Here is a 144,179-nt window from a genome sequence, read left to right on the forward strand (position 1 = left end):
AAGTTTTGAACAGATTCTAAGACCATCTGTCTATGATATGAAGTGATAAAGCTATCCTTGGTGCTTATTTTTTTATAATAATTCCTAGTAATACATGATTCTTATTGTGTTAAAGTATTAACTATCATGTATGGCTAAGGACAGTAATGTTCTGGCTAATCTGAATTCTGATTACTAAAGAGTTAGCATGCATATGACAATTTTCAAATGTTAACAAAGATAGCAGTGCCATATACTTGACAGTAAATTGATCATGAGGATACATAAAATCCTCTCTGATCATCTAGTAGATGCCATAAAATCACATGATATTGTCAGGGCATATTAATAAAGAGCAATTTTTCTTGTGCCACAAATGATCTGAAGTGACAGCTGACAGTTTCAACTGCTAGAACTCTGTATAAGAGTGTTGATCTAGCAACACACAGTAGTAATCATTGCCTTATGGAGATACTTTCTTTAAGATTGCCTCAACTTCTCAGTATTTTAAAATTACTCATGTCAAAACCAGAAACCTTAACCTATGGCATTGCTGTTTGAATTTCAAGTCCAATTTAAATTCTCATTATAGAGACAGACCATATTGGCTTCTGATGTAGTAAAACCATTTCCCTAAGTGTCAAATACTTTTTAAAGCTCTGGAATGTTCCTTTCTTGTTCTGATTGGAATTTTCTTCTATTCTAATGCAGAGGATTTACTTCTTTGTGTGATAAAAACCCAAACTATAATCAATTGATTTAGAAAGCTGTTTATAACTGACTTTACCCTTTCTGGGAAATCTTCTGATTCTTAGTGATATCTGACTTTCCTTTGACAAGGGTTTCTTGGTGATTATAAAAAATAAATAAATATTGATTTCCTTTCTTTGTGGGTAAAAGAAGTTTTTCAGTCTCAGGCTTTTTTGTTGTTGTTGTTAACTCTTTTTAGAAACCCAAGTTGATGGAAGAGTTGCTTGGCTCTCTAAGGAATAAACAAGAGATAAAGTATTTAGATGAGATTTAAGGAGAAATTTCCTGACAATGTAGTAAAACATGAAACTAGTTTTGTTAAATAAAGATCTGGATATTAGGCAGGGATCTCCTCCCAACTACAAATTCAATCAAGGATTGAGATGGCAGAGGGGAAAGCCAACCCAGTAGTTGTCACTGATCTGTATCCACCTTATGATTCTTCATTCTGATGCTTGCCTACGTCAGGCCTACATAGGAAACCAAAATGAGGAGAAAAAGAAAGGAGGAGCAGGTGACATATAGTACTTTTTTATGATTCTGGGTTGTGAACACTAATAGCTATGAAGCTCTGTCTTCCTCACTCATTTAAATATGAAAGGCTTAGCCTGACATTTAAAGTGCTTCACAATTTGGTCCCAATCCATTTTTCCAGTCCTCTCACTCTTTCATCTTTTCCAGAGATTCTAGGCCACAAATCATGTTGAATGGTCCCCTTTTCTAATAAAACTTTCTGCCACACATTCTTGCTCATACTTAGACTCTCTGGCCATCTCACTATTTCTTTGATCTTGAATCCTATCACTCTCACTTAGTTTCTGCCATATTGGCTCTTTGCTATCCCTTATTGGTCACGCTCCTGTCTCACTTCCTATTAGTTCTGCCTGGAACACTGTCCTAGATACAGGATGAGCTTCTTACATCATCCTCTTTAAGACATTCCTCAATATTAAATTTTCTGTGAGGCCTTCCTGAACCAACCTATTGCAAGTTATACTCTTCTTGGCCTTTTTTGTGTCATTTATTCAGCTTTACTTTTGTCATAGCACAATTTTCTGCTATATTGTATCCTTTGCTTAAATATTATATTTTGTTTTCTGTTCTCTACCTCCACCAGAATTAAAGTTACATTTGGGCAGAGATTTTTGTCTGTGTTCTTCAATGCCGTATACATCCACCACCTACAAAGAGTGTGTAGCACATAGTGGGCTTGATATATATTCACTGATGTCTTAGTTACTTTTTTCTCATTGCTAAGACAAAATACTGACATCCAAAGTTAAAGGGTTTCAAAAGGGTTTATTTAGGCTTACAGTTTGTAAAGGTATCAGTCCTCAATCAGCTGGTTCCATGGCAGGGTGGCACATGGCAGGGGGCAACAGATCATGGCGGCAGAAGACCGCAAAAACAATGAAGGGCATTTACAGCATGTTTCTGCCCTTTTTATCCCCTTCACACTGCAGAGTTTAGGGTGGTATCAATCCATTCACTTACATGTAGTGGTTTAGTGATCAAGCACCCTTAATCCCTGCATCACATATTCCAGATTCAGCTACCTCTGAAAAGACTACGTGAGGCTTTAGGGGGACATTTAGACACAAGCCATAACAACTAATAAATGATCTGATGCTACATCCTGTACCTGAAATGTTCCCTCTTCATATATACTTATATTTTAAGCCATCTTCAAATGCCAATTCCTTCATGAAGCCTTCTCCAATTCTTTCTGGCATTACTTTTTCTCTCCTGTGACTCCTTACATTTCTTCTATCTAAAATGAACTTAGTGAATTCTTACTTGTGCTATAGTGACTTGTGTGTCTTCTTATTCTTCAGGAAAATATTTGTTGATGAACAGCATGAAGAGTTCCACAGACCCATTCTCTGGTGAAACAAGCATACTTAATGAAAACAAAACAAATCTAGAAATTGTCTCCTGAATATACAGAAAAATAAAGAAATATTTATTCACAAAAATCTACTACAATTCAGTTAGAATAGCTACAGTCTATGATACTTGGTCTGTGACTTATTCCCTCAGTCCAACTTCATGGAAGCTCTACTCCAAGTAGGTATAGCCCAGAAGATAAGGGCTTCCTTCTCCCCTCAGCTCCTAATCAAGGGATATGGTATTTTACCAGGAGGAGCAGGCTGCCTGATTTTCTTATCTGATCAGTTTAGAGTTGATACTAAATTCTTGGTAAGTATTGACAGAGAAGGAAAAATTAAGGCCTCCCCTCCTGTACCTAGCCCCTACTCATAGGGTGGAGAGTATCCAAAGCATAGCAGAATAAAAATAAGACTGTGACCACCCTCACCCTAGCTCACCTGTAGGGCAGAAATTCCATGCTAGGAGAGACAAGCTGAGTAGAACGGAGGCCTGGAGCACTGACTTAGAGATTTTTGTCCAAATAGAGAGACAATTCATAAGAACAAAAATCTCTGAAGCTTTCCCCAAAGAAACTGACTTTATTGAAACAATTTGAAGACTTTCAAGCCTAAGGCACTATTGAAATCATTGAATATTTTGTTTATAAGCAAATTAGAGGATGATAGCTTCATTAACTATAAATAACAAGCTACATGATAGGATAGCTTGTTTACTAGAAAGAACCAAGGAAATACACATCTAGAAAGAGTGCTCCTGGGAGCAGAACAAACCTCAAAGACATATAACAAAACTGATCCTTCCCAAATTTAGATGGATTGGATTACAGAGAAATTTATATACAGAATATTGTTGAGAATAATGAGAAATTTAGCCCTAATTAATGCAGCATTACAGCTGGAAATAATCCAAGGCACACAGCCTAACAAAGGGGGCAAGGAAAAAAACAGTCAGAGAGAGCCCTGCTAAAATCACAGTAATCCCAGTATAATTATGTGCAAGCCCATGATTGTTTCTTCTGAAAAATTACACCAAAACTTCATGCTATGGGAAAGGTAGCCTTCACTAAAATAGCCTAGCCAAGTCACTAAATAAATAAACAGACAAGCAAAAAACAAATCTAAACTTTAGGGAGTAGAATCAGTATCAAGAGTTGCTACAATATATTACCTAAAATGTACAGTTTTCACAAAATACAAGATAAACAAAAAAGAAAACTGCAAGGGACTATTACCCATATATAGGATTAATCACAATAGGAAGAAATCACCACCATCACCACCCTTCTACCTCCCCTAGGCAATATAAACTACCTCTCAGAGAAAAAAGATGTCATATTTAACTTCAAATAAGCTAATATAAATATATTTAAATCAATAAGCTATGCTTAAAGAAGTAAAGGAAGCTATGATGAAAATAAATAATGAAGTGGAGACTATAAAATGATGTATAAATTATTATTATTATTATTATTATTTTGTAGTACTGGGGATCAAACTCAGGACCTTGTACTTGCCAGGCAGGCACAGTGCCACTGAGCTACATCTCCGGCCCCCCTTTTTTTGAAATGTATAAATTATTTAAAGAAGGAAGAATCAAATGAAAGGTTTTTATGTTTGTTTGTTTGTTTTGTTTTGCATATTTTTTTTTATTTGGTACCTGGTATTGAACGCGGGACCGTGTGCTTGCGAGGCAAGTGGTGGAACCACTGAACTAAATCCCCAGTCCTCAAATGAAAGTTTTAAAGTTGAAAAGTACATGATTATCTACATGTATCAACTATCAAAAATGAATGTAATCATTATGTATTGTAAACCTGTATTTACTAAAAGAAAAGTATAATAACCAAAATGAAAAATGAATTAGAAAAGCTGAACAGTAGATTTGAACTGTCAGAAGAAAAAAGTCAATAAACTTGAAGATAGTTATAATACAATCTGAAGAACAGAGAAAAAAAAGAATGAAAATAAGAAGCCTTGGATAAATGTGGGATGCCATTTAAGCACACTAAATTATTCATATATAAGAACCAGAAGATGAGAAAAGGAGCAAAAAATGTTAGGAAATAATGGCTGAAAACCTCCTTCATTTGATAAAAAAACATTAATCTACACATTGAAGAAACTTAACTTCAAATAGGATAAACATAAGGAACATCATAGTAAATATGCTGAATGCCAAAGATAAAATGAAAACTCTTAAAAACAGTAAAAGAGAAGTAACTCATCACATACAAGGAAACCCCAATAAGATGAACAACTGATTTCTCATTAGACACATGGAGGACAGAATGCACTGGGATAACATATTCAAAACAATGTTATACAACTCTATAAAGTGATGTTTTTGCCTTATAACATATATAGAAATATATTTGACATTAACAACACAAATGAGGAGAGTTGGAACAGTGTTATAATAGAATAAAAAAAGGTGCCAGATGATAACTTAAATACACAGGAACAAGGGAAGGGAATTACAAAATTTAAGTAAGTTTAGCCTGGTATTTAGCTCAGTGGTGCCACCGCATGCCTCGCTAGCGCAAGGTCCTGAGTTTGATCCCTGTTACCAGATCAATCAATAAATAAATAAGTTTGAAAGTATATATTATATATATATATATGCATATATATAAAGCATATAAATATATATAATATATAAAGTATATATAATATATAAATATATTATATATAAAGCATATAAACCATATATATATAAAGCATATATATATATTTACTTTCCTTCTCAGCTTCTTTATAAGATATAAAATTATATTTAATAGTATAACTATATATTATTAGGTTTATACTGTATAGAGGTGTAATATGCATGACACAATGAAGATGAAGGTAAAACATAGCTGTATAGAACTAATACTTCTTATATCACTGGAATTAAGTAAAAATAAATTGCAAGTAGATTCTGATTTTGATAAGAAGTATTTGGTGAAGCCTAGAACAACGAGTAAAAAAGTAAATAAAAGTATGAAGAAAAAAATCATAAAAATAATTAAAATGTTACACAGAAAATATTTACTTAATGTAAAAGAAAGCAGTGAGGAAGAATAATAGAGAAACCAAAAAATGAGACATAGAAAACAAAAAGAAAATGGCAGGTATAAATTTAACTTTTCTATACACATGCCCCTCCCCTCACACACATACACACTTGCATGCACACATGCACCAAGAACTCATATGTTTGCCTCTTTCTTCTTTGCCTCTAAGAAAATATGAATAGATAAAAGGGAGTCTTGATCAAAACACTGAACTTTTCTAAGCCAATTTTCATTGCTGAGGTATATGCTATAACCTATATGCTCCATTGAAGAGCTTGTATGCTGTGGTGGAAAAAGTAAAGGATTGAAATAAATACAGACAAGACTATGAACAAGTTACTTATACACTCTCTATAAGAGTTTCTCAACTACCAAAAAGAGATAATATAATTTATACGGTAATATCATTATGAAAATCAAATCCCTGATTCCAAAAACTGGTTGATTTTTGATATTCACAAGTATTTAATAAAACTTAAATTTGCCTCCTTGCTCAGATTGCCAGCACCCTCATCCCTCTTACAAAACAAAACAAAAATTTTCAAAATATTGTTGTCAGTTTCTTATGTGTTCATTTAATGCCTGAAGAGCTTACTTAAAAATAAACATGTTTTATTTAAAATTAATTTTATTTATTTTGGAACAAGTAATACATTTACATGATTAAAAACAGAAAAAGGGCAGGGGATTTAGCTCAGCGGTTTCACTGCCTTCTGTGCAAGTGCAAGGACCCGATTTCAATCTCCGGTACCAAAAAAACAAAAAACAAAAAAACAAAACAGAAAAAGTATAGAAAGTATATATCTCCTATTTTTTCTCAGTACCATTCTCCTCATATATAATAATACAATTAATTTCATGTATATTCCTCCAAGCAAATATAGACACTGTTCTTTTCCACAACCTTTGTTTTACACAAATAGGAGAATCATGTGCTTAGTGTTAGACAACTTGTGCTTTGTCTTTAACATTTTACCTTTTAGATACTTACATATCAATAAACAGAGAATTTTCTTCTTCCTTTTTAAAGCTTCATAGTAGTCCATCATATGTTCCAGTTAATTTAAGCAATATCCTAGTGATAAATACACATACTATTAATTTTTTGTTAAGAATAAAATTTATTAAAACATTCACTAATTGAGACCAGAGTCTCTCTGCAAGTAGAGACCAAGATTACTTTTTCACATTTAATCCCCAGTCCCCAGCACAATGTCCAACAGATAGAAGCAAATACTAAAGTGCTTAGGAGGTCTATGTCTAGCCCTACCCTCTCCACAACTGTTTCCCATGGCTGTCTCTTACCCAGTCACTGTAGGAAGGTAACACTGAAAATCCTGAAGTAGAGTTACTCTATAGTTGTTCTGTGGCTCATTCTTAAACAATTAACCCCTTTCCAAAATGGTAACTGATTCAACAATCTCAGGCAATCTGGCAGGCACTACATGAGGTTTCTTCTCCTACTTTAGCATGCCATGAAGGAATCACTTAAGGAGTAAAACCTCATGCTGTTTTTATAGTTACATTATCTGTGGACTTCTTGGGGATAGTACTGCTTGCCTGGTCCAGAATTTTTCCCTCGACCTGCCAAACATCTGGGCTTACCTTGTCTTCCTGAGTGTTGGCCTTGTCCATGAACAGGTTGGTTGGTTGGTTAGTGCCTCTGCTGCCCCATGCCAAGAGGAAAGAAAATGTAGAGTTGGCTAGTGGCCATGTCCAAGTCATGGAATCCATGGGTGAAATGTTGTTTTGGGGGACCAATGCATGGCTCCAGTTTTCTGAGGGGGTGTGGCTCCAACATCAATCATCATGAGGATGCACATTCAGAATATTTCTGAAGGTAAAGTATGATGTATTATTTAGTTGTTGCTGTGTCATTCCCTTTGAAACAGGAGCTATCCAGGACTGCTGGTGGATGGTAGAAACATAAAAGGCTAAATTACTAAAATCAAGTTTGCTGATATTACTTTGATCAAGTATTATGGCTAATTTCAGTGGAGTGGGAGGTACTGAAAGTCACAAAGTAAAGGGTATGAATGCACAATTCTAGAATGATGACAGTGTGAAGAATTGGGAACAGCAATCCAATCTATTGCACTATGTCATGAAATATAAATTTGCCTCTCATCCCTCATTGCCAAGTTACTCCCCTTCAAAAATGCAATCACTCTTGCCAATTACTAATCATTAACCCAGAAATATCTTTGAATATATGACTATGTAGATATCTATAATTTCAACAGTTATTGCCACATTGCTCACCAAAGTACTTGCACTAGCTTACAGTACAGCTAACTGTGAATAAAACATACTATTCTTCACATATTCAACAACACTGTATACTATTGAACATTCATTTGTCATTATAGTTTAGATTTTAGTTATTTCTCAATTTATCTATCTATTTGCCTTTTTTTTTATAAAGCATGTTTATTTCCTTTGCCTATTGTGGGGGGCCTTGCCCCCCCTGCTAGAACTCTTGAGTGCCTTTTACTGGCATGTCTGGGCCTGCTGCAAGTCTACCCGGCAACAAGGAAATAGCCCCAGTACCCTCCCCTTGTTCCTCCCCTCTAGCCCTACGGTATATATGCTGTAACAGCTTCTGCAATAAACGAGACTTGATCAGAAACCTGTCTTGTCTCCATCTCTCGTGTCTCTTGTCCCTTGTCATTCTCCCTCCCCCTCTAGGGTCTCCGTTGACGTACCTGCGGGCCGGGACAGCCTATTTTTATATTGGGGTGATTTTTTCCAGTTTGTGCCATTCTTTCTACATGGTAAATGGTTATCAACTCTTGGTGGACTCAGTAATGTTCTTGATATTATTAGGGAGACAATATTATTCTAGTAAGACATGGGAATTGATTTGTTTGTACAGCAGTAGTGACTGAGTTGTATTAAGCTATGCCTATACTCTCACCTATTTTTTTTCATGTAACTGAAGCATTTGGGCAAAAAGGCCATTAGTAGGAGGGTCACTAGCCATAATTTGATGATTGTACTTGGTTTATGAAGTAGATTGGGCCTAATTACTTTAAAAATATGATGATGGCCTTGTTCTTAAGTACTTATTGTTGGATATGATCTCATTATTAGCTCCGTTGGTAATTAAACGACTACCCTCTTTTTTTTCCCCTAGGGTTAATTAATTGAAAGATTTTCTTGAAAATGCTTCTCAAATGTTAATGTGTATGCAAAATTACCTAGGGATCTTGTTAAAGTGCAAATCATGATTCATTAAGCCTGTGGGTTGGGCCTGAGATTCTGCATTTTAACAAGCTTATAGGTCATGCTCCAATGCTGATGTTCCATTGATTTAACTTTGAGGAATAAAGTACTAAACAATGAAGTCTTAACAAGCTGTTTTCTGAAAGGGCATTTCCTCCTTCTCCATTTTTTGGCATTGTATTCCTTTTTGGATCATTTATTCCCATATCCTCATCTCCTTTGAGATCACATCATTTAACCATAAACCAGACTAGTAGGATTGTCTGTACAAGGAGCTATCTTTGATGGGACCAAGAGCTACTCTCTCATCTAGAGAAAAGCTACTGGTCTACCATGGTGCTTTAAAGTATGAATTCTGGAAAGTTTTCTTAAAGTCTCTGGTACAGAGTGATGTTATCTTGGACCAAAAGGTTAGCCAGATTAGTTAGGTATTAATCAGACTGGAATACCAGCCATTGTCAGCAGAGAGAATACTGAAAGAACTGTAGGTAAAAGGAGGGTATGTTTAATGGGTTGCAAGTACAAAACATGATATACAAAGTCACTGGGTATTATAATGAAGTTAAATCAAATTGGATATAGTAAGATAATGAAAGGAGGTATCAATGGGACAGGACCAGGTTTTTTTAAAATCTATGTTTTATGTTTTCATAAAAATGTACCTATTGGCTATTGACACTTTGCCTATGGATATCATTGGCTAGTATCTCGAATTTGCTCCCTTCACCCTGACTTTTGGCTTCTTAACATGCTAATATAAGTGAAAGATTTTATGCTTTGGCCAGATGGCCTCATTTATGATAGCCCTCCTGCTCAGCTAAGTTTCAAGGGTCTGAAGGTTGGTGCTGTGTTCAAGAGCAGATTTTATGCACCAGTGAAACAACCAGCAAGATAAGACTTGAGGAGATGGTGTTTTTCTGAGCCTTACACCCAATACTGTTGCCATTGCCAGGTGGCATTGAGGGCCAGTAAGGGTAATAGAGACACAAAGGTGGAAGGAGGTTGGTAGGTTGTGGTGGTGGCTGGAGGTGGTGGATGAGGGTTGCACATGGCAAGCAAACAGGCAGAGGGAAGCTTGTACCAAATGTATAGCAAGGGGAAGACTGTATGGCAACCTCCCTATGATTTTTATCCAAAAAGAACAATTAAATAAAAGCAAAAACTTCAGGGCATGTTCCCTGTTCGCAATACAGTCTGTTTTCCCTCCATACACATAAACAACAACAACTAGAGGACAGTGGCAGTATTGCTGACCTTTCCTTTCACATCAGACCTCTCTAGATGTCTGGTTTTAATTCCAATGACAGAGGTAATTTTCCATGATGGAAGGTGGGGTTTTGTGAGATTTGATGGGTAGGATGGTCCATACAGGAAACAGTACATAATCTTGGCAAGAGAGGTGTGAGTGGGAGAATAATAACAATTTTGCACAGGCTCCAGTCTTAAAAGTTGTGTGGACTGTGAATGGAGATTAAAGGGCCAAGGAAGCAGATTATAAAGGCATAGATCTTCTGTGTTTTGCATCCATCTCCTCTTTGCTAGCCCTGTGGCTAATGCAGAAGGATGGAGAAGCTCCGGAAAACAGCTGGAGAAAGCTCAGAGAAAGAAAAATAGGAGCTCAGGGTAGCAGCAAATGCTGGCACACAGCACTCAACTGACTCATTAAATAAGCAATCCTGTTAAGTGCGTTAATCAGCTCAGCGCCCAAGAACCTGGGGGAACGTTCTAGAAGATACCTGAGGTGGAAATAGGACTGTTCATTGTTGTGACCTAGACCCTGAAGGTCCCTGGGTCATAGTCACTTACCTCTGTTTCTCTTAAAGACAGGAGTTTGGATGGACGATGTCGGAGAGGAGAGCAGGTGATCAGGGGCGTGACTGACAAGCTGCAGGCATGCAGAAGCGATCAGCACTTTTAGCTGTGAGCCCCCGCCCCCAACACACACCAAGGCCCCAGTACATGGGAGGGGTGGAAAAGAGGAGTTCTCCTGCTACCGGGGATCTTGCACTATAAATAATAATAATAATAAAAAATGTGGCTTGTACCTTTAAAACATTAAATTCTGGCCTGCAGGGAACTAAGTAGGTAAACTAGACACCAATTCAGCTGCTGAAACTGAGGGCCAGGGAAGTTGAAAAGGTGTCTTAGTGGTTTCCCACACTTACATGTATTACATGTACTCAGCTGAACGCTCTCCTCAACCCTGTATCCTAGGCTACTCTGGTATGGACGCTAGTCGGCGCTGCCGGGTCGTGCTTCCCTTCTCCGGGGAAAGGTAAAGAGAAGCGCGTTTTTAAACGAGGGAATGGGAGACTTGGGGTTGGCAGCTTTTTCCACTCTTCTTACTTTGTCCCTTCCCCTTGAGTTCCCAAATCCAAAGGGGTGTGGAAGAGGAGGAGGGAGAGAAGGAGGAAGTGGAGGAGGAGGAGCAGAAGTATTGCTTGTCCATGATGCACCAGAGCTGTTCTAATTCCCACCTAGCCCCCTTGCAATCAGTTAGCCAGAAGGCACCAAACTCTTAGCAACGAAGACGCAACCTTTGGTGACTTCCACTACTTCTCATCCCCTTCTCCAGACATATTTCGGAGATGGAAGCAGCGATGGCAGGATGTGAGGCAAGCCTGGAGCTCACTTCCCGGGAGTCGTTCGCTCTTTGGAGCTAAGGAGTGTGAGTTTTTGCGCACTGGCTGGAGGGTTCCCGGGAAACGCTGGAGCGGCACAAGAGGGAGAAAGGCAGGCAGAGTTCACAACTGCCGCTGCGTTTGGGGGAGGTGGTGGGTCTGCTTCCTTCTGGAGTGTCCGTGCCTCACAGGGGGCTCGAAGGCTACAGGCTGAGGCGCTCACATTACTGCGTGCACTGCTTGGCCTAGGCAAAGTGCTGCTGGAATGAGACTCCTCCAAAGCAAAGGAGGAGGTTGGGAGGCTGGACCCTTAGGAAACTAGAGAGTCACTAAGCAGAGGCAGCACCTGCCATTCTAACTAAACGGCGGAATGATTTAAGAACTCTTTAGCCGCTCTCTCTGGAGCTCCCTCGCCCCGAGTCCACAGAAGCTCTGCGGAACTCTAGAAATCTTCCCTAGGCGGACAGAAGTTTCTGGGTATCCTCCCTGGCTAGGACTGGGGGCTGAGAAACCCGCTAAGCTGTTCTGTCTGCTGCTTGGGAAAACACTATCTTCCTCCAGCCCTGCTTGTCATTGGGCAGTCTCTGACCGCCTGCTAAGTCTAGCCTGAGCACTCATCGAAACTCGGCTCGCCATCTCGCTTTGGACATGGAATTACGCGCCTGAGACCTGATGGACATTGCCGGTTGTTTTACAAGACGCAGGTAACACCCGCTTGCGGAACCGGAGAATTGGCTCGCCAGGCTGGGGGGAGGGGGGGTGGGGTGGTGGTTGTTGAGCTCTCAGGTGACAGCAGGGAACAGGCAATCCGTAGCCAACAGAGGCTTTAGATCTCCTGCAGCCTTAGTCCCAGCGCTAGGAAACTTGCTAGTTTGCCTTCTCTCCCTTCGGCTCTCTCAGAAAGTTTAGAGGCAAGAGCTCCCAAGGCCAGAGGCTCTTTTCCTGGTAGGAGCCAGCGTGATTGCTCAGGTGCGGCAGGCAGAGCTGGTGCTTTGCATTCCCGGGGCGGGATCTTTGTGGTCTCTGTAGCTAGCTAGCTAACACAGGTTTTGCAGCCTGCAAAACAATTTTCTTCTAGGCACTTCTGACTCCCCCACCTTTCTGCCAGCAGTCAGGAGAGCACTCTAAGGGGATGGGGTTCAAGGCAGCTCCAGAGTGGAGCAGTAAGGGGTTCCCCAGCATGTGCTCCTGCTCCTGAGAATTCCCACGGAGCACCAGATGTAGTAGAGCACTGGCTATTTGGAACAATCTCTATTTTTCTGCCATTAAAGCCTAAAAGAACAGTCCTGCTGAGCCCCAGACAACCCTTTTCCATGCAAAAATCTTAGCTGCCCCTTTTGTGGGTTTTCCAGGTTGAATGAATCTTTGCTCGCTGTCGTTCAGGGGTGAGTTACCAACCAGTGTCCACTTGCACTTCACAGTCCTTGTGATGGAATCCCAGAAAGGGAGAATAGGAACAATCACCCGCAAGTGTCTCACCTTGCTGTGAGCCCTGGATTGGAGCAACCAGCTTCCTTTGTCACTATTAGAGAGTTAAGAAAAATGCTTTGGCAAGGAGACCAGGAAAAGAAAGTGTATGTTATGTACAATTCTCTTCTATGGGTTTTTCCTGGTCCCCACAGCAGCCACTCCTTTCTCATTTCTGTAACCCAGGAATTTTAGGGAAGACATTAGTAAATAAGTATATAAGGTCTCCCCACACACTACCCACAGAAGTTACTAGTGGGCAGAAGTACTGGAAAACAACTTCTCTGCTGAATGCTAACCTGGGGCCCACCACTGGTATTTTTGTTGTTGTTTGGAGGGGGAATCTATTTAAGAAGAATATCTTCTCCCTGAATGGGGAAGTAGCACCTGCCCACCAATACATCCAACCCCATCTTGTGTGACCTTTGAAAAAGAAATATTTTTTCTTGGCCAGGGGAACCAGGTTGTAGATTATTAAACAAGTGGTGCAGCTAGAGACCCAAAGAAAAGGAGGGAGCAAAGAAATAACATGTTCTAGAGGTTTTGCAAGTTCAGTGGGTGTCTCACAGCTCTGTCAGATGATGGCAATTATGGGAGAAGGCTCCTAGGAATGAAAGTTAGTGTCCAGGACATATGTGAGATGTTGGGGAGTCATTTAATTACTGACAGTCTCTTCCCCCAGTCTACCTTATAGCAAGGGTTCTTCCGGAGGATTTGAGAGTAGTTTTGTTTGTGCAGTGCTGAACCACTGGGCTCTTTGTCTCCAAGTGGAGGGTATTTGGGCTTCCACCTTGTCTTGGAGCTCAGAATATATTCTTCTTAGTGCTCCCTGCTTCCCCAGAGGGGAATTGGGCGATTACTTTGGGACTTAGAGTAGAATTCCCAGGTATCTCTGAGCATGGGCTTCAGCCAAAGTACCTGCCTGCATCCCTTTCATCCCTTTCTACTTCTTTCCTCTGGAGAGCAAACTCTGCTGTAGGATCAGTATTGTTACGCCTTTCAGTGGCTTAACCTGATGCAGTGGTTTCAGTTCTGCTCTGCCTGCTCACTGTGTGAGAACTCCAATCTTCTAGCTGCCCTGGGCTAAAAGGCCTGCAATTATCCACTGTGGATCCAGGTGATTTAAATAGAAAGTACTTAATGCAGGTAAAAGGTTGCAGCATCAGAGGCTTCTGCTCAATCACTCTAGCCCCAGATAGTTGGAAGGAGGGACAAGCTATAGCCATAATTGCCTAAGTGACAGCAAGCCATGAGTGCTTCTGTTCAATAAACCAATGCCAGGCCTTCAGAGCAGTAGGGTCAAGGTTTAAAACCAGCTTTACAGTATAGCTATTCTGTCTATATTTTGAGCTGTCTTAACTGAGGTTGAGCAATGAGCCCGTTTCAGTTTCTGCAGCACTAGATCTGCTGTGTGCAGAGGCTAAAAGTAAAGGTAAGGTGTGGGGGATTACAGAGTGGCCCTGGACTGTGGGTTTTACAGGCAAAATCACATCAGAATCTTTATTTACAAATTAAATTCCTTAGAAGCAGTTCCTTAAATGCATAGTACCTTCTTGTTTGCCAATAACCAGCAACAAAGCACATAGATATTTATGCTGCTTACTAGGGTGAACTGATGGTGTGAACATCACTAGGGAACAGTTCAAATTACCCACCTGGAACATAGATCCACAGATGCAGAATCACTGATGTTTTATTTGTCTTTAAGAAAACATACTCTAAAGAACCCGACCATATAAAAAGATGAAATATAAAATGACAGTTACAATTTTGCTTAAAACAAATTTCATAAAATTTGTTGTCTTATATAATTCAGTGGATTGGCTTATTGCAAAACATTTGCAATTTAGGAAGAAAAGGGAAAGCTGGGAAGGCAAAATGAGTCAAAATTATGGTTTAAATGACTGTATACTCTGGTAAAAACAGAATTTTTTGTTCACACCTGCTCCGTAAAGGAAGTCATCATCACTATACTCACCGTGATAGTCTGAGTAGATTCTGTCATAGCCATATGTGGCTAGTAATTATCATATTAGAAAATGCAACTGTAGAGCGTTCCTTTCACCACAGAAATTTCTACTGGCAGCATTATTATACAAGAATTCTCAACATCTGTTTCCACCAGAAACATGTTCACAAAGGCACACGCTTTCATGGGTTTATGTAGTCATTTAAAGTTTCCAGTGCCATAGTGCTGCCACTTCCCTCCCTTCCCAGAAAACAAATCATTTAATAACATTATAGGAACAGCCTTGTCTATATTTGGGAGAAAATTGAATATGCACATCACTGCAGACACATAAATTCCAGATGCAATTATGAAGGAAAAAATTTAAATAACTTGTCCTCCACATATCAAATGGACTAGAAATTACAATAAATAAAATACTGTGATATTTTTATTAGAACAGACAGATTCATACAACAGTGTCCAAAGAAAGAGTCAAGTATACTATGGATTTTACTAAGTGAGTTAGAGGAGAAATCCATGAGTTAGAGGAGAAAGATAGATTTTTCAATAAATGAGGTTAATACAACAGGACTAACCATTAAAGGGATTTAATAAAGGTACTGTATCTGTACATACTGTTTAAAGTAATTCCAGCTGAATGGAAGATTAAAGTGTAAAAATTTGAAAAATGATAGATATTCAAAATATTTTGTTTTTTAAAATACTTATGATTTTACAGATTAGAATGCTTTTGCAATCTTTTCATGAAAATTGAGTTAAAAATATTAATAAATTTAACCATCAGAAATCTGTATGGCAAAAAAGCTTTAATCAAGATTTACAAAAAAAACAACTAGGAAAATATGACCTATAAGAATGGTTAGATGCTTTTGGTATGAAAGGAGCTTCTACACAGCAATTAAAAATAAATCCTTTAGAAAAATGGGGAAAATTCATGAACAGAATATTCACAAAAAAAGAAATACCAAACTCATTTTACAAATGAAAACTAATAATTTTCACATATCAGAGGAGGAAGGTTTAAAAGAGTAACAAAAATAAAGTATTGTCAAGGCTATGGGGATATGGATGATCTCATACATCATTTAAATTGGTCCATTTCCAGAGATTGGGCTGATAATCTATATAAAAAGGAAAGATGCTTTCTATGATTTTAAAATTTTAGTATTTATTCTAAAAATAATGCAGGTACTAAAAGATGTATAGACAAGAATGGTCATTAATGTTTTGATTATAGTACCAAAGCTTTGAAAACAATCTAAATGGCTGTAATAGTGAAATGACTATGTCAATTGGAATGTACCAATTCATTTAATTACTTTGTACACATTAAAGATAATGTAGAACTGCCTTTTTTATATGGAAATATATCCATAAACGCAATTTAGTAGAGAAGCTATGTTACAAACAACATAATTCATTTTCTGTAATTTTTTTTATTTCTGTACATCTGTGCAAATAAAACTATAAATTATATAGAAAAAATTCACCAAAATATTAATTATAGGTCGAGGGGTTTTGGATTTTCTTTTAAAAATCTGTTTGTGTTTTTAATCATCGTTTGTATTTATGGTGACAAAAATAAAAGCACATATGATATAATGTGTGTAAAATGCTTATCTCAGTATAAAAGACTCGAGTGCTTAAATCACGTTTGCAGTTACTATGCTTTTATAATTTACAAGATAAGCTAGTCAAAGTTAAATGCAAACTTCAAAAGAATTCAAGGATTAAATGTAAAAGAGGAAAGCATATGATAACTACAATAAAAGTTGTGGAGGAAGTATTTTCTAAAAATAAAACAGAGAAGGAGATCAAGAAAACTCATATTAATTTACATAAATATTGAAAATATGTGTAAAACATACAAGAAATGAGGAAAAACTGGAAGAAAAAATTGTAATATTTCATAGAGAAATGTCTATATTTACTCCAAAATAGAACTATCCATGAACCATCCCCAAATAAAACAATGTTACTTGGACTCTTATTTTTCACATAAAAAAATATATTTTATACATATACACATACAATTATTACACTATTTCAGATCCTACCTCTGATAATACTTGCAGTGTTTCTGAAGGCTTATGGATTGGTGGAGAAAGGAACATACACTATAATGTCCTGGTTTAATCAAATAAAAACAAAGTTTTATAAAGTGGAATCAGATGCAGCATATCTTAGCATGGTCTCACTCTGCTAGTTCCTTACTACCCTAGTTCCTTACAGATTTATTGTTGCCAATACCATTATCTGCACAGAGCACAAACTAGCCAGAACTAAAATCATTGCTTACCCCTGTCCCCCACCCCTGCACCATTGTTTTTTTTTATACTTAGCATCTTTGTCACCAATGGTGGGATAGAGGGGTACTCATGATAACAGTCTATATCTTCCCATTTAGGGAGATGTTTAGAACTAAGAGGCTTTCCTGGTTGTTGACCCAAACTCAGCATCAAGAAAGCCATATTTAACCTTACCTGGGGAAAGAAAGCCAGATTAGTGGCCAGATGTTCTTGAAGAAAATATATGTTCTCATTTAATATCCCATTTAATAGGTGTTTTTGATACTAAATTTAGACAAAGGACTGTGACCACAAATAATGACAGTTAATATTTATTGGGAACTTCCTGTGTTCTGAACACTTTAAAAGTGTAAACTCATTTCATCCTTATAAAATATCTTATGAACAGGGAGGGAGGTAATAGTTTTCTTTTTTGTTGCGGTGCTGGAACTTGAACCCAGGGCCCCACACAAGGTGGGCGGGCACTCTACAACTCAGTTACACACCAACCTGCTAGTATTTTTATTATCATTTTCAGAAGTAGAAACTGAGACATAGGGAAATTCAGTAATTTACCTAAAGTCATAGAACTATAAAAACAGCTCTTCTGGGATAAAAACCAAGACAATCTAATTGGCTTTGAAAACCATCCATTTAAACATGACACAAAGTGTGGTAACAGGTCACTTTTTATCATTTGTATAACTCTCACATTTTCTACAATTAGATGTTACCTCTATAATCACAAAAATATATAATATTTAAAAAATGAATTAAAGCTTCAGATTGAGCCACAAATGTAAACCCGATCAACTCTTTAATTTTGTCTTTTTTTGTTTTTAGAAAAGTGTCCTTTCTGGAAGATACCTAGAAGAGCAATAGTTGGGCCCAATGGAAGTTCTAGTTTCAGTTTTTTGAGGAATCTTCATACCGATTTCCAAAGTGGTTGTATTAGTTTATATTCCCACCAACAGTGTAGAAGAGTTCTTTTTTCCTGCCACTTCAGGATTTATTATTATTTGATTTCTTGATGATTGGCACTCTTTCTGTGGGTAAGATGGAATCTCAGTGTTGTTTTAATTTGCATTTTTCTAATGGTCCACAATGTTGAGCGTTTTTTCATATATTTATTGGCCATTTGTACTTCTGTGAAGTGTCCATTTCACTTGCTCATTTTTTGATTAGGTTTTTTTTTTGAGTGATCTATTTTTTTCATCATTTATATAGTCTAGATATTAGTTCTCAGTCTGAGAAATAGTTGGCAAAATTTTTTCACATTCTGTTGTCTTTTCACTCTGTTATTTCTTTTGCTGTGCAAAAGCTTTTAAATTTGATGTGATCCCATTTGTTGATTCTGGGGACTATTTCCTGTGCAATTGGGGTTCTGTTCAGAAAGTCCTTGCCTATGCCTATCTATGACTTCAAGCGTTTTATCTAATTTGTCTTCCAACAAATTAAGTGTTTCTGTTTTAACATTTAGTTCTTGGATCCATTTTAATTTTAGGTTAGTACATGGTGAAAGATATGGGTCTAAATTCAGTCTTCTCCATGTGGATAGCCAGGTTTCTTTCCCAACACTATCTTTCCTTCTGTGTTTTGGCCTCTTTGTCAAAGATCAAACTGTTGAATGTTGTTGGGATTGGTTCTGCATCCTCTATTCTGTTCCGCTGATCCTCATGTTTGTTTTTGTGCCAGTAACATACTGTTTTCCATCACTGTAGTTTTGTAATGTGATGCCTCCCTATTGTTCTTGCTACCCAGGATTGCTTATGTTCTTCAGTGTGTCTTATCATTTTAGATGAATTTTAGGATTGTTTACTCCAGTTTAGTGAAGAATGCTGTTGAAATTTTTATTCAGATTGCATTAAGTCTGTATATCAATTTTGGAAGTGTGGCCATTTTGATTATATTGGTTCTACCAATCCAGTAACAGGAGAAATCTTTCCATTTTCTGATGCCCTCTTCAATTACTTTTTTTCAGAGTATTGTAGTTTTCATTGTGGAGGTCTTTCACTTCCATAGTTAGGTTAATACCTAAGTATTTAATTGTTTTGGTGCTAATATGAATAATATTTTTTCCTAATTTCTTTTTTCACTGGGTTCATTATTAGTGTGCAGGAGTGTTACTAATTGTTATGTGTTGAATTTGTATCCTTTTATATTACTGAATTTGATTATTAACTCTAAGTCTTTTGGTAGATTTTTTGGGGTCTTCTATGTAGAGGGTCATGTCATCTGCAAATAATAATAAGTTGACTTTATCTCAGTGAGACTTGCATATCCATGTTTATAGCAGCACAATTTCTTTTTTTTTCTTAAATTATTTTATTGGTACATTTTAGGTATATAATATGTTTACATTTATCATTGGGTGCTTGTACCTGTACATGATGTATCTTGGTTCTTATTTTATTTCCCATTACCTGTGCACCCTTTACCCCCTCCACCCTTCCCTATTTACATAGACTATGTTTCATTTTTTTCTTTTCGCATAATTTTTCCTTTCCCCTACCCCTCCTATCACCCCTACCCCTTTGGACTTTTTCTTCCTATTTCAAATTATCAGTTATCCATTTTAATCTTTTTAATCCTTATTTACACTTTCAGTTTCTCACAGTAGAGAAACTATTCGGTATTTACACATGTGTGTCCTATTTATTTCACTTAAGAGTATGGCCTCAATATGCACCCATTTAGCTATAAATGTCCCTAGTTTCTCATTCTTTATGGCTGAGTAGTACTTCATTTTATAAAAAAAAACCCCACATCTTCTTTATCCAGTTTCCAGTTGATGGGCACTTGGGCTGTTTCCAAGCTTTAGCTATTACAAACTGTGCCGCTATAAACATGGGTGCAAATATATCGCTGTGGTATAATTCTTTTAATTCTTTTGGGAAGATACCCAGCAGGGGAATAGCTGGATCAAATGGGACCTCTAGCCCTAGTTCTTTGAGGTATCTCCATACTGATTTCTACAGTGGTTGCACCAGTCTGCACTCCCACCAACAGTGAAGTAGGGTTCCTTTCTCCCCATACCCCACCAGCATTTGTTATTTGTTGATTTCTTGATAGCAGCCATTCTTTCTGGGGTGAGGTGGAATCTCAGTGTTGTTTTCATCTGCATCTCTCGAATGACCAGTGATGTTGAACATTTTTTCATATATTTATTTGAGCAGCACAATTTCTAATAGCTAACTCTTGGAAGCAACCTATATGTCCATCAACCAATAAATGGATAAAGAAAATGTGGCATTTGTATTTGGTGGCATACTACTTACTTTGCCATAAAGAAAAACTTGAGTCTTTTGTAGGAAATTGGATGCACTGTAAGGCCATAATATTAAGTGAAATAAATCAGATACACAAGTTTAAATACCGCATGGTTTATCTTATATGAGAAATTCAAAGTATAAATAGAGAATAAAATAAAAGATAGATAATAGGAAGAAAGAAGATAGATCTTTCTCAAACAAGAAGGGGATCAAGAGATGGAGGGGAGGGAAAGTGGATGAATAAAGGAATTAAGATGTGTTATATACATGTACTAACTCCATACACCCAATATATTATACACACAACCAATAAACATTATATATTGCAAAAATGTACAAAAGAAGAAGGGAAACAAGAGATAGAAGTGAGAGGGAGGTGGGAGGGAAAGGCAAAGCAATGAAAAAAAGGAATTAAGATGTGTTATGTACATGTGCCAATTTCCCACAAGGAATGTAAACATTATATACTATAAACATGTACTAATAAAAATATTCTAAGCCATTAGTACCATGATACATACTAATCACAAAACCAAAGTATTATTTGGAGGTAGTAATTACAGTCTGCTCACACAACTGTAACTGCATTTTGGAATCAAAAGGGGTAATGGAGTAACATCTCTTAAACTTATGTTCCAGAACCTAAAATGTACAGTTATTGCCAAGTTGAATCTAATTACTGTTTTTTAGTATTGTTTCCTTTCTTATCCAGTCTAAACTTTAAAATATGCTCCTTTTGCTAATATCTTCATCAAAATCTAGACTCATTATCTTGTCTGTAAACCTGTCAAGAAAATCTCTTAATCTTGGTACAGTATAATGACTATTTTTTTCTGTTCTAAAATATATATAACTGTACTCCTCTAGTAAATATCATACCAATGCCTGATGTATAACTTGATCTTGGGCTTGCTGCTATGGTCAGAAAACTTTTTAACCCCTTCAGTTTTCTCTTCCATCTACTCCTCATTATAGGTATTTCAAATATTCACCATACATCTCAGGCTCCATTCTTCAATTGAAGCAGATGTTCTGGCCTTTTCCTATTAGGCTCACTTTGTAACTGTTCATCCTCTTGCCCTCCTCTACTTTTCCTTTCCCCTTCTCTCCCCCTTCCTATATTTTCCCAATACTCTAGTGTTTTATCCATAGTGATAAATTCTGCTAGATCCTATGTTTAGAAATTTCATGTCCTCCAGTTATCCTCATGGGCAGAAAGATTAACATTAGACAGTAAGAAGGATTTACCCCACTTTAACCAAAGAGAAAGAGGAATATAAGAGTGTGGGTGGGTATATGCCATAGGTTTAGTGGGAAGAGTTAAGGAAGCCTTCATCTTATTTCTGTGTTCTCTGTGAAGTAGCAGGCAGTGTCATTTGCTGAGAGTGAACTGGGAAATAGTTGTGAAGGAAATTTAAAGTAGACGACAAGAACATGGGAGCTTGGAGGAAAGAGGCCATTACTAAACAAAAAAATAAGCAGCATTGAAAGTTCAAATGATGATGGAGATCATGAACTTGTAAGTGCAGTGTTTTCAAATTGTAGTCAGGTGTGAGATTGGGAGCAGTGAACAATTGAGTTGATCTAGGGCTGAGTTTTGTCCAAAGAATTCAATGCAAATTAAAGAAGAATAAGTTATAGAAGTGATGGGTCATGAATTGGAACTGTATGGAAAAGAAAGCATCAGGGACTAACCGGTAAAATGTATCAGTTAGGATTCACTAGAGGAACATATTTTTTTTTCTTAAATTCTTTTATTGGTACATTTTAGGTATACAACACATTTACATTTCTCATTGGGAACTTGTACCTTTACATGATGCATCTTGGTTCTTATTTTTTCCCCATTTCTAGCCCTCCCTTCACCCCCTCCACCCTTCCCTATTTACAAAGACTTTATTTCCATTTTTTCCATTTCTCATCATTTTTCCTTTCCCTTCTTTCCTGAGGAACATATTTTATATTATGATTACATAAGGGATTTCCTTATTAGACCTACAATGGCTGCCTGTAGAATTAGACGGAAGAATGCAAAATGGTCATCTGCACACTGGAGAGTTGGAGGACCTAGTGGAAAGTCGAAGGCCTGCAGCTCACTGCAGAGGCTGGTGTGAGTCTGTATTAGAAAACAGATAATAGGAAACAGGGAGATAGATCTTTTGCAAATGGAAAGGAGACCAAGAGATGGAGGGATAAGTAGGAGGGGATGCGAAGGGGATGTAAATAGAATTAAGATGTGTTATGGTACATGTACCAACTCCCCACAGTGAATGTAATCTTTATGTAGTACAAATGTGTACTAATAAAAATAGCCAAAGTCTTTTGCCTAAAGTCTGCATTGGAAGGCTAGATTCTGTGCTGGAAGACTAAAGGCAACAATGAAGACGTAAGTTCCTCCAAAGAAGAAAAGTGAAGACTTTCTTCTTTTTTTCCCTTTTTATTCTGTCCAGACTACAAGCCAATCGGTTTGTTCCACCTACATCCAGGGTGAATTTTCCCTCCTCAATTTGCAACCTATATGTCAATCATCCACAGATGCACTCAGAGCTTTACTAATTTTCTAGGTAGTTCTGACTCAAGTCAAGTTGACATATCATAGTTAACAGTCACAATTAACCCTGGTCAACTTGACAACCAGACATGTCTCCTTAAACCATATTTAATTTCCAAATACAATAACAAGTTCATAATTATTCCTAACATGATACAACTGTCTTAGGTTCAAATAGAAATGCCCTAATTATCTCCCTGGAATAAAAGACAAATTTTTCCTTTGGGTAATGCTTGGTCTAACATTCCATAGTTTAAACATTATAATATATATATTTAACAATACTTCAGAAATGATATCAAGTTTATGAACATTTTGTTGCAAAGAAAGAAAACAAAGATACCTGCTTAATCTATGTGTATATATACACAAGCATATTAACAAAATGGGAAATAAGTACTCATAACAATTAGAATCCTTGTTTCTGTACCTGGTCACAGTCATTGCTGGTATTTATAACTATGTACCTTTTTTTCTACTACCAATTTTGTATTTTCTTGGCCTTCAGCAAGCACCCTAGCAGGTCTTGTTTCCTTACCTGGCAGGGTGACCATATCTTTACTCCTGAAGTGTCTGGACCATTTGTCTTCCTGCTTGGATTCGGTTGCTGTAGTTTCTCACTGACTTGAATAACAGGGCGTGGTAATACTAGGAGGCATCCTAAGGAATCTCCTGTACTCCAAATATATTCTTCATTTTCTTCATTGTGGAGTAACAGCCCAATTTCCACTTAGTAGTCTGAATCAATCACCCCTGCCATCATCATAACTCCCTTTTTAGCTTGTTTACTCAGAGGCATGAGGAACCCAAAATGACGAGAGGAAATCCTACTTTCCACTTCTATGGGATTGTGCTTCCTGGTATAAGCCATTGTCCACCAGGAACTAAGACTTCTAGGCTAGCAGAGCAAAAGGTCTTAGGAACAAGAACCAAAAATTTTGCTGTTGGGTCATTAGGGGCAATGGACTATAGGTATGAAGAAAGCGCAAGGATGGTAAGGATCTGGATGAAGAAAACATGATAGGGTGATGAGGCAAGCTAGCAGTACCTATGTTTCATTGTGAGCAGGAAATCTAAGAATTGTAGTCCTGCAGGGGCCAAGACCTATGCTTACAAGGCTTCTGGGTAGAATAGCAGCCTAGGCAAGATGGAACAATTGACTACCTATTAGGAAAATAAGCAAATCTTTTAAGAATAATTGGAATTCATTTCTCACTGTAATAGAAACCAAGATTAAATATAAAAAGAGAAAATGTTAGAAGAGACCCTGTTATTAAATTAGAAATATCAAAAGAAAGAATGGAGTACCTATCTGTGTGTCTTTGGTACATATATAGTGGTATTTGGTATATACAAGGATAGAAAAAATTATGGAGAGATTGTCCCTAAATTGATATATTTTGTGAAAATCAGAAGATAAAAAGAGAGATGATTGATTTTTCTTTACTTACTTATCATTTTGTTAATTACAGAAATCACTACCTTTGTAATTTACAAAAGGAAAAATTAAATGGCTCCCTTGACTTTTTTCTCTACTCTATGGTAATAGGTTTGTACTGAATCTATCTTTTGGATAAGCATAACAACTTCCATTTAAAAAATTTTCCACTATTTTTTGGTTATGCCTGTAGCTCGCCTACTTTAAAATTTTCCTGATAGAAAATTTGACAAAAGTATTTAAAAAAGAGAACTGGGTCTTTTAAATAGATCACAGTGAGTGTGCAGAGTAGTTTTAGGACCTCAGATAGGAAATATCACTATATAGTTTCTTTAGTTACCAAAAGCCCATGGTTAAAGAATATTTTCCATTTAGGAGTTCCTTTTTAAACATTTGGATCAGGAACCACAGAGATCACCCTCTTGGATCTAGTATTCTTTTCTTGAGCCTTATGTTTGTTACTTTATGGTTTTAGTACCCCCTCCCCCAAAATAAAGACCCGTTAGTCATTTAGTTCACACAGAACTAAACATTTAAAAATTCGCTATTTTATTAAGCACTTATGGTGTGTTGGACAATGACTCTTAAGGATCAAATCTGAGAGAGAGGAATATATTCACATAGAAAAGAAAATGTGTTAAAGGGGGGTACCCAGGGTAAAGGAAAGTGCTATATTAGGAATCAGTTCCTCAACTCCCTGCTACTCTACTTCGACCATGCTCCGTAACCTTGAGTATGGCACTTCACTCTGATAGTCCTAAACTTCTTCCTCTATAGAGTGGGGAACTTGGACTAAATCAGTGATTCTCAAACATTAGCATGCATTTGAATTACCTGAGGTGCTTATTGCAAAGGCAGTTTCTTGTGGCCTCACAAGACATTGATTCAGATTATCTCGAAGAGGGAGGACAGAGCTAGGCATTTTAAGCAAGCTCCTCTGGTGCTTCTGATATAAGTAGTTCTTGAACTACACTTTTTGAGAAGCTCTGAACTCTATGGTCTTCTCCAGCTCTAACATTCCATAATATGATAACTGGGTGACACCAGTATGGACAAGAATGACAGGGAAAGCAACATTGAAGGAATGATTTATCTCATTAGTTTACCAAGTTAGCAAATATTTATCAAACATACACTCTATACCTATTGAAGAACTACTATCCAGCTTTTCTATATATGTTTCATTGATTTTGGTGATGTGGAAAAGAACTGAGGAATGTTCATCTGCTTATGAAGAGTAATACCTTTTAATATCTGGGCTAGCACAATTTTCATCTTTTTTATACTGGAATGTAAGTCTTAAGTGTTATGGGAGCTGACACTTTTTCTCTCTTTTAGTATGCATGAACTTTTTAAGAAAGAGACATCTCTTTTTCATCTCTGTGTTTCCAACTATAAGTATAGCATATGGCACATATTGAGCTGTTAATGGATGTTTGTTTAATCAAAGAATGTCCTCTGCAGTGTTTGTCTTGGGGACCTACAATGATCCTAGCCAGCATTCTTCTTGCAAAAAAGATTCTATTCTCACTTTTCTATTCCCAGTATTCCTGGGGTGAATATGCAGATTAAGTTCCTTGCTATATACACACAGGAATGCACCATATGAACTTCCAAACACCAAAATATTAACCACATGTCAAAACATATTAATTAATAATAGGTCTATAAACCATGTGAAGAGATTAGGAGCATATATGGGACTATGTTCACACACATACACACAGAAAGTCTTCCACAGTATATATTGAAATTTAGTCTAATTATGCTCAGTTTCAACTCTCCCATCATTTTAATTAGTCTTCATAGTAAAAACTATTTGGGGTACCCACATAGCAATAAAAAAATTGGCTGAGCCACAAAACGTGCCCAGGATTTCTAGATGGCTTAGTACTTTCTTAATAAAAATTATAATTTTTAATTTTGGCTCCTTTTTCTTCTGAAAATTCAAACTAAGTAAAATTATGTGTCTTGAGACTAATTGGAAATTGAAGCTCAGTAGTCCAATTGCTTTGTTTGGGAGAGCATGTACAAGATGTTGGTTATATTTAGAGATGCATAATTTAAAATATTTTACATTTCTGTAGCACTTTAAAATTTTTATGGCATCTACATATCAAATATTTTATTTGAGCCTCAGAACAGTCCTTTGAAATTAGAAAAGCAAGGTATTAAAATCATGGAACCACAGGGCTCAAAAGCAAATAGTTGTTTAATTGCCCCCCTCTGTCCCCATTTGGCAGGTGCTGAGACAGACATGGAAAGGTCAACTGTAGACTCAAGGTGGTACTGCAGAGTTCCCTGTCTGAGGCATTCACTTTATAAATGTCTAATGACAAAGGTAGCAAATATTATTGAAAATCATTGCAGTGCTCATAGTTAGCAGGTAAGGATTAGGACCTGGAGGTCCCTGCCTTGGGATTCTAAGCACAGACTTTTCTTTCCCCCACTACCTTTGATATACATCAGTATGACTCTTTCCAGCTTTGACTTTACTATAGTCTTTTAAATATATATACCATCTGGAGCCTCAAAAGCATTAAATTCCCATCAGTACACATAAAATTTCCTGGTCTGACAATCTTACTTTTATGTTTCCCTCAGTGTTTCAGATTGCTTGAGGTGCCATCTTGATTAAGCTACATTTTGAAGAGCTAAATATATGTAGAATATGATTTGGCTACCGTACTGAGCACAAAATGTAAATTAATGAATCTCTCTTGTTGACATCATAGAGCATGCAGACCTGAAAAGCAGTTGTAGTATTCTTTACAGGGATATGTATTACTTGTAATTTCTATAAAATGAATAGTTGTACAAATGTAAAAGCTGTGACAGAGCACAGATTTTTTTTTATAGGAAGTAACATAGTGGGAGAAAGATGACAGTGAGGATATCTGGAATGAGACACCAGAAAGGGTTGGAGGAAGAAAATAATAAAATGAACCAGTGGCAGGATAACCTTTCACTATGGAGGTCACAGTGGGGTTAATCAATATATCAATCCTGAATGTAATTATAGGTGGTATAAACGTTTTATTTTGTTTTTCTACTGGTTTTTAGTGGCTTTAAGTACCATAAGGTATTCCCTGAATACCTGTGTTTGCTGAAACTGTGGCACCAGAGTACAGCCAGGTGACTTTGGTAGATTAATTGTAGTCCTGCGCATCAGAGGGCATTTGTGAATACATGGGACAGACTCTGATAAGAATGGAGCATGAAAGCAATATAGAGTGATCCTAATTTGAGAAAAGTAGCTAGCGTAGATATTGGCATGCATAATTTTTCCCTTTGCTTGACTCCCCCATTCAAATCTCCACAGACCCCCTTCGCCCTAAGATTCAATAAACAAGATTCTCAGGACAGTATAGTGAGAGATATTGCTTAAATTCACTTAAATTTTCATTGTATGTGTCTCTTCCCAGCTCTTAAATAATTGCTACTAAACAAAACTGCTCTTAGGCAGGACTGTGAAATTTCATTTCCTGCAATAGATAGCTTTCAGATCACAAGCAACTTTTCTGAACACCTACAAGAATTTTCTTTGAGCTTGTGAATCCAAGCACTTGGGTTATCATGTAAACCTTAATTTTTAATGTTTTAATTTGACCAGGGTAATTTTGTTGTTTGTGAAGGGCCTCCTATTTCTTTTGTAATAGAAATATCTGGAGTCAGAATCCAAGCTTTTTTCCTTTCTTAATTCCAAAAGCAATTTTGTCACCTTGTTTTTCCCCTGATAAAGTATTTCTCAGGAATATTTCAGTATTTCTGAAAGTATTTGTACCTTTTCTTTATTTTGTTTCTTTCTCTTCATTTGTAGGTTAATCATTTTTAGGTTGTTGAAAACAGCTCCCTATCTTTGAACACAGTGGACAGAAGCAGAACATCCTTCTGGGATCTGTAAGCCTGAACTTGTGAGATCAAAGTACTTTTAGAATGTAATAACCCTGAAAAGACCTGAAATATATAAATTTCTAGGCCACAAGTACTCAATCAGTATCATCACTTATTAGCTCTATGACTGGGCAAGTCACTTCTGTGAGTCTCCCCCAGTTAATATATGTGCACAGTAAGGACAATCATAGTACCTTCCTCCAAGGAGCTTTGTGGGGATTAAATGAGGAGAAGCACTTAAAGGGTTTAGGAGATTACTTGGTTTTCTAGTATCACATTAGTCTATTTTCAGAGAACATTTTGACTTAGTAGGCCTGGGGCTGTGGCTCAGGCATGTAGAGTCCTTGGGGATACTGAAAGCCACCTCTATCATATAAAATATTGCTATAGATACAGATTCTCAAACTGTAATATATGCTAGAATTACTTAGAAAGTAGGAAAGCCTTGTTAAAAAAAAGCCAAGCCTAAACCCTGGAAATTGTACTATCCTAGGGGGCCTGTGAATGTGCATTTTAACTGGAATCCTAGCTGATTTCAGTGCATGTGGTCTTCAGAGTACCCTATGGGAAACACTGCTATAGGGGAACAGCATTACCATGGTACACTCCTTCTCTACTTCCCTACTATGTATATTTATTGAGAGAATCTTTCAAGAGTGTTGAGGTGCTACTGGACATACATAGGTCAGTGGTGGCGAACCTATGGGATGTGTGCCACAGCGGACTGTTTGTATCATTGAAAGCTCAAAAAGACTCACCAATACTGCTGTAAGTAATGCTGCTGACTCACTTTTAGTGGGATAAAAAGCATAAGCTACAAAGTATTTTTTCAGTCATAGTAACGAGTTAACACAGATGTATATCCTCTACCTCCTGACCAAGGACATGTAATTGCAAAATGACTACAGGATATAGTCTAATTGTCTATAGAAATAGAACTAAGAAAAGCCAATTTACCATGTGGGAAGAGAACCTTTGAGAAAAGAAATAAAACCTTTGACCTAATGTGCCCTAATCATATTGTTGAATTTACCAGCCAATGCCCACAAGAAAACTAGAAAGGATTGCTTGGAGTTTGTACTAGACATTCATTATGTGACTGGTGCTTAATGAGCCAGGTGAATTTTTCCTTTCAGTGGCAAAATGTTTTGTTCGATTGGTTTGTCATACCTGAAAAGAGAAAAATGAGGTCTTTGAGGAATTTTGAGTGCTCATTTGTTCTTAGCCCGTGCTGTGCACCACCACCTGGCTCTCTACCAGAAATGGTACTTTCCTTTCATAGTGATTTTCTAGGTCTCTACAGAGTTTTGAAAACTCACTAGCCACTAAGTTCTACATGGTTCTCCCTCTCTCTCTCTCTCTCTCTCTCTCTCTCTCCGCCCCCCTTCCTTCCTCCCTCCCTCTCTTTCCTCTTCTCTACTTTTTGACTCCTTTTCAGGTCAGTAGAATCACTGCTAAACTTTCCTCTTGAGTATATAAAAGGCAGAGTTGAGGAGATATTTTTCCTCTGTGCATTCATATATATATATATATATTTCTGAGCATGAATTTTATAAATCTTCAATACCCTACACTACATTAGATAGATGGTAAATAAATAAGAATGCATTTTGCTGCCATGAATTTGTCATATGGATACAATTAGCATTGCCTGTAACATTTTTTACCAATAATTTATAAGCTTTTCTTAACAATACTTTCCTTTAGGAGCCATACACTTGTTTGTTTTAGCAACTGTCAGGAGTTAAATGAAGTCATTAAACAAACAGTATATGCCATCGTGAGCCAAAAATACTTTTTCTTTTTTAAACACATGTTTATTCTTTATTATTCCCCTTCCTCTCCCCTCCCATCTCCTTCCCTCCATCTCTAAATCACCTGTCCCCATTTTCATTCTTCTTCTTATTATTTTAGTTCATGTTTAAAGCAATTAATGTTTACTGTCATTCTGGATATTTGGTGTGAGTACATGACATATCTTAAATCTTTTCATTTCCCCTTCCCCTACCTCCTCCTCTTGCCCTCCATCCCCAGGAGCCCTTGCAATTTGCAAGAGTTCTGAAACCTGTTTCCTTCTACCACTCTCTTGTTTTGTATTTTATTTGTTCTTTGCCTTACTCAAGTGAGAGTTACCATACAGTATTTAAGATTATGTGTCTGATTTGTTTCACTTAACATTATATTAATGGTGTATCCATTTTCCTACAAATGTCTTTTATCCTTCTTTATAGCTGAGTAATATTCCATTGTTTATCAATACCACATTTTCTTTATCCATTCATCTGTTGATGGACATACAGGCTGCTTCCAGAATTTAGCTATTATGCATTGTGCTGCTATAAACATTGGTATGCATGTATGATTGTAATGTGATTTCTTTAGTTCTTTGTTGAAGATACCTGGAAAGGGAATAGTTGGGTCAAATGGAATTCCTAATTTTAGTTCTTTGAGAAATCTTCATAGTAATTTCCATAATGATTTTCCTAGTTTATACTCCCTCCCAATAATGTAGAAAGGTTCCTTTTTTCACTGCAGCCATGCTAACATTTGTTATTACAATATTTGATTTCTTAATGATTGCCATTCTTTCTAGTATAAAATAAAATCTTAGCATTATCTAAATTTCCATTTCTCTAATGGATAGAGATGTTGAACTTTTTTTTTATATGTTTGTTAGCCATTTTTACTTCTTTGGAGAATTTTCTATTCATTTCAGATGCCCATTTTTTGGTTGGGTCTTTGATTTTGAGTGGTCTAATTTTTTTGAGTTCTGCATATATTTTAGGTATTAGTCCTCTGTCTGAAGAATAGCTGACAAAATATTTTTCCTGTTCTTAGATTGTCTCTTCACTCTGCTGATTGTTTCCTTTGTGGTACAGAAGCTTTTTAATTAGATATAATCCTATTCATTGATTCTTACTGCTATTTATTGCACAATTGTAGTTATTTTCAGAAAGTCCTTGTTTACAATTATGACTTCAAGTGTTTTGTCTGTCTTATCTCCCAGTAGGTTCATTGTTTCTGTTTTAAGGTTTAGATCTTTGACCTATTTTGATTTTAGTGTAATACATAGTGAGCGATATGGCTCCAGCTTAAATCTTCTGCATATACATAGCTCTTTCCCCAGGAGCATTTGTTAAAGAAGCTTTTTCCTCCAGTGTATGTGTTTGGCCCCATTGTCGAAGATCAAATAGCTGAATGTGCCTGGGTATGTTTCTGTATTCTCTTTCTGTTCCATTGATCCACAGTTGTGTTTTTGTACCAGTAACCTGCTGTTTATATCACTGTAGCTTTGTATTGTAACTTAAAGACAGGAATTGTGACGCCTCCTAATTTGCTCTTTTTGCCCAGAATGGCTTTTGCTACTCTGGGTCTCTTATGGTTTCATATGAATTTTAGGATTGTTTTCTCTAGTTTTGTGAGGAATGCTGTTGTTAGTTTGATTGGAATTATATTGAATCTATATATCAATTTTGGGGGCTATGGCCATTTTGATAATTCTGTTTCTCTCAATCCAGGAACAGGAAACCTTTTGCCACTTTCTGTTGTCCTCTTCAATCTTCTTTTTCAGAATACTGTAGTTTTTATTGTAGAGGTCTTTCACTTCCTTGGTTACATTAATTCATAGGTATTTAATTTATCCTGATACTATTGTGAATGGTATTGTTTTCTAATTTCATTCTCACTAAGTTCATTAATGTTATACATGAATGTTATAGATTTACATGTGTGGATTTTGTATCCTGCTACATTATTAAAATCGGTTATTAATTCTAAGAGGTCTTTGGTAGAATTCTTTGGGTCTTCTATCTTCAGTCATAAACCCACTTCTAGAACTTAGAAACCTAAATCTTAGATCTTTTGCCTTTTTCAAGTGTTGCAGAAAAAAATTGTTTGCAATTTTTGAATTTTCAAAAACTGCTTTGAAAGTATAATCTATTTGCTCTGAAAGCATAATTTATTTTGAATAGTACCCAAGGAAAGTTTAGTAAACTAAATAAGATTAATGACTGATATGTTCATGAATATAAGCAAATAATTTATAAGATGAGTATTTCTCAGATCTTGGATCTTTAGATTAAGGATGGTAAATTCCTAAAGTATATGTAAATGTACTATAATCCAAAGCATTTTGAAATCTGAAGCACTTCTGATCCCAAGCATATCAGATAATTGATAACCTGTATTTGTTTTTATTAATCTGTACATTTTTAAGACCATTGTAGACTTGACTTCTAAATAACAGTGAAACTTGTTTCAATGACAGCATGCATTTGGGACAACCATATTTCTTGAATATGCATGTGAAAAAAAGATTATATCCAAGACATGATTTATTTACATAGAAAAGTAAAGTTATTTCCTTCATTTTTATCATGGTATGAAATATAGCGTTCCCTAGTCTGTCTTTTAGAGATATTGAAAAAACATTTCTAGGTTTTATATTTTTGTGCCACATAGACATAAAGTCATCTTTTAATACTGTTTCATTTTATGAAGTTTTTTCATTTTATTACAAAAATATTTGATAATTATTAGCAAAATTTTGTTATGTGTCAAGACTTAAAGAGAGCTAATATCTTTAGTGAACACATACCTTTAACAATTATATGAACTAAGATCTGACCTATAGCTTAAAATTTTTCATTCAAAAAAGATTACAAAAAGAAATGAGAAAAAGAGCAGCCTGATACATTTTTACTGAGAAACTGAGCCACCTGTTTGCCTTAATAAGACCATCTACTTTGAGACCAATGTCAGATTCAGACTTTGTTTCTGGAATGAAATAAAAGACTCAGTGAAATTCTAGCACGTTATCATTTGCTCACTGACACTCGTGAAGGCAGAAAATTTTAGTCCATACAAATTTTTGGCATTGACAATAGAACAAAAAACGAATTCTGATTAATATACTAGTCAGTCTTTCTATTACCCATATTAGCCTGAGTTGTGTTTTTATCCTTGAGAAACTTATCATACTAGTTTTGAATATTTTACCACAAGCCTTTTGATAATATTCTTTGATAATCACCATTTCTCGAATAAATAAACCTATTATTCCTATCTAGATGAAATATTCCACAAAAGATGATAGGAGCACTATATCGCATTCTTTTTTCTTTCACCCAAATAGAATCTAAACTTGTGCCAGTAACATTCAAGAGAGGGACATCTTCGCGTGGATGAATTACTGTTTTATTAATGCAGCAAACATCAAAAGAGACACACTCTGCTTTGCATTTTTGTTTGACCAGGGTGTCAAGAGTTCTGGGCTATGTGTAGATTTGGTTTTAGACTATTCTTTGCCACTGGGTACCTGTGTGACTTCTCAGAGATTCTTCTTGGCCTCAGTTTTCTGACTTGTTTTCAAAGAGGCAGATTCTTCTAGAGGACTACTTAGGTTCCTTCCAGTTATAAAAGTTCAAAATTTTTTGGCTTAACTCATGATCTGTTAAAAGATTTCATTCGTTCAATTTGTTCATGCTCACTTCCTTAAATCGCAGTGAGTATCTTCCACATGCAGGTGATGAAACACATTGACCACTGTTCTGGAAAATGGTTCTGGGTCAGAAAATTTCCCATAATGGTAATAATTTCTAGATACAGGACTCTTCTGTACACACACAAAAGTACATATGCAGAGTCAAGGAAAATAAGTATATTTTACAAACTTTGGAGAAAACATCTGAAGTTATTCTGACTGACTCAGAACCTATCTTGTTTTCCTCTTTCCTTCTCTGCTTTAAGTGTTGAGTCAAGTTGATCTGGTTCATTTCTTTTGAGTTTGCAATTGTTGTTCAGCCAAATACAAATAATAATAGGATTGGGCTACAATTAAATAGCCAAGGAAGGGAAGATTCACCCTCTACATTTACCTATCTCCATCACTAACAAAAAGTTATAAAAACACAATAGGAACAATCACTCTAGTGAACCTCTGTGCCCCATGAATATTCATACATAGCACACAAAAGCCTATCAGATTGTTTTCACATTTGTCATAGCTGTAAATCATAAGTAATTTTAATACAAATAATATTTCTGAATAAATAAAAATCCTCCCCAATGTACCTTGAAGTTGTCTCTGGAAGTGATAACTTACTGTCATGTATTACAAAATATCCTCTGTGTATGAGGCAATTGTGTTGATTGTAGAAAACGAAATGAGACTTCTTAGGTTCCTTCCTTCTAAGGTAGTATTTCTTTTAAACCAGAAACCTCCCTATACAATATGTTAGGCGATATATTTCATTTCAACTTTCACTTACAGTTGTCTTTGTTGTAAGGGAAAAACATTTTAATCAGTTTCTGCATGAAGGTCAGATAACACTGTGAACAAAAGTAATTTATTTATGATAATATCAAAACAGAAGCATTGCTACACTTAAATTATGAAGCATGGATTTCCTTACCTGAAATGCAATTGCATATATGATTTAAAAGAAGCTAGGAATATGTCTTACTTATGCTACTGGCAAACTCATGAAATTATCTTCTTTGTAAGTACTGAAATTATATTAGCTAAGAATGAGATAAAATGATATTATTTCCTGGGTTATAAATTATTTTAAGGAGGTATGGGAATTATTTTAATTATCTGGATTTTTTGGAAACAGAAGCAGCATTGAAATCTTTCAACATTTTGTGTCTTAGAAGATGCCATATGATTATTTTAAATATTCCTGTGTGTGTTTGTTATGTATATGTGTGTGTTATTTAAGATAATGCAGTGAGGTTCAAGTATTCGTAATAAAAAATGTCATTTTTATTTGATTTTCAAGTGCAAAAAGACACTTTTTTAAGGTATAAACAAATACACCTATCTGGAACTGATACCCACACATACCTTCCTATTGCCACACTCCCCATTCTCCCTGTGTACAGTTCTTACTAATTGCCAGCTAAAACACATTTGAGACTATTCATTTCCATATTATGCAGATACTACTCTTACTTACAAACGCAGACTATTGAGTATCTTTAGGATCACAATGGAGGGCTAAGTGATATACAGAAATAATTCAACACATACCCCCACCCATCCACATTCTTAATTTCTCATTCTCCAGTACTCTTTCTGGGCCAACATTTTGAGCTCCCACCAATTGAAACTATAGTCTAAAGGACAAGGAAGAATTAAAAGTCGCCCGGGATATGTCAGAAATTGTGGGAGTTCTAAGAATTTAACTCAGTGAGCTTATTCTATTTCATTCTTAAACTGTAATCAGAAAACTTTTCTCCAAATTCTCAAATTGTTTTCCATATCTTTATTAAGCTATGTCTTAGAGGTAAGAACATTGCTAGTTCTATTTTGAAAGTGTTAATCATTGTGACTATGCATTTCATTAATGAGAATGCTGGGGAAAATAGCATTTCATCTTTTATGAATATTTCTGGTTTTTATTTTTTTATTTTGAGGTTTTTAGAGAGGAAAGAGTATTTGAAATATTCTAGATACACTGAAATGTACTGTTGCAATCAAGCAAATTCCATCTTCTACACTATATAAAAGTTATCCAGAGATGTATTACAATAATTTCTGATGGGGTCTGTGAACCACATTGATCAGAAGATTATTTACTAATGTGGGAAAAATATTAGCTGACCTTAATCTCTAGTTGAAATTACAAAAGAGCGGAATTACGGTCTTTCAACATCTGCAGAGTTGTTGGCATTGGAAAAATAGAATGGTGTCTATATGCAACTTTATAATATTATATTATCAGGATCCTGGGCTATTCCATCTCAGATCATCTTAATCTACTTTGACCAAATAATAATTTGTAGGAGACTTTTAAAGCATTTTCATATTGATGTCAGCTTTAATCCACTTGACTTAATCTTAGTAACTGTTGAGAGATAGGCATCTAGCTTTATTCTTCTGCATGTATATATTTCCCAGCACAATTTATTGAAGAGATTGTCCTTTACCCATCATGTATTCTTGGTGTCCTTGTAAAAAATCTGTTGGTTGTAAATGTATGATGTTATTTCTGGACAATCTATTCTGTTCGATTGGTCTATGTGTCTGTAATTATGTATCATGCCATTTGGATTGTTACAGCTTTGTAGTACATTTAGAAATCAGGCAGTATAATGCCTCCTTTGTTCTTCTTGCACAAGATAGTTTTCTCTTTCAGCAGGCCACATGAATTTCAGCTTATTTATTATAATTTTATTCCTATATATTTTCTTATTTTTATGTCTATTGGAATGGGATTTTTTTCTTTCATTGCTTTTTCAGGTAGCACTGGATTAGCAGAAACACTATGATCTTTGTGTGTCAAAAGGTTTTTTGGGGGGAATCTTTAGGGTTTTCTATGTATAAGATTATGTTGTCTGAAAATAAATATAGTTTACATGAAAGGAACATATATAGTCATTTAAAATATAGGAAGGAGCTGGGGATTTAGTTCATTGGTGCTGCACCTGCCTCACAAGCTCAAGGTCCTGAGTTCAATCCCAGGAACCCCCTCCCCCCAAAAAACATAGATAGATAGATAGATAAATAGAAAGAAGAATGCAGTTCTAGGAAAGGACACTGAATTTCAGCTCAGAAAAACTGAACTCCATCAATATTCAGTTGAGTATCTTCGGGAAAAACCACCTGAAATTTGAACCTTAATTTTGTGTAATTTAACTGTAAAACTGAGGAGCTAAAACAGCATTAACTATTGTGATAACCTACTTGATCTCTCTATCTCTAGGTTTAGTCCCATTCCGCATTTATCATCCCTGTTGCCAAGAATAGCATACAAATCTGACCATTTAATCCCTTTAGATGGCAGTTAAAACTTCCTCACTCATAGTTCTTTCTCCTCCAGCTTTATTTCCTGTCACTCCCCCATATATATTTTATGCTCTGCTTGTACCAAATAATTTGAAATGTTCTGAGTATATGTGCTACTTTACCCTTTTTTTACATCTTCATGTATTCTCTTTCCTGCATGGATGACCCTTCAGCAAAATCCCATACTCCAATATTGCTCATAAATTTCCATTCAACTTTCAAACTCCAGCTCAGATTGGTGCTCTCTGTTGAAGACTTTTCAGTCTACCATTGACCCCACTCCTTCCTCTGGGATATCACTGTGGTTTGTTTATATTTCTATTGTTATACTCCAAAATTATGATGATTTATGTGTTTCTTGCCTTCTCTTTGATGTTGTCAGGGATCATGACTGCCCTATTGCCTGCATTCTTTCCACAAATATTCATGGAACACTTACTTTTGTCAGACACTGTTTTAGACCTAAAAGAAAACTAATACAACAAATAAGAATATCTGTATTTATGGAGCTTCTGTGTCCTGTTCATCTCTGTATCCCTAAAGCCTAGCACAAAGACTAGCATTTAGTGTGTAAGCAAGAAATATTTCTTGGATTGGTATCAAGAATTTAGAATTATGGCTACATTAGGAATACCTATATTGTTTCTCACCTATTACTGACACTGTACATATAGTATTCTACTTGTACACATGCTGATATTTAATTCTAATATCAAGTCAGTGTTCTTTATTTGCCTGTTTCTATAACTTTGTGTCCATTAATGTTGTCTATCAAAATCCATATTCTATCAAACAGTTTATGCAAGTGCTGTCTTTTGTTGCCTTGTTTAAACCTAACACATTAAAGAGGCACTCTTTTATTCATTCAATCAACAGACACTTATTGAACACTTAGTATTATGTCAAATAAATACTTAGTATTATGTCAAATATATTATTCGCTTATTGACACATTCTATTGAGGAACACAAGCAATAATTAAGTAAATAGCTAATCATTATTATAGAACACAATTATTGCTATGGAGATAATGATCAGGTAGCTGTAACAAAGAATGGTGAGACTGGGGAGCGGACAACTTAAGCAGAGTGGTTAAGGAAGGATTGTATGAAGAAGGTATATATAGACTGAAACCTCAAGGGTAAGAAAGTCCAACCATGGGAAACAAAGAATAAGATAGCACAACATATGTAAGTTACTAGAAGTGACAAAGGGCTTAGTAAATTTGTTTTGGAGAGAAAAGCAGTGTAACTGGAGTTTATAGAGTGAGCAGAAGGTTATTAAATGAGAGAATTGGCAGGGGTTAAGATAATGTGGGCATTTAGGTGCCATATTCAAGCACTTGGAGTATATCTTGAGGGAAATGAAGAGTCATTCAAAGATTTTAAAGGGGAAAGGGGCAATCCAATTTATGCTTTGAAAATCTCACCCTGGAAGCTATATAGGGAGTGGAGTATGTATAAGCAAGAATGTACTAGCAGCTCAGGTCTGCTGCAGTGGTCCAGGAGAGGAGGAGTAGTGACCTGAACCACTGATCACAGGAGGGATTCAGAGAAGTGTAATATTTTGGAGACATTTTGGAAATCACACTAAATAGTCTTATAATTTTATTTAAGGTGAGAGTAGCAAGGGGAAAGTGGGAAATATGATACCTAGTCTCTGGATTAGAAAAAGCCATATACTAAGATTGTACTATTGGGGATGCAGCAGAAAAGTTGGATGAATGGGAAATGCATTTGCATAATAATAATTGCGGTAGTTGAGCTTTTCCTAGTGGTAGTGATGTCGGATTTACCATAGTTGGAGGAAAAATTAAAAAACAAAATCTAGTAATTGTCAATGACTTTCTTTGGCTTGTTGGAGAAACTCCAACATATTAAATATATTTTAATTTTGCAGGTAATATTGATGCTTGACCTAAGAAAATGTCACTTTTCCATCTACTCCCCTTCCCCAATGTGACCTATATTGCACTATCTCTAAATATACCATTAAGAACTGAAAGATCTATAATTCAGGAAGCTATGAGAATATTCAGACAAAGAATAGAGAAAGTAATTCTGAAAAGATAACTATTCATTTGTCATCAAATTGTATTTCTTTCTTAAATGTAGGTAATATTACTAGGTCAGTCTGTATCAGTAATCCAAAAACCTCCTATATAAAAAAATACCTGAAATTCTATTGGAAATGAAGATCTTTGAAAGGACAACTAATTAGAATCTCTGAGCACAAGAATATTTTTTTTACAAGCTAACATTTGAAAGGTATTGCTCTAGAAAAGGCAATCTTAACCAATTTTGGTGCTCCAATGCCTTTTGGAAGTCTGCTGAGGCATAAAGATTGGATCCCTTCCTAGAAAATTATCTATATATGCATAAAATGAAATAAAATACAAAAGATTAGAAAGGAATCCAAATATATTGAAATGCAGTAATCAAAATATTTTTAAAATGGATTATATATAGTAACTTAGATGCTTTTTATTAAAACATAAAATAATGGGATCTAGCAGTGGGTCTAAAACTACCATACTTTATGAGCATAAATAATATTTTGAGACATCTGCCACAATTGTAACGTGACATGAAATTACTTTTAATTTCTATTAGTGACAAAATTACAGGTTTGGCTAATCTACTATGTTTTGTTGCCTAGATTCATAATGGAAAGAAATTATAAATTTCAGCCCAAACTAAATGGAAATAATTGCATAATGTTTTGTTTTTACTCAGATTCACAACTACCAGGCTTAGAATCATTGGCTTTGAGATTGTAATCAAGTAGTACAGAAATTAGTGAGAAAATAATGAAGAACTGGGATCAAAACATTAGTCAAAGGAACAAAATTCAGGTATGAAGTCCTGGAACCCCAATATTTGGTCTAGTTAACTTATATAATTAAAAGAGAAGTCAGGAAGTAAACAAATATCCCTCTGGTGCCTGGACATTAATTAACTAGTTTGGCTGCTTGGTCTCTGAGTGTACTTGGGTAGGCTTGTTGTTATGGTACCTTGACCTTACACCTAAGTTCTTCCAGATGATAACTATGGAAAAGAGTTCAGATTTTTACTATTTTGTGGCTTTGAAGGAGGAGCATTTTCCATGATGGAGAAAGAATCTAAAATGAAGAACCAGCATGTGTAGTGTAACAATTAAGCTTAAATGTCAACTTGATTGGCTTAGGTACAGCATAAGGGATTATTAATAAAAGTCTAGTTCAGTGTGTGTCTTGATGGGTCATAGAGGCGTAACTTTGGGTACTATGTAGTATCTGGCCCTTTTTGTTTTGATGTTGTTCCCCTGCTGTGCTTTCTGGCTACTATGAGCTAATCTTTGCTCTACCACACCGTTCCTCCATGATTTTTTTGTCTTGGAGCCAGTGAACTATGGACTGAATCCCTTGAAATTGTGAGCCAAATTTTTTCTCTTCCTTTAATTTTTAGGTGTTGGATATTGTGTCCCAATGATGGAAAAGCTCAAATACACACACACTCACACATAATCACACTCATAAAAGAATCAGTAACAGGTTGGTATCAGAAAACAGTAAGGGGCCGGGGATTTAGCTCAGTGGTTCCGACGCCTGCATCGCAAGCACAAGGTCCCAAGTTCAATCCCCAGCCCAAAAAGAAAAGAAGATAGAAGTAGCTGAGTTCTGTGAGTTCTGTGGTGGATGAATGGGAGGAGCAGGAGATGAAACTGAAGTGACAGGTTAAACTGAGTCCACAGAAGGCCTTTGGCCACATGTCTGAGTTTGGGTTTCATGATGGAATGGTCAGGGAGCCAAAAGAGAATTTTATGCTGAGGGTCTACATGGTTAAGTATATTTCTTATGGAAATAAATCTTCTGTCAAAAAGGGATGGGTTGGAGTAAGATAGACCACCTCTGAGGCTTTGGGCAGAAAGGAATTTATAAAAGCATGGTTCTCTGAACTAAAGCAATGATTCTCAGAAAAGAGGGAACCAATGTAAGAAATGTTAATAACTGATGGGTATATGCCATGAAGAAGAGGACTTTGGGGGTGACTTTGAAGATTCTAGCTTGGAAATTCAAGTGATTGGAAACACCATTAATTGATATAACAATCGTGAGTAGCACAGTAGGCTTTTAGGGGATGATTTTTAGTTCAGTTTTGGATAACCTGAGTTTTGAGTGCCTATTAAACATCATATGGATATTCCATTTTCAACATTATTCATAGGAATCTTTTAAAGTATGTAAGTGATATGAGATATTATTTTTGTTTAGAAATTTATAGACTGACTTTATGGAAATTATGGGACATTTAGGTTTCAGAAGTATATAGGATTAGTGCCGGAGTCCAGCTCCAGTGGGTTAAGGTCCTGAGAGGAGGTGTGGAGTTGGCGACGAGAGAATGAGACAGACACTGAGTGGAGGGTTGGCAGCTCAGCTTGCCTGTCTGAGTTATACCGAAATCACTTTACTTATATATGTTTTGATTACACAAGAGTTTGGTAAGCACATGGGTCCATACACAGTGTGTTTTCATACAGAGTTAAAGAAAAGCTGATATCATCTAAGAAACTATTTTAGACCACCCAGTTCTAAATACTCTTCCGGGTGCTATGTGAACTCTTGCTAATTTATCAGATTTGCATTTGAGGAACAGGAAGCATTTTAAAAAGGTCAGGCTACTTCATTAGGCCAAGTTTCATTGGATCTCATTGTTGTGTGCCCTGCGGGTGTTGGCCAAGGGTGACCGACCAGGTGCCAGACAGTGGGGCGCCTGCGTCATGAATTTGTAGATGTCCCAATCTCCCTTTGTATAGTCGGGGCATATGGATGTCACGGTCCCCACTACTCATGGAGGTATGAGTGAGGGGCTTTTCTGTAAATGGATTTACAATTTCTTCCTGTAATCCCGGCCTAGTAACCATTTCTGAAGTAATGACTTTTATCCTTTCAGTGATTTTCCAGGGAGTACAGCACCGAGGTAATCACTACCGCGGAAAGCGAGTCTTGGTTTCACTGGAGCTGTGTCAAGCAGCGAGATTGTGACCATGGCCTGCGCCAGATTAGATGCTAAATGGTCTCTTTACATTTGATGAAATGTCAGCCAATGGTTGTCTTACAAAGAATTATAGTTGTACCATTAATTCTTCTACATTTAAAATATCCTTTATATACTTGTGGTATTGGATAATAACAATATACAAAATCATTAGCCTTGTCTTCCTATTTGAGAGGTTTAGACATTTTTTGTGTTCTTCTCTTGTCTTCCTACCATGATTACTAAAAGACAGAGAACTCTAGGTTTGGTAGGGGCAAGAAGCAGCAGAAGCACTTTAGTCAGTTTTTGTTGTTGTTGTTGTTGTTGTTTGGATTGAACTCAGGACCTTGTGCTTTTGAGGCAAGTGGCGGCACCACTGATCTAAATCCCCAGCCCTATAGTCAGTTTTTATAATAGCTCCATGGTTTGCAAACTGTCTCAGTAACTGCTATGGATGAAAGAGACCTGGCTAGTTGTAACATATCCATACTCATTGTCCTTTTAGGCTTTGGATATCAGGAAACTTTCACTGTGGAAATGGATTGTTGAAATGCAGAACTGACTTTTACCAGAATAGTGAGGGACATAATACTTGCCTTTGGTATTCCTCTATCCTCTGCCTGGTTATTCTGAGTCCTTGTACCTGCTCCCTTTGTGTTAGGTCCTGATTGAGTCACAGATCACACTGGATCATCTTGTCTAGACTTGCCCTTTTCTAGTAGGCATTGTTCCTTCAACCTTTCTTCATTGATAAAATTTCTTGTTCTTCTACTTGATGAACTACCACTTTATGAGTATCTATGGTTACTTATGGCTTAAATTGTGTTAAATTTAACCTCAAGGACTTACTGTAAGTTCAGGGATGTAAGTGTCATAGTGGTTGGGGGCCAGAGAGCTTTCCTAATAATCCTTAAATAATGTTGACAGACTGTACATGTAAAAAGCAAATCCAGAAGAAAATTGCATTTATTCATAAAGGCTGAGGAATTAATGAGCAAAAGTAGACATTTCAGGTAACATTCATTTGTAGAAGCTCATCTAAATTAAAACATGTGAGTTATTTTTGAGGATGGTAATAAAAATAGGTTAGAATGGGGTGAGGATAAGTTGTCATTTTTAGTTGAAATAACATGAAGGGCAGGGACTATGTCTTTAATATTTGTGTCTTACATAGGATCTGGAGAAATGATTTATACATAGTGTATAATAATGGTTAGTTTAAATGAAATAGCAAATCCATGCAGAACTATTAATTAAAAAGCAAACTTTTCATACATCTATTTTTTTTTTACCTTGAAGAATTCTCTAAACCCATATTGAATAAAAAACCAAACTTCCCGTGGATGTAGCCTCAGAGTGACAGAGAGAGAGATCATTTAAAGAGGCTAGTTGAGATATGCAATGGATTAAGAAAAAATTAAAACCCATTTTTCTTCAGTGAGATCCAGATTGAAGACATTTCTGTGACTCCTAACAAGCAGTGCTGACGAGGGAATCCTTCTAAGCTGTCTATTCATCCCTCTGTGAGACGTGAGGATTTCTGTGTGTTTTGTTTGTCTTTCTAAATTTTGACCAGAGTTGGGTGCATGTTAATAGAAATGCTGTGGTTAGAAGTCCATTATAATGGCATCTGGGAAGGAAAACTGATGTTGGAAAATTAGCAATGAGAGAGAATAAAAAGTGCAAACAAAACTCTTTCAATGGTATGAAACACAAGCTGGTTAGGAGCAAAGAGAAGGATAAGATGATAAAGATCATCATTAAAATTAAAAGCCGTAGAAAAGTGGAGAATAGTATCAGAGGCAATACTGTATAAATCATTATTCACAAAACTAACTAAAAGAAAGAGTTAGTGTTGGCAGTTCATGTTTTATGTAGAAAACAATGATTTGTTTCCTAGATGTAGCTGACATAAAACCTAGCAATGGAAAGCTATAACTGAGGGTGGACCTTTTTTTGATGAGTATATCATAATGGTGAAGAACTAGAATATACAAAGTTCTCCAGAATATTAATAAATCAAGTTTTATGCTGGAAAAATAGAAAGATATAAGCATGTTCATTCATAAGTAGGAATGATAGTAAATTTCTATCTCATTTACAGTATTTCAATTCACTTAGGCTTTAAATATATGTACTATGGAAGATTTACCTATATTACTATCTAAGAAAGATTATTAAAGACTTAGGATATCCAAGAATTAACAATAAACATATATTTATTGACAATTTTTGTATAGATATGATAGAGAATATATATATAGAATATATATATATATACACACAAAGATATTGAAACATGTATAAGTGTATTTAGCAGTAATATCATAGAGAGGTATAATGGAAATGTTAAAGTGCGAGATCTTGTCAAGTCTCCAAATCAGAAGAAATACAATTGTATACTCTAAGTGAGACTTTAATGATAAAAGTTAGTCAAGTAAAGTTACTAAAATTATAGAGACAGAATATATGCAGGGATCTGGAAATGAGACAAAACATGACATATCCTCAGCATCTAAAGAAGCCCAGTGTAGCTGAATGTTATGAAACAATGCGGAGTTTGGCTGAAAGTGAGACTGGAGATTAGGGCAGGAGTCATATTGTGAGGGCCTTTGTAGACCATATTATGAATTTTAAACTTTATTCTGAAGAAAATGGGAAATCATGAAAGGATTTATCATCATAAAATTACTGTTGGAAAGTACATAAAAGAGATGATATACTCTCATTTTAAGCTTATCTCAATTTGTTTTTAACAAACACATAGAATTGTACACAATAATAGGGTATCATGTAACCTTTTGACACATGTATATGTTGTGTAATTTTTGAATCAGGTTAAACATATCTCTTAAAATATTCATTATCTTTGTGGAGATAACATTTAAAAATCCTTTCTTCTAGCTTTTAAAGATATACAGTACTCCATTATTATTATTAGTCATTTACTGTTCAATAACACACCAGAACTTCTTATTCCTAAGTTAGTACCTAAAAAGGCAAATGATAAAAAGTGCTGGCAAGAATGTAGAGAAAATAGATGCCATACTCTTGGGTGAGACCAAAATGGAAGCTAGTAATAGGTAGCTGATTTTTTTTGTTGTTGTTGGCCAGTTTAATATCCATGCCTGACTATTGGACTGTGCCTACCAGAACTTGATATGAAGTAATACATTTGTGCTTCATGAAACTTTTGAAACCATTTAATGATTTCCAAATCTCAAGAACCTGAAGAGATTCTGGCTGGGTTGGCTTTATGTTCTCATTTCAATAAATTGATATTAGGAGATGTTAGTTCTAATTCAGTACATGCTAACCAATCAAGAGAGATACTGATTAATTTTCCCCCCTCTGAAAATTAGAATACAGAAGGAAAGGAAAAATACAGAAAAGGTATAAATATGTAACACTGCAGCAAGATAGACTATAATCAGAACTTAGTAGCTTTGCCATATGTTGTCAATAAATGGAGTGATATGGGCTATTTGGATACATTTATATTATTGTTCATTTGACTTATGACTTTAGTTTGCATAGGGAATCATTTACCTTAGCAAATCCTTAGTTCTCTCTTCTAAAGACACTCTAGCCTTGAACTAACCATTAATGTGGTTCACTTAGTGAAGTCATGTCCTATAGAGCATCCAAAGAGAGAAAACTAACATGAGAAGTCTTGATTATAATACTTACCTTCTGCTTGTTTGCACCTCAGTTCTTTGGAAGAAAAAACATGTTTTGAAGAATTTCCTTTAATAGGGCCTTGGGAATGTAGTCAGGCTGCCTCGTTATATTCACACTTCCCTAATTATAATATTGAGTATGTGTCTGTGAATAGGCCTCTTTTGGCAGCTGAATTGACTTTCTTCTTCCTGATGGTGTAATATTTTTACAGAATGGCAGAGGGTACTGTGAAGTTATCCTGATATAAGGTGTGAACATAAAGAAAGGTGTTTCCTCCTGTTTTGACTCATATTCTAGGGAACTTTCCCAGAGTGTGATTGTAAGAGAATAGCATGCAGTAAATCCTTCCTACCTTTCTTGTCTCTGTAAACTAGAATAGGTAGCATAATTTTTTCCACTTAGGATCATTAACTTCTTGTTTTTGTATTCAGAGATGATACTAAGTCACTAGAAGTTGATGGTAGCTCTCACTTTTTTCATTAGTATATGGCTTGTGTCTGAGCTTTTCATTCACCATACTTCTCTACAGATCAATATAATACCTCTGGTAGACAATGGTCAAAGTGAGGCTTCTGATTCATGACTGCGATAACTGAACAAATCTTACTGGCCTCCATGGGTTACAGCTGCAACTTTGACCTTAAGTGCTGTGCTCATTTTAGCTGAGCGAGGTTGCCTGGGGATTCCGATGGCTCTCATAGGGCAGAACTCACATAAATGTGTCTATTTAGTCATTGGAATAATATATCACTGAAGAGTGTGGAGATGTCTCCTGTTGAAAAGAGAAAAATCAATGTTTATGGTCCGTTTTTGCATCTCAGGGAAATAAGAGCCTAGAATTTTATATACTGTTTTTACCCACAGTATCTCACTCACTTCTATTATGGAAGCGTTCTAAGTCAGAGGCTAAGCACCAAATTATTTGTCACAACTTTCTGTTTGAAAATCGTAAGTGGTTTTTTAAAAAAATTTTGTTTCCTCACTGTCTGGAACCTGTGTTTACATTGTAATGCTCTTTGTATTTATCCACAGCATAGAATAATCTATTGACTGCATTTATTCCTAGACAGTAAGGAAAGTATGCTTTAATTTGTTAGAAGACTGTTTTGTGCTTTTTTAAGTTAGAGGGAGCAGCAGCAGCAGCAGCGGTGGTGGCTCTGGGCATTTGGCATCATAGTCTGTCATCCAGGGCATTGTCCCAGGATATTTAGTAGAGGTCATACCATTTTGAATATATCTTGGTTCCAAAGCAAATATAGATGTGCTTCTGGAGTAGCCCCAGACACACACTGCTGGGCTTATAAAATACAGATGAGGGCAGTACTGTGTTAGAACCAGCTTTCTCTGGCTAGTAAGAATCAATTATATTTCTTTCCAGTGTTGTGTTGAATGATAGAATATTAGTAAATTCACATCAGTCATAATGCGGGAATTTACAGCATAGAAATAGGCAAAGCTATCAATCTCCTTTTGCAGAGTCAATTGTTAAACACTTGCCAGTACACCACTGGCTGAGGGCTGTTATCCCATCCATTGAGGCCTCCTTTAGAGCAGATTTGACACACTCCGTTCTCATTCTGGATTTGAGACTGCCCCCAGTGATCCCATGGTCTTTTAGGGGAAATATAGAGAACTAAGCAAGTTTTAAGTCCATACTTTTGAAAATGAGTGAAAAACAACTAAGTCATTTGCAGAAAGAAGGGCCAGGATGGGGCTGAATTGCATTCAGTTTATTTCATTTACAGCAATGTCATCTACTAGGCTGATTCCAGGTGCTAGCCATTTACTATAAATAAGAAATATGGAATCTTTTGTTAATGGAACAATTGACCAAACGAGCATCTTCCTGTTCATTCATTGCCAAAGGAATAAGATGAAAAAAGTCATCAGCCTGAGTATACTCTGCAAGTGGTTCATCTCCCTGGCAGGCGCTGATGTATTTCATATGAATCCATCCCATCCCTCCAGATTCTCTTGGCTTAATGATTACCAAAACTCTGTAAATAGTCAGTGATATTGAAGATGAAAATTTGCATAAACTGTATTTTTTCTTTCCTTTTTTAACAAAAAAGGACTTCCTATGTTTTTTTTTTAAGAATGCCTCAGACACCTGGGTTTTAGTGCTTTCATTTTTAGAATGTACATTCATCCTACTTGACGGTTAACATTTTTGACTTTCAAAACACTTTTGGAACACCCTTTAACTTTAAAACTCATTTTACTGGTAAAATCATTTACAAATAAATATAGGAAAATTTACATTGAAATCATTTTAAAAAGTAAGCACCTAAATGGAAAATGAGACAAAAGAAATGAGCAAAGCTATTTACAGAAAAAATGAAATATCAAAAAAGCTGGAAGAAAGGATTTTTAGTCTTTCCACTATAAAGAAATGACACGTGTTTTGAGGAACTAGATATGTTTGCACTGATTTAGGCACTATAAAATGTATATATGTATTGAAATATCATATGCAATTTTTATGTTTATATATAAACTAAAATAAACTTAAATGAAAAATAAATAGTTCATAAATACATAAAATGATTAACTCATATTTGACAAGTATAAATAAAAACAATATGACAATATTGGTTGAGAATGTAAGCTTAATAATCACTCATATACTATTGGTGAGTGGGAATATAAATTGGCAGTGGATTAACTGGAGAATATTCGGGAAATGTAAAATTCATTTAGCTTTGCACCTATAACTCTTGGAATTTATCTTAAAGAAATATTTGGATGTGAAATATATAAATATAGACATAGGTAGATAAATGATATTCATTGTAATGTAATAGCACACAATCTGGTATTACAAAATCTGACAAGTAGCTCTTATTAAGGATGATCTAATTAGTTAATTATGGAAAATACAGGCAATGGTGTACTTTATATCCACTAGAAAGTATGGGGTAGATTTACTTGCACTGACCTAAGAAGAGTTTCATCACATAGCATTGGACTGAAAAAAAATGCTGTCCAGTGATAGGTCTTAGTTATTTATTTTCATTTAAATATTATATATCATTCTTCACTGTATTTCTGTACTATTTGACTATTTGATAAGATGATACTACTTTTGTGTTTAAACTATATTGGAAAATACTTTTGTTTTTATACTGTTCTTCAACCTTCTGCTCTCTACTACCAACATATTTTGAAGATATTCCTGTCTCACTCTTTCTAGCTGCTGCTTCCTTGAAATTCTGACTTGAAGATGAGCCATTCTTTAGCCACCCATCCATTCATCCATTCAGCCTCATATTCATTGTTTTACCTACTTAACGACCAAATCATTTTTTTTGCTTATTTAAATCATTTGTTTGTCAAATTATAGAAGCAGTGCTTACCCTTGTCCAAAACAAAACAAAACAATCCAAAATTATAACAAAAATGATATAGTTGAGAATGGTACAAAGTAAAAAACTACAGCCTATACACACTGTCCAGAGGCAAAGACAATCACTATAACCATTTCTGTTCTAGTGATTACATTTATGCCATTAAAATATCCTATTATTATAATGTTACTGTTCATATCAACATTATAATCTAATAATAATATGCCAGTACCCCCTGCATTGTCTTTTCTGCCCTGTATTCTTTTCTCCTTTCCTTGTCTGTCTGTGTCAGATTAAGAAGAAATGCATATCCAAAAATTTAATCCTGGCATAGTTTATAATTTGAGACATTTGATCAAAATGGGAAGATATTTAAGTATAGCACATGAATAGAGGCCATCCAGCTTTAAAAAGAATGAGAAGAACCAGAGAGGAAAATGACCAGTGGGGAAATGTGGGCCCTTCTTTGTACCCAGGTCATTACCTGCAAACTGAGAAGGCTAGGTATGGTTTGGTTTTTTGACTATAATTGAAATTTTTACTGAGAGTCCCTGGGGTTTCTGTTGACATGATCAAATTGGAGAAAACCCATGAGTTTTGAATCCTAAAGATTTAGGTTTGAATTCCAAATTCATTTCACATTTTGTAGCTGTGTTATCTTAGGGCAACTTGTTTAAATTTTTAAATCCCAGTGTCTTTACCTGTAAACTGATACTAATATTTTCCTCAATACTACTCTGTAGGAGTTAGATGATGATGATGAGGAGGAGGAGGAGGAGGAAGAAGATAAGGATGATGATGATGATGGCAACTAATACATTTTGACTGCTTACTGTGTGCCAGATGTGATTTTAATGGATTAATGAAGTGTCTTATGAAATAGTAGCTACATGGAAAAATGCTACTGTTGTCTCATTTATAATGAAAAAAGACCCAATACAAACAGATAAAATAAGTTATTCAAAGCACACATGTAGCAAATGACACTGCCAGGAATCACACTGAGGTAATTTGACTACAGAATATATATTTATACTGTAATTCAACTATATTGTGCAGTACCTACCATGATGTATGACACACTGTAGTACTAAGTACAGTATATATTTGTTTCTTTCTTTCTTCTCCTCATCAGAGTGATAGATTTTGCTTATGCAACTCAAAAGAGCCTGTTTGACATTTTACAAATTCATACTTCCTTTTCTCTTTCAGAGAAGCAATCCCTTAAATGCTTTGCTTTAAACTCTGAACTGCTATGCAGATGTTCCCATTATCATTTAAGGCATTGACAATAAGTTGGCTTGGGGTGTGCTGTTGATAGTTTCTCAAGATGTGAGCTCATGCTCATCATGTTTTCATGCAGTGTTCAAACTCAAGTATGTAGGAGACTTGATAGCATTCCTAGATATTCATATGTTTCTCATAGTGTTTCAAGAAATGTGAAAACTGAGCCTCAGAAATAGATCTCAAAGTAGACAGACAAGTCAAGTTCAAGTAACAACTCTGATACACATAAGAAAAATATCTGTATTTTTGCAAGGAAACATGATCAATTGAGAGGATAAAACAAGAAAAGGAAGTAATGGTGGGTCTCAGTGGGAGACTTTATATGGAAGAAGTCAGAAAATAGAGAGGATATAAACTTGCACAAGGGGCTTTTTTTTTCAGTTTTGTGAGCTATCTTCTACCTCTTACATATACTTTTGATCGGTGATGTTTTTCTTTCCTGTTGTCACCCTAAGATGGCCCATCATTATTGGTCATCTGGAACGCTGAAATAGCTTCCAAACTGGTCTTTGCATCCAGACTAGAGAGGATCTAAAAACCAGGCAAAGTGAGACTATAGGCTGGGTTAGTGTCACTAGTTTCTGGGAGATCAAGGAAGTACAAAAGCACTTTTTATTTACTTTTTTTTTTTTGCATGTTTAAGCTCTTCTTTCACAGTGCAAGCAATGTCTTTTCATCATTGTCTTAAATGGCCATTATGTTGACACAGAACATTTGAAAGACAGTGTCAGTTTTTGAGAATGCTACCCTACTAGCTCTGCTTTTGCTTTTAATTCATTTTCAGCACAGTGCCAGAGTGATCCATTTCAAAACAGTAAGTCAAATCCCACCACTCCTTTGCTTAAAATCTCTGCTTCTCAAAGTACTCAGGATAAGATCCATATTCTTTATCAAGACCTATGATACTGGCCAGGTTCTGGCTGCTAATAACTTTCCAACTTTTTTCCTACTACTGTTCTCTATTCTGGTTATGATTATCTGTCTTTATCTTCTCAGTCCGATCATCCTAACGAAGCCCTTGCACATTTTATTTCCTCCAACTAGATCACTAATTATTCTTCTCCCTTTTGGCTAGTTAATTAAATCCTGTCATTTCTTCAAATATCAGACCAAATGTCTCTTCTTCAAACAAGATATATTTAACTATCAAATATTGATTCAGTCTCTAAGCACCATAGATATTATTATGCTTACTATAATTACAATTAAATACTGTAGTTAATTATTTAATGTATGTTTATCCCAATAGATTGTTAGATTCATGAGAGCAAGGATGATGTCTGTCTTCCTCACAGTACTGTATCCTATGTACCTGCAAAGTATACATATATTTGATTTTCCATATTTACTGAATGAGTCGAAGGACATCTAGTTTGTGACTCTCATGTATTGGTGAGAGTAATGGATGTTTATGATTCTCTTCTATAGTCCTATACTTTATTTTGAAGTTCGATAATCAAATTTTTTTCTGATTTCACCTGTGTTTAACACTCAATGGCAGCCTTAAGAAAATTTGAAATATAAAGTTGGAAATATTTGAAGTTAATAATGTTTTAGAAAACATAATTTTGCATGAACAGACACTAAGTAGCAGTATATGCCTAGAACTTAGTTCTTTTTATTAAGTTTAGTGAAAGACACAGAAAATTATTAGAGCATATAGATGAGTGTGCTCAATAAAAACCCCGTCAACTTTTCTATCTGTAAAGTGTGTCTTTAGGCTATGACTAAGGAAAAGTAATCTTTTAACTGCAGATGAAATATCAATTCCTGCCAGTTTTATTGCTATGTAGGTAATGTAACTAGTGAAGCACTGTTGGACCAGATTATCTTACTGAATCTTTGATTATTCCTACTGTGTTGTTTTGTAGACATTTATTAATACATCTCATAGAACTAAGCAGGGCAGTTGAAAGCTGATTTTAATTTTATTGCAGAAGTGTTGGCTTGAATTAGTCTTTTAAAAGCATGAATGGAGTACTACTCAGCCATAAAGAATGAGAAACTAGAGACATTTATAGCTAAATGGATGCACATTGAGGCCATACTCTTAAGTGAAATAAATAGGACACACGTGCAAATAACGAACAGTTTCTCAGGTGTGAGAAACTGAAAGTGTAACTAAGGCTCAAAATGTATAATAGATAATGTGAACTAGGAAGAAAAGGTGCAAAGTGGAAGGGGAAATGGGAGGGGTAGGGGAAAGGAATAAATATGAGAAAAGGAAAAAAACAAACAAAGTCTTTGTAAATAGGAAGGGTTGGAGGGGTTGAAGGGAGGGCAGGGAAATGGGGAAAAAATAAGTACCAAGATATATCATGTAAAGGTACAAATTCCCAATGATGAATGTCATCATATTGTATACCTAAAATGTACCAATAAACTTAATAAATAAATAAAAGCATGAATCTACCTTTCCATTTTAACGTCAGATGATCATAATGTCAATAAAGTCCACAGCTACCAGTTGCTTTTATTTATCTCTAATTACTTTTTTGAGAATAAAGATTTTAGTAACCTAAAGTTAAGGCTATCTTTTTCTTATGGTGCCAAAGGACCCTTCCCCAAGTATCTCCAAGTCTCAATGAGGGAACAGAAGGCTGATATGGTGAAGACTATGATGTGATTATATGTTTAACTCTTTGAGGAAGTACCAAACTGTTTTCCAAAGCACCTGCATCATAGTATAATCTCACCAGTGATATATGAAGGTTCCAATTTTTCCACATTCTCACCAACACTTGTTATTATGACTTTTAAATTATAGCCATCCTTGTGGGTGTAAAGTAGTATCTCATTTTTGTTTTTATTTTCATTTTACTAATGGCTATTGAAAATCTTTTTATGTAGTAATTATCTGTTTGTATATTCATTTTCACAAATATCTACAAATAACTTACTAAATTTTAGTGTGTTTTTATTGTGGAATTGTAAAAATTCTTTATAAATTTTTCCACAAAAGGAGCTGGGATTTTGCTAGCAATCATGATAAAACTATGTATCTATTTGATGAATATTGTTCTCTAATAATATTAAGCCTTTTGACCTATAAATATGCAATATCTTTTCATTTATTTAGGTATTTTAAAATTTCTTTCACCAATATTTTGCAGTTTTAAGAATATTAATTTTATACATCTTGTGCCCCGTTTTTTCTAGGTATTTTCTTCTTTTTGATGATATCTTAAGTGAAATTTTCCTAATTCCTTTTCTCAGTTTGATCATTGATAATGTATAGAAATTATACTGAATTTTATATGTTGATCATGTATCTTATGAGCTTATTGAACTACTTTATTAGTTCTAATGCCTTTTGGTGGATTTCTTTAAGATTCTAAATGCAAAATAATGCAGTTGGCAAATAGAGATATTTTTGTTTTTCTCCCAGTCTGGATACCTTTTATTAATTTCTTGTCTAACTATCTGGTTATAACCAATCTAATTTTGAATAAGAGTGGGGAGAATAGGGCTGAAGAAGTAACTCAGTGGTAGAGCACTTGCCTAATATGCTTGAGGCCAGGGTTCAATTTCCAGCACAGCAAAAAAAAAAAAAAAAAAAAAAAAGTGGTAAGAGCAAATATGTTTGTATCCTTGTTCCTAATCTTAGAGTAAAAGCATTCAATATTTCACCATGAACTATAGCATTCCTTTTATCTCAATAAGGAACTTTCCTTTTATTTTTTATTTCAATATTTTTATCATGAAAGGATAAAGGATGTTGTGAATGCTTTTTCTGCAACACCTGAGATTATTATATATTGAGATGATGTATTATATAAAATGATTATATAAAATGATTTCTGGATGTTAAATCCAGTTTGTGTTCCTTAGAAAAAACCTATCTAGTTATGATGTAGCTATTATGTATTTTACATGTTATATGATTCAGTTTGCTAGGCTATTTTCTGAGGATCCTTTGAATATATATTCATGAAAGATATTTGTAGTTTTCTTGTGATGCTTTTGACTGATTTTGGTATCAGAGTAATTTTGAAAATAGAAGATAAACAGTAAGAGAGGAGAGAGAGACACACACACTTTTCTTGTGCCTAAGCGTAACTTCAAAGACTTACAGCTAGAGGCCAATGAAATTATCAACTCAATTATTATTATTAATTCTTGAAATAAATTATAAATTGCTTGTCCTGCCTCCAATTGTCTGCTTACTTTAATGAAAGTTACTTAACTATCTGAACTTCAGTTTCCCCACATGTTACACAATGATAATGAGGAAAAGCTATTTCTTAAAATACTATTAATCTTCAATGAGCTGGAATTTAGAAAGAAAAAAAGTATAAGGACTAATGTGATTAGAACATTTTATTTGCATCATAGTAAACTGAAAAATTTATCCTTTTAAATACTACCACTAAATTCTTATTGAAAGTTGCCTAAAACTAAGTCATAGAGAAAATTATATATGAAAATTAAATATGGTCAAGAATATTATATATGGTCAAACAATCACTTAAAAAGAAAGCAAAAACTAAAATATGACCTCCCAGTTGACTTAACCACCCAGTTTAAACTTGACTACCCAACTTACATGGATGACCTTAACATCTGATGATAGAAAAATCCAAGAATGCACTGCTTATGTATCAAATTGTACTTCATCAAAGCTCTAAACTTTCCTTCTTTAACTTTTCACCTGTTTCAATGGGAATAAAGATGTTACAAGATGGCAACTTCACACCATAAGATGTATAAACTTACTTATCTTTTCATTATCATTTCTTCCTTCCTTCCATTTCTAACCAAAGATCAAAAAATACATATACGGTGAATCCTTTCACTTGAGCTCAAAAAACTCTTTACACATTTACAGTGGTACCTGGTTCATGAACTTGATTCTTTCCACAATTCTGGTGGCAAACCAAGCTGAATAAGAACTGAATCAAATTTAATGGATAGGTTCAATGTTGACCTTGTTGGGAAATTTGATTCAGTTTTCTCCCAGTTCAGTTTGTGACCAAAATCATGGAGAATATTGAGTTCGTGAACCAAGGAACTATTTATTATCTTTGGTGTTCTTGATATGTAGAGTAACCCTGTTTTGATTTCCTTCAAGCATTCTTTTTTTTCCCTGGGGTGGTGAGGTGTCTTCTGCCTCATCATTTAAAGCTTAATTATCTCTTAGGCATTAAAGAAAAATGATTGATATTATTGATCAAAATCTGTAACCCCAGTCCATTAATATGAAAAAACATCATTCTATTGTTTTAAAACATTACGGACCCCATGCTATACACTTGATTTGTCTCGTCTTTCCTATCAGTTAATTTTTTTGAGCATTGTCTCTACTAACTGTTGTACTTATGTACTCAGTTAACTTTATTTTATACAGTTTGTTTGTTTTTATGCTGCTTATCTTGCTAAGCTACTTATCCTTTTTGATAAATTTCTTCTGGCTAGTAGGCCATTCTTGGCTAAATATAAAAGGTACCTTTTAGTCATTGACACAGTTGATTACTCGGTATCAATTAATATAGTTGCCAGTCTTTTCTTTCTTTTTTTTTTTTTTTGTATCAGGGATCAAACTCGGGACGTTATGGTTGCGAGGGAGGTGATGGCACCACTGAACTAAATCCCCAGCCCTAGTTGACAGTCTTGAAATATGCTATTCCCTTGGCTTCCCTCCTATTTCTTAAAATTTCTCTTGTTAATTTTTTCTGTTGATTTAGAAACAATATTGAACCTGCCCATCTCCTTTTTAAAATTCTGATTTTCTTTCTTTTTGTTTTTTGACTTGTATTTTCCTTTTGGGTTTCTCATATAAGCAAACCATGTAATATTTAACTTATGTGTCTGATTTATTTCATTTAATATTATGGTTTCAAGGTGTGTTCACTGTCCTACAAATGACTCAAATTTATTCTTCCTTATTTCAGAGTAGAACTCCATTTTATATGAATACCACATTTTCTTTATTCATCTGCTATTGGACATACAGGCTGCTTCCAGGATTTGGCTTTTATGAATTGTGGTGCTACAAATATAGGTATGCATGAATCATTGTGATATAATATATTTATCTCTTCCAGAAAAATACCTAAAAGAGAAATATCTGGGTCAAGTGGAATTTTTATTTTTAGTTTTTTGAAGAATCTCCATATTGATTTCCATAGTGGTTATAAGAGTTTAAATTCCCCAAAACAATATAGAAGGGTTCCTTTTCCCCCCACAACATCACTAGAAAATTTTATTTGATTTCTTGATTATAGCCATTCTTTCTGGAGTAAGTTAGAATATCAATGTCTTTTAATTTGCATTTCTCTAATGGTCAGAGATGTTGAACATTTTTTCATGCATTTACTGGCCATCTGAACTTCTGAGAAATATCTGTTTCAGTGGCCCTTTTTTGTATTGGGTCTTTTATTTTGAGGGGGGTCTAATTTTTTTGAGTCTTTATATATTCTATATAATACTGCTCTGACCAAGGAATAGCTGGCACATTTTTCCTCATTCCTTAGGATGTCTCTTCACTTAGTTGTTTGCTTCCTTTGCTGTGCAGAAGATTTTTATTTTGCTATGATCCCTTATGTTGATTCTTAATGTTACTTCTTGTGTAATTGGGATTCTTTTCGGGAAGTCTTTGCTTATACCTATGTCATCAATACTTTTACCTGTTTTATTTTCCAGTAGATGAAGTATTTGTACTTTAACATTCAGATCTTTGAATATTTTCCTTTTAGTTTAGTACATGGTGAGAAATATGGGTCTAGATTCAATCTTCTGCATGTGGTTAAGTAGTTTTCCTAGCACCATATACTAAAGAGGGTATCTATCCTCCAATGTATGTTTTTGGTCTCTTTGTCAAGAACACATAACTGAACGTGTCTGGGGTAGTGCTATATTCTGTGTTGTTGATGCATGTATATGTTTTTGCACTAGTACCATGCTGAATTTATAGCTTTATAATACATATAATTTGAAATCTGTGATTGTGAAGCTTCCTACTTTGTTCTTGCTACCCAGAATTGCTTTTGTTTTTCTGAGTCTCTTCTGATTTCATATGAATTTTAGGATTATACTTTTTAATTTTGTGAGGAATGTTATTGGTATTCTGATTGGGATTTCGTTAAATCTGTATTAGTTTTGGAAGTATGACCATTTTGACAATATTGATTCTCCTTATTAAGGTACAGGACATATCATTCCATTTTCTGATGTCCTCTTCAATCTGCTTTTTGAGAGTACTGAAGTTTTCACTGTAGAGGTCTTTTAATTCCATAGTTAAGGTTGATTCCTAAGTGTTTAATTTTTCTTCATGCTATTGTGAATGGTATTGTTTTCTTAATTTCTTTCTCATTAAATTTATTATTGGTACAGGAATACTATTGAATTTTGTGTATTGGTTTTGTATCCTACATTGATGAACTTGGTTATTCATTCTTGGAGTTTTGGGGGTCTTCTATACAGAAAACCATGTCATCTGCAAATGATGATAATTTGACTTCTTCTTTTCTTGTACATATTGCCTTTATTTCTTTTTATTGCCTGATTATATAACTTTTCAAGTAATATATTGAACAGGAGTGGTGATAGTTGATATCCTTGTCTTGTTTCTGTTTTGGGGAAGGAAACCCTTCAGGTTTTTCCCAGTTAATATGATGGTAGCAATAGGTTTGTCATAAATGGCTTTTATTAGATTGAGATAAGATCCTTCTATACCTATTTTCTTATGGCATTTTCTCATGAATGGATAATGGATTCCATCAAAGGATTTTCTGTACCTGAGATGATCATGTGATTTTTGTAGTTGCTTCTGCTTATGTGATGTATTACATTTATTTTTTTGCATATGTTGGACAATCAGTCCTTCCCTGGGATGAAGCCAACTTAATAATGATATATAATCTTTTTAGTGATTTGTTGCATTCTGTTTGCCAGTATCTCAATTGGGATTTTTGCATCTATGCTCATTAGAGATCTTGTTCTGTAGTTCCCTTTTCTGGTTGGATCCTTGTCTGGTTTTGGAATCAAAGTAATACTAGCTTCCAGGAATGGGTTTTCAAGCACTCTTTCCTTTTTAATTTCATTAAAGAGTATGAGGAATATTGGCATTTTTGCCTTTCCTGAAATTCTTATAAAATTTAGCAGTGAATCCATCAGGAGATGGGTTTTTCTTAATAGGTTTGTTTGATTGCTTTAATTTTATTGCTTCTTATTGCATTATTGAGAGGTTTTTAATTTTCTCTGTTCAGTTTTGTTAATACATATAGATGTAAGAATCCTTCCATTTCTTCTGAATTCTCCAATTTATTAAAGTACTTGTTTTCCAAGTCATTGCTAATCTTCTGAGTTTTGGTGGTGTCCCTTGTGATTTTGCCTTTTTGATTTCTAATTGCACTGATTGAGTCTTTTCTTTTTTGGTATGATAGGTTAATAGTTTCTCTATTTTGTTTATTCTTTCAGAGAACCAGCTCTTGGATTCATTGATTCATTGTATTATTTTTTAATCTCAATTATATTAATTTCTGCTCTGATCTTTATATTTTCCTTTCTTCTACTGGTTTTGATTTGGATTTTTCTTTTCTTTCTAGGACCTTCAGGTGCATCATTAGGTTATTTACTTAGGCTCACTCTTTTTCTGATGTGGGCATTCACAGCTCTACACTTCCCTCTTTGAAATGATTTCTGTGTCTCTCATAGGTTCTGGTATGTTGTACTGGCATTATCATTTGATTATAGGAACTGTCTTATTATTTTCTTGATTTCTTTTGTGATTGAATATTTAAGAGATCATTGTTTTATTTTCATACATTTGAATAATTTCTGTGGTTTCTTTTGCCATTGGTTTCCATTTTTATTCTCTATGATCTGATAATATGCATGGGATAATTTTGAATACTTGTATTTACTTCAACACACTTTGTTGGCTAGGATGTGTGGTCTATTTTGGAGAAAGTTTCATATATTGCTGAGAAGAATGTGTATTCTGTTGTTGAACAAAACACTCCATAGATAATCTATTGTTATTTGTTCAAAAGTTTGGTTCAGCTCTGATATTTCTTTGTTGATTCTTTGTCTAGTTATTTTGTGTATTTGGGACAGCACTGTGTTGAGCAATCTGCTGTAATTCTAATCATTTTTTATGTGATTAATTGATTATCTCTAACAGCTTCTAATTTTCTTCCTTTGGTTAGACTTTTCAGATTTTGATGATGATGGATTCTGGACACTCTCTTTTATTATCATGGCTTTATGACATTCTATATCCTTCACTTATCTATAAGTTAAATTCATTCCCAATATTTGGGAAGTTTACTCTTATGTTTCTGTAAACAGTTTGTATGCCGTTTGTGTTGCCTTCTAATTTTTCACTAATTTGTATTAATCTTAGTCTTCATTGCATCATCTAGCAGTTATTGTATCTATTTGTCATGTTCTCTTGTTGTTTTCAAAGTATCCCCGAGTATTTGTTCTCTGATAGCAACCATTTCTTCTATATCTGACTCTCTGCCCTCACACTGATTGCTTCTGACTATACTTTCAATAGAAGTTTTAATCTACTGAATTTCAGTTCAGTATCTTTTCATGGACTCTAATTCTTTACTAAACTGGTCATTCACATTTTGTATCATTTTATTTAGCTCAGCTAGCTTTTTATTAGTGTCTCTTGTAATTTTGTTGATCGTTTCGTTTAAATCCATTATCTGTTTAATTAAATCCTCTTTGACCTCAGTGAGCACCTTATTGATGTTTTAATCTCCTCTTTTATCCTTTTTATGATAAATGTATGACTTTTGCTTTCCTCCCCTTCAATGTCTCATGGATCAGTTTTGGAGGAATTGGGAGTTTTGGGAGGTATTTTATTGTCTCTTATCTCAAGTTTCTATTTTATTGTTTTTGTTTGTAATTCTTTTGTGCTGTTTGTGGGTTGATTATAGTAGGAGATTTTGTTGCTAGTATGGAGACTTTTTAGTTAGTGTCTACTTTTCAGTGTTGCACTCTATGTGTGGCTACCTATAGGCCCTTGCTTCTATTCCAAGATATAACCACCTCTATTTTTGCAAGAAGGGAGGATGCAGTATAGTTAGCCTAGCACCAAGTTCTCCAGGTATGGAGCACAGTATTATTGATGAAACAAAGGGAATCCAGATATTGGCATATAGAGAAAACCAATTATTAGCAACAACCATGCCACCTTGGCAATAGCAATAAAATCAGCAACAGTAAGTAGCATCACAGGCAAACTGAATATTGACATACCCTAGCAACCAATAATGTACCAGCCTTATCCACAGAAAAGAGATCTATAATTTCAGTATAAACCCTAAAACAAAACAAATATTGAAATATAGTAAATGTCTACTAAGTGTAGCAACTCTACTGATAGTAATAACACAGAGTTAACTATCTAAAGATCCATAAGGGTTAAAAGTTATACTAGTAAGAATAAAAGGATTGGGAAACTGGAAAGTAAAAAAATTTTGAAAATGAATCAATGGAAGGTGAGATGGAAGACTTAAAAGTGAGATAAAGGATTATATGGAAGATTAAAGGAAATTAATAGCATTAGATAAAAGTAACAGGAAAAAAACAAGAAAAAGCAGAATGTGAAATAAAGGATAAAAGAAAAATATGAAGTAAAAAAATTAAAGGGAGACAACAAAAGAAAAAAGGAACAAAACTCCAGGTGCCAAAAAGCAATGAAGAAAAAAGAAAGTAAAAATAATTAAGTAAAAAAAATTCCCCGGTCTTTTTGAATAAATGGTTTCTGTTTTTTCCAGAATCTGCAGTTTGAAATTCAGCAAGTCACAATTTTTTCCATCTAGCCTTATAGCCTATAAGGGTTTGATGTGCTCCCCTACCCCCAGCTTATTCCAGAGGTCTTCTCTTTGTATCCCCCCAACTGTGACAACCATCCTTGCTGAAATGCATCCTTGCTCATGTTGGTAGATGGGAAAAGCAGTCAGACCACTGGTCTCTGCTGGATGTAGGCAGCAACCTAGTGGTTTAAGCAGACTCCTGGACTTAATGGAAGAATTTTCAGATCTAATCACCTCTGAAAGCCACTTGTACTTGGCCTAATTTCTCTCTGCCTAAATTTCTTAGGAAGTCAATATGTAGCACCCATCCCCTGTCTCCTGAAGCTGTGTCTTACCTAGTCACTGTGGGGAGAGGGTAATACTGGAAACCCTGAAGTGGAGTTGTTCTGTAGTTATTCTGTGGTTCAGTGTTAATCAATTAACCCTTTCCCAAAATAATGCCCAATTAAACGCTTTCTAGCAGTATGGTGGGCACTGCACTGGGTTTCTTCTCCATCTCTAGCCTCCTGTGAAAGAGTCACTTTCAGAGTAAAACTCTACGCTGTTTCTGTAGTTTAAATATCCATGTTTTTTTTCTTGGAGCTAGCAATACTGGTCCAGGCCATTATTTCTCCCTGGAGTTATCTTTTCTCCAGGGGCACTGGCCTCATCCACGTCAGTTTGGTTGGTTTGTTGATTGGTTGGTTTGTTGGTGCATATGCTGCCATGTGATTAGGGGAAATAAAACACTGAGGGGTCTCAGAGATGCTGGGTGGCCATAGCCAGGGCCATGCCATGGAATTCACTGGGGTGGTGGCCAGGGGTGAATACTGTGTGGGGTATTCTGTGGTACCTAGGGGCCTGTGCCATCTGTGGTCTGTGTGGGGGTGTGTGTGCCATTCCTTTCTTTGACTCTTATCAGGATTTCTAATTTTCCACTGAACATCCATGTTAGTGGGTAGCTCTTTCTAAAAGTGGCTCACCAAATAAATATTACTGGGTTTGTGGCACTCACATCTTCTGGAGTTGGATTCCAGGTTCTTTGTATCTCAAACAAAGAATTGAATGAAATGAGCAAAGAACAGTGAAAAATTTTTATTCAAAAATGTAAAAGTGAAGAGTGAGGTAGAGGTGGGCTCTGCAGAGCAAGCTTGGGCTGAGTAAAAGAGGAAAAAGCAAGATAAAAGCTCATTTTGGAGGACACTGGGTGGGCTATCACGAGGAAAGCCACAATAGCGAACTCTTCTTGGCATCTGTGTCCTTTTATGCCATCCAAATCTCAAGGATACCCATGAGAATCTTTTACATACAGGTCCTGAGAAGCAGTACTGGGATCCCATGCCTTAGGCTGACATCAGGTCTAGGCATCCTATGGAAAACCTGTTCCTGTTCTCCTGAGAAGTCCACATGCAGGGGTTTGGGAACTATTCTCTGGAAGCGTTCCAGGATTTTGTAATTAACTGGTCACGCTTACTTCCCAAGCCAGTTTTGCCATGCCCTAATCTATCTCATCCATGCATAAACATAGTATAGGAAATTCAATCTCTACATGATATCATGATCTGACCCTTTTTAACCTGTTCACTACTAGCTGTCTGCCTATCTGATACTCTGTGTTTTGCCACATTGAACTTATTTTGCTTTAATCCATGTATCATAATCTCTCACCTATGGACCTTTTTCTATGTCTTTGGCTCTTTCTGGAGCATTCTTTTCTATAATGCTCTGGACTTCAAGTTGGAAATCATTTTCTCCAGACAGTTTCTCTTTCTCAAAAACATGAGTTTGATTTTTCCATTCTCTTTTCTCAAAACTACATATTCTCATTTCATTACATTTTAAACACATTATTGTTATTGCTTATTTAACTGTTTATTGTCAGTTATAAGGTAGATATCATGTCTATCTTGTTTTCTTTCTGTATTCCCAGTGGAGGCACAAAATAAATTCATTGGATACATAATTTAATGTACCATATATTGGAGCAACTCATATGAAACAAGTCTGTTATTTACATTTGATAGAATTATTAGACTGGATGATTTATCAAATAAGTGATTTCTCACAACAAGATGTGCCAACATAGGTTAGTTAAGTTGATTTTAATATAGCTAAATGTTTCATATAAAATTGGTTAATGAGATTAATGGATTAATACCAAAATGTAGATAGGTCTATAATGGCAGTCTGTGTATCTGTGTTCTATGTCCTATATTAAAATTTTTTATTATTGATTCAATTATAACAACAGAAAGCGAATTTATGTAATAGGATAGTTAATTCAGTGAATAAAAGCCTTATGACTTGAGGTGATCTTGATGATTTTGAATAATAGACTAAAACTAACAGTTGTATTTCATAAGAAATACTATAACACTACAACTTTAGCGTGAAATAATTTAATTGATTTGGTCCCTAATGTGTTCTAGTCAGTTTTACTGGGGATTCAAAAAAAAGCATAGTAGGGCCCGGGGATTTAGCTCAGTGGTTCTGGCACCTGCCTTGCAAGCACAAGTTCCTGAGTTTGACCCCCAGTATAAAAACAAAAGCAAAAACAAAACACTCAAAAAGCATAGTTTCTACTCTTAAAATACACATTTCTTGTAGTTATTGCATATTAAGTTCAAGACCACTGCAATAAAGCACTAATGACAAAAGGCCAGTCTCACATTGTTTTTATTTCCAAGTGCTTATAGAACGTATATCTTCACTATACTGTAATTATTAAGTATGGAATGGCATTGTATCTAAAAAGCACTTTTCATGCGTAAATTAAAATACTAAAAATGCTAATGGTCTTGTGAGACTTTATCAGATCAAAATCTTTTTGCTGGTAGAGAGTCTTGCTTTAATGTTTGTGGCTATTGATTGATCATGGTGGTTAATGATGAAAGTTGGAGCAGCTCACATCAATTTCTTAAAAGAAAACAATGAAATTTTCAATATTAATCGACTCTTCCTTTCATGAAGTATGTCTCTGTAGCTTTCAATGTTGTTAGAGAGCATTTTACACACAGCAGAATGTTCAAAATTAGTCAATCCTCTCAGTCCCTGCTGCTATTTTATCAACTAAGCTTTTGTGATATCCTGTCAGTTGTAATTTCAACACTGTTCTTAGCATATTTACCCAGAGATTCCACCTCAGGAAACCACTTTTTTGTTCATCCATAAGAAGCAGCACCTCATCCATTAAGGTTTAATCATGAAATTGCAGCAATTCAGTCAACATTTTCAGAATCTACTTCAAAGTTCTCATGCTATCTCTACCACATCTACTGTTGTTTCTCCCACTGAGGTCTTAAGCCACTCAAAATCACCCATGAAGGCTCAAAGCAACACCTTCCAATCTCCTGTTAATGTTAATAGTTTGACCTCTTTCCATGTATCATAAATGTTCTTGATGGGAACAATCTAGATGAGAAAAGATTTACAGAAAGTTTTCAATTTGCTTTGCATAGATCTATAAGAAGAATCACCAGTTATATCAGGATAGCCTTACCAGATATATTTCTAAAACAGTAAGATTTGAAATTTAAAATTACTCTTTGATCCATGGGCTACAGAATGAGTGCAGTGTTAGAAAGCATAGAAACAACATTCATCTCATTGCACATCTTTCTCAGAGTTCTTAGGTGACCAAAAAATTTGTCTATAAATAGTAATATTTTGAAAGGAATCTTTTTTATTCTGATCAGTAATGTCAAAATGTGCTAAAAATATTCAATAACATATATTGTAAAAACTTTTGCTGTTACCCAGGCTTTGTTTATCCATTATAGAAGACAGACAATAAAGTTATTATACTTCTTGAGGACTAGGATTGTAGGTATGGTAAATGATTTTTTGCTTTGACTTAGAAATGAAAGCTGAATTAGTTCCTAATAAGAATCCTATCCATCCCACCACTGTGGGGCCAGAGGAAGGGGCTTCAAAGCTGCTGTCCCACCACTCCCAGCTCAGAGGAGGTGAGGCGTGCAGGTGCCAACAGCACACTCCCTCTGGTCGAAATGAGAAGAAACATAAACAAGCCTCAAAATCAGACTTCCAGATCACCTACAGCAACCCCAAAGGGAAATGAGATGGAACACTCTGATACTCAACCACCTGGACTCCCTGAACTGGCAACAAAAGAGGATCTGGAAAAAATGAAATCAGAAATACTTTCTCAGATAATGGCAGGGATTGTGCTTGTAGTGCAAGACATGATTAATAAAGCTAGAGAGGAGCTGAGGAACATGATGGAATCCCAACATAAGAAACAAATGGAATCCATAAAACACATGCAAATAGATTTCCAGGAGATGAAAAACTCCACTGAAAGTCTACACAGCAGAATGAGCCAATGTGAGGACAGAATTTCAGATATAAAAGATAAGATTGCACTTAGTGACCAGGAAAAGAAAAATTGCTTCAAAATTGTAAGAGACCACGAGAAATCAATCCAGCAGCTGCATGATACAAAGAAGAATAACATAAGAATGATTGGAGTCAAAGAAGAAACAGGAGAGAGTGCAGATGACATAAAAAACTCTTCACAGACATACAGATAAGTGAGGCATAGAGGACTTCAAATAACCTTGATCAAAAGAAAAATCTACACATAGGCATATAATTGTTATGATTCCAGAAACTCAACAGAAGAACAAAGTTCTACAAGCAGGTAGAGAAAAGAAACAAATCATACACAAAGGAAAGCCCATCAGAGTCACAACAGACTTCTCAATGCAAGCCATCTGGGCAAGAAGAGCTTGGAGTAACATATTCCAAGCCCTAAAAGAAAACAGCCTCCAACCCAGATTGATGTACCCTGCAAAACGATCTTTCAAAATGGATGGAGAAATAAGATACTTTCATGACAAAGAGCACCTGAGGAACTTCATGAATACCAAACCAGCACTCCAAAACATTTCAAACAATATCCTAGGAACACACACTGAGGATCACAACCCCAGGAAGCACAGCAGAATGAACCCATTGGGTGCAACAAGAAATTAAATGAAAAGGGGGAGAATCCAGCAAAAAGAAAAAGTCATGACAACGATAAGTCAATATGTATCAGTTATAACCATCAATGTTAATGGTCTCAATTCACCAATCAAAAGAAATAGACTGGAAGAATGGGTCAAGAAGCAAAATCCGACAATATACTGCATATAAGAAACACACTTAATTCCAAATGAAACTCATAGACTGAAAGTTAAAGGGTGGAAAACTATAGTCTATGCAACGTGAACCTGAAAAAAAGTAGTAGTAGCTATCCTCTTTACAGGTCAAGTAGATTTCAAACCAACATTGATTAAGAGAGACAAAGAAGGACACAACATCCTTGTAAAGGGAACAATCCAACAGGAAAAGATGACAATCATAAATATCTAGATTCCATGCTTCTAGGGCAGAGAAGGTGAGCCAGTCCCAGAACCCGGAAGGAAGCTCCCTCACTGCCATTCCACACTCCTAGGGCAGAGAAGGTGAGCCAGGCCTGCTGCCTGGGTGGAGGCTACCCCTCTGCAATTCCATGCTCCTAGGCCAGAGAAAGTGAGCAGCATGGGCAACAGAAGCACCCTGTCCCCCCCGTGGAAATGAGAAAACACATAAACAAGCCTCAAAAACACACTTCCAGATCACCTACAGCAACCCCAAAGGGAAACAAGATGGAACAATCTGATACTCAACCACTTAGACTCCCTGAACTGGCAACAAAAGAGGATCTGGGAAAAATGAAATCAGAAATAATTTCTCAGATAACAGGAAAGATTGTACTCATAGTGCAAGACATGATTAATAAATCTAGAGAGGACACAGATAAAAAAAATAGAGAATCTGAGGAAGATGATGGAATACCAACATAGGAAACAAATGGAATCCATAAAACAGATGCAAACAGATATTCAGGAGATTAAAAACTCCATCGAAAGCCTATGCATCAGAATGAACCAATGTGAGGACAGAATTTCAGATATAGAACATAAGATTGCAATTAGTGACCAGGAAAAGAAAAATTGCTTTAAAATTGTAAAGAACACAAGAAATCAATCCAGCAGCTGCTAAATGATGCAAAGAAGAATAACATAAGACTGATTGGAGTCAATGAAGAAAGAGGAGAGTGTGCAGATGGCGTAAAAAAAAAAACTGTTCACAGAAGTGATGACAGAAAGCTTCCCAGGCAGGGTAAAAGAACTTGACATTCAGATAAATGAGGCATATAGGACTCCAGCTAGCCTTGATCAAAAAAAAAAAAAATACACATAGGCATATAATAGTTAGGATTCCAGAAATCCAACAGAAGAACAAAATTCTATAAGCAGTGAGAGAAAAGAAACAAATCACATACAAAGGAAAGCCCATCAGAATCACAGCAGACTTCTCAACACAAACCATCAAGGCAAAAAGAGCTTGGAGTGACATATTCCAAGCCCTACAAGAAAACAGCCTCCAGCCCAGATTGATGTACCCTGCAAAACTATCTTTCAAAATTAATGGAGAAATAGGATACTTTCATGATAAAGAGCACTTTAGGAACTTCATGAATACCAAACCAGCACTCCAAAATATTTTATACAATGTCCTAGGAAAAGACAATAAGGATCACAACTCCTAGAAGCTTAACAGAATGAATCCATTGGGCATGACAAATTAAACACAAAGGGGGAGAATCCAACAAAAAGAAAAAGTCATGACAAGGCTTTTAAAACTTTTAACTTCATCTCCCTAATGAGTATATAATTCAGTCTTGTTATTGTACTGACTAGTATTTTTCTGATTCTAGAGTTACACACCATTCCTTGTGCTATACTGGCTATTTATCATCTTCTTATGTCTACTTTTCAATTGGGTTGTCTATTAATGAGCTGTTAGAGTTCTTTATATATTCTAGTCATAGGTTGTATGTATTGTAAATATGGTCTGTTTAAGGACTACTTTTCATTTTAATGATGTCATTTAAAGTTCAAAATTTTGATGGAATCTCATTTATCAATTTTTTTCTTTTATATGTCATGTTTTTTGTATCCTAGGTAGTTCTTGCCTAAACTAAATTCATAAACATTTTCCCTTATAAATTCTTCTTAAAGTTTTGCACTTTTAGGCTTTCATATTTAAGTTCATAGATCCTTATAACTTATTTTTATATATGGAAATAAAGTGTTGAGGGTTATCTTTTTGCATATGGATATCGGGTGTTCTAGTGTCATTTGCTGAAAACAGTATCTTTTCCTCTGCACTTGAATTGAGTTTATATTCTATAAAATGCTAATGTTAAATAATCTTTCAAAACTCAGTGGACCATATATGTGTGGTTCTATTTCTAGATTCTATGTATTATTCCAATGATCTATATGTCTTTCCTTACACCAACACTGGCTTGATTACTTACTGTAGCTTTAGAAGAAGTCTAAAAATTAGGTACTAAATGTCTTGCAACACTTTTCTTTTCCTCCGTTTCTTTTTACTTTTCTAGCTCCTTTGTACTCCTACATAACTTTTAAATTTCAATATCCAAATCTTCATTTATAGCAAGTATACATCCTGAATTTTTATATATGCCTTGTGTTTTCTAATCCTGCTAAATTCAAATACAAGTTCTAGTGTCTCCTAGAGATTTCTTAGTATTTTCTCTGTAGATGATCATTTCATCTACATATAAAGATTTTTCTTCTGCTATGCCAATCCTATCCTAATTGTGTCATATTATTGCCACACTATTTTGGTTTGGGCATATGATTCAAAGTTTAATGGACAGATAAAGAGTAAGCATGTCTGCTCTTGTTCCCCACCTTAAGGAGGAAGCATTGTATCCTCTCCATTCATATAAGGCCTTTTCACTGGAAGTAGGAAGTACATGTCTTTAATGTGTTGAGAAGGTTCTGATCTACTTCTAGTCTCCTGATAGCTTTTACCATAAACAGCTGTAGAATTTAGTCCAATACTTTTTCTCCGACTAGTGACAGGATCATATGGCTTTTTCCTTTCCTCTGGTAAAACGATGACATTTGGGGGTGGATCTTCCAGTGCTGAACCAACACTGCCATCCCTATAATAAAACCACTTTCTATATACTGCCAGATCTGACTTCTAATAGTTTGTTTTGTTAAAAAAATTTCTATCTATGTTCATACTTTTTCTTCTATTATCTTTATACAGTTTTAGGATAAACACAGTGTTGATTTCCGAAAATGAGGGGACAAGTGTTCCTTTTTTTTCTGCTTTAAATGTTTGATAAAATTTATCAGGTAAAAGGTATATGAGCCTGTTTTTGTCATATAGGTTGGTTTTCAAGCTAGGAATATACTTTCTTTAATAGGTGGTATTCAAATTTTATATTTCCTCCAGAGTCAGTTTCATTAATTTGTCTTCCAAGATACTTCTTAGAAGTTGTCAAATTTATTTCAAAACAGATTTTTGAAATATGCTTTCTATATCTATTTAAGTTCTGTAAAATCTGTGGTAATGTCTCCTAGGTCTTGATGTTTTAATTTTAAAAATGTATAATTGATATTGTGTAATATGAAGTAAAGGTCTAAAGGAGCAGGGGAAGTGGGAGGGGTAGAGGAAAGGAAAAAAGGGACAAGAAAAAATATGAGAAAAGGAAAAAAATGGAAAAAAACCTCTACAAATATGGAATGGTGGAGGGGGTGAAGGGAGGGCAGGGGAAGGGAAAAAAATAAGAACCAAGATACTCATGTGATGGTACAAGATCCCAATGATGTTTGTAAATATATTTTACACCTGAAATGTACCAATAAACTTAATGGGCAAATAAATGAATAAATAAATAAATAAATATCTATACACCAAACCCTAGTGTGCCCAACTATATAAAATAAATACTAATGGAAAAGTCATATATGCACTTGTACAGTTGTAGTGGGGGCCTCAATACCCCACTGTCACAAATAGATAGATCAACTAGACAAAAAATAAGTAAGAAATACTATAATTCAATCGAACTCTTGAACAGATGAACTTAACAGTTGTTTACAGAGTCTTCCACCCCACAAAATGAGAATACACATTCTACTCAGTTACACATGGGTCATTCCAAAAATAGACCATATACTCGTGCATTGAACATGTTAAATAAGTGCAAAGGAATTGAAGTTATCCCCAGTATATTATCAGACCATAGTGGGATTAAATTGGAGATCCATAGCAAAAGAAACTGGAAAAGTATCATAAACACGTGGAAATTGCACACACTTCTGAATAACCAATAGGTCACAGAGGAAATTAAAGAAGAAATCAGACAATTCCTTCAATTAAATGACAAGGACAATACAACATATCAGAATCTATGGGACACAATGAAAGCAGTCTTACGAGGGAAATTCATAGCAGTGAATACACATATTAGAAAAACACAAGGAGCCCAATTAAACAACCTGATGCTGCACCTCAAGCTTCTAGAAAAAGAACAGCAGGACACACCCAAAGCTCATACAAGTGAGGAAATTATGAAGATCAGAGGAGAAATCAATGCAATGGAGACCAAGAGAAGGATACAAAAAATCAATGAAGACAAGAGTTGGTTCTTCAAAAGAATCAACAAAATTGACAAACACTTAGCCAACTTTGTCAGAAAAAGGAAAGAAAAGGCCCAAATCCCTGCAATTAGGAATGAAAAGGGTGAAATTACAACATACCCAGCAGAAATCTAGAGGATCATCAATACCTACTTCCAGAACCTATATGCCAATAAGATGGAAAACACAGAAGAAATGGACAGATTCCCAGATACATATGATTTACCAAAGTTGAAAGAAGAAGACCTAAAAATTCTAAACAACCCAATATAAACCAATGAAATGGAAAACGTAATTAAAAACTTATCAACTAAGAAAAGCCCGGGTCCTGATGGCTTCACTGCTGAATTCTACAAGACATTTAGAGAGGAACTACTGCCACTGCTGTTTAAACTCTTCAATGAAATTGAAAGGGAAGCAATACTCCCAAATTCGTTCCTGGAAGCAAGCATCACCTTGATCCCCAAAGCTGAGAAAGACCCAACTGAAAAAGAGAACTATAGGCCAATCTCACTAATGAACATAGATGCAAAAATCCTCAATAAGATACTGGCAAATAGAATGCAGAAGATCATCAAGAAGATCATACACCCTGATCAAGTGAGATTCATCCCAGGGATGCAGGGATGGTTCAATATATGCAAATCGATCAATGTAATACACTATATCAATAGAGCCAAGGACAAAAACCATATGATTATGTCCATAGATGCAAAAAAAGCATTTGACAAAATCAAACATGCATTTATGATAAAAACCCTACAAAAAATTGGAATAGATGGTCTCTTCCTCAAACTGATAAAAGCCATGCATGAAAAAAACCAACAGCCAATATCATAGTAAATGGTCAAAAACTGAAATCCTTCACACCATAATCAGGAATAAGACAAGGATGTCCACTATCACCACTCTTATTCAATATAGAATTGGAAACATTAGCCACGGCAATTAGACAAGAGAAAGAAATAAAATGAATAAAGATAGGAAATGAAGAAGTCAAATTGTCATTATTTGCAGATGACATGATACTCTCTATCAAATACCCCAAGAACTCCACCAAAAGTCTTCTGGACTTAATAACCAAATTTAGAAAAGTAGCTGGATTCAAGTTCAACACACAAAAATCAATAGTTTTCCTCTACATGAACAACAGACTCACTGAGAGAAATAGGTCAAATAATTCCTTTCACAATAGTATGTAAAATACTGAAATACCTAGCAATCATCCTAACAAAGGAAATCAAAGGCCTCTTCTCTGAAAACTATAGCAATCTGAAAAGAGAGATTGAAGATGATATCAGAAAATGGACAGACATCCCCTGCTCCTTGGTAAGATCAATATATTGAAAATGGTCATACTTCCAAAATTGCTATATAGTTCAATGCAATTCCAATTGAGATCCCAGTAGCATACTTCATAGACCTTGAGAAAACAATCCAAAAATTCATTTGGAACAATGAAGAGACCCAAAATACCAAAAGCAATTCTAGGTAACAGAGACATGGCAGGGGGTATCACAATCCCCAACTTGAAACTATACTACAAATCTACTGTGATAAAAACAGCATGGTACTGGCAAAGAAACAGACATGAGGACCAGTGGAACAGATTAGAAGATGCAGAAACAACTCCAGACACACTCAACCATCTCATCTGCGATAAAGGAGCCAAACACCCTCACTGGAGGAAAGTTAGCCTCTTTAATAAACGGTGCTGGAAAAACTGGGTTTCAACTTGCCAAAGATTAAAACTAGACCTGTATCTCTCACCATGCACTAAACTAAAATCAAAATGGATTAAAGATCTAAATATTAATATAGAAACACTGAACTGGCTGGAACACAGATTAGGTAGAACTCTTGAAGACGTTGGTGTAGGAAAATATTTTATGAACAAGACCTCAGTTTCCTGTGAACTAGAACAATCAACAAGTGGGATCTCTTCTTATTAACAAGCTTCTTCATAACAAGAGTAACCACCAGTAGTGTGAAGAGACAACCCACAATGTGGGAAAAAATCTTCACCTGCTCTTCCTCAGACAAAGGTCTACTATCTCGAAGCTATAAAGAACTTAAAAAGATCAGACCTCCCAAATTTAAAGACCCAATCTGAAAATGGGCATCTGAAATGAACAGACATTTCTCAGACAAAGAAATAGAAATAGCAAATAAATACGTGAAAAAATGTTCAGCATCACTGGTCATTTGAGAGATGCAAATGAAAACAACGCTGAGATTCCACTTCACTCCAGAAAGAATGGCTGCTATCATGAAATCAACCAATAACAAATTCTGGTGGGGCTGTGGGGAAAGAGGAACCCTGCTCCACTGCTGGTGGGAGTGTAGACTGGTGCAACCACTGTGGAATTCAGTATGGAGATACCTCAAAGAACTAGGACTGGAAGTACCATTTGAACCCGCTATTCCCCTGCTGGGGATCTTCCCCAAAGAATTCAAAGAATCATGCCACAGTGATATATGTGCACCCATGTTCATAGCAGCACAGTTTGTAATAGCTCATACTTGGAAGCAGCCCAAATGCCCATGAACTGGAGACTGGATAAAGAAAATGTGTTTTTTTTATTAAATGGAGTACCACTCAGCCAGAAAAAATGAGAAATTAGAGACATGTATTGCTAAATGGATGCACATTGACGGGATACTTGTAAGTGAAATAAACAGGACACCCATGTATAAATACCCGAATAGTTTCTCTGGTATGAGATACTGAAAGTGTAAATAAGGACTGAAAAGTATAATAGATAATGTGACATAGGAAGAAAAGGGACAAAGGGGAAGGGGAAGTGGGAGGGGTAGGGGAAAGGAAAGAAGGGAATGGGATTAATATGAGAAAATGGAACAATAGGAACAAAATCTTTGTCAATAGGGAGGGATGGAGTGGTTTAAGGGAGGGCTGGGCAAGGGTGAAAAATAAGAACCAAGAGAGATTATGTAAAGGTGCAAATTTCCAATGATGAATGTCATTATATTGTATACCTAAAATGTACCAATGATTAGAATGAATAATCGATATTGCAAAATATAAAGAAAAGGTCCAAAGGGGCAGGAGCAGTAGGAGGGGCAGGGGAAAGGAAAGAAGGGAAAAGAAAAATGATGAGAAATGAAAGAAATGGAAATAAATCTTTGTAAATAAGGAAGGGTGGAGGGGGTGAAGGGAGGGCCAGGAATGGGGAAAAAATAAGAACCAAGATGCATCATGTAAAGGTACAAATTCCCAATGAGAAATGTAAATGTGTTGTATACCTAAAATGTACCGATAAAATAATATTTAAAAAAGAATTCTGTCCTTTGAAGCTTTTAATCCAGTCATTTACTTCTCCTCTCTAAGTATCAAAGTCCTAGATGACAACTTTTTCTAATAAAGATTTTTTAATCTACATTGAAATCTGCTGTTCAGTGTAGCCACTTTTATCAATAATCTAGTTAGATATCTTAGATAACTTGCTGCAGCTTCCATATCAGCACTTGCTTCCTCACTTCCTTCTTTTATATTATGGAGATGGCTTCTTTCCTATGACCTCAAGAACTAGGTTTTTTATCTTCAAACCTTTTGTCTACAACTTCCTCACCTCTCTCAGCTTTCATAGAATTAAAGAGAGTTAGATCCTTACTCTAGATCAAGTTTTTATTCTGGATTAGATTTTGGTTTAAAATAGTGTCATGGCTGGTTTGATCATCTGTGCAGACTACCATGACTTTCTCCCTATGAGCAATAAGACTATTCCACTTATTATGATTTATTGTGATTACTGCAGTAGCGCTTTAAGTTTCTCTCAAGTACTTTTTCTTTTCACTCACAATTTGGTTGTTTGGTGCAAGAGGCCTAGCTTTTGATTTCTGATTTAAGTGAAAAATATGAGACTTTTCCTTTTGATTCAACACTTAGGTTATTGATTGGCCAATTTTCAATATTGTTGTGTCTTGGAAATAGGCTCTGAGAGGTGGGAGAGAAGAAGAGAGGGGAGGTAAAGTGAAAAGGGAGACAGAAAGAAAAGAGAGGAATAGATGGGGAATAGCTATTCTGTGGGGCAGTCAAAGCATTTATCAATTACTTCACTCTCATGTTTGACCACATTTCATGGTGCCCTAGAATGATTACAATAGTGATGTGAAAGACCACTAATCACAGATCACTCTAACTGATCTAATAATAATAAAAGTGTTAGAAATATTGTGAGAATTATCAAAGTGTGACACAATGGCATGAAGTGACACATGCTGTTGAGAAAATGGTACTGATAGAATTGCTCAATGCAGTGTTGCCACAAACCTCCAGTTTGTAAGAAAAAAACATGCACCATTTGCAGAGCACAACAAAGTAGAGTACAATAATATGAGGCATGCCTAGCAGTTACATTTAAATGGTTATTTTAAATCTAGAACAATCATGGGACAAAATAGTCTCATTGCATTTTGTATTCTCAATGTAAATAATATTATTTGCTGTTCTAGGCATCATGTTAATTTTGTAATAATATATTCAGAAGGTAATATTCATGTCAATTAAAAATTAAAACATTTCAATGTTATTAGTCAGGATAAATTATATTATACCATTTTAATAATCCTCAAATTGATATTTGTAAAACCAAAGTTTCATTTCTCTCTTGTGTAACATGTTGGCTAAAAGCTTTGGTCCATAATTTTTTATACTGGAATTGAAGGTGACAGAGCAACTAGCATTTCTAACATTACCAGTCATAATAGCATAAAGTTAGCCATAGAATTCACAATAATTAAAAAATAGGTGTTCTGGCCTAAAAATGATACACTACCATGAGAAATGACTTTTGCTCACAAGTAATTAGCTATAACCAGTCTCATGGCCTCACTAATCACAATGTGGCCAGGAAGTACAATCAGTGCTTAAATTCTAGGAGCTATAAATATGGAGAGAACAGAATTAATGATCTGTATGTGTTCTTTGTAGTATATTCCAAATATTTTTCTATAAATTTCCCTATACATATATGTATATACATACAAACATAGAATCTTTCATTATATGTAGGATCATATTTGTTTCTCATAAATCTCCCTATATCTATACATACCTCTCTACCTTAGTCTCTTTAATGGCTGTATAGTATTCTACAATATGGATGCTACCCCCGTGAAAAATTATCTTGTTTGTTCCTTGAATTTTACTGTCACAACTTGTACTATATTGACCAAGCATGTATATGCATATATTTTTATGCATACACATTTGGATTTCTATAATTTAATCTCCTAGAAAAGAAATTCCTAAGAACTTTAAGTTTGTTCAAGTACTACCAAATTGTCTTCCTAAATGCTGTACTGCTTCATAATATCACAAACAGTATATAAAAGTGTGTAAGAATATTGACACTTTTTATTCAGGGAAGAAAGTGTTGGACTAATGAAGGATTTAGATAACACATCAAAATGAGCAATGAATGACTTTTTGTCTAAACACTTTACTAGACCTTACACCCGCTACTTATAAGTTTGCTGATGGGAACCTTGAAAAAGACTATTCCATGTCAAACATAACACTTTTGATTGTACCTTAACAGTTGGTGTGCAATGATCTAGCTATATCCAGCTGAAAAGGAGGCTGTGAAATAAAATTTTTATTTTTGAGAATGATGCATATACAGAACCCAAACAGGACACTGTAGTTACTACAGAAAAAAAAAAGAAAGAAATTGTATAGTTGATTGTTCCAAATTCTTTCCTGTAGGGTTGCTTTTCTTTTTATTCTCTCTGCCCACCTTTTTAATTTTTATTTTTATCTGTATGTGTTTGCAGTACATAATGATTACGTTTCTTGTGGGGAGTTGGTGCATGTACACACACTGCCCCTTCTCTCAGCAGTTTCCCTCTCAGTATTCCTCTTATCTCATTTTTCCCTTTTTCCCTGTATCAAATTTTTGTCTTAATTTCTGTTTTGTGTGCCCCCCATGTATTGCAAGATATGAAACCTCAGCCTATGTGCTCACCAACAGATAAATGGATAAAGAAAATATGATAATACACATGGTGCAGTGTTATTCAGACATAAATAACAATATCTGCTCCTGTTTGCTCTGTGTATTTTTTCCTCTCAATCTGTGTCATAGCTATCTTTATCTTTTGCCATTTCTCTGTTTTCCTACTTGTGTACCTGTTTCTTCTATTTTTAGTCTCCAAATCTTGTTCTGTCTCTATCTGACTATTAGAGTTTTCAATAAAATATACTGCCTCTTCATGCAGTTGTTTTAAAATGGTAGGAAATATTTAAGGACAACATAGATAAATAAATACTTTTTAAAAGGATTTCTCAATGGGTTGAAAGTAGTATTGGATAACAATTGAGACCTGTTCCAAATACCAGTCTAATTGAGAAACAACTTTTCTTCCTTTGTAAGTACACCATTAAAAGTAGAATCTCAATAACATTTGCATCTTTGCCTTTTTCTCTTTTTAAAATATATTTTTAATAGTGCATATTAATTTTACAAAATATTGTTTCAGTGTTGTGCTGTACTTTCATACATGCAGATAACATATTTTGACCTTATTATTATTATATTAACCTCCCTATTACTCTCCTTATATCCCCATTTTTACTCCCTGCCTTTGTCTAATAACAATATTCTTCTTTCCACTCTCATGTCATCTTCGTTTTTTATCTTCCACATATTAGGGAAAACATGAGATACTTGTCTTTCTGAGTCTGGCTTATTTCAATTAACATATAATCTTTAGAACCTCCATTTTTCTGTTAATGATGCATTTTTTGTCTTTATGGTTGAATAATTCTACATTGGGTGTGTAAAATATATGTAATTATAAATATAATATATATATATAATTATAATTTCTCTATCCATCATTGGTTGATGGGTACCTAGGCTGATCACATGTCTTGGCTGTTGTGAATTGTGCTACAAAAACATGGATTTACAAGTGTCTCTATAGTATGCTGACTTGAATTCCTTAATGTGTAGAGCAAAGAATGATACAGCTGGTTGTCTTACAATGTACAAGATAAACATTCCCATTCCAAATAGGGGAATAGAAAGTTATGGAACTAACATAAGTCCAAAATCCAGCAGGGCAAACATTAAGTCCCATAGTTTCATTTCCAGCAACTGGGGCAAGCTGTGGCAAGATGTGAACTCCAAACAGTTTGTGTGGGTCTGTCCCTATGACTTTATTGGTGGTTGTAGCTCTCATGGCTTTTCTCTTCTGCTGGATTTACTCACTCCTTGCAGCTTTCTTCAGGTGATCCATATTCCTGGCTTCTCCAACCTTTAGTAATCTCCACTGCGCCTCACAGCTTCATGAACTGCCCTCTTAGGGATACTATCTGGCTTCCAAGGCCTTCTGAAATCTGAATGGAAGCCTTTCCAACCCCACAAATCTGGCATTCTGCATGCACCTAAAAGTAGCACCATTTCGATGATGCCAAAGTCTTCCTCCAGCTGGAAGAGTAGCCAGGTTTCCTTCTCTCTTGGCTATAGGAGTTGAGCGCCTGTATAGCTGAGCACTATGAACCGAATCCAGAGGAACAACTTACCTAGGCCACCACCATTCTGGAACATGGTGCTCTTGGGTTCTTCTGTCGAACAGAATCTTTCACCTTTGAAACTTTGAGGCTGCAAAGGGTGGAGTCCTGCTGGTTCACATGATGTCCTTAGACCATCTTTTCTATTGTCCTGTTCCCTCTCAGCAACCAAGTTCTCTTTTGCTCCATCTTTATAGTCTGCAACTTTACTGGAGCTTCTTTTCTGGCCAAACTCAAAACTTTTTAATCATTCTGTTGGGGTTTTTGCTCTTGATTCTCAACATATATCTAGCTAAAAGCTCCCAACAGTAGCTATGCCACCACCTCAAAATTAGACTGCCTTGAAATTTTTTCACCAGAATAATTAGTTTTTCACACTTAATCTCAGTCTCAGGCAAAGTCTCTGGACAAGAGCAAAATGCAGTCAAATTTTCTGCCAAAGCATAACACACATGGTCTAGAGCCCAACAGCCAATGGAATCTTTCTGCCCAACTGAAACCTTCTGAACCTGGTCTTTACTGGCAGCTTTTCTATCGGTATTCTGGTTTTCCAAACTCTGACCAGGATCCCCCATCAAGTTCAGTTTATAGCATTCCAGACCTGCTTCTTCAGCCAGCGTTTCCAAAACTTTCCAAACTCTCCCTGAAAGCTAGTTCCAGAAACTCCTGAACCACATGGCCAGGTAATGTCAGAGCAATGACCCCACTTCTCTAGTACCAAAATCTGTCTTGGTTACCTTTCTAGTTACTGAGACAAAATACTCAACACCCAAACTTCAAGGAAGAAAGGTTTATTTTCATGCACATTTTTTAGAGGTTTCAGCCCGTAGTTGGCTGGCTCCAAGGCAGGTTGAAATGACAGAGTGGCATCGGAGGAAGAAAAAGTTCATGGTGTGGTAAGCAGAAGGCAGAAAAACAGCAAACAGCAAGCAACACAAGCAGCAACCAGTTACAGAAGGAGCCCAAGCAACCTTCCCTCTCTTGCTTTATATTTTATCTAGGCTGTAAACCTATTGATTGGTGCCATCCACACCTGGGGTGTGGCACCCTTAATCCCAGAATCACACATCCTACATTCTTAATCCACATTCACATATAGCCTTACACACACACACACAGCCTTAATCCACATTCACACATCCTAAACCAGCTACATTCAAAACTCCCCACCTATGACAACATGAGGGTTTAAGGCTCATCTAGATACAAGCTATAACACTGGGTCATATGGTGGGTATATATTCAGTTTTTGGAGGAAATTCCCCACTGATTTCCATAGTGGCTGAAATAATTTACATTCCCACCAACAGTGGAATAGTGAGAATGGACAGCCTTTTCCTATTTTTGATTTTAGATGAACTGATAACAGTTTTTCCACATTAAATAGAATGTTGGCTATGGTTTTATCATATATAGTCTTTACGCTGTTGAGGTATGATCCTTCTATACTTAATTTCTTCAGAGCTTTTAACATGAAGGGATTTTGAATTTTGTCAAAGGCTGTATACATCTTTATTTTCTGATTGGAGATCAAACAGGATGGTATGATCATCTCTGTGTGAATACCAGACTTCATTGTAGACAACTATGGAATTTGATATTATAAGAGATTGAGATAAATGTGTGTTGACTCCATAATGTCCTCTATGTATGTATATCTGTGTGTGTATATATTGTATATATATATGTGTGTGTGTGTATGTGTGTGATGTAGGATTAGAAAGCATTGTAAAGATGCTATAGTTTTCTCTGATGATAAAAATGTAATGACAAATGATATTCATTTCTCTCTGTAGCTAGTTAATATTTTAATTAAGTCTACTAATTATGTATAGATATATCTAGAAGTTAAACTTATTCAGGTTTCTATAGTCAAGAGATTTCCCATATAAATATTTAGCATAAGCCAATAACCTGCTATACCTAGGTTTTTAAGGCAGGGAGAGAATAAAGTCGAGAAGATAATTTGCTAAATAACTGAAAGTCATTTGAGCACAACCTTATCATTATAATGATCTGTTAAACTTTTAGTTTAATTACATTTCTAAAAACTCTCTAGGTAAGATAGCACTACTTACATGAGAATTTGATACTCCAAGGGAAGGAATACTAATGTCTTCATTAGCCATTGTTCTGGTATCTTCATTCCTTCAGTCTCCTCATGTAGCCTTTGGGAAATTTTTGCATACTGACCCCAGGGAATCAGTAAACACAAGGGTCTCAGGGGAATATGAACTTCAGTGGTGAGAACTAGTGCATATTCATATTCATAGTAGCAGGGGACTCTTTTTGGAAATAGTAATTTTGAAATAATTGAATAGCACCATAGTTGACACCATCATAGGTATTATGCATGGTCCTATACACTTTCTTCACAAAACAGTAAGTTCGATGTAAAATCACCAAAAGGAAAAAGTTATAATGTAGTAACATAAATTTCAGTGTAAGTTTTCCCAGATATAACTTGAGGTTCTTCTGACACTTTTATTATTTAAACAGATGTGTGAAACCATATATCGGAAGCCCAGTGGCCACAATCCTAAGACATTGTTTGATCAGTAATGATATTTCATGCTGACTGGTGTTGCAAATGAACACTGATAGACGATTGATGGTGCTGGCCTTTCTCTTTGACTGTGTGAATTGGGAGCTTGGCAGTTTGTCTTTAAAGGGGAAATCTGAATTATCTATTGAACATGTTACAAGACACTTTTCTTTGTATTCCCTTACCACTTAACATGTATGTATAAGTTGGTCAGTGTCTTGTACTTGACTAGGCATTCTAGTATGCATGTATCTCTGCAGCTGAGTTTTAGCTCCTTGAAGGCAAGGAACCACATTTTATAACCTTAGACATAGTTTATTACTCCTATATCATCTACCTTTTAGGGCAAAAATAATTTAGTAGTGCTTATAAGACTGGACATTTTGTCATACAAACATAAATTCAAGTCCTTTTTTTCTATAATTCACTAATATCATAACCTTAGGTAAGTCATAAGTATAAGTTTTTTAAAAAACCAAATGGGCGTAACACCTTATAAGATTTTTGAGAGGATATAAATGTCATATGTCACTTTACCATGGTGTCTGGAACACACAAAATACTCAATGAATTATTATCATAAAATGCAGTTCAGCATTGTTTGAATTAATTGATTCTCATGTCAAAATACAATTGGTAAATATATGGAATCAAAAAGTTCATTTGGACAAAAAAATGTTCATTTGGTCAGTTTTTCTAATCCCCCACTGATTTTCACTGACAGGAAGAAGAACGTATGAAATAATTTTGTGATTAACTTATTCAATTCCACTGATTATTTCTTTAGTCAAAGTCAAATATTAAATACTTTATTTCACAAAGAATAGGGAAAGGTCAGTTTAATAGGGAAGAAGTAATGTTTCTGGGTCAATTGTTTTCTACACTTAATATCTCTAAATATCAGTTATAAAGCAGGTTATATTTTGGGTAAAAATGATCACATAGTAAACATGAGTAAACAGAATTTTTAAAGGGTCTTCTCGATTCATCTTTTTAAGTCACTATTTAGAAAATATCTGAAACCTGAAATGGTATTCTATCTTGTTAAATTATAGTCCTTGCAGACAATCAGCTTTTAGACAAAATAGCGAAGGTATAATCATGGTTAGAATAGGTTTGGAGCAAGAAAACCATGGCAAACTCCTAAAATCTAACCAACATGATTGAGTTGGTAAATAAGTCAGTATAGTGGGAAGAACTAAATCAAGAATGAAGCAATATTGTTAACAACAATAATACAAGTCATGAATAGAATGACATGATGAGAGCTAGAGTAGAGTAGAGAGGTTCTTGTAGAGTCTGTATAATCTACTGAGCTGAAAATTTGGGAGGTAAAGTCTGTGGAAAACAATTGTGCGGAATGCTTGATGGTCTTTTCAGAGTTTTGCCTTGGGTTCTTCAAAAAACCAGATTCTACGACAAGTACTGCAAGAGAGTGACACAAGCAGACTGAAAGGGAAGATGCGCACATAAAGTGTATTAATGAGCAGGTTGCCACTTAATCCTCTGAAATATATCAAGGGGTGAAAGAACTAGTACATTCATACACTAACCCCTATAATTGATTAAAAATTACTTATTACATGCTAACCTGACACTTCTAATCTGCCTCCTATAGTGGTTAAGGTGCTTTTGTGAACAGAAATCCTCTTTGGCAGAAAAATATAAACGACTTCCATAGATCAACTTTAGGGTGGGCCAGGAGGACATGCATCGGGCACAAACAGTGTTCATGACAGCAGGAGATAGGACACAGCTCAGATTTTGGAATATTTACATAGACAGTACTATTTGAGCATTCCTAATAGGACATCAGAGAATTTCAGATTTTGGATTTTCAAATTAGGAATCCTCAATCAGTAGTTGCTGTTTAATTAAAGCCAAGATCTGTGTTTCAAACCTCATCACCCTTTTTCTTGACTTTTCAGCTGTGAAAGAAAGTTAACAATGAAGCTGGCAATTCTTTTGGTTCTTGTGGTCTGTTCTGTAGTCTGCACAAATTTGAAGATTGTGTCAAAGAGAAATTCTGGTAAGTTGCTGGAAACTTCTATTTTGGTCTAAAATTTGCAGTTTTTTAGCATTTAGGGGACATCTGTGCTTTCTGCTAGGAATATCTTTAAACAGAAGTACTTGTATTCCAGTTGTACTGGAAAGTAGCCAAATTAAAGTGAGGTTTTAGCCTATCACTGAAAAAGTGTTAGAGAACCAGTGGAATTTTGCTGAACTTCAATGAATATCATGTTCTCAGTGACAATGAAATGCTAAAGTCTTACTTAGAGGTGTTTATGTTTGCTAGTGAATAACACATGGGAGTAAACATTTATAAATGAGAAGACAGGAATGCTTTAAAGATACATATCCTTTGCCTCCTAATTGAGTGTGCAAGATTGTATTTTAAACAAATATTTTTATAAACATCAGTGAGTTTTAGTTCTTCATATTTGTGCCAAATCCCTAACAGGCAAAGTTTTTAAACCTTCATGTTTTAAATATTAGCTATTTTGCCTGAAGAGAAATTTCTTGAGAATAAATATCTATTCCTAGAACATGATAGTCTGGCAGGCTGCCATGTTCATATTAAGAAATTAGCTATAGATGGTAGATATCCCAATCAAAGCTTAACCATTATTTTATAACACTTGGAAATATATGTCTTTCAGTTTGATAATATATTCTAAGTATATTTACAAACCATACATTTGATTTTAAGAATTTATTTTCTGTCTATAGTCATTCCAGTAACACAGAGATAAATGTGTTATTATATGGAAACAAAAGATTATGGTGGGACATTCTACTGGGTTCTCATTCAGTTGTTTCTCGGAATTAAAATATATTTTCTCTACTCTCATTAAGTATAAAATCCAGGCAATAAAGTACATGCTTATTTTTCAAAGCAATAAATACAATGGTACCTTGGTATATGAACTTATTTTATTTTACGATTTTTGAGAAATATGGTGGTGTTTGTGTTTCTGTGGGGAAGATGGCCGTGGTCATGTTTGTTACCCAATGCAGAGTTTGTGAATGGAAGCAAAATTTTGCCAAATGCTTTTGTTTGTGAACCAAATAGTTTAAAAACAGAAGTATTTGTGAACCGAGGTATTACTATACTGGGTGGGGCTTGGAGTGTGGTGAATACTTGATTTTTGAAGTAGAAATACTTGTTAATTGAAATAGCTAACAAATACTGTTACCTTTCAATTGATGGTATATTAATAAGCCTATCACAAAAGTTGGTCACAAGACATAAAACAGAAGAACAATGCTAACATTCAAAGGATTCTGGAATGGTGAAGGTGTGACAATATAGTGACTATTTTTCCTCTTACAGATTTATGTATTTGAATCACTTTAACATAATTGACTCTCTTTCATCTGTATTTGTGTGTAAGATTTTACCTATTATCACTCGAACTTGACATATCACTCATAGCTCCTTATCCTTGCCTTACTTTTTAAGGCATATTTTCACTTTCTGTCTTAGTACAGGTTGATTGTTGCTAATAAAGCACTTACTAGCAAATGTAACCTATTGGACCAGAATCCATTTTCTTCCCTTGGTTATGTCATAATGTCCACGACAGAGTCTTAAAGGAAAAAAATGAATGAAGTGTTTCCAAGGTCATCTATATTATTATAGCTTAATTCAAGTAAAATCCTAACTAAAAACCAAACAAACAAACAAAAATCAAGATACTATCTATCTTTTCTTTCTTATACCTTGGTTTGCTTATTATATATGAGGAGAGAGAGAGAGGCTATATACACACATAAAGAATGTTGTTATTGATATACAGGTGTTGTTCAGAGATCATTTTTAAAATGTTTTGCCCCTTTAGATTTATTTGTTTTGTATGAGACTATTTGTGGCTTAATAGGGATCTTATTGTGTCCAAATGTAGTCAGCTTTATTGAAGAAACATAATACAAAATGATATTCCACTTAAACTTGAAGTACTGGAAAGGTTTATTTTCCCCATCCCCCATCTCTTTGTCTTCCTCTCCAGGACAATAGCAATTGTAATATTAGAACAAAACTTTTCCCACAGGTCTGGGCAGTGGAAATGATTTGAATGCACAGTTGGTCTTTTCTTTTTAAGTCTGTCTACTTCTGTTCATGGTGTATGTAGAATAGGAAGAAAGGACTAATAGGCTAGAGTTGGTTCATGCTTATCTGTGTGGTTTTAGTTTCTATGTTTGTTCATTATTTCACAATATAAGAAAATAGGTGTGGGAGCAGTAAAATACCTCCTAAGTTTCCCCTAGCTGAGGAAATTAGGGGTCCTTTGGAGCAGTTCTTTTCAGTCTTCCCTTCTGTTTGGCCACTCTTATCATAATCCTCTCCAGCCATCAACTTTTGTTAATGTTATTTTATGCAGAAAGAATTATTTGCACGCTATGTATAGTGGTTCTATTTGTGTTGCATTTTCTTTTGAAGAATATTTTAAACATACTTCAGCAAATCTGTATTGAGAAATTGTATTTCATGGGGTTTGCAAGTCCCCTTGACCTTCACTAATTAACGAGATCTGAGTTTGAGCTCACATAGTTTCTCTTCATGGAATCACCAGTGGAACTCAAAGCTTCTATTTTTTCCTTGCTCCCATCTCTGAAGTTGAAAAGTGAAAAATGATTGTCCTTCATTCATTAGCATTTATGAAAGTTTAGTCCCAGATGTGAAGCTAGTAAAATGATTTTTTGTGCAGTTCATTATAGACAGGGGTCCTTTCACTAAAATCCCTACAGATTCTGGAGCCAAAGGCTTCCCTTATGCACCAGAGGACTAAGGGATGAATCTTTCTTCTACACCTTTCAAACAAGGAAAAGAACTTAATAATAGATGCAGGTTCTTTTTTTTTTTCTTGTACTGGTTGTAGAACCCAAGGTGTCACACATGTGAGGCAAGTACTTTACCTACATCTCCAGCCCCACAATTTTCTTTTTAAAAGTGTACTATGGGTATATATTGAAGTCAACCTCCTAGTCTTGGGTGATATACAATTTTTACAAATGATAACACACACTGTTCCTATGTAATGCCCATTGACACTGGACAAATCTAACCATCAATCCTGCCTCAGGAAGTAGCAAAGATGTATCTGAAACTAAATCCAGGGCCTGGTTGCATTGGAACATGCAAAATTTAACAGCCTCTAGTTTTAAGGATTCTAGCTAACTGACCAAGTATGAGTTTATTTTCTTCTTTACAGAATAGTTATGAAGTCCATCAGTATTTATGTTCTCTAAATTTAGGACTAAATGGATAAGGTCATTTAGAAAGTCTGTTCTATTATAGATAGGTGTACACACTCACAACAGGGTTGTACATGCATGACTGTCCTATTGGGCAGTTTGTACCACCCAATGGGACTGTCCCATGCTGCCTGATGGGACAGTCATACATGTATACTGGTGATTCAAGCTGTCAGGAATGTGTTAAAGGTATCATCCTTTAAGGCAAGAAATTGACTAATATCTTGATAAAGGTGAATAACATTAATGTCCTTTTTTTCAGTAGAGACCACATGTACCTAAAAATAATTTTTAATAGGATGGCTGTGAGAAATTACTCTCCCTCAAGAAGAGGTCATTAAAGATCTTCTATTTGACTTTTTTTTTAAACCTGAAAATCTGTGTCCTCAGAGTATTATAGTTTATTATTCAGGGCATTAAACTTTCTCCCTAGTTTTGCTCTGACTTTTGCCACTGCTGTTGCTGCATGAAAATGTGAGATGTGTTACACAGTTGTTGAACTCACACAGTTTTTGTGTTTGAATTTCTATATCAGAGGAGAAGACATTAGTTTTATGAGTATTTTTAATTTTGAACACAATTTAGATTTTCTTGAAGTCAGTTCATTTGTAGGATGCCTATAGCAAACAATTTCTCAGTGATCTGCTATTGGGAGCAACATTGCAAATCTACCAAGATATCTGAATTAGCTAGAAAAATGTAGCTCCTCATCAGAAGGAGGATGTGAAGACCAGCTAAGACACAGTAGGTACTTAGAGATACGTTTTGCATTACTTACATAGAACTATTCAATTCCATGTAATGAGAGAATGGCTTTATTTGAGCCTTTGGCTTTTTGGTTCATAGAATTGTGGATTTTTCTGATTATTGATGAGTGGCTCATAGCATATTCTCAATAAAAATATACCAGCCTTAGAATTTCAAGTTTAATAACTAAGAAACCCCATAAAGACAGGAATGGAAGTTATGTGAGCTAGTGTTTCTGGCATAAGCTAGAGATAGTCTCTCAAACCACTTACAAGTATAAGCAATATAGCTTCCTTTGTGAAATAGTTTGTTATATAATTAAAGTGAAATATCCTGCTTTGAATTCTTCAAAAAGAGACAATAAGATGTTTTCTTTTAAAACACTGATTAGAAGTAATATTGCTCTAAAAATATTCATACTGTGTTTAGCTGTGGAGTGCAAGATGACTAGATTAGAAGTTAGAAGGTCAACAAGGAGTTATTGAAATTTCATCTACTACATTGATTCTAATTAGCTAAAACATGGAGAAAAATTTCTTCCCATGAATTGTTCTTTAATTGAAAGAGACAAACTGAGACTTTGTAGTTAGGTGCTTTTATCTTCTTAATTAGCATGATTTCTCTGGAGGAAACTTTGAAGGAGGGAATTGTGGTACCTCAAGAATTGGCTAGGTCACTGGAAGTATTGTAGGACAAAGTTGGTTGTCTAAGATGAAAGTTTAGAACAAGTAGGGAGTAGGCAGAACTGAGCCATATTAGAAAGAACTTGTAGCGGGAATTTACCTAAATAAAAGCACTTACTGATAAAGATGAAGGGCAAATAATTTTAGGACTCTTAGTCATTGGGATTTGTATAGCCAAAGGCATAGTTTACTGAATTCTTATGTTCCATTAGTCCTGGAGGGGAAGATCATGGTAAATAAATCAAAACTCATTTCAAAGGTACTTAATCTCATTGGGATAAGTGAACGGTTAATTATGATAACCTAATGGGGCACTAGATATCAAAATGCCTAGTGAAATGTGAATATAAAATAATGTTAAAAAACAATGCAATGATACTAAAATGTGCATTTACACTAATAAAAATAAAAGAATTTGAAGTGAAATTTTGCATTTATAATTATGTGGGTTTTTTTCTACAAATGTGCATAAAATTATGGTCAAAAATAAGAGATATAGTTATGGGAAGGAAATACTCTTACTTGGGAGGCTTCACATATGAAACAGTAGCACAAGAGGACTTACATGATTCACTCTTAAACTTGCATAGCACAGGGTGCAAAATCTAGGGGAGTCAGAGAAGGGAAGGGCCAATATGGACATTCCATAGAAGACAAGGAACTGGAAGCAAGCCTTGATAGCCAGGTAGATACAGAGTGGACTGGAATGAGTTAGGAAGATAATCAAGATAAAGGGAATAGTGTAAGTGGATAAGTAGAGATAGCATATGCTAAGTAAAATAAATCAGACATAGAAGGTTAAAGATCTATAGCTTCTCTTATATGAGAAATCCAAAGTATAAATAATTTAAAGAGAAAAATAAAAGATGATAAGAAACAGCGTGGTGGACCCTTCAGAGATGTGAAGGGGATCTAGTGGTACAGAGAGAGGGTCGGGTTGGAGGGAAAGACAAAATAAGAAGGCTTAAGGTGGGACTAATGAGCCTAAGGGTGAGGACTTCAGCCCAGTGGAGCTAAGGCTGCCCCCCCTGCCCCGCCTCCAAGCAACTAGCAGAGCCACACCACCCCAGAGCCCCACCCCACCCCTGTCTGTGGCCTCCTGGATGCATTGGTAACTGGTTCCACACTGCAGTCACAGGGGGTCATAAAGGCAATTGTCCTGAGTTCCAGAAGATAGAGCAGAACTGAACAGAAAGAGGGTCTCTCTCAGGCTCCTTGATGAAAACTTTTCCCGCTGGAAAAGTGAAGAGAATCTCTACAATAAAGGCACACTAGACCACTGTACTTGGTAAGTTGGAGGGATCAACACCTCCCATCAGAACCTGGACTATCTTAAGGCAAAGGGCACCTGGAACTTGCAGTAGAACCTTGCAGAGTTCAACCCTGCAGGAGGGCAGGGAGCTCAACTTGGGACTTGCAGCCAGAAATCAGCCTGAATCTCACGGGTCTGCTACTGGCTTGCTGAGTCTCATTGACTTATATCTGCACACTGCAGTCCATATTGTCTATTGTGACAGCAGAGACATACCCTGAAGGAGGCACTTCATTTTTATTCTTTGTTTTTCTCAAAATTATTATTTTTTTCTCTTATTTTTAATTTTTTCTACTCTTTTCAAAGTTTTCCTTTTTTTTCCTTTTTTTCTCTTTTTTCTTTTTCTTTTTTTTTCTTTCTCTCACTCTCTCACTCTCGCACATTGTTCTTCATTTCCCTTTTTGTTCCTGTTCTGGCCCTAATTCGGATTTCTTCTTTCTTTTTTTTTTCTTCTCTTCTCTTTTTCCTTCTCTCAATTGTCATTAGTTTTAAAGGAAATTAAATGCAGTTTCTAGCCTCCCTATTGCTGTTAGGTTGTTCTGTTTTCCTCTTTGTTCTTTCATTCTGTCTTGTCCTTATATCTTCAATAGTTCCCTGGAGTTTGCATGATCTTCCTCTGTTGTCTGGCCTCAATACTAATGTTTCCCTATCCTTCTACCTATCTATCCCTCCTTCCCCCACTCCTTGTAAGTCCCCATCCTAAAGGGTAAAGTTTCGATACTGAAGAGTTTATTCACAATAAACATATTTTATGCTGGTCCTCGATTTTGATTTAGTTCACACAGTTAAAGATGACAGATTAGTAACTACCACAAATTATTATTTTCTAAACTGTACTTGATACTATTGTGTTGCTGATTGTATCCCTTGGGCTAAGGTGTTGTGATTGATCTAATCAGTTCTCCTTCCTGGTATAATGAAAATGAGATAACTTCAGAGCCATTAGAGACTCAAAACCTAAAGAGCAGGTATATCTGGAAGACACCTTTGAGAAGCAATCATTCTGTAAGGGTTCTAAATACAAGCAACAAAGATACTTACAATAAACAATATCAAAGTATTAACCCAGGAGTTAAATCAAGGACAGTACCAACAACAAAAATAGAAATGAGAAGACATTTAAACAAGGCACTAACCCAGACTTCCAGCCCACCAAAGGCAAATTCTGGGGGAAATGAAGTGGAAAAGTCTGATAATCAACCACCTGGACACCCTGAACTGATAGCACAGGAAATAACAAAACAGATAAATGAGTCTCTAGAAAAATTCAAAACAGAAATAATCTCCCAGATAACTACAGAAATGGTGAGCAAAATGAAAGACGTGATTAGAGACTCTAGAATAGAAACAGATAAAAAAAATAGATGAGTTCAGGACCATGATGGAAACCATGAATGCCCAACATAGGAAAGAAATGGAATCCATGAAACAGATTCGAACAGATATCCAGGAGATTAAAAACTCTATTAAAAGCATGCACAGCAGACTGAGGCAATCTGAAGACAGAATATCAGATATAGAAGAAATGATGGCAGTCAGTGACCATGAAAAGAGAGATCTCTTAAAAATAGTAAGGGACCATGAGAAATCAATCTAACAACTCCTAGATGATGCAAAGAAGAATAATATAAGACTGATAGGAGGTCACAAAAAAGCAAGAGAAATTACAAATGCCATAAAAAACTGTGCACAGAATTGATGACAGAAAACTTCCCAAACAGACCAAAAGAATTTGACATACAGATAAGTGAGGCATATCGGACTCCAACTAGCCATGTTCAAAAAAAATCTACACCTAGATATTTAATAGTCAAGGTCCCAGAAATCCAACAGAAGAACAAAATACTACAAGCAGTTAGAGAAAAGAAACAAATAACATGCAAAGGAAAGCCCATCAGAATGACAGCAAACTTTTCAGCATAAATCCTCAAGTCAAGAAGAGCCTGGAATGAGGTATTTCAAGCCCTAAAAGAAAACCAGCTCCAACCTAGAGTGATGTATACTGCAAAACTATCTTTCAAATTTGATGGGGAAATAAGATACTTCCATGACAAAGAACACACAATTTTTTTATTCATTACATTTATTGGTACATTTTAAGTGTACAATATGATGGCATTCATCATTGGAAATTTGTACCTTTATATGATATCTCTTGGTTCTTATTTTTTTCCCTATTCCCCTGCCCTCCCTTAAACTCTTTGTAAATAGGGAGGTGTGGAGGGGTATATTACAATGTTTTGATAATACTTTCCTTAAGTTTGGTGACACGATTATGTTGGCTTCATAAAATGACTTAGAAAGTATTCTTACCACCCCTAATTTTTCTTTCTTTATAAAAATCTCTTCACTTTCCTTATTTCCTTTCTTCCTCCTCTCTCTTCTGTCCCTTTTCTTCCTTCCTTGATTTTATTTTATTTTTTTTGGTACTGGGGTTCAAATTTGGGTCCTTGTGCTTTCAAGGCAGGCGGTGGCACCACTGAGCTAAATCCCCAGACCTTCCTTCCTTTTTTTGTCATTACTTGGATTTGAAAACAAGGTCTTCCCACTAAGCTACATCCTCAGCCCTTTAAATTTGATTTTATTTATTAATTTTTTTATTTTTACTTTTATTAATACATGTTTGCAGTACATAATGATTACATTCACTGTAGGGAATTAGTACATGTATATAACATATTCCAATTCTTTTTTTCCCCTTTCTGCCACCCCTCTCTTATTTTTCTAGCATGAGAGTAATTTATTTAACTTATAAGACTTTATAAAGTTAATTATTATAATACAGATTGAAAATCAGACTCATAAGCCAAAGAACATATAAAACATGTAAGACAGTTGTACTAAGTCAAGGCATACTTTTAGACACATTGTCCATTCTGGACTATTTTTTCTCTCTCTTTTTAAAAATCAAACTAAAAGACAGATAATAGTTTGTTTTTATTTTGAGACAGGGTCTTGCTAAGTTACTAAGCTGCCCAAACAGCACTCTAAATTGTGATCCTCCTGCCTCAGGCTCCCAGAGTGCTGAGATTACAGGCATGTGACACCACCATGCCCAGCTACCACCTCTATTTTCTTAAATGACCTTATTTCTTCCCCAAATGCTTGATAATTTTTGCCACAAAATTATCTAGATATGTAGTTCTCTTTGTAGGACCTTTATAAAAATTAATGCTTTGATTTCTTTAATAGATACATGGTTACAGAAACATTTCTCTTTCTTCTTGAGTTAGAATTGGTAATTTGTGTTTTGTGGGGGATTTATTCCTTTCACCTAAGGTTTAAAATTTGTTAGCATGGAGGGGCAGGGATTTAACTCAGTGGTTTTGCCACCTGCCTCGAAAGCACAAGGTCCTGAGTTCAATCCCCAATACAAAAAAACACAACCAAACAAAAATTTGTTAGCATGGAATCATGTATGATAGTCATATAAATTTTTTTAAAATGTCTGTAATGTCTCTAATATTGCCTCTTTTAGTCCTGATATTAATATGTTCTCTTTTTTCCCTGGTTAGTCTTGGTTGTTAAAGGATTTATCATGTTTATTAATCTTTTCAAGAACCAGGTAATGACTCAATTAATTTTCTGTGTTGCTTATTTCTGCTCCATTCCTTATCTTTCATTCTACTTTGGGTTTAATTTGCTCTTTTTATATGGTTTTTTAAGGTGGAAACTCAAATCATGGGCTTAAAACCTTTCTTCTTTACAGTAAAGGAATTTGAAGCTGTAAATTTTTATCTTGTAATACCTTAACAGAGATCTGGAAATTTTGATAATATTTTCATTATTATGTAGTACAGTTTATTTCTTATTTCCCTTGTGATTTCTTTTTTGAACTAGAGTTTGATAAATTCATGTTATTTAGTTTTTGAAATTTAAGTACTTTATAATTTTCAAAAATTAAATTAAATTTAACTGGTATATAAAGATAATTATTTATATTAATGGAGCACCATGTGATGTTTTGAGATATGTATAATGTTTAAATCAAGTTAAACATATCTATCTCCACACATTTTTCATTTCTTTATGGTGAAAACATTCTAGCTTTTTGAAACATATAATATATTATTAATAGATTATTTTTACAATCTCTAATTCCCATATGTATGTCAAAGAATATATATTCTAAGATTTCAATCTTTTAAAATTTACTGAGATTTATTTTATTTCATGGCATATGGAACCTATTAATGAATGTTCCACATGCACATGTGAATTGTGCTGTATAGCATTCAGTAAGTATCAATCATGTTTAAGTAGCTGAGAGTAGTTTTTTAAAATTTTATGTCCTTACTGTTTTTAGAGTCTGATTTTTTATGATAAATGTATTTATTATATATACTTACTGTTTTTAAATGTTTGTTCAATCAGTTAGTCACAGGTTATTATATCCAATTAAAATTGTGATTTGTCTCAATTTGCCTTCTCCTATGTCAATTTACCCTCCTGAAGTTTGAAACCCTTGCTGGTTACATATAACTAGTATTGTTTTTTCTTCCCAAAGAATTATCTTCTTTATTTCCTGTATTTCTACTTGCTTTGAATTTTACTTTGTCTATGTTAATATATCTGTACTTGCTGACTTATGGTTACTGTTTTATGGTATATCATATTTTGCCCCTTTTCTCTCAATCTGTTTGTAGTTTTAAATTTAAATTGTATCTTTTGTAGGCTGTGTATTACTGAATTTTGATTTTTATCTAGTCTGATAATTTCTGTCTTTTAGATACAGTGTTTAGTCAATTTATCTTAAATATAATTCTTAATCTACTTGAATTTGAGTATGCTACATTGATATATATTTTCCCTTTGTCTCCACTCTTCTACCCCCATCATCATTGTTTACTGTTGCCCCATTTCTGATTAATTTTGGATCAACTGAATAAATTTTAGTGTTGTATTTTATGTCTTCTATTGGGTTTGTAACTGTATCTTCTAAAATTATATTTAGTAGATGCTTAAGAGCAAGAGTCAAAAACTATATAGCCTGCAGACCAAGCCTATCACATCACCTGCTTTTATAAGTAAATTTTAATTTGAAAACAAGCACACATATTTATTTGCATATTCTCTATGGCTGCCTTTGTGCTACAGTGGCAGAGTTAAATACAAAAATGACTGTATGGCCTAGAAGGATGGAAATACTGTCTGGCCCTTTACCAAAATAATTGGCTCACTCTTGCTATAGGGGTATGTGCACCCTTAACTTTACCAAGTCCATCTAGTACAGCTGCATACTTTCCAATTCAAACCTTTTATTCACAGCCGTTCCACTGCTCCCAGCCCAGAGGAAGGGGCTTCTGAGTTGCCATTCCACTGCTCCCAACGTAGAAGTGGTGAGGTATGTGGGCACCAATAGCACTCCCCACCCTTGGAAATGAGAAGACATGTAAACAAGCCTCAAAAAAAGACTTCTGGATCACCTAAAGCAACCTCAAAGGGAAAGGAGATGGAACACTCTGATATTCAACCACCTGGATTCTCTGAACTGGCAACAAAAGAGTATCTGGAAAAACTGAAATCAGAAATAATTTCTCACATAACAGCAGAAATTGTGCCCATAGTGCAAGACATGATTAATAAGTCTAGAGAGGACACAGATAAAAAATAGAGGAGCTGAGGAACATGATGGAATCCCAACAGAGGAAAGAAATGGAATCCATAAAACACATACAAACAGATTTCTAGAAGATTAAAAACTCCATTGAAAGTCTACACAGTGGAATGAGCCAAAGTGAGGACAGAATTTCAGATATATTAGATAAGATTGCAATTAGTGACCAGGAAAAGAAAAATTGCTTCAAAATTGAAAGGGAACACAAGAAATCAATCCAGCAGCTACTAGATGATGCAAAGAAGAATAACATAAGACTGATTGGAGGGCTGGGGATTTAGCTCAGTGGCTCCACCACCTGCCTTGCAAACGCAAGGACCTGAGTTCAATCCCCAGTACAAAAACAAACAAACAAAAAAAGATAAAAAGAATTGGACCGAGGATTTAGCTCAGCGGTTCTGGGGCCTGCCTTGCAGGTGCAAGGTCCCGAGTTCGATCCCCGGTACCAAAAAAATAAATAAATAAATAAGACTGATTGGAGTCAACAAAGAAACAGGAGAGAGTGCAGATGACATAAAAAACTGTTCACAGATGTAATGGCAGAAAATTTCCCAAGCAGGGGAAAAAACTTGACATACTGATAAGTGAGGCTTATAGGACTCGAAATAGCCTTGATCAAAAAAAAAAAATCTACAAATAGGCATATAATTGTAAAGATTCCAGAAACCCAACAGAAGAGCAAAGTTCTACCACCAGTTAGAGAAAAGAAACAAATCACATACAAAGGCAAGCACATCAGAATTACAGCAGACTTCTCAACGCAAGCCCTCAAGGCAAGAAGAGCTTGGAGTGATGTATTCCAAGATCTAAGGGAAAACAGCCTCCAACCCAGACTGATGTAACCTGAAAAATTATCTTTCAAAATGGATGGAGAAATAAGATACTTTCATGACAAAGAGCAACTTAGGAACTTCATGAATACCAAACCAGCACTCCGTAAAACTTTAGATAATATCCTAGGAACAGACAATGAGGAAAACAACCCCAGGAAGCACAGCAGAATGAACCCATTGGTCGAGACAATAAATTAAATGTAAAGGGGGAGAATCCAACAAAAAGAAAAGGTCATGACAATGATAAGCCAATAAGAATCAGTTATAACCATCAATGTTAATGGTCTCAATTTGCCAATCAAAGGAGATACACAGGCAGAATGAGTCAAGAAGCAAAATCCAAAAATATGCTGCATATAAGAAACATACTTAATTCAAAACGAAACTCACAGATTGAAAGTTAAAGGGTGGAAAACAATAATCCATGTGACATAAACCCGAAAAAAAAGGGGTAGCTTTCCACTTTGCAGATCAAGTGGATTTCAAACCAACACTGATTAAGAGAGACAAAGGACACTACATCCTTGTAAAGGAAACAATCCAACAGGAAGAGACGACAATCATAAATATCTATGCACAAAATACTAATACACCCAACTATATAAAACAAATACTAACAGACATGAAAAGTCATATATGCACTAATACAATAGTAGTGGGGGACCTCAACACCCCACTATCACAAATAGATAGATCAACTAGACAAAAAATAACTAAGGAAATACTAGAACTCAATCGAACTCTTGAACAAATGAATTTAACAGATGTTGGCAGTGTGTTCCACCCCACAAAATCAGAATACACATTCTTTTCAGCTCCACATGGATAGTTCTCCAAAACAGACCACATACTAACTCATAAAACATGTATAAGTAAATGCAAAGGAATTGAAGTTATCCCCTGTATATTATCAGACCATAGTGCGATGAAATTGCAGATCAATAGCAAAAGAAAACACAAAAATTACATAAACACATGGAAATTGAACAACACACATCTGAATAACCAATGGGTCACAGAGGATATTAAAGAAGAAATTGGACAGCACCTATAATTTAATGACAATGCCAGTACAACATATTAGACTCTATGGGACACAATGAAGGCAGTCTTATGATGGAAATTCATTGCAGTGAATACACATATTAGGAAAACAGAGTGAGCCCAATTAAACAACCTGATGCTGAACCTCAAGCTTCTAGAGAAAGAAGAGCAGGACAAACCCAAAGCTCACACAAGAGAGCACGTTATAAAGATGAGAGCAAAAATCAATACAATGGAGACTAAGAGAACAATACAAAAAATCAATGAAGCCAAGAGTTAGTTCTTCAAAAGAATCAACAAAATTGACAAACCCTTAGCCAAATTTAATCAGAAAAAGGAAAGAAAAGGCCCAAATCCATATAATTAGGAATGAAAAGAGTGAAATTAAAACAGACCCAGCAGAAATCCAGAGGATCATCAATACCTACTTCCAGAACCTATACACCAATAAGATGGAAAATACAGAACAAATGGACAGATTCTGAAATACTTATGAATTACCAAAGTTGAATGAAGAAGACCTAAAAATTTTAAACCTCCCAATATCAACCAATGAAATTGGAAAGGGAATTAAAACTTCACCAACAAAGAAAATCCCAGGTCCTTATGGCTTCACTGATGAATTCTACGAGACATTTAGAGAGGAACTGCTGCCACTACTGTTTAAACTCTTCAATGAAATTGAAAGGGAAGCAGTACTCCCAAATTCATTCCTGGAAGCAAGCATCACCTTGATCCCCAAAGCAGAGAAAGACCCAACCGAAAAAGAGAACTATAGGCCAATCTCACTAATGAACATAGATTCAAAAATCCTTAATAAGATACTGGCAAATAGAATGCAGAAGATCATCAAAAAGATCATACACCCTGACCAAGTGGGATTCATCCCAGGGATGCAGGGATGGTTCAATATACTCAAATCAATCAATGTAATACACTATATCAATAGAGCCAAGAACAAAAACCATGTGATTATCTCAATAGATGCAGAAAGAGCATTTGACAAATTCCAACATGCCTTTATGATAAAAACCCTACAAAAATTGGAATAGATGGTCTCTCTCTCTCAATCTAATAAATGTCATCTATGGAAAACCAACAGCCAATATCATACTGCGTGGTCAAAAACTGAAATCCTTCACAATAAAATCAAGAATGAGACAAGGATGTCTACTATCACCACTGTTGTTCACTATAGTTTTGGAAACATTAGCCACAACAATTAGACAAGAGAATGAAATAAAAGGAATAAAGATAGGAAATGAAGAAGTCAAATTGTCATTATTTGCAGATGACATGATACTCTATATAAAAGACCCCAAGAACTCCACCAAAAGTCTAGACTTAATCATCAAATTCAGTGGAGTACCTGGATACAAGGTCAACACACAAAAATCAATAGCTTTCCTCTACATGAACAATAGACTCACTGAGAAAAATGGGGCAAACAATTCCTTTCACAGTAGCATCCAAAACACTGTAATACCTAGGAATCAACCTAATGAAAGAAATCAAAGACCTCTTCTCTGAAAACTATTACACTCTGAAAATAGAGATTGAAGAAGATATCAGAAAATGAAAATACATCCCCTTCTCCTAGGTAGGAAGGATCAATATACTGAAAATACCCATACTTCCAAAACTGTTATATAGATTCAATGAAATCCCAATTGAAATCCCAGCAACATACTTCATGGACCTTGAGAAAACAGTCCAAAAATTCATTTCGAACAAGAAGAGACCCAGAGTAGCAAAAGCAATTCTAGGTAACAGAGACATGGCATGGGGTATCACAATCCCCAACTTGAAGCCATACTACAAAGCTACTGTGATAAAAACAGCATAGTACTGGCAAAGAAACAGACCTGAGCACCAGTGGAACAGATTAGAAGATGCAGAAACAACTCCAGACACAGTCCTCTCATTTTTGCTAAAGGAGCCAAACACCCTCACTGGAGGAAAGATAGCCTCTTTCATAAATGGTGCTAGATAAATTGGGTTTCAACTTGCCAAAGATTAAAACTAGACCTATTTCTCTCACCATGCACCAAACAAATCTAAATGAATTAAGTATCTAAATATTAAAATTGAAACGCCGAATCGCCTGGAACAGAGGTTAAGTAGAACTCTTGAAGACATCGGTGTAGGAAAAGATTTTATGAACAAAACCTCAGTTGCCTGTAAACTAGCACAAACAATCAACGAGTGGGATCTGTTCTTATTAAAAAGCTTCTGCACAGCAAGATAAACCACCAACAGTGTGAAGAGACAACCCGCAATGTGGTAAAAAATCTTCATCTGCTGTTCCTCAGACAAAGGTCTACTATCTCAAATCTATAAAGAACTTAAAAAAAATCAGACCTCCCAAATTTAAAGACCTAGTCTAAAAATGAGCATCTAAAATGAACAGACATTTCTCAGACAAAGAAGTAGAAATAGCAAATAAATACATGAAAAAATGCTCAACATCACTGGTCATTCGAGAGATGCAAATGAAAACAACACTGAGTTTCCACCTCACTCCAGAAAGAATGGCTGCTATCATGAAATCAACCAATAGCGAATGCTGGCAGGGCTGTGGGGAAAGAGGAACCCTGCTCCACTGGTGGTGGGATTGTAGACTGGTGCAACCACTGTGGAAATCAGTACGGAGATACCCCAAATAACTAAGACTGGAAGTCCCATTTGACCCAGCTATTCTGCTACTGTGTATCTTCCCCAAAGAATTAAAAGAATCATACCACAATGATATATGTGTACCCATGTTCATAGCAGCACAATTTGTAGTAGCTAAAACGTGGAAACAGCCCAAATGCCCATCAACTGGAGACTGGATAAAGAAAATGTGAGGTTTTTTTTTTTTTTTTTTATAAAATGGAGTACTGCTCAGCCATAAAAAATGAGAAATTAGAGACATCTATAGCTAACTGGATGCGCATTGAGGTGATACTCTTAAGTGAAATAAAGAGGACACACATGTATAAATACCAAATAGTTTCTCTAGTGTGAGAAACTGAAAGTGTAAATAAGGACTAAAAGGTATAATATATAATGTGAATTAGGAAGAAAAGGGGCAAAGGGGAAGGGGAAGTGTGATGGGTAGGGGAAAGGAAAGAAGGGAATGGAATTAATATAAGAAAATGAAAACTTGGAAACAAAGTCTTTGTAAATAGGGTGGGATGGAAGGGTTGAAGGGAGGACAGGAAGTGGGAAACATAAGAACCAAGAGAGATTATGTAAAGGTGCAAATTTCCAATGATGATGTCATTATATTGTACACATAAAATGTACCAATAAAATAAAATTAGAAAAAAAATCTTTTATTCACTACTCTCCTGTTCCTGTGTATCCTTTTTCACTTCTACTTTTCATCTCCTGTGTCTCATTTTATATTTCAAACTCACTTTATAGTAGTGTAATTCTGTTTAGGTAGCCCTTTAACCTTGTTTTGTTGTTATATCTTCTATTTATTAAGAAATCCCTTTATATCGGCCTTATTTTTGCTTGAAATGACTTTTGTTTTCTCAGTACTTATCAGAAGCAGAAAAAATAGCTTTTACATTTTCCCATGTATCTTATGTCTTCCATTGGCTTTTCAGTTATAACTGTTTTATTATGTCTATGGCCTATATCCTAAATCTATTCCATTGCCTATTTTTGATAATTTTATAACTTGAAGTCAGTCTTAATATTTTTCTTCTCCGCTTGTGGAAAAGTATGCTAGAAACAAAATCTTTCTGTCTTTATTTATGTGAAAATGTCTTTATCTTTTTTTTTTTTTTTTGGTACCAGGTATTGAACTTGGGTTCTTGTGCTTGCGAGGCAGGCGGCAGCACCACTGAGCTAAATCCCTGGCCCTGAAGATGTCTTTTATTTCACCATCAACTTTGAGAATTATTTCCCTGGTTAAAGCATGCTGGATTGACAGTGTTATTAGTTAAAGATGTCATTACGTTGATTTCTGGCTTCTTTTGCTTCAAATAAAAGAATTAGTTGGTACTCTTATTGTTTTTTTGTATGTAATGTATCTTTTTTCCAGGCTGCATTTGGGTCTTTATCTTTGTTTTTTGACTCATATATATATATATATATATATATATATATATATATATAGAGAGAGAGAGAGAGAGAGAGAGAGAGAGAGAGAGAGAGTCTGCCCAAAAAATGTATGCATACTTCATCAGTTTGCCATATTAATACATGTCTGGGAGCTACTGGCTACCACTTTGAGCCCCTTGTATAATTTTAGAGGCCAAAGATGACTTGTATATGTTTCATGATATCTCAGTAAGTTTAGTATTAAAATATTTATACAAGTTTTTCTTTTCCTGATGTATATTTTTTGAGTAGACTATATATTTTTATTTTCTCTGTTCTCATGCTTAGGGGGTAGGTGAGATTATTTTCTCTTTCTTTCTTATTGATTGATTGATTGATTGATCAATTCCTTTTTAAAGACAGGGTCTTGCTATGTAGCCCAGGCTGGCCTCAAATTCATGGAAAACCTCCTGCCTCAGCCTCCTGCATACTTGGATTACAGACATACATCACCATGCCTGGCTCTCTTTTAGTATTTTAAATTAAAATTTAAATTGTTAAATTAGATTATTTAAATTAAATTTGAGAAATGTTTAATTACAGTATTTTTCATATGTTTTTCTGTAACACTGTCAAACTTTTATCCTGCAATTCTTCTGACAGTTATGTTTGATTCTGCTAATTCTACCTTAATTGCTTTTCTGCTTTTAGAACTGGAAAATTTTTATTAATCTGTCTTCAAGATCACTGGATCCTTTTCCATCTTCTATAAACCCACCCACTGAAAATTTCACTTCAGTATACTTTTCGGTGTTATAATTTCTATTTGCATCTTTTTATAGTTTATACTTTTATGTTGATATTTACTATCTCATCTCATTCACTCATTATGGCCATATATTTCTTTTCGTCTTTGAGCGAATTTTTAATGAGTTCTTTGAACATATTTATTATAGATATTTTAAACACTTTCTTCTGAATAACAGTGTCTGGGCCATCCCCAGTTTGAGTTTTTGATTGTTCCTTTCTTTGATGTGGGTTATTATCTTTCTGATATCAAGTGATTATTCTATTATGTACTGGAATTTGTTAATACACTATGTAGATACTATATTCTGTCATTTTTTTTCTAAAGACTATTAGTGATTGTTACAGTAAAAGTTCAGTGTTGAACTTTTGGATCTTGTTTTTTAAACTTTGTTCAAATAGATCTGTTGAAAACCCAATTTATGTTCCAATTACCTGTATCTCGGTGAGCCTCAGTCTCTAAGCTTTCCTCTGTATCTTTACAGGCCTTGGCTTTAGGCTTTGTTATGGAGGGTGTAGCATAGACCCTGTTCTATGGCATGTTTCTTTCTTGTATGGCCAGAACTTTTTGAAGTCTTAGCAGGATGCCCAGATATTAACAAGGTGTTGCCTAGCACTACATGTCCTTTAATATCACTGTTACATTATTAATCTTGTAGTGGTAACTCCTTGCTGATAAGCCTTTGGTAGTTTTTTCCTAAGCAAGTTTATTGTAGTCCTATGCAAAATCATGGAAAACTCCCACACAGATTTCATGAGACACGCTCTCTGTGAGCTATTCTCTTTTTGCAGAATCAGGTTCAAAATGTTTCAACCTGCCTTAGACTTTGATTCCTGTAGCTTCAGGTCAGTGGGACTATTTGGCTCAATTAGGATTTTAACTCATTATATTATGATTGGGGAATCATCCCCAGGTGGAGAGCTGAGTTGATTATGGGGCTTAGTTCATGAGTTTTTATTTTTTCTGAGCTCACAGTCTTATACTGCTTGAAAATGATTGCTTCATGTAGTTTGTCCACGTTTACCTTTGTTTACTGTGGGAATGCTGGGCTATTGCCAGTAATTTTATCATAGTCTAAAGTAGAAGTTTCCCTGTTCCTCTTTGATATCCCATCATTCTTAGAGCACTCCCTTGCTTGCTATCCTAAGACTATGTTATGGGATTACCTTGGCAATGATTCCTTTCAGTGGAAAGTGGTATTCAGAAACCATTTTCAATTGTGATTTCATTTGGATTCTTTCAATTCAAATCAAACATCCATGGTTTTTCTTTCACATTTTTCCATTCCATACATTTATCCCCTTTTCCCTACAGTGAATACTATCATTTTAATAAATATCAATGTACTAATTTGTTTTGTCAAGTAAATTATACAAAATAGTTTCAGAATGACTACATTAAAATCGCTACCAACAACAAATTTATTAAATAAATATATTTTGCAATCATTTTTATCCTTAAGGATAATCAGTTTGTTGTGTGCAAAAGTTGCTTGAATTAATATATTTTTCTCTGTCTTTGTTATTCGTATTATTAATTTGATGTATAAATATCTTAATGTGTGTCTGTTTCTGCAAAATTTGCTTTTTTATAATATTTGATTAAATTTTATGTTTAAATATGTATATAGAATATTTATATCATTGAAAATTCAAAATTAGAGAGAAAAGAATAAATCAAGGAAATTTCATTGCTCTATCTGTCGCATCCTCCTGGTCCACACATTGCCCCATTTATAATCAGTTTCTTTAGTTTCTGGTATTTTTTCCTTTTTTGCACAATACTTTTAATTATGTTTCTTTATGCACAAATATGAAAAAATCTATCTATTTTTTTTTTTGGTTCTTGTTTTTTTTTTACTTACTATATCTTAGAAATGAAGGAGTTGGATTGCTTTATTATTTTTCTTATAATAGTGTGTCATGCTTAATAAAAGTTCAATTACATCAAAATAAAAGACCTTCTTGCATTTTCACTTCTAGAGTTAATACATCATTAAATATTTTACAAATTCTTCCAAATAGCTTTTTGAATGTAATTGTATCTTGATAATGTATGTAACCTAAGTCACAATTATTTTTCAATCTTGGAATCATGTTGTACACACTATTCTCCAACATGGCTTGTTATTTCTTGTGATATTTAAATCTATTATCTCCAATCCTTGACAATATGTATCTAACTCATATGTTAAATACTATGCAGTATTTCATTGTGTGGGCTTTGAAATTTATGCTCTATTTATGGAATTTAAACTTTCATCATTAGGTTATGCTGTTCTAAAACACTGCTGCAAGGAATCCCCATATTGCATAGATCTTTGTACTCTAGAAGAGCAAATGTTTTTGTAGGATACATTCCTAGAAATGACAATGTTGGATAAAGTTGTCATTTAAATTTCAAGATTCTAACAAATAGTCCACAAATGTCATTGTATTATCCTATATTTCTACAAATGTACATTAGAGTTCTTTCCAATTACATATTTAATAACTATGTATTGACAATTAAGGAATTTTCTCCAATGTAAATCAAAATGAAAAAGATCACATTATTTACTAAAATCTCCAAGTTGGTTATGAGTATGTTCTTGGAGTCCAAGAACCTTGGAAGTTAACAACTACATAAATGCATTATTATTTTGGTTATTATATAACAAGATCTGATATAATTGAAATATTGTAGTCTTTAATGACACACCCTATTTAAATAGAAATGTGTAGATAATGAGTCTAATCAAAATAGTTAATGTATTCAAATGCAGGGAAGTCTGAAAATAATTCCTTGTGAGTATCCTGTTCAGCTATATAACATCATCCAAATACAGAAATTACCAAGTTTGATTCCATGTTGGATTTATTACTGTCCATAAAGTTAATGAATGAGAAATAAAGAAGAATAATTGAACCTTTTGTTAATTCTGAAAATGGAATTTAGGAATTTAATGCAATAAGAACACCCAAGAACTGCAGTGAATGGGCTCCTTCCTCTTCTGTTGTTTTGGAATGAAAGGATATTGTATTTGGTGGAGTTGAGAAGAACTTTGAATGCCTGTTATTTCTGCTAGGGTGAGTTTCTATCATAACCCAACTCATGTAGGCTTATCAGGCTAGAATGCATCCCTTGTGGCTCTGCTGACTTGTACAGGTGTAATTTGCCCTAAAGGAAATAATGTGCTCTGAAAAAGTGTACCCTTAATGCCTACTATAGTTTTGTCTGTCGGGAAAGCTGATACCCAGATATTTCTTATAATACTCATGATACCTCTAGTCCATCAGAGAGATATTGAATATGTAGTATAAAACTTTTGTTCATATTTTCATTCTTGCCTTATTTGTGCTTCCTTGTATTTATTAAACCCATCATAGGGGGACATGGTATTTTGGAAGGATTGCACTAGGACTGTTCTCTAAAAGATATGCTTTGGCATTCAATGCCCTTCCCCCAGGCTAAGAAGAAACGAGCCCTGTTTCTTTCTGTGGGTGTGACTTATGAGATCTATGTTGTACATGTGCTCTCCATAAAAGGATTCAAACAAGAAACACATGGTTTTTAATAGGTTATCATTAAACACTTGAGATGAATACATGAATTCAACATCCCTGCCTTGTCAAAAAACAAATCAATGATTACATAAAACAAAATTCTGGTAAGGAATAATGCAGAAACATACCATTTATTAATTCACCAAATATACAAACAGACTATATAAAATTCTTTTTCCTGGTACCTCTGGGAGACTCAGAAATGGGCAAGACGTGCTTTTTACTCTCAAGGAACCAAATAAATTAGGGAGAAAGGAGAAATTAACATACATTGTATGCTACCGTATGCCAGGCACCTTTAATAAGATGTGAATACATCTTATCAGACAAAAGCCATAAGGTAGACATGTCCTACTCTTATTTAGATTTATAGATAGGGACACTGAGACTTGGAATAGCTAAATAATTTGACCACTTCTGCGTAACTAGGGACAGAGCCAAGATTTAAATCCAGATTTATCTGGCTCCAGAGCCCTGCTCTTAAATAATCTGCCATTCTGTGCATTTGTGTGGACATTATTAAATTCACTTTACTGGTGATAAAACTAGAGTTCAGGCAGGGAGGATGAGTTTATCTAAGGTCTCCAACTATTAAGAAGCAAATCTGAGTTTCAGATTATCAATAGATTCCAAATGTTCTCATCACTATAATATAAATGTCTTATTTATAACTCCTATGAAATGTATAAAATAATAAAAGTCATATAAGAGGCACAAATACAACTGAAATGAAGGGGATATTATTTCCATCTAGGAGTAAGTCTGATTAGGGAAGGCTTAATGGAAAAGGTGTCATTTGACTTTGACTATGAAGACTGGGTTAGGAATACTGATGGGAGATAGCAAAGGAAACAGCCGGGTCAAATGTATGAATGTGTAAAGTTCAGGCTATTTTTGAATACTAAGTCACTCAGATTGACTGGAAGATAGTATAAGATTGAACTAGTTAGGAAACATTTGTACAGAAACAAGTAGATGGACAGCTGGTGTCTTGAATATCTCTCCTGTTTTATAATTATAGGAAATACATTGAGAATCTTAAAGGAAATGTGGATTGAGGTGCCTCAGATTGGAAAGTTGGGGCCAAGTTGGGTAGTACATTGTAGTCCTGGAGTAGTGTTTTTACTTACGTGCTATTTGCTGTAATAGAAATGTGTTCAATTGGAGATTTATTTTTAATTCTGAAAATGTACCTTGTGTAAAAGAAATTAATAAGGCATGGATCTCAATTATAAATTATGATAAAACTTATTTGTCTGTTTTTCAATCCAACTTAGAGGAATTAATGATTTAAAAGAAAAGGAACTCGTTTCTGGTCTTAGTTTTACCAGCAGGTGGCACTGTAACACATTCCTTCTGTAGTTGAAGTAGCATTTTACCATCCTTTGGCTGTCCTCAGAGTCTGAAATTAGAAGGAATAACAGCTTTTGCATGGTGTTATTGGTCAAATCTCTCCACACAAGTACTAAGCACCTTTACTCTTTCCAGGATTTGTTAGTTTATGAGAGCTACTCTGCTTATATTTACACTGGATTTTTCCATTTTCCCCAAGAAAGTTACAGAGAAGCATAGTTCTAGTTACTTTTCAAGCAGTTTTTCAAAGTTAAGAATTCAAAGGATGATGGCTGGAAAAAGGTGTGAGGGTGGCAGATTTAACCTATGGCACTTCTCCCAGCCAGTCTATTTTTTAAATATCTTTGCTATTTTCCTGGGCATTCAACTCTCACCAAGGCTGAATAGTAACTAAAGGATTCACAATTTTCTTGACCTTTATCTGAAAATTTCTTGTTCTTTAATAGGCCACAGCTGGTTTCATATTTAAACCAATCCAGGCTGATATATTGGGACACTAGTGAACATTTGATACTACTGCATATACATTTTTCTTTTTAATGCTCTCTTCTCTTGCTTAACTGATATTACTTTATACTAGATCTTCATCCTTATTTTTCTGTCCACTCATTTTTAGTCTCTGATTACCTTGTTCTTCTACCTGTTCTTAAAAGTTGTTTTTCTCCAGTGTTTTTCCACTGATACTTAAAAAAAAAATCTCTATATACTCTCCTGAAGTTTCTTCTTGCTTGGTATTAACTATCCATCATGTTAGTGCTTCTTAGCATAGTGACTATGTATTATAATCACCCGGGGAGCTTTTATTGTTGTTTTTTTGTTTTTTGTGGGGTGTTTTTGGTGGTACCGGGGATTGAACTCAGGACCTTGAGCTTGCGAGGCAGGCACGGTGCCACTGAGCTAAATCCCCAGCCCTATCCTGGGGAGCTATTAAAACATAATTTTGTACAAGTCTCAACCTCAGAATTACTGACTTATTTAGGCCAAAGTGGCCCCGGAAACCCATAGGTTTTTGTTTGTTTGTTTGTTTGTTTGTTTTAACTCCCAAGTGATTCTGATGTGCGGCAAGGGATGAAAATCCCTGACCTTTTGAGATTTCTAATTCTAGATCCAGCATTGTTATCTTTTTTTCTGAGTTGTATGCACTATTTCCCTCCTAGACACCTTCACTTGGCTGTGAAGGTGTCCCACAGGTGCGCTGAAATCAACTTGTTCAAAACCAAAATTTTAATCTCCTTCCTTCAAATTTTCCTCTTTCTCTTGTGTGCTCTGTGTTGGTAAAAATGACATCATTATATTTTACCCAGAACAGACAGTACAACCTTCAAATCTTTCCTAATGTCCCATATCTAGTGAACACCAAGTTCTAATTCAAATTCTAAAATTTCTTATGAATCTACCCCATCATTCTTTAACTTGGCTACTACTGACCTAATTCAGCCTTTTATCATTTCTCTCCTAAAGACTGCACTTGCCTTTGACCTGATCTTCCAGCCTTTAGGTGTTTTCATTTGTTTGTTTTTAATTATACATATGCAGCAGTTTGTAGGCACTTATTCTGTCATTTAATAAATATTTGTAGATCAGTGACTTTGTGAAAGACATTTTCCTTTGAAATATGATCCCCCTTGTTTGCCTACTGCATACAGGATAAAGTTTAAATGTCTTCTGGCATATAACCTGTAGCATATAAGATCCTTCTTAATTTATTCCCTAATTCATTCAATTGTTAAATATTCAGTGCCCCAATATATACTAGGCAATGTGTTAACTTTTTCTAAATATATTATATATATACACAATGTGTTAACTTTTTCTAAATATATATAATATATATAAATATATTATATATACACAATGTATTAACATTTTCTAAATATATATAATATATTATATATACTATTATATGTGGATATATACTAGTCTATATATATGTATATATAGAGATGCTTCTTGGTTTATGATAGGAACATATCTTAGTAAGTTTGTCATAAATTGAAAATAGTATAAATTAAAAATGCATTTAATACACCTAACCTTCAGAATACCATAGCTTAGCAACACAGGTATACTATAGGATTGGTTGTTTACCCCCCTTATTGTATGGCTGACTGGGAGTTCCAGGTTGCTGCTTTTGTACAACATCATAAAAGTTATTGTACTACTTATCACTAGTCCAGTAAAAGATCAACATTAAAAATTTGAAATACAGTTTATATTGAATGCATATTGTTTTTGTGCCATCGGAAAGGAAAAATTCTAAGTTGAACTATTATAAGTTGAGGATTATCTGTATATATGCATATAATCCATTTGAACCCCAAGCTCCTCAGCCTTACTTTTGTGCATCTATCATAGACCACACACTGAGCCATTCCGAGTTATTTATCATTCTAAAAGAGAACCATTCAATTTCCCAGTTCTGAACATTTTCTCTTATGTTTTTCTTCACTTGTAAATCATTTTCCAATTTATCTACTTTTTGATAATACTCATCTTCGAAGACCCAGTGTTTTATACCAATGTTATAAGGGCCTCTTAAACTCCAACCTCATCTGCAGAGCCCACTTCACCTAGACTTTGTGGTTTGTTATGAACTCTTCATATACAAAGATCACACACACTAGCTAAATCTCTTCAGTGCTCAGGGAGTTGGCTTATTTATGATTCATGCAGTATGATGAACTAGCTAAGCACAGAGAGCATGAAAAAGCAAACAAGATTTGTAGGTTGGGAGAGGGCAGACCAATTGCTTTCTTTTTATTTTTCTTAAGACAAATTACTATCTATGTGGTTTGGAATTGCAAAAAGGAGGCTGCTGAGAGAGGAACTGCATGGGCATGCAGGCTCCAGCCAGAGGCCCGTGACTCCATCCCTAAGTGCAGGTAGAGGCCTGGGAGCAACTGTGTGGCCCAGACCTGCTGGGCTGCAGGTGAATCCCATCCTAGGGTCCACACCAACACCAGAGGCTCTGGTAGAGCCCCCAAGGCCAGGAGACTGCCCAGAGAGGAGCTGCACAGGCATGCGGGTTCCCACCAGAAGCCATTCCATCCCTTAAGTGCAGGCAGATCCTGGAGAGCAGCTGTGTGGCCCAGACTGAAAGTTAAAGGGTGGAAAACAATACTCCATGTGACAGGAACCTGAAAAAAAGCAGGAGTAGCTATCCTCTTTGTAGATCAAGTGGATTTCAAACAAACACTGATTAAGAGAGACAAAGGATACCACATCCTTGTAAAGGGAACAATCCAAGAGGAAGAGATGACAATCATTAATATATATGCACCAAACACTAGTGAACCCAACTATATAAAACAAATACTAAAGGGCATGAAAAATCATATAAACACTAATACAATAGTAGTTGGGGACCTTAATACCCCACTGTCACAAATAGGTAGATTAACTAGACAAAAGATAAACAGTGAAATACTATAACTCAGTCAAACTCTTGAACAAATGAACTTAACAGATGTTTACAGCGTGTTCCACCCCACAAAATCAGAATACACATTCTTTTCAGCTGCACATGGGTCATTTTCTAGAATAGACCACATACTCGCTCATACAACATATTTAAGTCAGTGCAAAGGAATTGAAGTTATCCCCTGTATATTGACAGACCATAGTGCGATAAAATTGGAGATCAATAGCAAAAGAAACCACAAGAATTTCAGAAACAGAGGGAAACTGCACAACAAACTTCTGAATAACCAATGGGTCACAGAGGAAATTAAAGAAGAAATCAGACAGTTCCTACAATTAAATGACAATGCTAATATAACATATCAGAATCTATGGGACACAATGAAAGCAGTCCTATGAGGGAAATTCATAGGAGTGAATACTCACATTAGGAAAACAGAGCGAGCTCAATTACATAACCTGATGCTGCACCTCAAGCTTCTAGAAAAAGAAGAGCAGGACAAACCCAAAACTCATACAAGGGCAGAAATTATAAAGATCAGAGCAGAAAACAATGCAATGCAGAGTAAGAGAACAATACAAAAAAATCAATGAAGCCAAGAGTTGGTCCTTCAAAAGAATAAACAAAATTGCCAAACCCTTAGCCAAACTTATCAAAAAAAAGAAAGAAAGAAAATGCCAAAATCCATGCAATTAGAAATGAAAAGGGTGAAATTACAATGGACCCAGCAGAAATCCAGAGGATCATCAATACCTACTTTGAGAACGTATACACCAATAAGATGGAAAATACAGAAGAAATGGACAGGTTCCTAGATACCCGTGAATGGCCAAAGTTGAAAGCAGAAGACCTAAAAATTCTAAACGACCCAATATCAATCAATGAAATTGAAAATGTATTTTAAAACTTGCCAACAAAGAAAAGCACAGGTTCTGATGGCTTCACTGCTGAATTCTACAAAACATTTAGAGAGGAACTACCGCCACTGCTGTTTAAACTCTCAAAAGAAATTGAAAGGGAAGCAATACTCCTGGATTCATTCCTGAAAGCAAGCATCGCCTTGATTCCCAAAGCAGAGAAAGACCAAACTGAAAAATAGAACTGTAGGCCAATCTCACTAATGAACATAGATTCAAAAATCCTTAATAAGATAATGGCAAATAGAATGTAGAAGATCATCAAGAAGATTATACACCCTGACCAAGTGGGATTCATCCCAGGGATGCAGAGATGTTTCAACATATGCAAATCAATAAATGTTATACACAATATTAATAGAACCAAGGACAAAAACCATATGATCATTTCAATGGATGTAGAAAAAGCATTTGACAAAATCCAACATGCATTTATAATAAAAAAAAACTTTTAAAAACTTGGAATAGATGGACTCTAACTCGATCTGATAAAAGCCATCTATGAAAAACCAACAGCCAATATCATATTAAATGGTCAAAAACTGAAATCCTTCACAGTGAAATCAGGAACAAGAGAAGGATGTCCACTACTACCACTCCTGTTCAATATAGTTTTGGAAACATTAGCCACAGCAATAAGACAAGAGAAAGAAAGGAGTAAAGATAGGAAATGAAGAAGTCAAATTGTCATTATTTGCAGATGACATGATAGTTTATATAAAAGACCCCAAGAACTCCACCAAAAGTCTTCTAGACTTAATAACTAAATTCAGTAAAGCAGCTGGATACAAGGTCAACATATAAAAATCAATAGCTTTTCTGTACACAAAAAACAGACTGAGAGAGAAATGGGGCAATCAATTCCTTTCATAATAGCATCCAAAAAATGGAAATACCTAGGAATCAACCTAATAAAGGAAATTAAAGAACTCTACTCTGAAAAAGATAGCACTCTGAAAAAAGAGATCAAAGAAGATATCAGAAAATGGGAAGACATCCCTTTCTCCTGGGTAGGAAGAATTAACATAGTGAAAATGGCCATACTTCCAAAACTGCTATATAGATTCAATGCAATCCCAATTGAAATCCCAGCAGCATACTCCACAGACCTGGAGAAAACAATAAAAAAGTTCATTTGGAACAAGAAGAGACCTAGAATAGCAAAAATAATACTAGGCAATAAAGACAAGGTAGGGGCTATCACAATCCCCAACTTGAAACTATACTACAAAGCTACTGTAATAAAAACAGCATAATACTGGCAACAAAACAGACCTGAGAACCAGTGGAACAGATTAGAAGATGCAGAAACAACTCCAGACACACTCAGCCACCTCATCTTTGACAAAGGAGCCAAACACCCTCACTGGAGGAAAGATAGCTTCATTAATAAATGGTGCTGAAAAAACTGGGTTTCAACTTGCCAAAGATTAAAACTAGACCTATATCTCTCACCATGAACTAAACTAAAATCCAAATGGATTAAAGATGTAAATATTAAAACAGAAACATTAAACCAGTAGGAAAGAGGTTAGGAAGAACTCTTGAAGACATTGGTGTAGGAAAAGATTTTATGAACAAAACCTCAGTTACCCATGAACTAGCACAATCAACAAGTGGAATCTCTTATTAAAAAGCTTCTGCACAGCAAGAGAAACCAAAACAGTATGATGAGACAACCCACAATGTGGTAAAAAAATTTTCACCAGCAATCCTTCAAAGATCTACTATCTAGAATATATGAAGAACTTAAAAAAATCAGACCTCCCAAATTTAAAGACCCAATCCAAAAATAGGCATCTGAAATGAACAGACATTTCTCAGACAAAGAAGTAGAAATAGAAAAAACATATGAAAAAAATGTTCAACATCACTGGTCATTCGAAAGATGCAAATAAAAATAATACTGAGATTCCACCTCACTTCAGAAAGAATGTCTGCTATCATAAAATCAACCAGTAAGAAATGCTGGTGGGGCTGTGGGGCAAAAGGAACCCTGCTCCACTGTTGGTGGGAGTGTAGACTGTTGCAACCACTGTGGAAATCAGTATGGAGATACCTCAAATAATTAGGACTGGAAGTCCCATTTGACCCAGCTATTCTCCTGGTGGGTATCTTCCCCAAAGAATTAAAAGAATCATACCACAGTGATACATGTGTACTCATGTTCATAGCAGCACAATTCAGGATAGCTAAAACTTGGAAACAGCACAATTGCCCATCAACTGGAGACTGGATAAGGAAAATGTGGGTTTTTTTCTTTTATAAAATGGAGCATTACTGAGCCATAAAGAACGAGAAGCTAGAGACATTTATAGCTAAATGGATGCACATTGAGGCAATACTCTTAAGTGAAATAAATAGGACACACATGTGTAAATACTGAATAGTTTCTCTAGTGTGAAAAACTGAAAGTGTAAATAAGGAATAAAAGGTATAATAGATAATGTGAAATAGGAAGAAAAGGTGCAAAGGGGAAAGGTAAATGGGAGGGATAGGAGAAAAGAAAGAAGGGAATGGAATTAATATGAGAAAAAGAAAAATTGAAAACAAAGTCTTTGTCGATAGGGAGGGGTGGAGGGGTTGAAGGGAGGGCAGGGGAATGGGGAAAAAATAAGAACCAAGATGGATTATGTAAAGGTGAAAATTTCTAATGATGAATGTCATTATAGTGTATACCTTAAATGTACCCATATAATTAATTTTTAAAAAGGCTCAAGAAAATTCTGTGTAAATGAACAGCCAATATCCCTTTCTGCAATAGAGGTTATGAGGTCCTGAAGTTAAACTTATGCCTCTACTACAAAATATTCCACTCAGCTAAAGCAATGGCAGAGTTGCTGATGAACAACTCTTAAAGGCTCTATATGTGCAAACAATTGTGACACTCTTTTCTTTTACCCAGAATACTCAGTGGAATTACAACATAAAGGAGCTGGACCCCCAATTGTCAGGGCAGTAGGAAGAGTCAGATTTTATCCGCATGCTGCTAGGTCTAAGCCTTTTCATTGAGCCTCTGCATCACATCCTTCCTTTTTACTTTTGTTCAAAGGAAAATCTTGCAGCTCTTCTTAGTCACTCCAATTTCTCCTTTGATATCAGATCCCAGAACTCTTTTAATTCTTTCTATTTTATTCAATCCTTAAGTGTCATTCTCAAATTCTTTATGTTTTGCTTAATTTTACTTGGCCAAAACTGTTGCTACTAATTTCAGTTTACTTGAAATTAATTTCATTTTATTTGAGAGTTGACAGTTTAGTGAACAGATATTGAAAATCTATTAGTAAGGTTAAGAAATCTACCTTAGATGGTGATAACTTGAATGTTATAAAAATGAACACTATACAACAAAGGGGCTCTTATGTCAAATCAGTTTAAAATACACTATCTGGTCATGCACTTTTGCCTCTTCCTTTTCTAGATATTCCTTTAATTTCTTGAGTAGAGCTCATTAATGACACTAAAATGTGGTTCACTTACTCATCTTGCTGATTAGAAAAATGAAGAGGAAACACATCACTTCCGGTGAATATCATGACCAGAATACTATATAAAAACATTTTAAGAGGCTTTGACAGTTTGTTGTCATAATTATGTTTGTTTTGGCATTGTTTTCTAGTTGAGATAGGGCCTTTCCTCTTCCTCTGAGAAGGTCTGAACTCTGACTTCAGTGTTTTGAGGCCCAGGCTGTAAGGTTTATCTTGCTTACAGGTAAACCAGAACAAGGAAGAGAACAAGCAGCTCCTCTCCTGGGTAAATTCACTTTCCTCTCTTTAAATATTGTTTTGGGAATTTTATTTCTGTGCTTTTATTCCCTGAATTTTATGCTCAGGCTTGACATACTCTGTGACCTCTCATGGATTTGGATAGAAGTGATTTGTATCATCAGACTTCTTGAATCTTCCTCCTTACATTTATTTGGTGGCCTTTTTATTGCTCCTAGTAAGGGGCTTTGTCTGGAATTTTTACATTCTTGATAATGTATGCTACTTTGAATGTCCGTTTGGGGAGGCAAGATACTGGGAATGATTTTTGCATCACTTTGCATAAAATTAACATGTTGATTTTATACAAACCCATAGGTTACAAGTTAATTTACATAAATCTAGTGTCAGGAAACTCAATACTTACCTTGTCAAGGAAAATAAATTAAGTAAGGACAGCTGAAACTGAGTATATTCCAGACAACAGAGAATAGACTGGGCAATGAGGAGCTAGCAGTTGTGGCAAACCTATACCACACATGCTGCAGCCAGCTCATTCTTATCATTGAAAGCTCTAAATATTCACCATCACTGGGTAGAAACTTCTTATAGTCAATACTCAAAAGATGTTAACTTGTCAAGGGGCTACAGGGGTTTTAACTCTAGTCTCCCCTGAGTGTAAGAATGTCATTGAGATCATACCACATGTGATGTCCAAGGACAGTTAAACCTTCAGAACAAAATGCCTACTACAGCAGCCTCTTTAATTTGGAAAGCCTTTAATTTTTATGAAAATAAAATCTGTTCTTATAAATTTCTACTCATGGGTACTAGCTCTGCCTCCAGGAATGAGTTTAATCTGTTTTAATCTTAATCCATAATCCATGAGTAGGGTTTAAATGAGTCCAACCCCCCCAACACTGTATGTAAAATTGTACACGTGCATCCTGTGTGTGTGAATGTATGCATGTATCTAGCTTTCCTTAAAATTTCCAAGGGGGGACAGCTAGTTCAAATGGAATATCTAATCCTATTTTATTGAGAAATCTCCACACTGATTTCCTCAGTGGTTGCACCAGTCTACACTCCCATCAAAAATGGAGAAATGTTATTTTTTTTCCCTTTTTTTCTAGAAGGGTTCCTTTTTTTCTTAACCCCTGCCAGCATTAGTTATTGGTTGATTTTTTTGAAAATAGCCATTCTTTCTGGAGTGAGATGGAATCTCAGCATTGTTTTAATTTGTATCTCTCAAATGACCAGTGCTGTTGAACATTTTTTCATGTATTTATTTGCCATTTGTACTTCTTCATCAGAGAAGTGTGTATTCATTTCAGATGCCCATTTTTGGATTGGGTCTTTATATTTGGGGGGATCTGATTTTTTTCGGTTCTTTATATAGTCTAGATATCAGTCCTTTGAGGAACAGTTGGTAAGATTTTTTTTCTCAAACTGTGGGTTTTCTCTTCACACTGTTGCCTTCTTTTGCTGTGCAAAAGTTTTTTAATAAGATGAGATCCCAATTGTTGATTTTTTGTGATATTTCCTGTTTGAGGTTTTGTTCATAAAGTCTTTGCCTACACCAGTGTCTTCAAGAGTTCAACCTATTCTCTCTTCCAGCAGATTTAGTGTGTCTGTTTTAATATTTAGATCTTTGATCCATTCCTTTAATTTAGTGCATGGTGAGAGATATGGGTCTATTTTTAGTCTTTGGTATGTAGAAAGCCAGTTTTTGCAGCACCATTTGGCTATCTTTCCTCCAGTGAAAATGTTTGACCCTTTTGTCAAAAATAAAGTGGCTGAGAGTATTTGGAGTTGTTTCTGCTTCTTCTAACCTGTTTCATTGATCCTTAGATCTTTTTTTTCAGTACCATGAAGCATCATGCTACAGCGATATATGCTCAGCAATATATGCAATATATAGAGCAATATATTTATAGCATCAGAGTTTTGAATACATACATCTTGGAAACAGCTCAAATGCTCATCAACCAATGAATGGATAAAGATGTGGGGTTTTTTTATACAATGGAGTACTACTCAGCAATAAAGAAGGATAAACTTGAGACATTTCTAGGTAAATGGATGCACCTTAAGACCATACTCTTAAGTAAAATAAATTGGACACACATGTGTAAATATTGTATTATTTCTCTGGTGTGAGAAACTGAAAGTGTAAATGGGGAGCAAAATGTACAATAGATAATGTGAAATAGGAAGAAAATGTTTAAATGGAAAGGGGAGCTATGGGGGAGGGGGAAAGGAAGGAAGGGAAAAAGAAAGAAAAACAAGAAAAGTGAGAAAAAATAGAAACAAAGCTTTTATAAATAAGGAGGGGAAGATGGATTAAAGGAAGAGGAAGAATGGAAAAAATAAGAATCAAGCTATATCAGGTACAAGTTCCCTATGATGAATGTGATCATTATGTATATCTAAATTGTACAAATAAACTGAATTGATTTTAAAAAATACAATTTTTTTCCCAATGGGGCATATGATCATCAATCATGGCCAACTTCCTAAACATAGGGCCACACATTTAGAAGATACTTGTGCTTGACTTAATATGCTGCTGTTGCCATTTTAAAATTCTTAATAATTTTTATTCATGTGACCCTAGTTTCCAGAATGACTGTCCTGAAATATCTAAGTAGGCATTGTCCCTTTTGACTTTGTCATCTGAGAAGCTATAATCATTTCCATTTTGTTGTCACTGATCAAAATATTTTTACATCTACTACTTGAGAATTCCCTTCAGAACCTATGACATGATCTAAATGGAGAGTGATTTGCTTCTTTAAAATAGCAAAAACAAAGACAAAATGGCCAGCATACATTTGCAGGTGCATCTTACTAAGTAGATGAATGTGGTAATATATTTTCAATGAAATATAACTTTAATGAAAATTAATAAATATAAAGCAAGAAGAGGTTTGTTTGGCTTGTCACCAAACTGGACATGAAGGCATAAATAAGAAAGAAAAAAAAATACAAACACAGAAACACACACACACACACACACACACGTTAGGGGCAACAACAGTGCTCATATGTAGAATAGATGGCTTGTGACTAAAGGAAAATATTTAATATTTACAAGTCAAAATAGTTTCAATATTAAGCCATACATATGGAGTCAATTAACAAAATAGAGTCATATAATTGTGGACTATGAGCTCTTGAAATCCAATAGAAATCACAATGTCTAATACCCTTATCCCTACCTGTATCATTCTCACCTTCATATTTCGATGAAATATCATCTAGGAAGACTGCCACTGGACACTTAAGAATAGTTTAGTTTTCCTAGCACTTGAGTCAGGGCCTAATAAATAATAGGCACTTAATACATATTCATTGAATGAATGAGTATATGGATATATTAGAGGTTCACAAGACTCTGCCAGAATGTAAAGTGTCTCAAAATTACTATCATAACTGTTAGTAATTATTCAAACTATGAAGTATGGGGGAGGAAATAATCCAGTTATTTAAGCAATCTGATTATTTTGATTTCAGCTATATGAGAGTATCCTAGAAACAAATATATAAAGATGGTTCTACCTTCTCAAATGTTAAAACCTTTTCTTTTTAGAGGCTATTTTTAATAATATGAACCCAATTAAAATGTAATTATTTCTTGAGGATATAACTACTAACTGTCAAGCACCGTGTGAAATTGTTTAGCTTTGTGTTGCTTCTGTAAGGAGCTAACAATGATTTAGTAAGAAGAGACTAAGTCTATGAAAAAGAAATGCTCTGCTGTATACCCTAGTTTCACCTGATGTGCACTTCATTCCTTGGGATCTGAACTTGCTCTACATTGCTGCAGTGCACAATTTTCTCCATTTTCCTCACTTCCCAGCTTATCTGCAACCATGGAACAGAAAATTGACATTCCTAGGCCACACGGAAAGAATCATGTTGGTCATGTGCCTGCGAGGACCCTGGACACCTTAATTCAAGTCCTGGCATTCATTGCATATAGGGATGTTGTTTGATTACTTTTTCTCTTGGGCCTTGGTATTCTAATCAGAAAAATAATGAGAAATTTGGGCTTGATCAAAATTGTTTTTAGATTGTGTTCTGTACATTGCTAGGGGTTCATTAGGGATCCTTTGAGAGCTAATACAGGGATCAGAGAGAGAGGCATAATGAGGAGAACTCTGGATTCACCCACACACTTCAACTATAGTAATTTTTCTTTTATTTGTTTGATATAATATGCTTTCCTGAAAGAATTTGGTTAAAAACTACACTTACTGATGTGGAAAATGAACATAGGAGATATAGTTTGGTCTTAAAGGTAGTTAACAATAATTTCACCTGTTTCATAGTCCAAACTATAACTTTTGGTGTTGCAGTTTGGATTGGACTGAAATAGATTGGACTGACCATGCAACAACCTGATCCATTGCTCTAAGAGTTTATCTTGGTCATCTTGCATCTACTCCAGTCAACTCAGCAGTAGCTTCTGGTTAACGATGTAGAAATTATGAGCCCTCGGTAAAAGGAAAGGCTGTTTTGTTTTGTTTTTTGCTTGAATTCTTTTATTGGTACATTTTAGGAAAGGCTGGTTTTGCTTTATGTGAAGACTGAAGTGGAATGAAGACAGTCCTGGGCAGGTCTGCATGACATTCTAAGAGACCCTTCTTCCCTTGGGCTAAACTCTCTGTAAATGATTACCTGCCTATACATTGAAGGCTAAGTTGATCCAAGAAACAGAGTCACCCCCAGAGGAAACATTTTATCATTTCATTATCTCTTAATCTTTCAAACCAATTGATCCTTTACAGTAAGAGGCATAATTAGTGCTCCTAATGAGCTGACATAAAGTTATATGCTACACTAGAGATAGGCCAGGAAAGGAGGAGGTACACTGTAGTCTGTAATATATATTTTATTTTCTTTTATTCCCTTATCTGTGGTTCAAAATATGATAGATTCTCAGTGGAAATACTTGCTTCTTTTTTCTTTGTTTTTTTCTTACTATATAGCATTGTGTGTAGGGTTTTCTACTTGCTGAATGGTTGAGGTCATGAGAACAGTCATCACTCTCATTCCAGCTTCACAGATGAGGAGCCAGAAGAACAAGGAGGAACTAGTGAATTGGCCCAAGGTCAAATGGTAAACTGATGGCAGAGGTGAAGGGTACCAAATTTCAACAACCCCTCACATAAATCTCTTCACTGATTCCAATCTCCTCTTGCAGGGACACTGCACAGTACAAATAAAGCTGTCAGCTAAGCTAGTTGGAAGCCTTGATTAGAAAATGCCAAAGTGGAGCTCATGTCCTGCCCTGATTTTGTAGAGTTCATTGTGTGGCTTGACCTTAGGTTGATAAAGCAGCAAATGCTTCAGACTTTTTGTTGAAAATGTACAGGAAGGGATGATTTGTAGTCCAACTTTTGTGACACTGTTTATATATAAAGCATCAAAAGTTGACTGTCCAGAAATGTTAGAAAGACTAATACATTTATTTTGTCTTAATAAAATACATTTTGTATTTCCTATAGTTGTGGGTTACATTCAAGCTTCACAGGACAATGCATATTCCACATCTGGTTTGCCCAAAATGTTGGGACACCATTGTATTTGGAGTTGACAGCAAAGATATCTTCTATTTTCTCTTTCAGCTCAAGGATTGTAATTATTTGACTTAAAAACATTTAAAAACAATTTAAATTGAGCAGAATGAGGAAGACAAAAGAAAGGAGATAGAGACAGAAAGAGAAGAGAGATTACAGTGGTATCTTGTTTTACAAACTTAATTCTTTCCACCATTCTAGTTGCCAACAAAATTGGACAAATTCATATATATATGTATATATATATTTATATATAGATATTTGAAATTTAATGTTTTAGGTTTATTTGTTCAATGAATATAAGTTAAACACTCACTTAATTGCTAGATATATGCAAGAGATAAAGGGATATTCTCTTCTCATTCTTTGAAATGAGAGGAACAGAGTAACCTTGAAATTCTGCTCAGGCTTTTCCCCTATGCTCTTCTTCCAAAAAGACTCCCGTGACTAACTAAGCAGTAGGAAATTGTTGTTGCATTATAGCTTAATGATGAATATTTGTTTTCTTTTTATTGCCTGATATACTTTTATCCATTTGCATCTGTACAGCATGCATGTGTTGTTTCTCTGTAATGTATGTACCTGTTCAGCCAAGTTAGGTAACTAATAAAGAAGTAATACTCTGGAATAATATCCACTTGGGTTAAAATACTGTAATCCAATAGGTAACTCTGTGAAATCTTGAGTACATTATTGAGTTTCCAATGTTTTGTCTATAAACTAAAGTTATCAACTCTCTACAAATCACTTCAAGAATTGGAGAAAATAGTAGGAAGAACACTTACACAGGCCTTGGTATATAACACGAAATGTTCAAAAGATGGCAGTTGTCTTGTGATTGCTGCTGCTGCTGCTATATTACTTAGAGCATATTTTCTTTGTTATTAAATACAGAATGAATGTGACAACAGCCCCAGTGAAGGATCTGTTCTTCTGGTCAGGAAAATTGCTTTGTGTTTTTAAGTTTAAAAGGTAAAACTAAGCAGGAGGTTTTATTGATATATTTGTTTTATTTCACCACTTTCTTTTTTTCTCATAATTGTAGTCACCTGTAGTCTTCTTTTATGCTTTAGGATGCTATGAAATACTTATTTCCTTTTATGAAAGATTATTTACACCGAGGAACCAGGGCTAACTGACTGTACGTACAAATACTAGCCTTTAAAACATAACTTGGAAGCTTAATTACATTTTTAGAAATGTTAGAAAATGCTTTAAAAGAACATGGGAGAAGATACTTTCTGTTGGATACTAAATTATCCCCCCAAAAAGGGAATTTTAAAATCTGTGCATTTAAGAGGAACTGGAAGTTTGGCTGAAAGTTCTAGAAATTTTTGCTGGTTCTTGTCTTTAAAGCCTTTTCTGGGAAGGGCAGGATCACTTAAGAGATAGAGTCCATGTAGATAAATTTTCTGGTCATCTCCCTGAAGAAGCCTGTTCTGTATAGAAAGTATGATCTGATCTTTAAAGTTCCCCAACCCCAACTGTTGTGCCCAGATGGGGAAGTCCCAAAGACCACCAGGAAGCCGATTCCAATGTAAGCACACAAGGGTCATTTATTCAAGCTCGAGCAGGGGCTCCCAACCATCACCGACGCAGCGGATCAGAATTGAGAGCCCCAAATTTCAAATTAGCAGGGTTTTTATAGAAGTTACAGCAAGGTTTGGGGTTTTTCCACTTAGCAGTTACAATGATTGGTCAGCGTTTAGCAAGCATGAAGTGTAGATTTCTGATTGGCTAGGCTCATCGGGGGTTGAGGGGTGGTTACATGTAAGTTTTACGAGGGGAAAGAGGGACAAAAGTTAGTGGGCGACTGTCACGTACTGATGGTCAGCAGACTCACTGACTAATGGTCACAACCACCATGTACTGACAGTCAGCACATTGACAGATTGTTCTCTAGATAGTGGGCCCGGAACATTCATTTCCTGGGCAAACAGATGGCTGAGTAATAAACTTAGGAATCTTGTCCTGTTGCAGATTGTGTCCCTTGTCTCAGAGCAAGCACATTTTAACCATTACTTTTGTGAGGACAATAGAGACTATGAGAATAGTGGATTTTAGCAAAATGGAGTCGCTTTGGTCTCACACAACCCCTTATTTCTGATGGTTTCTCTTGTTATCCTGAGGATGGAGCCATTCTGGCTGACATAAAGCACACTCTTACAGTTGTTGATGAGGCAAGAGAGAAATGAGCAGTTGAACAGACTTGGACTCTCTAAAGGTAAAAAAATTTAAAAAATAAAAATTGTAGGGAACAGGGGAAGGGGACATTACCAGAACCTCTGCAGTAAGTCCTAGTCCCCTGCGAGCCATGGTAGCACACGGCAAATTACAGGAAAGGTAGACAAATGAGACTGAGAAGAAGCTGAGCTTTGGGTCTGATCAGTGCTGCTCTGGGTGGCAAAGACAAGAACCCCTAGCTTGCAGCACCTTTTCTTTAGTCCACCCGGAGAAACAAATGTAACAAATGAATATGTAGATTTCAGTATCACATTGGGATGAACAAGGTGTAACAAAAGACTGGGTGGGGTGGTGGAAATCTAAGAACAATGAAGAACTATGCAGATGAAGATTTGGTTCCTCCCAGGGTGTCTCTAGCAGGTGTGGTCTTGTCCTGGAGCATTACAGCATCAAGGGATCATTGAGATCTCCCTTGTGACCTGAGGCCAAAACGGAATTATGTCTTGGAATGTTATAGCTGGCCTGTAGGCAGGAGAACTAGGCCTACTCAAATGATTTTTCCCTAGAATTATGTAGCATTGCTCTAAACAAAAAATTATTTCACAAGGAGTTGTTAGAGGAATTGATGCTTCTCAAATTTGTTCTAGATGTCATATCTTGTTTCTGAAAGCAAGGAAAACACCAGTGCCAACAACTAAAACCTGCACTCATTTAATGATTACTATTATCTTGTATTGAACATTTGACAGGTACATCCTCCTTTAATGTGCATAACAACCCTGTGACAGTTCTTAACATAAAATGCAATACTCTTTGGCCCTCCTCCCAAAACTTGAAAATACTGGGTAAGAAACATTAAAAGGATTTCCCTATTGCAGGAATTCCCATAGCCTTTTTTAAAAAAATTAATTTTATTGATACATTTTATTGGTACACTTTAGGTATACAATTTGTTTACATTTATCATTGGTTGTTTGTACCTGTACATGATATATCTTGGCTCTTATTTTTTTCCCCATTACCTGTGCACCCTTCACTCCCTCCACCCTTCCCTATTTACATAGATTTCATTTCCATTTTTTTTCTTTTTTCATAGTTTTTCCTTTCCCTCTTCCTTTCCCCTTCCCCTCCCTTCACTCCTTCATTTTTGGACTTTTTTTAAATTTCAAATTATCAATTATTCATTTTAATCATTTTAACTCTTGTTTACACAATCAGTTTCTCACACTAGTGAAACTATTCTGTATTTACACATGTGTGTCCTATTTATTTCACTTAAGAGTATGGCTTCGATATGCATCCATTTAGCTATTTCAAAGACACTTATAACATTCCACTTTCTCAAGTGTACTGGAGCATGGAAACTTTATTCTCTCGAGAGATATCTGGAGAAATGGAAACACCCTTTGCCATCCTATGAGTTCTTGTAACTTCTGTGCTTATTAACCTTGAAAGTTGGGCCATGTTCTGTCTTTGCACTATCCTTATCATGTGCCCAAGAAACTCATAATGCCTAAACTTTAAACAGTTTATAAATTTATATCTGTCCCCTGGACGAGTGGATCTGTGTCCCTAATTTACTCAGCCCAATCTACCATCATTCCTCACTAAGACTATTGCAGTACTCTTAAAGCTAGCTTTTCTGCCTTCCTTGTTTTCTTATAAACTGCTATATGCTGCACCCAGAGTGATCCTAAAAGCAAACTAAACTGCACCACACTACTATTTTGCAGAAAACCCTTGAAAACTTCCCATCACAAGATAAAATTTGCACTCTTTCCTGTGGCCTGTATATAGAGCTGTGCATGACCTAAATTCTACCCATCTTTCATCCTTTCTGCAGGCTTCCTCTGCTTTAGCTGCAACATCAATTCTTCTGGTGTTCTTGGCTAAATTTTCCTTAGAGCATATGCCCTCTGTCTGTAATGTTCTTTTATCTGTCTTATTACTCCTACTCAACCTTCATTGCTTTATTTAAACGCTGTTTTCCCAGAGAGGTTACCACTAACCACTTCCAAAATTGGTGGTACCCAATTTTTCTGGGTTCAATTAAGTTGAAGGGATTTTAAAAAAAAACAGTAGGACTTCTCAGAGCCTTTGATATGTTAATGTGCATTATGAACTTCAAGAGGGACATGGAATATCCTGTTCTCTTCTTTTAGACCACATAACAATGTTTATTTGCTTAATGGCTTTTCTCCACTAGACCCTGGGCTCCCTAGGGCACAAAACATTCATTTACTGATGCTATACCTCCAATCCTTAATTCAGTCCCTATCACTGAAGGTTTGCTGAATGAGTGGAGAAATGCATATGATTCTTTGTGCTTCTAGTCTATCTTTTTATAGTGGAGGATGCCACAAAATGATTCATTCTTTTTATATAGTCTCTTCCTGCTTACGATTTCCCCCTTTTTGATTTAAGCCAAATAGATTCTGAAGAGAAAACTAAAATTAGATTTAGCAATGACTGGTAACAAGGGTTAGTGAGAGCAATGCTTGGTTTTTATATTTTCACATTTTAATTTTTAAAAGCACTTAATATTGTACTCTTCTAGTATTTTGTTTAACATTCTTTAATGTTTAAAATATTTCCTAATTAATGAAATTCTTTAAAACTTATCCTTAGCTTTTTTAAATACCCGACTCCCACTTGCTTATTACTGTAGTTAGTAAAATACCCATTTTGAAATTTAACATTCTACAGCATAAGTTCAATATTCAGAACTTTGGATACTAGCAGAATAAGAGCAAAAGACAGAGAACGCAAATTTTTTTTAAAGTTTAGCAAATAAATATGTTGCTATAAACAAACTCTAAGACTTTGGTGTTTTAGAAAAACAATAATTGAGAAATTCATAATGGTTAATCACAGATTGCTCAATATATTATTTTGCTTATTTATACTTATTCCACAAATACTTAGTACATACTTTTGTGCAAAACAGTATGGTAGGTCTAAGAGGAACAGAAAGAAGTAAAAATGTAATCCCTGCCCTCAAGGAGTTTATCAAAGATATGACAAATTGGGATTCTGTACTGAAGTAAATAGTGAGTAAGTGATTATTGTTTCCAACTACAAAGCTTTTTAAATTTCCTTAGGATTTTAAATTTTAAAAGTTCCAGTTCAGAGTACTATAACAAAGCAAAATAATATACTACAACAGCTGTTTCCTAATTAGCCATATCTATGGGGAGCCTTCTGGAGGTCATGAATCTGGGCCCAAAGCTGGATGATATCTGAACTTCAGAGGATGCCCAGGGACATTGAAAGAAGTACCTTTAGAAATGCTGGACCTAGAAATAAATTTGAAAAAAAACCAACACAAATATACAGGCAATATTTTGGGAAGGATTTTATCATACTATGGTGTTGCTATGTGCATTTTTTCTTCTGATTCTCCTTTCACATTTTCATTGCTATCAAGCAGGATTACAAGTTTAATTTTGGCCTGTAGAACAACAAAAAAACCCTGGACTTTATGATAACCCAAGTAATAACTTAGTCACTAGGCCTACTGTAGGTAGATCCAATAGGAGGAGAGAACATAGTATATAGCCCACAAAAATCACTTCCTGGTAATTGAATAGGGCACACTAGCCAGTGTCAACTGGAAAAGAGCCAACCCCTGGCCAGTGCAACAAAATGAACTGGATATGAAAGAATGCAGAGGAAGAAATTGTGCAGGGAGATAATTGGTGTCAGTTACTTAGTTACATCTGAGTGCCACCACAGATTGGGTGCATTTTAGTGCCAGGTTCTGGTTTTGTGGGCAAGCTGACTTCACCAGGATACTCTAAAGACTAGCACTAACAAGAGGAAGATTCAGCTTAATGAGAACAGGAAGTGCCTCATTAATGGCTTGGAAATTAAGCAGTCTCCATCTAACTAATCAATCCTAAATGACTGACCTCTATGGAGGCTGCAGCTCATTAGTAGAATACACACAGATAGTAATGTGCTCAAAGGTATTCAAAATATATGTGAATAGGACTATATTAATAAGACAAATCTCTCCCAATTATATGTGACTTGTCTCATTGTTTCCCTCTGGTATGTGCATGTAATTTTATACACTTATTTATGAGAATAAATTTGCCTGATAAAAATCTCTGGTTTTCAAAATTTTACGTAAGTAATGGATTATGATCAACATTAACAATAATTTACTTTCCTAAAAAACAACCATAGAAAGAACTGACTTATAATAATGTCTTGCTTTATTCAATAACTCACTTAAAATCCAAGAACAATTTCCTTGAAAGAAAAATAGATTCCAAGCCTAACTCAATAGATGTTTATTTGGAACTGTATTTGACTACTCTCTTTCTTCCTTGTCAAAAGCTTTCCCAACTGTCACCTGTTAATAAATTACCCCCCCCAATAAATAAATAAATAAATAATCCCAATATCTACAAGGGTCTTTCTTCAAATGTTCATACTGAAATATTCCATAAATGTGCTTGAGTTTCACTGACAGTGAGCTAGTGGTAACACCACTGATAACACAATTGTACTTCAAAAGGGCAATGAATAGAAGAGTCAACTGATCACATAGCTCTATTCTTATCCACCACTTGCCAAACTACTGCAAAAGCCCCAACAAGTAACACTGTACATAGGTAATTTAAAAATCTTACATCTCTCTTTCATCCAAAGCTGTCTCCCTTGAGAGGCAATTTGAAAACTGCATTGGATTTTAATAACATCATATATTCATACCTTCTCTTTACTTTATCCATCCCTTAAAATTTCTTTTTCCTTTCTTTCTTTCTTTCTTTCTTTCTTTCTTTCTTTCTTTCTTTCTTTCTTTCTTTCTTTCTTTCTTTCTTTCTTTTGTGTTCATCTCCTTCTGAAAAATCCCTTGTCTTGGCATTTTTAGTGACAACAGCCAGATGCGCTGTTTAATTCCTAGGGCTCCCTTTTTTTAAATTTTCATTCTTATTACTACATGTTTGCAGTACATAGTGTTTCTAGTCATTGTCCCCACAATGAATTTATATAACACAACTTAGTACTTTCACATGTCTCCCATTACTTTCCCTCCTTCCATCTCTTCATTTAAATAAGAAGCTCCCTAAGAGGAGAAACTTTACTTCTTGTTTGGTGAAGTGAGAAATTTGCTCATAGCTCTCGCCTTGATAAATAGAATTAGGAATAGTGTCATAGAGTCAAGCCAAACACTAACATGGCATGCTTTGCATGACTTTTGCTTAGGAGAGTGGTGCTGTGACATGATTCCAGATCATTTGTAATCAGTTAAATTCCAGGGATAAAGGCTCTTAAAGGTCTAGAAAGCAAGAATACAAGTTGGATTTTTTGCATAATTTCCCCAACCAAGATTGGTAAATTGTAATTAGTAAAAGTCTAGGATTTTCACTAGCTTTTAATTAATAAGACTAAAGGCAGAATCAATCATTGTAACAGTGTTCTACAATGACCTCTGTGTATATCACATTTCTAAAAGCAGATGCTGCCCTTTGTTACCAGAGGGCCTAGCTTCTCCATTTTATCTTCTTCCTTTAGTCATATCTCTGTGAGTTTTTTCTTCTATATTGTTCTTTACAACTTTTGTGCTGATTAGGCTCTGGGGTTTCTTTAAATCTCTGTCGTGTTAAATGCTCAATGTAATCTCAATGGTGAAAATCGGCTCATTTATGCTTTGGGATATATGGCCATTTTGGTTATACTCCAAAGGCCTTAGCCTGTTTATTTGTTGGAATTCTTGCTAGCTTATTGTTAAATGACAGATAAGACAAATGAATACAACCTCTGGGTAAATTTGTACATTTCAGTGACACTTCTCTCCATTAAGTTTTGACCTTAATAAGACAGCCGGGACCTTCATAAAATAAAGTAATCCATGTATTTTTCTTTTAGCTTTATAAACAGAGGAATACCAAAAACATTTTCTCTCATGACCCAAGTGAATATATGCATCTGTGCTGAGTCTCTAGAAGGGAATTAAATTTGCCAGTCAGAGTTAAAATAAGGATGTTCTTGCTATGTTCTGAGACCCTAAATTTTGTTCCAAAATAGATAAGATTGGATATTGGCTTCTGCATTTTTGTTTTTTCAGTAGTGGCATGTTTTCAATCACCTATATCTCGATGATGATATACTGGAGAGTCAGGAGCATTCATCTAGACTGAACAAGGAACTGAATATTAAGTCATTTTAAATACAATATGGCCTTAGTTTATAGAAATGGAAACTAATACCTTGTTAGGCAATGCAGCTAGGGCAGGGCCACTCTACAAGTGAGCAATGTAACCTTGTTTTATTGTTTGTGTGTTACATGTTACCACATTACTATCCTGAAGGTTCATTAGTATATACCATTCCTTGTAGGAGAGGAAGTCTCTTTAATGAGTCATACTTTAGTTCCCCTTTCACACAAGTGGGGCAAATGGCACTGGTTTAATGTCTAATTCACTTAGCAAAAATAGTCTAAGCCCCACAAAGACAGAGTTAAGAGACAGTCTATGTCTGGAGATATGCTTTGCCCTTTGCTTTTAAAAATACACAGAAAAATATAATAAAATTGAGTTTGAGGTATTACAAAATCTCAGAAAAATACTACAGGAGGATCTTTAACAGCATAGGGAGATTTTGTTACACCTTTAAGGTCTTTGAAGAAATATTGCAGAGCATATGCATCTGTGCACCCTAAAACATTTTGAAAATTGCATGTAAACATGCAAGTTTATCATCATCCAACACTGAGCATGGAGTGCGTCCCTACTTTTGTACATGTGTTGCAAAACATCTGGACTCTTTGAAGAATTGGTAAGGTTGGCTACATTCTTCTAGATATCTTATTCTCTGTCTGTGCCTGTCCTCATTCTGTCACTACAATTTAGAACTTGTTAAAACCTGCTCTCTGTCTATGCACATCAGGTTTATTTTTAAATGCCCCATTCTAGAGGCCAATGGATTTGTATTTAGACCAAGGGTCTTAATTACTTAAAGGACATTACATTCTTAAGTCACACAGCCCTTATTCTGAAGGCATTTGTAAAGTACTAGCCATTGTTCAGGGGGTTCTTACAAAATGGGTCACCTTCATTGAGGAGCATTTTCAGAAAAGTACTGACACATGGTGTTAATTTAGTTGGATTAAAGTGCACAGATGTGTGAGCTTTTCTTTAATTGTAGATTTAAATACCCTCTTCCCAGAGGATTCACTTTAGTAAAGAGAAGCTCCTTGTGACAATAATGAACCCCAATCGTCCTTTTACTGGAGGAAATTTTAGTTTTTGAAATGTTAACTAAACCATAAAGTATCCAGCCATTTAGTTTTTAGGGTTGAAATTTGGGCACCTTTTCCTAATTTAGCTCTGCCTTGATAATACGGCTTTCCCAATATTAGGGCAGCTTCCATATGTCCCAATTAAGTGGTCAAAATTTGTCTTCTGTGGATTGATTATGTAATGCAGACAATAATGGCTCATAACAACTCTGAAAAAAGTATCTAGCCAATCTTTGCAAAACTAAAATCGCCTTTCATTTTTAATATCCCCAACTGTTCCTACTCTGTTGGGGATAGTAAATGTGTTTGCACTGGGGTGAAACCTTGTTTGCAGCTCTGTGGAAAAGATGGCACTTCTATTTATGATTTATAAAACTCTGTGTAGCCAAAGCAAGCATATTGAGGGAATATCTGTAAACACATTTACCAGAACCTGATTCTTGCAAACCTTTCCTTTGCTCCACAGAATTTGACAATAAGAAACTGGTGAATACTTCTGCTCTTCCTTCCTTATTTGAGAGAAGAATTCATTGCCAGGCCTTTGTTCTCTTCAGACTGTGATAGATACCGATAGGCTTAGAGCCACACCATGCCCCCTAGCAGGTAGTAAACAAAGGAATTAGGGCTGATAGCTTGACCATTGAGTACTCCTGTGCCATAGCACTGTAATAGTAGGGAAGGAAAAAAAAAGTTAAGGTCATCCATAAATTGAGTTAGTTTTGTTGATTATTGAGTTGAATTCCATTTTGTAAACTACATTGGAGAAAAGGTCAATCTTCTGAGGGGGGAAAAGTAGAAGAATAAAGCTTTAGAAAGTGGCTTACATTTGAAATAGACTCTGCTTATATGGCATCTTTTCCCAATCTATCATCAGGGACTGGACCACCTATCTTGAAAGGATTCTGTCACAAAGTGACCATATGAAAAATCTTCAAAGTTTTCTTAGTGAACTGTTTTAATGAACATGTCTCTGGAACCCTATCTCATAACAATTTGACCTGGTGCCATTGCAAACTGATGGTTATCAGCTTTAGCTGGACTCTCAATGTCAACAAACTATCCACTGATATATCTTGGTCTACCACATCTACCATGACACACCAACTCTGTAACCCTCAATAAGTATATAAGATGGTAATATTTGGTCTTCAGGGTCTGTAATACGATCATTGCTTTGTTTGGGATCCATGGCAGGTGCCATGCCTTCTTGACTACCACCTGAACTTTAGTACTAATTGGTGAAAAAGCGTGAATCTTTCTGGAGTTTCTGGAGTTTCTGAGGGAAGATACTCTTGATTATGAAGAAAATCTATTCTTTTGAGTTAAATCAACAAATATGCAAAGCAGAAAATAGAATTTTCTCTAAAGTCCATATTCCCTTGCTTTTTAGAGATTGTTTCTTTAGTATACCTGTGAGTAGCATAAGATGAGAAACTAGAATCTTCCCTTGCAACAGGGCTGTGTTCAGGTGTAGTTAATGGTCTATATCAGTGACAGGGAATCTTTTAAAGATGAGTGCCCAAACTGCAACTGAAAACCCACTTATTTATTGCAAAGAGTCAATGCAGCAATAAACACAAATACTGAGGTTTTAGTTTGGAAATAATAACTCATACATAAATATCTATTGTCTTAAAAGAAAAACAACACACATGCCATAGGTCTGCTACCAGTGGCCTATATGAAATGAATGTACATAAGACTAAGGGAAGAGTTTGGGATGAAGAAGTGGGAATTTTGCCTAGGGAACTTATAATGGATTTAGTGGGTGGCCTAGCATCCAAGCCATGGCTTGGAGAGCAGCCAAGTAGATTAAGGGACATAAGAAATCAGACATAAGCCACTTTTCAGAGTAAGGGAACAATATTGTATAGAGGTATTTGAAGGACAGACATACAGAGATAATAATAATAATGAGGGATTACTATGTTTCAGGAACTATTGTTGGGACTTTATCTGCATTAACTCAGAAAATCCTCAACAATAGTCCTATGAAGTACTATCTTTGTCTGCTAAGGTACAGGGGTTTTAAGCAAACTTCCCAGGATTACAGAGCTAATTAACAAAAGAGCTAAAATTTCAAATCCAAACTGTTAATTATGACAATAATGAAGAAACTGCCATCTCTGTTTCTACAATGGAGAGAAGTTAAATACATGTAATTAAATGGCCAAGGTTAAACAGCTTGAACACCCAACCTTTTCAGGAACTCAAGTCTTCTCTCCGTAACAAGTACTGTTTTGTTACTACATACTTGGTATTCAAAGAATCAGCAGCACTGACATCAGTTGAGAGTCTGACATGTTTGAATACTAAAGTTTGAGAAACAGTACCACCAGTTTATAGGACAAATGGGTGCAAGTACCATCAGATTAAAGTGGAATATATATCCCATTTATCCATCTAAGAAGAGTAAGGCCGGAACTTACTGGGTGTTTGAATAGCAGGAAATAGGAATTTGAATAATTGATCAACCAGTACCAGAAACTTTAGAATTCGGGAATAAAGAAGAGGGACTTTACAGGGATGGAAGTTGTAAGCAATAACCTTATCACAAAACAGTTCCTGAGGAGCTGAAGTATATAGGCAGGCTAAGGCCAGGAACTAGACCACCTAGAGTTCTTATTTATTACCAAAAGGTAGAGCAATTTCTGATTTTTGCAGTGCTCCCAGCAGGGAATGTCAAAAGGTGGATTTGGTAATGCTTTAGTTGATTGTCAGCTTCTCTGTCCTGGGGGAATCACAGATTTCACTGCTTTAAGTAAATGATACATAAATCAATAACCCCACTCTCTGTATATATGTATATGTAAACCATTTATAAAACAGTAGACTGTATAGGTGTGGTAATCTAGATTTATAAACTCTGTAAGTTACTTTTTGGATTAGAGGGCACATCATATGTTGACTTTCAATAATGAGTATTTGAGATAGAATTCATCTTCAACACTGTGGAAAATATAACCCAGTACGAACATAGACAGTGTTAAGTGCAGTGCCCTGCACAAGCCAAGATCATTTACCTAAACAACTGTGTAAAATGCTCTGGACATTACTCAGAATAAATAAGACTTAGGTATTTGCCACCCTTTAAAAGTTAAGAGAGGTGCAATCTGAAGAACAAACTACTGTTGACTTTAGGTCTCTAGTTCTGCTGTTTCAGTTTTTATTCTTCATGGTTCAATGAACTGAGCTTGTGACTTCAAGTGGGTCAATGAACTAGGATTTATTGCAATTTGAGAAAGAAAACAGTGAAATAAAAATGTTTTGTTATTTTTGTACAAGGCTTCCTAAGCCACAATTTGCAAAACACATAGTGTCAGTTACCTCTGTGACTTCATACATTCATCTAACGCACACACCATTTATTCATCTATTGAGCCAGTATTGTCAAGTCACTATGTCAGGACTGGAAATGCAAGAGCAGAAACTTTCCCATAGTTTCTGCTCTTTTGGAGCATGTAGAGTAGTGGGAGATGAAGCCAGGTTAACTAGTCAGTTACAAGTTGTGTGTGATAAACAGCTAGGATGACTGAATTCTAGAGTGTCACGAAAGTATGGAAAAATTTGTCTATGTCTCAAACCAGCTGCAATTCATAGACAGAAATTGAGTAATCTTGTTCCACAATTCAAGAGACAGGGGACACCATTTTAGTTGGACTCCTGTCCAAAAAGACTTAGCCCTGAACAAAGGAAAGGCTCAAGTTTGCATGCATTTTGTCAAAGGGATTGGTGCAAAACGAGACAAAGTCAGTTATTCACTCAGTGACAGTTTTACAGCTTAGCCTTGAAAAACAGATATCAGAAATTTTAGGATGTCATAGAAGTCTGTTTACAAGAACACAGTTGCAGCCTTACCAGTAACAGGGCAGAGGTCAGACTTGAAGGAAAGCAGATTCCTGAGAAACCAGGACATCACAGGACTCTGTTTGTAAGAATTTTGTTATTTACCTTACCTGTAACAGAGGTCAGCAGTTACCAGGAGGACTCTAAGAAGGAAACTGTGTGGAGCTAGGAGAAGCTGATTAGAAAAACTGATTTTCTTCCAAGTTCTATTTTAATCTATTGGTGCATAAAAATTACTTGAAATTCATGTTTTAAACCATATACATTTTTTATTTCATAGTTTCTGTGCGTCAGGAACTTGGTCATGATTTATCTGGATCCTCTGTTTCAGGGATTCTCACTGGTTGCAATCCAAGAATTGGCCAGGGGTGGTCATCTCCAGGCCTAACTGGGGAAAGATCTATTTCTAAGTTCACCCACATGATTGTTTTCAGGATTCAGTTTCTCTAGGGTTGTTGGACTATAGATGTCAGGTTCTTGCTCATTTTTGACCAGGGGCTGCCTCAATTTCTTGTCATGTGGCCTTTTGCATAGGCCAGATTATTGCACAACAACTGGCTTCATCAAAGTGAGAAAGTGAGGGAGAAAAGAAAAAATGCCAGCAAGGTAAATATCATAGTCTTTTGTAAACTAATCTAGAAGTGACATCTTATCAGTTTTTCCATATACTAAACCTTAGAAACATGTCCCTGGGTCCAGCTGTATGGAAAATGAACAGCCCACACACAAAGAAAGCAGACAATATTATATAATGATGTGAATTTCATAACACAGGAGTTATCTTAGAAGCTGCCTACCACAGAAGTATTCTCCTATGCAGAGATATGAATTTGAGCTGGTTTAGAAGATCTGTTGTACTATTTTTCATCTCATTCTTACACAAGCTCAATTTGTCACCAGGCTCCTGTTCCTGCAGTTCATAGCCTATTGTGATAGAACTAATTGCGATTGGCAAGAAAATTATTTATTAAGTCCCTTCTCTCTTCCACCATCTCAATCAGAATGATTAGGAGGTTTAGGGAAAGATTTCACAAAGCAAAGGTATTTGAGCAAGTACAAATGTAATTTCAGTTTTCATGATGTCTGAGATTTCTGGTAGGTCTGTTCCCTCGGACTCCTGTTTTAGGTTCTTTTATTTTATATATTTATTTATTTATTTATTTATTTGTCTATCTATTTTGGTACCGAGGATCAAACTTGGGACCTTGCACTTGCAAGGCAGGTGGTGGCACCACTGAGCTAAATCCCTGGCCCTGTTTTAGCTTCTTTTAGTTGTAAAGACTCACTCAAGATTATTCATGTTGTAATGAATAATTTATAACAAATATATTTGTCTATTGCAATCCAGAAAGATTTTGAAAACCAGCTCTTAGGAAGAGAGGTATTATTTAGGTTAAAGGATAGACTGCTATAAAAGAGCCCACAATTGAATGGCTTGAGTTAGATGAGTGTCTCTCCTGCTTTTGGTCTCTCACTCTCACTCAAGCTCACATTTATTGTCTGTCCCCTCCTCTTCCTTCTTTCCTTTCCTTTCTCATCACAGTATAGCTGGTCCAGGGTGGTAGGCACTTGCGCTCCATGATGAAGTTCAAGTATCTGTGTATCTTCCATTGTTGTTCTGCCATCTAGAAGACAGATTGATAAATTATGGCTGACTGGTCAAATCTGGCCTTTTGCCTGCTTTTATAAATAAAATCTTATTTGAACCATGACCATTTATTTAGTTATTATTTCTATATGCTTCAGCATTACTACAGTAGAACTAAGTAGTTACAACAGAGAACTTGTGGCTAATAATACTTTATCATCTGGCCCTTTACAGAGAAGTTTACTGGCCCTACTCTGGGGCATGGTCTTTGTGTGTCTGGCTGCTGCCATGCTTTCATTCTAGATTGTAGGAAGCAGAAAGAGCAAGGGATAAAAAAACCCCTTTATTTCAAGAAATGACAAAATTGTATACATCATCTTTGTTTACAAGCCATTGGTAGAAACTTAGTCATGTCATACCTGGCTGCAAGTGTGGCTATAAAATGCTGTCTTTAATTGGGTGGTTTTGTGTTCGGATAGTACCAAGGGCAAGAGGATAATTGATATTAGTGTACTTATATTAGCTCCACTTTTCAGTTAAATAATCTAAGTCACAGAGAAGTGAATCCAGTTCCTTAAGTCCATAGAGTTGATAAGAATTACTTCTGATAAACAAAATTATAATTTTGTGAGGTAATACATTTTTGGTTATCTAGATTTGAATATATATATAATATATATCATATACACAATAAAAACATACAGTTTATTGGTCAATTTAAAATGAAAATACAGAAGAGTTGATCTGGCAGAAATAAAAGGCAGTAATAGAGGTAGGCTGTAAAGGCATTGGAACTAGAAGGCTATTCAGAATCTAAGATAGCTTTAGAGACCTGAATATCAGGATAGGTGATTTTTTTCCGTAGACATCTATTCTTTTCCCCTGAAAACTGGCTTTCTGATATTATACTTCAGTATAGATTTTCTCAGAATCTCTCATTTTATGCTTCTTCATTTTTTTGTTGTTATTTTTGCAATTTTCTCTTGACTGTAATTTCCTCATATCTCTGTTTTACTGCATGGCATTTTTTGATTTATCTTTTCAATCTCACTCCTCAAGGTTCTCTTTGTTCATTGTCTTTCTTTCACAGTATGATCCTGTCCACATTTCTAAAACAGAATTGTTTATCATTAGTTTCTGGCCACTTTTGCAATGGCTCCCATGGGGTCAGAAATAACCCTTGTTTGTGGCATCAGTGACTATGGAGGGTGGGCTCACTTAATGTAGAATATGGCTTTCTAGGGCATTGTAATACCATGTCATAAAAGTTGCAGTCTCTCTCAAGCACCTAATACTGTCCCAGGTCACTATGTGAATCCTTTTATCTGTCATAAGTAAAGCTTGTCATTCTGCTTTTATCTATGAGTAAATCAAGTATCATGAATTCTTGGCATTATTTATTTTTTGAAAAAAAACCCAATTCTTTAAAGTATGAGGGTTTTCTTAGTGTAGATAGCAGCTGACAATTACAATTTGTTGACAAACATGAACCTATTGATGGTTTTAGCTATAATGGATAGATTAGAAACTATATCTTTCTTAGGAGTCTAAAAAAGTTGGGTTTATAACTTCTCAGTTCATTGTGTTCATCTTACCTCTATCTATAACAGCAAGTTTTACCCTATAACTCACTTCCATTATAGGAATGAAAGCTTTCTCTGTGGCAAGCACTATGCTGAAAGCTCTATGTGCATTTATTCAATTCTCACACTAATGCTGAAAAAGAAGTGCCGGTATTAACTCCATTTTATAGTTGAGAAAACTAAGGCACAGAAAAGTTAAGTGGCTTTTCCTCAAGTCATATAGCTATTTAAGTGACAAAGCAGGATTTAGGTTCAGATGGTTTGATCCTAGAGGCAGTTATTTCACTTCAAAACTTCCTAAAGCACTTGAGTATTGCATACCCTGAGTTCTCCAGTAACAGAGGTTGTGATCACTTTTCTATCCCTTTTATCCTTGTGAACTGCTTCTAAGAATGCCCCACGGGCTCTGCATTTACCAGCTCCAATATCTTTGAAAAAACTTCCAGATTCCATCAAGAAAACTATGTTAAACATGTTTCGATGGTACATTTTCATGATGAATTTTGAATTTTTCTATGGAAACATAAAGGTATATTGGATTAACAAATGTGCTTCTAGAGTTGTCTAAATAAGCATTTACTATGTAAAATAGACAGTTCATAATTCTTGATAAAGGTTGAGGGTTGATTTTCTTAGCAGAGCTTATTCATACAATCACAAATAGTCCCAGTTAGCGATGTCTTTTGTGCAATATGGATTTTTAGTCTTTTTTAAATATATGAAATTTTATAGTAAGTATACAATGTTATATCAATATAAAACTAATGTCCAAATGGCCTTTCCTAGGATAATAATACTGGCAAAAATTTTTAGCAAATATTTTTTAGTTATAAATGTAACAATTCACCTGCAAAATCTGAATACACTTCTCCTTTCTATTTACTCTCACCTTATTCTACTTCTCTCTTTAAATTGTGTCTAACCCCTCCCTTAACATATAGTTCAAAATGCATCTTCAGGAATGCAGTTTCAATTGGCTACATCTAACCCAGTGGTGGCAAACCTATGGCATACATGCCACAGTGTGTATACAGAGCCCTCTGTGTGGGCATATTACTAAGGTTGTCCTTGCCAAGGTTTGACAAATTATCAACATGCATACAACAGCAAAGGTCACATTAATTATGCAAAAGCAAGGCAAATGCAAGCTTTTACCTTTCAATAAAAAGCTGTTTGTATCATCAAAAGCTCTGTTATTGTGGTTTTTTTTAAGACAAAGGATATTAAAGTATAAGTTGTTTTTTTCTAAACTAAAACCTCAGTGTTCAGGTTTAATTGCAGTGTTCGCACTTTGCGATAAATAAGTGTTTGGGGTTGGAGTTTGGGCACTTGTCTCTAAAATGTTTGCCATCTCTGATCTAACTCATTTTTCCTTCCCTCTGTTCCTTCAGCTCCTGTGGGAACAATTCAAAAAGGAAATTGTTTTTGATGACAAGTTTTCTTAACTTGTCTTAAGTCTTGTCATGTATGTTTGTTTTTTTACATTAAATAGACTGTATTGTCTTCTTGATGTCAGAAGAGCCTTTACAAACAGATGTGAGCAGTAAATGATGTTGGCTCACTGTCCTCAAAGAATACAAATATCTGCTTGTTTGAGAGCAATACTTTTGGAATTCCCACTGAATACAAATTTCCTTAATTAAAAAGACACACCAGAAAGAGACTGAGACTCAGGTTAAGTGACTTGTCCAAGTTCACTCAGTTAAATTATGAGCAGGGAATCTAACATTGCATAATTCTATGAACCTATAAAGTTGTACTCAGCCAGCTTCCCCTTCACTTGCTTCTGGGTTTTCCTAATAGCCAGCTTGTCCTTGCCTCTCAAGTATTCATGAGGAAATGGCTTCTTAATTTGGAAGTCAGGAGCCATTAGGGAGGAAAGCCCCAATATGTATGCTTTGGTTACCACTAGCTTTTCTAGTTGTGGAATATAGACATCCCATAAGTTAAATGGACTTAAGGTTATTTCCACCCACCTACATTCACTGTCTATCTTGCTGCCTGATATCCCATGATTTTACCCTTTATTCTTCTCTAGTTTCAGAAATTGACCTCCAGTGGTGTTTATACACAATGGAGTACTATTCTGCCATAAAGAAAGATAAACTTGAGGCATTTGTAGGTAAATGGATGCAACTTGAGAACATAATGTTAAATGAAATAAGTCAGACACAGAAGATTAAACATTGCACGGTTTCTCTTATATGAGAAACACAAAATATATGTGGTACCTTGGTTCACAAACTTAATTCTTTGACGATTCTGGTCACAAACCAAATTGGATGAGAACCAAATCCAATTCAATGGTTAAATTCAATGTTGACCTTATGGGGACTTTAGATTCAGTTCTTGTCCTATTCAATTTGTGACTAGAATTGTGAAAAGAAGTTAATGAACCAAAGTTATATATATATATATATATATATATATATATATACACACAAATAAATATATATAAAGAGAATATATATATTTGTGTGTGTGTGTATATATATGTATATATATATACAAATAAATATATATAAAGAGAATATATATATATATTTGTGTGTGTGTATATGTATATATATATATATACATGCAAATAAAGAGAAAAATAGAAGATAGATAAATAGGAAAATAGGAAGTAGGGAGAAATTCAAATAGTTCCCCAAACTGTCTGTTCCACTGTTTCAAAAATATTTTAATATACATATATGCTAATTTGTTTAATTTATACTATTAGTTTTTCAGTTCATTGAAAGAAAAGTTTTGTGCTATTATGTTTTTGCTTGGTAAGAGTTTTTTGTCTATGTCTTGTACTCTAAGTAACCACTGAGAAGATGATACATATTATACGAACTATTATAATTTTCTTATTATTTGGTTATGAAATTTGGTCTTATTTTCCATAAAATAAAAGATAATAAAAAAGGAAATAATTGCACATCAAGAGCCAAAAATAAAGTATTTTAGTTATGTTTCCTGAAACCAGAGGCTCAGGTAGATTGGAGGAGAGAGGGAAGAAGATTTTTAGTACAGATTTTAAGGGCTGTCAGGGCTTTGACAGCCTAAGACCAGAATAAAGAAAGGCAATGGGTACTGGGGGCCATGGAGAGAGAATTCCAGTAAGACTAAGAAATCTTGAAGGGCAGGGACTATATCTTTTTTTTAACCCCTGGTTCAGTGACTTCCTTATGAATGCTAACTTTATTAAACATTCCAATGTGAAATTCTAAAAAAAAATAAATACTTGGAAAAAAACACAATTTGTTAATAGGTACCTTTTAAAATAATTCAGGCTACAAGAAGAAAGTTAAGAAAGTAGAATGGTCCTTTGGGAAAACAGCCATGATTATGATACAGGAATACTGGCAATAATGTTACAGGGCCCTAGCTTTCAGCTGCAACTCTGCCATTAACTAGGTCTATCCGCATGGACAAGTTATTTGACTATTCTGTGTGCCACCTGCTTAATCTGTAAACTACAGAGTGAGATGATTCTAAACTAGTTTTCTTCATATAAGTGTAGTATTTTTTGTACATAATAACAATATCTAATACGTAGCTCCTGACAATTTTTTTTATTAAATTCTTTTATTGGTACATTGCAGGTATACAATACAATTACATTTCTCATTGGGAATTGTACCTTTATATAATGCATCTTGGTTCTTATTTTTTCCCCATTCCTAGCCCTCCCTTCAGCCCCTCCACCCTTCTCTATTTACAAAGACTTTATTTCCATTTTTTCCATTTTTCATCATTTTTCCTTTCCCTTCTTTCCTTTCCCCTCCCCCTCCCACTACACTTACCCCTTTGGACCATTCCTTCCTATTTTGCATTATCGATTATTCATTCTAATCATTGGTACATTTTAGGTATACAATACAATGACATTCATCATTGGAAATTTGCACCTTTACATAGTCTCTCTTGGTTCTTATTTTTCACCCTTGCCCAGCCCTCCCCTCAACCCCTCCATTCCTCCCTATTTACAAAGTTTTTCTTCCTATTTTTCCATTTTCTCATATTAATCCCATTCCCTTCTATCCTTTCCCCTAGCCCTCCCACTTCCTTCCCCTTTGCCCCTTTTCTTCCTATTTCACATTACCTGTTATACATTTAGTCCTTATTTACACTTTCAGTTTCTCACACCAGAGAAACTATTCTGTATTTATACATGTGTGTCCTATTTATTTCACTTAAGAATATTGCCTCAATGTGCATCCACTTAGCTATAAATGTCTCTAATTTCTCATTTTTTATGGCTGAGTAGTACTCCATTTTATAAAAAAAAAACCACATTTTCTTTATCCAGTCTCCAGTTGATGGCCATTTGGGCTTTTTCCAAGTTTTAGCTATTACAAACTGTGCTGCTATGAACATCGGTGCACATATATCACTGTGGTATGATTCTTTTAACTCTTTGGGGAAGATCCCCAGCAGTGGAATAGAGGGGTCAAATGGGACTTCCAGTCCTAGTTCTTTGAGGTATCTCCATACTGATTTCCGCAGTGCTTGCACCAGTCTACACTCCCACCAGCAGTGGAGCAGGGTTCCTCTTTCCCCACAGCCCTGCCAGCATTTGTTATTGGTTGATTTCATGATAGCAGCCATTCTTTCTGGAGTGAAGTGGAATCTCAGCTTGTTTTCATTTGCATTTCTCCAATGACCAGTGATGTTGAACATTTTTTCATGTATTTATTTGCTATTTCTACTTCTTTGTCTGAGAAATGTCTGTTCATTTCAGATGCCCATTTTCGGATTGGGTCTTTAAACTTGAGAGGTCTGATCTTTTAAAGTTCTTTATAGATTCGAGATAGTAGACCTTTGTCTGAGGAAGAGCAGGTGAAGATTTTTTCCCACATTGTGGGTTGTCTCTTCACACTGCTGGTGGTTTCTCTTGCTGTGCAGAAGCCTTTTAATAAGAAGAGATCCCATTTGTTGATTGTGCTAGTTCACGGGCAACTGAGGTTTTGTTCATAAAATCTTTTCCTACACTGATGTCTTCAAGGGTTCTACCTAACCTCTGTTCCAACTGGTTCAGAGTTTCTATTTTAATATTTAGATCTTTAATCCATTTTGATTTTAGTTTAGCGCATGGTGAGAGATACAGGTCTAGTTTTAATCTTGGGCAAGTTGAAGCCCAATTTTTCCAGCACCATTTATTAAAGAGGCTATCTTTCCTCTAGTGAAGGTGTTTGGCTCCTTTGTCAAAGATGAGATGGCTGAGTGTGTCTGGTGTTGTTTCTGCATCTTCTAATCTGTTCCACTGGTCTTCAAGTCTGTTTCTTTGCCAGTACCATGCTGTTTTTATCACAGTGGCTTTGTAGTAGAGTTGCAGGTTGGGGATTGTGATAATCCCTGCCATGTCTCTTTTACCTAGAATTGCTTTTGCTATTCTGGGTCTCTTCTTGCTCCAAATGAATTTTAGGATTGTTTTCTCCATGTCTGTCAAGTATGCTGCTGGGATCTCAAATGGAATTGCATTAAATCTATATAGCAGTTTTGGAAGTATGGCCATTTTCACTATATTAATCCTTCCTACCCAGGATCAAGGGATGTCTGTCCATTTTCTTATATCATCTTCAATCTCTCTTTTCAGAGTGCCATAGTTTTCAGAGAAGAGGTCTTTGATTTCTTTCATTAGGTTGATTCCAAGGTATTTCAGTTTTTTGGATGCTATTGTGAAAGGAATTATTTGCCCTATTTCTCTCTCAGTGAGTCTGTCATTCGTGTAGAGGAAAGCTATTGATTTTTGTGTGTTGACCTTGTAACCAGCTACTTGACTGAATTTGGTTATTAAGTCTAGAAGACTTTTGGTGGAGTTCTTGGGGTCTTCTATATAGAGTATCATGTCATCTGCAAATAATGACAATTTGACTTCTTCATTACCTATCTTTATTCCTTTTATTTCTTTCTCTTGTCTAATTGCCGTGGCTAATGTTTCCAGAAGTATATTGAACAAGAGTGGTGATAGTGGACATCCTTGTCTTGTTCCTGATTTTAGTGTGAAGGATTTCAGTTTTTGACCATTTAGCATGATATTGGCTGTTGGTTTTTCATAGATGGCTTCTATCAGTTTGAGGTAGAGACCATCTATTCCAATTTTTTTAGGGTTTTTATCATAAATGCATGTTGGATGTTGTCAAATGCTTTTTCTGCATCTATGGAGATAATCGTATGGTTTTTGTCCTTGGCTCTATTGATACAGTGTATTACATTGATTGATTTTTGTATAGTGAACCATCCCTGCATCCCTGGGATGAATCCCACTTGATCAGGGTGTATGATCTTCTTGACGATCTTCTTCATTCTGTTTGCCATTATCTTATTAAGGATTTTTGCATCTATGTTCATTAGTGAGATTGGCCTATAGTTCTCTTTTTCAGTTGGGTCTTTCTCTGCTTTGGGGATCAAGGTGATGCTTGCTTCCAGGAATGAATTTGGGAGTATTGCTTCCCTTTCAATTTCATTGAAGAGTTTAAACAGTAGTGGCAGCAGTTCCTCTCTAAATGTCTTGTAGAATTCAGCAGTGAAGCCATCAGGGCCCGGGCTTTTCTTAGTTGATAAGTTTTTCATTACATTTTCAATTTCATTGGTTGATATTGGGTTGTTTAGAATTTTTAGGTCTTCTTCGTTCAACTTTGGTAATTCATATGTATCAAGGAATCTGTCCATTTCTTCTGTGTTGTCCATCTTATTGGCATATAGGTTCTGGAAGTAGGTACTGATGATCTTCTGCATTTCTGCTGGGTCTGTTGTAATTTTACCCATTTCATTCCTAATTGCATGGATTTGGGCCTTTTCTTTCCTTTTTTTTGACAAGCTTGGCTAAGGGTTTATCAATTTTGTTGATTCTTTCAAAGAACCAACTCTTGGCTTCATTGAGTTTTTGTATCATTCTCTTAGTCTCCATTGCATTGATTTCTCCTCTGATCTTTATAATTTCCTCCCTTGTATGATCTTTGGGGTTGTCCTGTTCTTCTTTTTCTAGAAGCTTGAGGTGCAGCATCAGGTTGTTTAATTGGGCTCATTCTGTTTTCCTAATGTGCGTATTCACTGCTATGAATTTCTCTCATAAGACTGCTTTCATTGTGTGCCATAGATTCTGATATGTTGTATTGTCATTGTCATTTAATTGAAGGAATTGTCTGATTTCTTCTTTAATTTCCTCTGTGACCCATTGGTTATTCAGAAGTGTGCTGTTCAATTTCCACATGTTTATGAAATTTTTTGAGTTTCTTTTGCTATGGATCTCCAATTTCATTGCACTATGGTCTGATAATATACGGGGGATATCTTCAATTCCTTTGCATTTACTTAAACATGTTCTATGTGTGAGTATGTGGTCTATTTTTGAGAATGACCCATGTGCAGCTGAGAAGAATGTGTATTCTGATTTTGTGGGGTGGAAGACTCTGTAAACATCTGTTAAGGTCATTTGTTCAGGAGTTCGATTGAGTTCTAGTATTTCATTACTTATTTTTAGTCTAGTTGATCTATCTATTTTTGACAGTGGGGTATTGAGGTCCCCCACTACAATTGTATTAGTGCATATATGACTTTTCATGTCCATTAGTATTTGTTTTATATAGTTGGGTGCACTAGTGTTTGGTGCATAGATATTTATGATTGTCATCTCTTCCTCTTTGATTCTTCCCTTTGCAAGGATATAGTGTCCTTCTTCGTCTCTCTTAATCAGTGTTGGTTTGAAATCTCCTTGATCTGCCAAGAGGATAGCTACTCCTGCTTTTTTGGGGGTTCCTGTCACATGGAGTATTGTTTTCCACCCTTTAACTTTCAGTCTATGAGTTTCCTTTTGAATTAAGTGTGTTTCTTGTATGCAGAGTATTGTTGGATTTTGCTTCTTGACCCATTCTGCCAGTCTATTTCTTTTGACTGGTGAATTGAGACCATTAACATTGATGGTTATAACTGAAACATATTGACTTGTCATTGCCATGACTCTTTCTTTTTGTTGGATTCTTCCCCTTTACATTT

General features: G+C 35.4%; 1 long non-coding RNA gene across 1 annotated transcript; it reads left to right on the forward strand.

Moving 5' to 3' along the window:
* Positions 1-11,179: 11,179 nt before the first annotated feature.
* Positions 11,180-100,338, forward strand: LOC147822544 (uncharacterized). Its single transcript, XR_015445603.1, has 3 exons — positions 11,180-12,224; positions 82,806-82,906; positions 100,162-100,338. It is a non-coding gene; the product is annotated as an uncharacterized LOC147822544 (long non-coding RNA).
* Positions 100,339-144,179: the final 43,841 nt, after the last annotated feature.

This window comes from Heterocephalus glaber, unplaced genomic scaffold, assembly GCF_053883595.1.
Source record: "Heterocephalus glaber isolate CG9 unplaced genomic scaffold, H.glaber_assembly_v1.0 deba00001613, whole genome shotgun sequence".
In the NCBI taxonomy this organism is placed as follows: Eukaryota; Metazoa; Chordata; class Mammalia; order Rodentia; family Bathyergidae; genus Heterocephalus; species Heterocephalus glaber.